Raw genomic sequence first — 144,179 nt, 5'->3', positions numbered from 1 at the left:
TTTCGCCTCAGGAAACAGGGGAAAGAAGTGCTAATAGCATCTGGGATAAACTGCACTAAAAATCTTGCTCTAGGCTGGTTGCGGTGACTCACGCCTGTAATCCCAGCACTTTGGGAGGCTGAGACGGGTGGATCACTTGGGGCCAGGAGTTCAAGATCAGCCTGGCCAACATGATGAAACCCCATCTCTACCAAAAATACAAAAAAATTTACAGAGTGTGGTGGTGTACACCTGTAATCCCAGCTACTCGGGAGGCTGAAGCAGGAGAATTACTTGAACCCAGGAAGCAGAGATTGCAGTGAGTTGAGATGGTGCCACTGCACTCCAGCCTGGGCAATAGAGTGAGTGAGACTCTGTCTCAAACAAAACAAAACAAAACAGAACAGAACAAAACAAAACAAAACAAAACAAGTCTTGCTCTACAGAGGCATATGGGGGCGTGGTTGCCAGTCAATTCAGTCACTGTGGACTGGCCTTTCATTTTCTTGCCTCTCGGTTAGAAGAAAGTGTTGTCCCAGGGTTCTCCCAAGCAGGGAGGAAGCTCAGGAAGAAAGACTGGGTTTGAGCCTCTGATCAAATGCTTGCCAACGTGCAGGAAACAGATTCTGTCCGCTCCACGTGAAGGATCTCTTCTGTCATGTTCCCTTTTATCCAAATAATGTGGAATGTGTGGAGAAACACGTTAAGTATCCAACACCAACAGCACATTAGTGTAGCTTAGTTCATCATGTTCCCTTTAGAGAAGAACCTTTCTCCTTCTGGGTAACAGTATAAAGTAATGGTGGAGGTGGTGTTTCCTGCAGGGAGAATAATAGACATTTTGATGCGACAGATTCTGTGTAATGGAGAACCCTGGCTAACAGAGCTTGCTGATTTCACAGAAAATAATTTGATTTCTGGAATCATTATTTAAGGAGCACATGTCTTTTTTTAATGAGGACCCCACCTGCTGTACAGGGAGGAGTAAAGGAAAGATGCCAGGAAATGAATGCCTGGTGAAGGAAATTAGAGATGACTAAGTATTCTTAAGAAGCCGCATCTAACACTAGACATAAAGGCTGGCATTGGAGAGGGGCCAGCCTGAGAACAGGAGCTGACTGTACTCTTTGCCAACTCCAGTGGGCAGAACCTAGTGGAGAGGAAGCTGAAAAAGGGCAGTTGAGGGGATAAAAGTGGATAAAAAGGAGGCTATTAGTTCAGAGTCTTTAAGAATAATTTGTGCTTTTACACTGCAGCTGTTATTTAAGTTAAGGGAACCAAAAGGCGGAAAAGAAAGGATAGAACCACACGTCTGCTTTAAGAAGAGTTACTAATAAAGAACACAGACCTTTCTCTGTCACTTCATCATCAGGCTTTATTTCTTCACTGCACAATTCCCTCTGGTCCTTGCTCCTCTGTGAGGGCTTCTGATGAATTAAGCTACACTGATGTGTTATTGGGTGCTGTACATTCATTGTATTTCTCTTCACAGGTAGTATATTTGTATTTCAAAGGGAATTCAAACTTGAGGAACTAATTTATCATGTGACAGTGGTAAACAATTAGGTCAAAGCCAAATTTTGCCCTCCCTGTTCCTGTCACAGATCCATTAGTCGTGAGCTCAAAACACATTCTCTCTCTAGATTTCTGTTGAACTATTCATCACATTATTTAAACAAGTGGAGTATACAGTATAAACTATTATCTTAGAAAAGTATAAAGAAACAACAAAGGCAAGGTACAGGACTGAATGGCAGAGATATGTGACTTTACAAATACCCTCACTCCTACCAACCCTGTGCTTGGTTGAAGGCATCTTCAGAAGCTGTAAGTTTCACCACTGTATGACATTTGAATTGATCATCAACAAAAGACTTACGTGGAAGTGGTTCATTCAGAGCTGGTTTCTTGCCAGAGTTTTCTAGGATACAATGGATTGTCCCAGAGCTTCTCTATGCCTGTGGCACCTTGTCAGGTGTAACGTACTTTATATTCTGAGGCACTAGGCAGGGTACAAGAACACCGACTTTCAGTCAACAGTGAACAGGTTTATTTCACTGTGTTTTAAGGTAGACCAGCATTGTTCAGAGGAACTTTCTATGATGAAGGGAATGTTCTACATCTGTGCTGTCCAATACGTAGCCACTAGCCCCATGTTTTTGAACACTTGAAATGTGGCTAGTTTGACTGGGAAAATGGAATTTGAATTTTATGTCATTTTAATTAATTTGCATTTAAATTTAATAGCCACATGTGGCTAGCAGCTACTGTCTTATACAGTGCAGAAGTAGACCTTGGAAAATGAGGAAATTGAATAATTAACAACTTTTATCTTTAACATTAAAGAGAAGCCTGTTAGCCTGGGGTCACCCTTTTAAATCACTGTTTTTCCTGGTAGCTATGTATGTCTGTGAGTTTGAGTGACTATGATGTGACCTAATGTTTCCCGGGAAACATGTAAATTTGGTGTTAAGGGTAGAGTCCCCTTGCCCTCTTTATCAGCCTCCAGGTAAGACTAACAAGTAGGACTGCTTTCTCTTCCAGACGCAGCAGGCATTGCCTCACAAAGCTGGACTGGGCTTTTTGGTAACAGCAAAAAGCTGGAGTCTTTCCAAAAAATAAAAGCTTTCCTTAAAGAAAAGACATTCTCTAGGTACTGGCTGTGGAAACAAGTAGAGGCCTCTTAAGTAGAAATAATGGCAGCCCTTCCTTCAACTCTCCCCAGGAATGACAGCATTAGTGGTATGAATACGTTAAAGGCTGGATCACTCAATCCCCACTCCAGGCGGATCAAGCATATACATATTTTTAATTCCTTGCCCTTGGTCAACCAACAAAAGGGGATTGGGACTGAAATCCCATGTGCGTCTCCTTGGAATTTAAAGCCCACTTTGCTGAGACAGGATTAGGCAAGATAAAGGAAAAAGCAAGAAAATGAACACAAACACAATTAGACTAAACCGGCCCTGGAGTCAAGTCATGTGTAATTTCCAATAGAAAAAGATTTAATTATGCCATCATGACCAAAATCACTTATTAAGCGTCCATTTATATGTGATGCTGGACTGAGAAGATATACAGAAAAAGTCAGACTTGGTTTCAGCCCACTAAACAGACAATAATGAAACAGAGAGATATTCAGGATGGGAATTAAATACACTAATGAATATTTACATTCAATGCAAATGTAGCCCCCATGGAGCAGGCTTGAAACCCAAATACCTAAAGAACAAAGCTCTGGACTGTTGTCACTTGGATGGGTTGGATGCAGAAGGTTGGGGGAGGAGGAAGAAGGAAGTTACTTGGATCTGTTATTCTCTCTGTGATATACATGATGTGCTGTTTGTCCAATGGGGAAGTTATACGGGTAATGGCAGGTTGAGAGGGAGGAAGTCCAGAACTTATACAGCCTGGAAGCTGTTCTCTCTCTGCTCCAAACCAGAGAAATACAACCAAGCCTGCACCTCTCTCTGCAGCATATGCTAATGTAGGTCACAGAAGGTGTGTGGAAGAGAGAGACAGCAAGCGAGTAGTTGAACTCCATGAACCACCAGGTGTCCCTCTAAACGGGGTGGAGCAAGGATTTTCCAACCCCAGGCCATTGAGATAAGAGAGGCAAACTAGTCTTAAAGCTAAGCATGAGGCTAAAGACCAAGAAACCAACTGAAGGCATCCAAAAGTTTGCCAAACCAAAGGAGCTAGAGGTGCAAAGTAGGTATGAAGTACAAAGCCGGGAATCTAGAAGCCAGGAATGTGGGTGAAAGAAAATGGGTTGAGAAAAAAGAGAGAAATTTGGGGCAATTACTTAGAACAGTTACAATCATTTGAAGTTTGTCTGTAGGCTGGCATATGCTGAATTTGAAAAGTTAGATGAGTCATGGAGGTAATGACAAGTGGTGACTTTGTAGGGCAAAAATTGGAAGTTCCAGCATTGAAAAAATCTGTGCAATAGCCAATTAGAAACCTAGAGCTCGAGGATAGTCTGTGTCCAAACCAAAGTGTCATCTTTGAGAGATTAGGAAAATAAGGTGTGAAAATTCTCCAAGTGTGCTGGCTCTGATACAGAGAAATGGTTCTTCCATCACAGACTGGTGTGGGGACATGGAACAGTCTGGAACACAGACAAAGGCTAAGAAGAAGAAAAATCTAAAAGAATACAGGATCCTTTTCTTAAGCACAACTCCTTAAATGTCTTACCTCACTACATCCAATGGGAATTTTTCAATCCTTGCTTATTTTCTTAGTCACATTTGATAGTATGGATCAGTGTTATCCTCTTGAAAACTTTTGGCATTGGTTCGGTGACGTCACATTCTTCTGGCTTTCCTCCTCACTTGATATCAGTTTATGGAGCTCATAGATGGCCATAAGACAGTTGAATGAACTTCTAAAATTGTGTATGAAATATTGCTTGTTTGCACTTGAACATTGTTTTTCCCTTCAAAAAGGGGGTTTTGAGCTTTCTTTGGATCCTCAAAGTAGTCCTTCACTCCAAACAAGTTAGGAACCACTGCTCTATTCACTCTTCTTGGACGATCTCCTTCTTTTCTGAGGCTTCTGTTAAACTCTATATGACAAAGACATCTGAATGCATATCTCCAGCCTGTTTCTTTCACCTGTGCTTTAGATACATATATCTAACTCTCTACGGAAAACACCAGCTGGCACATAAAATTCATCGTGTTCCAGATCAAATTCATTATTTTTTCCTACTGGCCTCAATTCTCCTCCTGTACCTGTGTTTTCTGCTTTGATTAATGATGTTATGTTTTCTTAAGTTTCCCCAAAAGTAGAATTTGAGACAAAGATTTGAGTGTATTATATTTTAGAGATGATCCCAGGAAGCATTGTGAGGGCGTAGGGAAGTGAGGTTGGGAAGGGAAAATGGTCAATAAAGTGTAAACAATCACACCAGAAACCACTGTGGGAAACCAACATTATTCCTACTGAGAAAATTCTGTGAACACTATAGAACATAGACTAAAGCTGAGATATTTATACATTAGCTCCCATCTGTCATTTGTTGAGGACTGCTTTCCATGGGTGTTACTTCTCAGCACTGCTGGCCTCCAGCATGGATCCGCAAAATGTGCTTCAGCGGCCAGAGAAAGACCTCAGGTGAAGGAATGCAGTGGCTGGGAGCTGGAAATGTGTGTGGCATTTTCCAAGGGGGTAAAGTCAAGAAGACATGAGTGGGGTACCAATAGCATATACTACAACTATCCATCCAGTTGGTCAGGTTAGAAAGGTTTCTTTATTTCTTGCCTCTTTTTCATTCCTCACGTGCAATTATTTAGCAGGGACTGTTGATTCTATCTCTGAACATCTCTCAAATTCATCTACCTCTCTCTTTAATCCCTATTCCCTGTCAGTTCATGCTGCCATTTTCTTTCACCCAGACATTCCACAGCAGCCCCCTAAATTATTTATTTTTAAAGAGAGGGCATTTTCTCTCTCTCTTTGCATTCTTTCCTCAGTTCATGAGATGGGAACTTCTGCTGGCCTTTCTCCCCTCAGGGAAATGCTGGTGAATGCCAACACTGCTACCCTCTCTATGAAGTTTAGTGGAGGAGACTTAACAGTTTTTGATTCCTCTCTGCTCCTGACTTCAATGCCCCACAAAGAGTATTGAATTTATCTGAGGGATGGTATTGGGGTAAAGGTCATTGTTCAGCATGGGGCTTTCTCTTTCTCACCCAAGCAGTGCCGTCCACCTGTCTGCCTATGAAGCAGCACCTTCTCCTTCCTGTTCCTGCTTCCGTGTGGCAAACTAACCAGAGAAAGGCCTCTCCACCTTAATATGGAGTTTGTATATTTCAAATTCATCCAATTGGATAAACTCAATTCAGAAGGAGGAAATAGGAGAAGCCATTAGAACTGGGTCCCAGTGTCTATCAGGGAAATGTAAGTCAAAACCACAATGAGATATCAATTCACACCTGTTAGAATTGCTGTTATCAAAACAACAAAAGATAGTAAGTGTTGCCCAGGAAATAGCACACTGTTGATGGGAATGCAAAATGATGCAACCACTATGGAAAATGGTATGGAGGTTCATGAAAAAATATAAAATAGCACTACGATACAATCCAGCAATCCCACTGCTGGGTGTTTATCTGAAAGAACTGAAATCAGGATCTTGAAGAGATATCTGCATTGTCATATTCATTACAGTACTATTTATAATAACCAACATGTAGAAACAATCTAAATGTCCATTGACATGTAAATGGATAAAGAAAGTGTTTTATACATGCAATGAAATATTATTCAGCCTCAAGAGAAAGGAAATCCTTCCATATGTGACAACATGTATGAAACTTGAGGATATTATGGTAAATGAAATAGTCACAGAAGGACTAAATATTGTATGATTTCATTTATAGGAGGAGGCTAAAATAGCTAAACTCATAGAAGCAAACAATATAAGGGTAGTCAGTACTCAGGAGAAAGGGCAAATGTGGAGTTGCTGTTCAATGGATATGAAAATTCAGTTTTGCAAGGCAAATGTTCTAGAGATCTGGTGTGAAACATTGTGCCTTTAGTTAATAGTACTGTATTGTACACTTCAATTTGTTAAGAGAGTGATTTAAGTTAAATGTTCTTACCACATACAGACATGCACACAAAAGTGTCCAGATGTGGACAATAAAATATGTGATCACCCTACATCTAACCTATACCTCCCCTTAGCATGACTTAGTTAATCTCGCCTTGGCTTTCCTTCCTCCTGTCATTGCCAATCTTCTTCCCCTGCGCTCTCAACTCCAGCTTGTTTTACTCCTGCATTCTCCTCTGCCTCACCTCTGTGTGTCCTCAGCTGGAATATGCTTCCGTGCCTGCTGCCTGATTCATTAGCTAACCCCTACTGTTTATTGGGTCATAGCTTTGTTATCACTCCCTTGGGAAGTCTTTCTTCACCATCTTAGCCTAGGTTACTGCTCACAGCACTCTGTGCTTTCCCTATTATGACATGTGTCACACTGCACTGCAATTGCCTATGAAGGTATCTGTACCCCTGCTAGACTATGAACTCCATTTACACAGGGACTGTGCTCTGTTTGCCTTACTGTGCCCAACACTTGGTGTAATTTACTCTGTGCACACTTTAGATTCTCAGGAGATACTTGTTGAAAAATGAAAATGTATAGAAAACCAACGTGTAACCTCATTATGTAAGTTCCATAGTTTGTTAAGGTAGTACAAGAGTTAGATGGATGAGTTTCACAGTATATTTCTTAAAAATTACAAGGCACTTTAAATACAAAATGGTCTGCATAGGCAATGGGTAATGGCTATGACCTGGAGTGAGTTGAAAGGACTTGAAGAATGAATTGACTTGAGAAGATTGGAGAAAGCATGGAGGACAGATCCATAAAGGCAATCGAGTGGGCCAAGGCACATAGACCCTTGACTTGAACCTAGCATGTTCAAGGGACAGTGAACAGAGCAGTTTGGCTCAAAAACACTATATGTAAATCAAGATGGAATCCGAAAATGTGTTTAAGTAACCCATAGGAAGGCAAGAAAAGATAAACACAGGAATAAGAATAAAGGAAACAAATAGAAAACAAGTAATAAAATGGCATGCTTAAGCCCTAACATATCAATAATAACCTTGATTGTAAAATGGTGTAAATGTACCAGTTAAGAGACTGAGTGGACAAAGAATATAATCCACCTATATAGTTACTGCAAGAAACTCAGTTTAAATATAATAGCATATGCAGGTTGAAAGTTAAGAGAATAGAAAAACATATACCACGTAAACATTAATATTTTTTAAAAAAGCAGGAATGGCTATATTAACACTGGTCAACGTCCACTTCAGAGCAAAGGAAATTACCAGGGACAGATAGGGGCATTTACATAATGATGAAAAAAATCAATCCACTAAGACATAACAATTGTAAATGTGCATGCGCAAAACAACAGAGCTTCAAAATATGTGATGCAAAATCTGATAAAGCTGAAGAGAAATACGTAAGTAAATGCATAACTATAGTTGGAAACTTCGACACTGTACTCTCAAAAATTGATAGTACTACATTAAAAGGATAAGAAGAAATACTGTGTGTATTAGAGTTTTCCAGAAAAAAAGAACCACTATTTTACACACATAAATATTGTGTGTGTGTGTGTGTGTGTGTGTGTGTGTGTAGGGGAGGGAGAGAAAAGGGGAGACAGAAAGGGGTTTATTAAAAGGTATTGGCTCATGCAGTTGTGGAGGCTGAGAAGTCCCCTGATCTGCCACTTACAAGCTGAAGACCCCAGAAATTTGGTGGTATAGTTCTAAGGCCTGAGAACTAGAGGGCCAATGATCTGGTGCAGCCTAAGTCTGAAGGCTTGAGAACCAGGAGCGCTGAGGGCAGGAGATCAACATCCCAGAGCAAGTAGTCAGGCAGAGGGACCATGAACCCAATCTTCCTCCACTTTTTTTGTTCTATTCAGGTCCTCACCTGATTAGATGAGGCACATCCACACTGGGGAAGGCCATCTACTTTACTTAGGCCTCCAATCCAGATGCTAACTTCTTTAGATAACACCCTCACAGACACACCCAAAATAATATTTAATCAACTATCTGAGCATCTCATGGCTCAGTAAAGTTTTATGACACATAAAATTAACCATCACATTGTGAACAACGGTATACTCATAAATTCAACAACTTAGGTGGAACAAAGCAATTCCTCAAAATGTACAAACTACCAAAACTCACCAAGATGACCCGAATAGATATAAAACCATTAAAAATTGAATTTGTAATTGAAAGCTTTTTAAAAAGTAATCTCTAAGCCTAGATGGTTTCACTGGCGGATCCTACCAAACATGTAAAGAACTAACCCTCATTTTACACAATCTCTTCCTGAGAATAAATTATTATGGATGTTTTAAGCCACCAAGCTTTGATGGGGTTGTTATGTAGCAATAGGTAACTGAAACACCAGGTTACTCACATTCTCTTCTAATGGTCTTATTCTTTCTGTAACCCATGACAGTCCAAACCGGCTCCTTCTCTGAAGATGAGCTATTATATTAATTATAGAGAATTTGGCTGGTCTATCTGCAGTTGTTCAGTTTCTACCCTTGGCATAGAGTTGACCAGTGCCTTACTTACACTGTTCTGTGATTTCTGTTTCTGAATGTCTGTGCTTCATCTTAAGCAATGTTGAAACTCTTCCTGGGACACACTGAAGTAAAGTGAATCTCAGAGCACACTCCAGCTATTGTCATCTCAAATCCCTCTATCTTTCCACCTTAGGCCTCTGCTCTGCTCAGAGTGGCCATGGAGCATCTTTTTATCTTGTGGTAAGGGAGAAACTTAGCTTGGTTTTTGTAGTTATAACTGTTATTTACTGCCAATATTTATTGACTGCTTACTATGTATCAGGACTATACATGTATTCCTCCATAGTTGTTGTGTCTATGCCTATTGGCAGTTCTGGGTTGGAGATGTCTGCAGTCTGGTATACATGAGAATCAATAAGGAAACCCAAGAAACTCATTGCTGGGCCATTCCTGAAGTCCCAAGGTCCCTAGGCATTTCACCTTCTTCTTTCCACCTTTCAGAGTTTTCCTATACTCAGTTACTATGTTGTGTTATATACTTGGTTATGTTTAGGTTTTTATTTTAATTGTAAGAGAGAAGACCTGGGATGAATGGAGCTACTCCATTTTGGCCAGAAGTAGAACTCCATAACCATTTATTTAGCTTATGAATCTACAATTTGGTCAGGACTCAGTGAGGAAGGCTTATATCTGCCACTTGTGTTGTCAGCTGGGGCGACTCAAATGGAGGCTGGAGGATCCACTTGAAGATGTCTCACTCCCATGACTGCCAAGTTGCTGCTACCTGTTGGCTAGGAGCTGATCCAGGGCTGAGGGCTGGGGGCTTGGTTTTCTTCCGGTCTGGTAGCTGGGTTCTCAGGGCAAGCATCCTGCTATAAAAGAGAAACTGCATTATCTTTTATAATGGCCTTAGAAGACACATAGTATCACCTCTGCCTTAGTCAAAAGCAAGCCCTGATTCAAGGGGAGAGAATGTAGATGCCAGTCTTTCAATGGCAGGATTACTGAAAGCTCATCATAAGAAACCAGGTGGCATGGCAGATATTGTTGTGGCCATTTTGGAAGGTATTAATATAATCTGCCATACCTGGAATCAAAATGATAAAAGGAACATGTACTCTGGCAGACCCAGGACAGAGATGATTGTTAATCCTCCCTCAGATAAGAAGCTCTTAAATGAGGAAAGCTTGGAATTTTTTTTTAATGTAGCGATTAAGAGCATGGGCTTTTGAATCACTTGTCATGGTTCAAATCTCATCTCCCACTTCTTGGTTGTGTGTCCTTGGACAAGTTGATTTATCTTCCCGTGCCTCATTGTCTTTATTTTTAGGGCGATAGTAACAATAAATACTACATAGGGTTTTGTTAGTATTAAATGGGTTAATGAATAGAAAATACTCAGCACAGTACCTGGCCCATGTAAAATTATCAAGCTATGGTGATTATTGAAGCTTTAGATGTACATATCACAAATACATACATCATGTGCATTACTAGAATTTTAAATTGTATTTATCATATAAATATATAGAATTATACACATTATGCTTTAATCATTATTAAAGTTGAATTCAGTTATTTTCAATGAACATTTTGGTTTTCTTCATAACGTCCTCTGTTAACAAATCTCTTAGGTATCATTAAATGTACTAATTCAGACAGGAATTTCCAGAATGGAAATTGCTATCAAGATCTTGGTGCACTGAGTTGGGAGAGGAGAGGAGGTAAGCTCCTCTCACAAAAAGCTGACTGCCTTCATTAACCACCTGGACACCCATGAATATCCCACATCTTTCACTACTGCAACACCTACACAGAGTAGATGCTCTTTAAATGTGTCAATGGCTTTAAATTCACATTAATACCAGTCTCTCAGAAAACTCTTGGTTGGAGATTGCTAGCAATTACATATCTAAAAATTTCTCAGTAGGGAAGAGCTGGATAATAATATCACTTAATCAGAAGATACCAGTGGTCTGGCTGTGACTGTGTTTGCAGAAGTCCTGGCATCTCATCAATTTCTGGGCCTGCTAGATTAAGCAAATGCCTGAAATTCTGATGCTCTGAATATGAACTCCCTGATCAACCAGTTACTCTGATGCAGGCCCCAGATAAATCTCCAGGGCTCTGTTTCCCTTCCTGCAAAATAACATTCTCCTTCTTCACCTCTCATTTCTCCTGCTGAGTGGAGAAAGTGATATCTTTATGACCCTAGGAGGCAATGCATGATTTAGAATAGCTAAGTAAAGAGAGCCATAAACAATGGTTGGGATGCAGAGCACTCGCCACCTTCTAATTTATTTCCTCTCCATCTGACTTTAGATGGAAAAGTAAAAGTTGCTGTTTATTTGCAGGAACAATGTTTTTATGTCTCAGCTTTATTAAGCTAGATTTTGAGTCTGTTTAACATACATTTCTCAGAGTTAAACCTCAGTTCCAACTAGATTTTCTAAGATGGAGGTATAAATTAAATGAAAGTTGGACAGAGTAAATAGTTCAGTAAAAGTATCTATATTGCAGCCTCTTTTGAGGCTTTGGGTCCACTGTGCCCAACATACTCAGAAGAAGGTGGGTAGGCCCTCTCCCCTGTCACTCAGACTCTAGTAAACCAGGCTGTGTTGACCTGCTAACCTCTTCATATTATGAGATGCTTCCTACACCAGACCTTCCCTTCTTTCTGCCACTATTGTGTGTGTCTAGCCTACTATCTTGGTTTGGTTCATCTTTCCCCCACCCAAAAGCAGACCCTGAGATGGGGATTTAGAGGAAGATTATTTGGAACATGACCAGGAAACGTGAGGGAGAGGGAAGTGAGAAGGAAGGATGACAACAAAAAGGGTATTAATGAGAGGGTTACCTCTGTGGGCAACTGGGGAGTATTCCTACTCAGGATCCACTGAGAAATTGTGTGGAACACTCCTCAGAATTGAGAAGCAAGAAATAGGGTATTTATCTGGTAACTCCCATCTCTCTTTGGTTGAGGGCTGCTCTCAGTGCTGTTAACTCCCTGACAATTTCAGCCTGTCCTGTAGGTAGGCTGATAATTGTTTTGTAGCCATAGAAAGCCCTCAGGCAGAGTCACAAGTGTTTGCAGTAGAAAGTCACTGTAGGTGTACAGATGACAATAAGGAAACTGTCAACTGAAGCTGGGTGGGTCAAGGGAATATAGATGGGGCATCAACAAAGCAGCTGCAATGCCTATATTCTGCTTCTTTTATCTTTTCTCACTGCCATCTCCCACCCCAGCACCTGGCCCACTCTTACCTTGCCTTTCAAATCTTGTTTTAATTAGCTCAGTTCTATTCGGCAACATTTGCTATTGTCTCACATCATCCAAACTCACATGTTTAAATTACCTGCTTGGCCTTTGTAGGTGTTTACTTTGTGATCCTTGGAATAAATAAAAGTGTAGACATGGCTGATAATGGATAAAGCTTTGGGGAGCCAGAGTAACTGATGTGATTGTGGGTAGGAATAGCAGAAATTGAGACTAGGAAAGGAGATTGGGACCAAATCATGAGGCCTGGGGAATTTTGTTAAGGAGTGTGAGCCGTGTTATGTATTTCATAATGAAGTATGGATTTTAAGTAGTGTGATCAGATAGGCACTGGAGATAGATAACTTCAGAGAAGTATGATAGGTAGAATAATTTGTGTGTGTGCAAGTGTGCATTTAAATCCCTCTGGGTGATTCTGATGTAGCTCCTAGTTTTGAGGCCCATTGACACAGGATGAAAGGGTGGGGAAGTCGTTGAAAGGCAGACATTAGTGAGGGGCTATGATGATTAGTTTTATGTGTCAACTTGTCTGGACTATAGTACCCAGTTATTGAATCAGACACTAATCTAGGCATTGCTGTGAAGGTATTTTGTAGACATGAGTAACATTTACAGTCAGTTGACTTCAAGTAAAGGAAAGTATCCTCCGTAATCTGGGTAGCCTTACCCAGTTGACTGAATGGCCTTAAGAGTAGAACTAAGGTTTCCTTGAGGAAGAAGAAATTCTGCTTGTGGACAGTGGTGCAGCTCCTGTCTGGTGGCTCTGAGTCTGCTACCTATCTATACATTTTGAACTTGTCAGTTCCCATAATCATGTAAGCCAATGTCTTGAAATAAATCTTTCCTCCTCTCCCCCTGATTGTTTCTATTTCCCTGGTAGAATGCAGACTGACATGGGCCATTGACAAAGTTCAAATTGATGAAAATCTATCCGGGACTGTGGGAACAGAGATATGAATTGTGTTTAAAAGACATTTTTGAGATGGAATCTGGAGGTTAGAGGTAAGGCTTAAGGTAAGGGTTAGAAATAGAAAAAAAATAAGGTAAGATTTATAGCCCTGGAGAGTGCAGGGATGGTTATGCTATGAATGGAGATTAAGAACTCAGGAATGATGACATGTTTGGTATGGGAAAGAAACCAATATTTGGGGACACGGTAAATTTAAGGTGCTTGAGGAACTTCACTATTATGTCCAGCTGACATTTGAAAATTAGTCTCATTCTCAGGAAGGAGCTGTTTGGGCTGGAGAGAAGAATATGATTGTTGAAAGAATGTTCTCTTTTTCCTAAATTATTCCTATTTCCTTTTTTAGTTCATTTCTATTTGTTCATCTTTTTAATGATAACTGTTATTCTCAAATATCTGATGATCTTTGGAGGTCAGTTCATAGGCAGGCAGAAGCTACATTCAATGCTTATACTGTGTATAACTATGGGGGGTGGGATGAAGACCCATTGACATGTGTACCTAAGACAATTCTTTCATAAAGTACCCAGAGCTTTTGCATTCTTTACATTAACAGGCTCTAGTCTTGAGCCCTTGAAGATGACTGACATATTTTAAGTTTCTGTTTCCTGCCTTCCTTTTCCATAAATTCAATCCCATGTGCTTTTCCTTCTTGGGTTTCAAAATTTTTCATTCAATTCCAGTTTTCTTTTTAAATTTCTTTTCTGGTGTTATGATTTAATATTTTTGTATATTAAAAAATTGTATTTTTCTTTCCTTGGTATCTTAGAGGAGAAGTGTGGTGGATATTCTACGTTTGCCTCTCCAGATTCACATTACACCCAACTCTGCCCTCCCCTGTGTCTCAGGAGCTGACCTGTATGAGCTGCATCAATAGGCCCTTTTGCCCTCCATTTGGGTGAGTTCAGCTAACAGAAGGCATTGACAAGAGACCAGAAGGCAGGAAATGAGAGAGAGGTTAGGTGAGGCCAAAATTTGGTAAGGGTTTCATTCCTCTACCCATAGCTCCTATCCAACAATTCTCTCCTACAGCCACAAGTCTCACCAGGTTCTGGTAACCGCTCTCTCCCCTTGCCCATTCCGTGCTGGAGATGGTAGTAGCTTAGTATTCTTGCTGAACCTGGGGTGCTTCACTATTCCTTGTTGCTTTCTCTTAATCCTACCTATACCTTGTAAGAGTCCCTTAATTGAACTCTTTTAAATCATACTCTTTGAGAGTTCCCTCTAATTCCTGCCAGGATTCAGACCTATACAGGAGTGGAGAAAGATACATGAATTAGAAGCCCAGTGAAAGAGATGATGAGGGCATTTGGAGGTTTTCAATACCCATTATTTAACTTGAAATGACCAATTTTTCCATTTGTTTATTGTTGAGACACAATCTAAAAGTTAAAATTCCAACACTGGAATCAGATTGCTTGGGTCTAAATACCAATTCCACAATTACTAGCTGTGAATCCTTGGAAATTTACCTTACCATTTTGAGCTCCAGTTTTTTCATTTTAAAAATAGAGATCATAATAGTATCTACCTCATCGGTGCTATTGTGAAGATTAACTAAGTTACTGTAAGTAAAATGCTCACAACAGCTCAAAAAGGACATATTAAATGCTAGCTGCTATGATTATAGTTGTTATCACTATTATTATCTCTTCTTCTCATTCTCCTATCTAACATGTAATAGGCGGCATGACTCAGCACTGCATTTAGATATAGAAAGACTATTTTCTTTACAACAGGCTACCGCTTTGGTTTCCTGTGCAAAATTATTTAGCTGAACAGAGAAAACTGAACACTTTCATAAATTCTAAGAAGTTCCCACATTCATTGCATTTGTTGTACCCAGCATGCTAGTGCCCATGCCAGGATTCTTGAATTTTCGGTCTTCTTTCTTCTTTTCAACCCTCTACAGCCAGGCAAAATTCTAAATTATGCTCTCTACCCCAGTAAAGGGAAACAGGGTTTCTGTTGCCTGAACTTGAGTGCATGAGTTTGGTGAGGAGGAGTTCTAGCCTCTATACTCTGGTGTCATATGCCTGTTTCATCAAGCCCATTCTCTTCTCAGTGTAATTGGTTTCATGCCTGACTGAGATGGAAAATCTAGGGATTTTACAGTTTTCAGATCTGCAGCTAACATTCTGGAGACTCTACAAACAAGACATGATGGAGTGTGAATTAGTTACTACTCAATGATGTTAACAGAATAAGAATCCGACTTAGTCAAGGTTCTTTTAGTTGTAAGTAATAGAAACCCACTCAAACTTGTTTCTGCCAAAAGGAGGAATTTATTATGAGAATACAAGGATAATCACAGAGCTCAAGGGCAGGAAGTAGAGCCAAGCTTCTTTGTGAATTGGAACCATGAGTAGAAAGCTGTAACAGCAGGTTTAGTTTGTCTGTCTGTCTCACTGCTTGTTCTCTTCCTATGTGGCTTTCTCACTCTTTATCTGCATGCATAGTAGGTAATAACTGGCCTGCAGTTCACACATTTACTTGTTTCCCTTCCAGCCACAAGAAGAGATTAACCAGCTCTTCAGAATCTCAATTGTATATTCCAAGGAGAGAGATTGTGATTGGATCAGTATGGGGGCAATGTCTATCTCGGATCCAATTAGGTGTGATCTGAGGCTCAAGGTCACATAATACAATCATGGTTTTCAGAGTCCTATCTCTATGGATGAAGGGAGCAGTTCTCAGAAGAAAAAAACGGTTAATCTTGGGATAGACAGAGATCATTAAAGGTCTCTCCTTCATTTGCATTTTCCTCTTTCCTCTATTTTTTCCTATTCTCTCATGGTAGAAACCAATTTTCTTATATGATTAAAAAAACAACAACAAAAAAAACTCTTTTCACTCCTTTAATAATTTCTCCATATTACTAAAATAACTGAATGTGACTCATAAATTAGATCTTAAATTACAAACCACCAGGATCTTGGAATTTTCTGGAACTAGAGACTGTAGACATTAAGGGTCCTGGCAATTTAAAGCAAGTTTTGTGTTCATTAGTTTGGGTATTTAGTGGGTGTTGCAAATATCATTGTGCTTTGTGAAAAAGTCAAAGTATCTTCTTGGATTTTATTATCTCTTCTAGAGACTAGCTTGATGGAATGTTGTCAGTTATTGGCGTGCTGTGGTCTGAAGTGAGAGGCCAGTCTCCCAGTTTGGGTTTCAGTTACTTCCTTAGTTCAGGATGTTGTAATGTTACAGTAGGTAGTCAGGCAGACATGAACAGGGCAGGGAAGCACACCCCTCCCCCATCCCACCAGGAATGTCAGGCAACCTTAGGTGATGGTCAGGTGGTTATTAAGGTGTCTTTCTAAAAAATAATATTGGTTGCAGCCAGTGCCAGGGAAAGGCAGTCTCCCAATAAACAGAAACACCTGAAATTGGTGATCAGCAGCTTCCGAATATCTTAGGAGTTGGGTGAGTGGCTGAAGCATACGCATTAAGAGTCAAAATAGCAGGGTTTAACTGGTATAGGACCTTCTAGGGATGTTTGACTGGTCCCTATGAAAGGGAAGAATGCCTCAAGTGAGCATGCATACAACTTCAGTAAACACACCGTGCATGCTCACTTCCCAAGTGCTAGCAGGCCACTGCACGTATGGACAGCCCACTCCAAGGGAAGAATCAGGGGAGAAGGGACACAAGACCCCGGAAGCATGCCAGCATATAAAACCCCAAGTCAAAAGGTCAAACCATGCACTTGATCTCTCAAGTCACCTGTTGGCCGTCTTCCAAGTGTACTTTACTTCCTTTCATTCCTGCTCTAAAGCTTTTTGATAAACTTTTCACTCCTGCTTTAAAACTTGCTTCGGTCTCTCCTTCTGTCTTACTCTCGTCAGTTGAATTCTTTTTTCTGAGGGGGCAAGAATAGAGGTTGCTGCAGACCCATATTGATTCACTGCCGGTAACAGTAATCCATGAATGGCCTGACTATCGTTTGTTCTTGTGAGTTGTTACCATGAGTACAATCTGGCTATAAGAATAGGATGAAGATTTCTCAGCAGTGACAACAGTGGTGGCAGTAGCAGAGAAGAAAGAATGACTATGTGATACATTGAATACTCAGTAGTATCTTACAGAATATTGCAAGATACCCATCGCTTTATGTGTGTGAGGGCAGGTAATCATCACTGGGCAAAATTCTTCATGATTTGGGGATTTATATGTTGGACCTTAAGAGGGTACTTGGAACAGTCTCAAGAAAAATGACATGGGTTTCTAGGTACGATCTTCTCTTCTTTCCAGGTTGACCGTTTTCACTTTGTGTTTTTGAAGAACATCATGCACTTGTCATTTTGCTCAGTGTCAATCCCAAAGCATCAGTTTAGTCATGGAAGGGTAATTTCTTTCAGTGGACTGAAAAGGAAGACCTACAATATGGGGAAGATGAAACTCTGTGCTTACAACAGCCCCTGGACATCAGGGGCAATCTGATTAAACATCTTGGGCAGAGAGACAAAGAAATTGCTGTGAGCTCTCTGTGGAGCACCTTTCACTTTGGAAGTTTCTTGTTCACAAGAGTCATCTTCTGTCTAGCAAATAGCACCAACAGCAATGAGATATTATGCATTCAATGGCTGTTTTATCTTCTGCCTTTTCTTATTTGTTTTCATTGTTGAAATAACAAACTTTGAAAATATCATCTATGTCAGAGACATATGCCTTGACCTTCACCACTGGTTCCTGCAAACCCACAGGAAAGCAGACAGCACAGTGAGCGAGGGCTTGATCCAGCGCAGGATTTTAATTGATCATTTCTGGAACACAAACTGTAAAAGGGATGCCATAAGAGGTACAAGTAGGTGTTGCCGCTGATTAGTAGGTTTAACCACATATATCTTCTTACTGGCCAAGTAATTAAAGTCACCGCCCAGAGCAGTTAAGATAATAAACCATGAGAAACCATAAAGAATTGAAATGTACTTTTTCTACTAATTCTCTAGCACTGCTTTTACTTCACTCTAGTTGGGTAGGGAAGTGGTTTTTATGAGGTTGTATTATTCATGTTTTAAATAAATGTTTATTGAGCACCTACTATGTGCAAAGGATTATCTTAGGCCTTGTGTAAATAAACACCAGCACACGGACAGGTATAAAAAGAGACAAATGGCATTACGAGTAGAGGGGTGGGTGTAGAGATTCTCATTTATTCCTTGCTGCCTTTGTCTCATGCTGATTCTTTCTTTTTCATTGATCTGAAAGGACATACTGGTAACTTGAAAGCTCATGACATTTCTCCTGATCCCCTTATTATTTCTGTGGCAAAGAAGCTCTTAGAACTTGTGCTGAGTAGAGAGTGGTGAGAGCCTCCTTGCTGATCACATTCCCCTAAGGCCTGGGTGTGACTGAAAGAGAAAATACCACTTTAGTCCAGGAAGCATTTGAATTGATTTTGGTGCACCCACACTGACTTCAGGAATACACCATTCTCTAGAGCACAGGCTTTCAGCAAACTCAACTGTGGTGGATGCCATGATGTGCTGATTGCCCTTCAGAAATGAAGCACTTACTCCCCCAGTTGCTGGGAGTGCTGCCTGCAGACTGTCTTCAGCTGTCAGCCTTTTTGGACATTGCCTCCACTGAAGAAGACTGCCTCACCTGAGATCTCACCTCCTTCCTGGGGAAGTTTGTATACAATGACTGAGCAGTGTACAGACATGAAAGTCCAACCCCCTTGTTTTAACCTGATATAATCCTGAAGGGCCATCCCAGATCCAGAGCTACCCTGGGGTTGGCTGAACCTTTGTTGGGCTTTCAGAACAGCCTAACTTCTCCTTATGCCCACTCTTGCTTCCTTCCCCTCCTCGTCACAGGGCTGAACATCTAACATAGCACCTAATAAAGGTCGAGGCATGCTCATCTCTGTCTCAAGTTCTGCTTTCCAGAAACCCTAACTGTGATATCAACCCTCCAGAACACAGCCTGAACTCAGAAGCAGGTAGGAAAGGAGCATGAGAAACTACAATAGTCATCATGAAGCTCTTACACAAAAGACTTGGGGACCAGGTGAAGCAAAATAGACACGGAGATAAGTAAACAAAATATTCTCTGTTCCTGTGTGGGCTTGATGAGTGCCTGGACAGTGGCTGAACATTCCCATGTTTAATGCTTCCTTCGTGAGCACTTGCAAGGCCGCTCTGGTGGCAACAAGTTCCCTCAGCATTTGCTTCTCTGAAAAGGAACTTATTTATCCTTTGCTTACGAAGCTTAGTTTGAGCAGATATGAAATTCTGGGTTGGGAATTCTTTTCTTTAGGAATGTTGAATATTGGCCCCTCAATCTCTTTTGGCTCGTAGGGTTTCCCTGAGAGGTCCGCTATTAGTCTGCTGGGCTTCCATTTGTAGGTAACCTGGCCTTTCTCTCTGGCTTCCCTTAACTTTTTTTTTTTTTTTTCATTTTGACCTTGGAGAATCAGATGATTATCTGTCTTGGAGATGATATTCTTGTGGAATATCTTACTGGGGTTCTCTGTATTTCCTGAATTTGAATGTTGGCCTGTCTTGCCATGTTGGGGAAATTCTCCTAGATGATATACTGAAGTATGTTCTCCAACTTAGTTCTATTCTCTCTGTCTCTTTCAGGTACCTCAATCAGTCATAGACTAATTCTCTTCACATAAATCCCACATTTCTCAGAGGTCTTGTTCATTCCTTTTCATTCTTTTTAAAAAATACACTTTAAGTTCTGGGATACATGTGCAGAATGTGCGGGTTTGTTATATAGGTATACATATGCCATGGTGGTTTGCTGCACTCATCAACCCATCATGTACATTAGGTATTTCTCTAATGCTATCCCTCCCCTAACCCCCCATCCCCTGACAGGCCCCAGTGTGTGATATTCCCCTCCCTGTGTCCATGTGTTCTCATTGTTCAACTCCCACTTATGAGTGAGAACATGCAGTGTTTGGTTTTCTGTTCCTGTGTTAGTTTGCTGAGAATGATGATTTCTAGCTTCATCCATGTCCCTGCAAAGGACATGAATTCATCCTTTTTTATGGCTGCATAGTATTCCATGATGTGCAGAGCCACTGTGGGACACTGCTGGGGGGATCCTTACTTGACTGGATTGTTCAGAGTCTCCAAAGCCCACAAACACAAATGGCTGAGTCAACCAAACAGCAGAGATGGCACCCACCCCTCCCCTTGGAGGCTCCATCCTGTCTCAGGCCAGCTTCACCCTGTTGCCAGCGGCTGGCTGGAATTTCAAGCCAGTGGGTCTTATCTTGTGAGATGCTGTGGAAGTGGGGTCCACAGAATGATGCTGCTTGAGTTCCTGGATTCTGCCGCCTTCCTAGGGGTATGTGTGGACCTTCTGCCTTGCCTGAGTTGCAGACATGTTTGTTGGGGATCATGGGGCCAGATTATGCAAAGCTTCTGGGTCTATGCATGCCTGAGAAGCTGCTCTGCCAAGACTCCACATAGCTCTGTGTGTCAGACCTAAGGTCCTGGTGGCATGGGCTCGTGAGGGGATCTCCTGATCCATGGTTTGCAAAGATCTGTGGGAGAAGCACAGTTTTCCATGAGCGCAAAATCATTCACTGCTTCCCTTGACTGGGGTTCCCTTGGCTCTGTGTCATTCCCTGGGTGGGCCATTGCCCCGCCCTGCTTTTCTTTTTTCTCTGTGGGTCGAGTTATTTTCCTCATCAGTCCCAGTGCGACTACCTGGATATTTTAGATGAGGGTGCTGTATTCACTTGCCCCTTTCTTTCCTCTTTGTGAGCGCTGCAGACCTCAGCTGCTTCTAATTGGCTATCTTGGCCCGTCTGAACTCTCTTTAAATTATACCCTGACTCTTTTGATTATTTTAGGTTGACATTTGATGATCAGCAGATGGGACCTGAAGCAAGCTTCCTACAATCCTCGCTGCTTTGCTAACATTTGGAACTTTAGTGCAGCATAAGTGGTTTTCACTTATTTGGCTTCATCAGAGCTGAAGAGGGTCCCTGGCATGGCTTCTCTCAGGTTTTGAATCTCCCTAGTTTTGGCTAAGATTCATACTTTATTCAGGCGTTCTGATTCCACACTCAACAAAACTGGAACTGAAGCTTCACTTTTAAAAGTAGGAGTTTCATTTGTTACTTCTTTAGAGATTCTACTGTTTGCTGATACTAGTATTAGTATAATTTGGTTTTGTTTTGAAAGCTAATAAAGTACTGATACATGCAACAACATGGATGAACGTTGAAAACATTATGATAAGCGAGGGAAGCCACTCACCAAGGACCACATACTGTATGTTTCCATTTATATGAAATCTCCAGAATAGGCAAATTCCTAGGGACAAAAGTGAGATTAGTAGTTGCCAGGGGTGGAGGTGGGTGGGTGGGAGAATGGGGAATGATAACTAAGGGGCAAAGGATTTCTTGTCAGGTAATGAGAATATTCTAAAGCTGATTGTGGTGACTGATGCACAACTATACGAATACTATAAGCCACTGGATTGTAAACTTTAAATGGGTGAATTGTATGGCATGGTATGTCAGTTACATTTCAATAAAGCCGTTTAAAAAACACTCATGAAGACTAACTGAAAGCTCCTCAAGTGAAAAACATGCTATTATCTTGCCAGCCTAAGGCAATTTTTACAAAAGGCTCTCCAGACTATCTTCTAGTTCTCTAACCTAGATGGGCTACTTGAGTTTCTATCAACTACTTTCCTTTGACTGCTCACAGCAGTTCCACCCCTTGGCTGAACTCCCATCTCAGACCTAACCCTTGCCCCTCAGTCTGTCATTAGTGCATTGAACCTTTTTCCCTATGGCTCACTCTGGTTCCACGGTCCTTACCCTCATCTCCACCAGTCCCAACACTGCTCTCCCTCCTGCCTCAGTCTGCCGAGCAAATTTCTAGTACATCATCAAATTAGCCTCCCTTGAACCCTTGCAGGTATATCCCCCTTACAAAATATCATCTAGTGCTCTCAACAGAGACAAGGCTAGGAGACCAGTGGTCAGAGATGCTGGAGAGAGGGGTTTGAGCACTGGGAGGAAGATTGAATTAGAATGACCAATGCTTCTAAAAATTTAATGTGAACACAAATCAACTGAATCAACTGGGGGTCTTGTTAAAATGCAGATGCTGATTTGGCAGCTCTGAGACCTTAGGTTATGCATGCCTAATAAGCTCTCAGGTGATGCTCTGCTGGTCCTGGAACCCCACTTTGAGTATTAAGGAGACAGACCATCTCTGAGGTCTATTTTAGCTCTTACATTCCATCTTACACTTGATCAAGTTGATCACAGGAGACCCAGCTACATCCCATCTGGCACTGCTGATGCAACTCATGAACAGCTCCTGCAGAGTTCTCTCCAGAGGCCCTGGAAGTGCAAGTTACAATGTAACAGTGGAAAATGGCTTTTCTCTTAAGCAGGATAATATTGCTTGCATTAAGAGGCATATCAACCAAAGATGGAACATAAAATATGATCAAAGTACCATCAAACCATCTTTGTCTCATCAAAGTTGATTAATTTCTGAGGAATGTTTTTATTTGACTTATATTTAAGTCTCATTTGTTAACGGATGGTATATAAAACCATTTTTAGAAGTTGGCAAACTGTGCCAGGAGTAACAGAAAAAGAGAACTCAAAAGTGTTAGGATAATTTTTATTTTAAGGATTGATTCACAACTCTAGAAAGTCAAGAGAGTAAAATCTATAATTTTTAGATTACACTAATTATTACCATCACCATGTTATTAATTTTATTATTTTAAATCAGAATAATTCATGAAAATGGTTTTAAAAATCAATTTGTACAGAAACATGTGTAATAATAAACAGTAGTCCCTGATATCACCCCTTGCCAGTTGCATCTATTTTTAATGACTCTGTCCCCTTTTTCTTTGTAGCTACTTCCACATTCCTAAACACAATGTATTATTCTACTATTTCTTGATGTATCAGTTGTACACATGATATATTGACTTCCTCTATAATAATGAGAATTTTTCTTCTGTATTTCTTCTCTCCTCATCTTACTAACAAATTCATATGCCTGTTTCAGTTCCACTGTCAGTTACCTCTGTAGATTTAAGTAATACATTTTAATTATATCAACTAGATACAAAGTATAGAATCCTTAACTCCTCACTTTTTAATGAGAATCTTAAGGATGCTACCTTTTCTTAACTCTTCTCTCACATGTCCACCTCCTAACTTTTGCCCCCATACACTTGCATTTCTTTTTTTTTTTTGAGACGGAGTCTTGCTCTGTTGCCCAGGCTGGAGTGCAGGGGCCGGATCTCAGCTCACTGCAAGCTCCGCCTCCCAGTACACTTGCATTTCTATTTGAAGGTTCATAACAACCATGAACATATAATTCAAGTAAGTAAATCTTCTCCTTTTCTGTGGGTTAATTCTACAAGTGGAAAATCAAAAATGTTTACATCATTGTAGCTATGTAAATATTTTTCACTGCCAGACAAAGTAGTGTTACTGTGACATTTCATTTCTCCAAAGATATTTCTTAAATTTTCTTATTGTCTTTTTATTGCAGTAATAGAATAGGCCCTCAACTTGAGATATTCTTACTCAAAAAGTACTTACTTTTTTAGTTAAAAGTCTCAGAAAATTCCCAGATCTTCTTTTCTTACCTTAACATAGTGTCTTAATCCATTTGGTGCTGCTATAACAGAATACTACAGACTGGGTAATTTATAATGAATAGAAATTTATTAGTTTATGGTTCTGGAGGTTGTGATGCCCAAGATCAAGGAGCTGGCATCTGGCGAGGGCCTTCTTGCCATGTCATCCCATGGTAGAAGGCAAGAGGGAGAGAGAGAGCAAGAGGTTGAATTTACAACCTGAAGTCCTTTTATAATCAGCATCAATCTATTCATGAAGGCAGAGCCCTCAGACTAATTAGGCCCCACCACCCAACAGTGTTGTATTGGGGAATAAGTTTTCAACACATCCTTTTTGGGGGACATAGTCAAACCATAGCATATGGGTTTTGGACCTGTTTGAATTTTGTTATGTCCCCAGCTCATCCTTTTCTTCTAGTTCTCAGTGAAGTTTGAGCTCAGATTGCTTCAGGACACAGGATAAGAACAAGCATCTGGCTCTTCAAAGCTTGCTCTGGAGTAAAAGACCTACAAATCTTAGATGATTATCTGAGTGCTGGAAGGTCAAGACTCCTTTCCCTTGCATCAGTATTTTTTAAACTGCAGCTCACTACCTAATACTGGGACATGAATTGAATTTTCTGGGTCATAACCAACATTTTGAAAAAGTGAAATAGAATGAACAGACTTCATCACCCATAGTAAGGTTTAAGTATTAATCTAAGTAACCTTATTAAAATAATATGTATATGAATATATTTGTATGTGTGTTCTGATTGCATGTAAAATACATATTTATGTTGGTTGCTATTAAAAACGGTTGAACAATCCTGCCTTGCATGCTGAATGGTCTCTTTTTGGCCTGATTTCTGGTTTTAAAGTTGCCCTTTTTGATCAGTGTATAACACTCCTTGATATTGAGGAGATGGGACCTCACTGTGTCTAACAGAGCTTCAGGCTCTTCTTTTTTTCTGAAATTCATCTTCCCATGTGAATTATTGAGACCTGTTGTGGCTCAAGTTCCCTATGGATTTCTGGACCTCATCTTCACTGGGACTCCTGTGGGAAATGGCTGGTCTCCCTTTGTGCCTTGCCTGGTGTATTGAAAACCAGAACAGATCATTTATTGATCAAATTATCTTCAAAGTAATCATGATATAAAATGAGTAATACTGGCCAGAAAAGAATGTAGACAGTGAACATTTTCTTGAACTTCAAGTATATTATGCCAGTGTTAAAAAGTAATAAGAATAAGATTACAGTACAAAAAGGGACAAAATGTATAGATGAATACTTTTTAATTACATGACTGTCATGTTGGGGAAAATGGTGACATGGCCAGGGCACACATAAAGAAACATGTCTGAAAGCGTTAATACCACCAGGTTCACAGAACAATTTTGTTCATGAAATAACAAAATTGAAGTACCTTGGTTTCTGTTTCTCTGTATTTATAATCATTTTGCTATCACTTCTTATTTTGAATCTACTGTTTAAATGCAGGGATGTGCTGTACTACAGGGGATGGAGGAAGGAACTTCATCCAAAGTGAGCTCCATTCACTTAGAACTATCATCTTCTCTAGAAATGGGCCCATGTAGCTGAGACTACACGTGTCAGGATAGCTCTATAACTGGGAGTTCTCTGAATTCATTTCCTTGTAAAATACCATGTTGATCGAAGAATAAGCAATACAAAATGCTGTTTTGAAGTTTATGTATATGTAACAGTTTTAAAGCTTAAAAGCAATCATGGCAACAAGAGTGTTTTTTTTTTTTTTACAGGGGTAGTATTTTCTTGCTGATTTGTTTAAAATTGCTAGCACATGGTGAAAATCAAGCAGACGGACTAGCTGGTGTTATGATTGTTTTAAAATAATCTATAAACAATGTAGTCTCTTACTGTCTGTACCTGGGATTGACTGTTCTCACTGCTCTACCTGTGGTACCCCAAATTCCAGGAAGAAAAGCCCCTCTGCTCTTTTATTAGCTCTTTTGATAATGCGTTTAGAGTCCTCAAATAGAATTAGGGAAATGAAGCTGTGAAACACAACACAGTGTTTCTTGCTCACAGCTAGCCCCTCATTTTCTTTTGGTAGACTTTAAGCCAGGGAACAGGTCTATGGACTTTTCGTGGCTCTAAGATTGTACTCCCAGAAAGTGTATATGTGTGTGTGTGTGTGGTTGTGGGCAGGAGATGGATGGTAGGCTTTGGTTGGAATGAGGAAAACACACGGAAAGAAATTCGGCTACAGAAGGTTCATAGGATGCACATACATGCCAAGTGAAAGGAAATCCTTGGACCTCCATAATACTTCTAAGATAAAGTCTAATCAAAATCTTGGGTGATATTTGCCAATATACTTCAAGTTTACATGGGCACTGCCTCTTTGCTTCTCACCCCCATCCTCAGTTGTTTTTCTCTCAGTTACAAACACCAACTTACCAACTCAAACTTTCCTCAGATTCTATAAGCAGAGCCACAGGTTGTTTGGTTTACCTTTTCTTTTCTTTTTCTTCACTTTTCAAATAGGAGAACATCTGTGACTGACTTAATCTGCCTCCAGCATTATAATGTGCCTTTGTTGCTTACTTTCTTACTTGTTTCACTGGCAAAGGTCCTAGCTTTGTACACATGTAGGTTACCAACTTAAGTCCACCCAGCCTAGCCTAACTTTCAGAGCTCAGTCAGGGGGTTTCTTCCAGAGGGAACAAGATACTTAAAATGGAGGATCAGCTTGGTGCTAATGAAATTGTTTCAAACAGGAACTCTCTGGCTTCAAACTGTCTTCCTGTCTTATTTTGAGCTCATCATTCTCTTGCCTGAATTCCACATGAGAACTAGCCTGGGCTTCTTGATTTCTCCTCTTGTGTTATACACACTTGTATCCTGCCATGTATCCCTGGGCTTCCTACCGGCCATAGGGCCAGCTTGGCCTCTGCTTCCCCTTCAGATTCAGCTAGTGGAGAAGGTACTCTCATCTTTCAAGGTTTAGTTTCAAGACTGCGCCTTCAATGCAGTCTGTTATCCCAGCCAAATGCCCTTTGTCCTTTCTCTACAGCCCTAAGTCCCTTACTCTGTTATTGCCCACGTGACTTGCAAAGCTTGGTGCTCTGCACTGTAGATATCCACTAGCGAGGGCGGGGGGATGCATCTTATGCAACCAATGGTCTATAAACCACTTGAAGGTAGAGCCTAACTTATTGAACAATTTTTTTGTTCACTATACTGTGTACCATATATCCTTGAACAAAATGTATGCACCATAAATTTGTTTAGTGGATAAAAAGTTTAAAAATGGAATGAGAGTTACAAAATGTATCCCAGCATTAACTGAGTGTGTGTGTATATGAGGCTATTATTTAAACATTTTCCATGATTCTGTTCATACAAAGCAATGCCTTTCAAAACAACAAGAAAAAGACAAATGTTCCAACAGATAATTTGGAAAATAATGTGATCATTTAAAAAATATGTTGATTAGATATTTGTGTTTCTTCTTTTGTAAAATGTGTATTGACTATCAATAGCAATCAAGGAAATACAAATCGAAATGACAGAAAGAAAGCTGCTTTTTGGCCTGAGTGGCAAAGGTCTTTTAAAACAGTGTAATACTTAGTGTTTGGAAAAGTTCCATGTGGGATCTGATATGCTGCTGAGAGATTGTAAGGTTTGATAACCTTTCTGAATAGCAGTTTGCATCAAGAGACGTAAAATGTGCATATTCTACAACCATTTTAGAAAACTGTTTGACAGAATATACTGAGAATAAAAATATGCCATCTCAATAAACTAGTATTTCCACTCCTAAGTATTAATACATATCCAACAGAAGTTTGTGTGTCCCGTGGTGAGCAGGTCTATGCACAGCTACCCTGAAAATTCTGAGGAAGATGAGGAGCTGAAGAAAGAGGCTGATATATGGTACAAAACGAGTAGTACAAAAACAAACGCATAGAGCAATGAAACAGAATAGAGAGCCCAGAAATTAGGCTGCACACCTACAACCATCTGATATTTGACAAAGCTGATAAAAAACAAGCAATGGGGAAAGACTCCCTATTCAATAAATGGTGCTGGGATAACTGGCTACCCATATGCAGAAGATTGAAATTCCACCCGTTCCTTACACCATACACAAAAATCAGCTTGAGATGGATTAAAAACTTAATGTAGAACCCAAAACTATAAAAACCCTGAAAGACAACCTAGACAAACCATTCTGGACATCGGGCAAAGATTTCATGACAAATCTGCCAAAAGCAATTGCAACAAAAGCAAAATTTAACAAATGAGATCTAATTAAACTAAAGAGCTTATGCACAGCAAAATAAACTGTAAACAAAGTAAACAGACAACCCACAGACTGGGAGAAAATATTTGCAAACTATGCGTCTGACAAAGGTCTAATATCCAGCATCTATAAGGAACTTAAACAGATGTATAAAGCCAAACAAACAACCCCATTAAGAAGTGGGCAAAGGACATGAACAGACACCTTTCAAAAGAAGACATACATGCGGCCAAGGAGTGTATGAAAAAAAGCTCAACATCACTGATCATTAGAGAAATTCAAATCAAAACCACAATAAGATACTATCTCACACCAGTCAGAATGGTCATTATTAAAAAGTTTAAAAAAGTAAAGTAAAAGAGATGCTGATGAGGTTTTGGAGAAAAGGGAACACTCATATACTGTTGTAGGGGTGTAAATTGGTTCAACCATTGTGGAAAACAGTGCGGCTATTCCTCAAAGAGCTAAAACCAGAACTACTATTCAGCCCAACAATCTTATCACTGGGTGTGTACACAAAGGAATATAAATTGTTCTGTCATAAAGACACATGCACATGTATATTTGTTGCGGCACCATTCACAATAGCAAAGACATGGAGACAACCTAAATGACCATCAATGGAAGACTCGAATAAAGATAATGTAGTATATATACACGATGGAATACTATGCAGTTATTAAAAAGGAACCAGATTATATCCTTTGCAGCAACATGGATGGAGCTGGAGGCCATTCTCCTTAGCAAACTAATGCCAGAATAGAAAACCAAATACAGTATGTTCTCACTTATAAGTGGAAACTAAGTGATGGGAACACATGAACCCATAGAGGGAAACCAGAGACACTGTGGCACTGCGGGGTGTAGGGTAGAAGGAGAGAGAGGATCAGGAAAAATAACTAATAAATACTTGGCCTAATACCTGGGTGACAAAATAATCTGTAAACAAACCTCCCTGACATGAGTTTACCTACATAACAAACCTGCATATGTATCTCTGAACTTAAAAGTTTAAAAAAAAGAGGCTGATATATTCTGTTTCTCAGAAGGAAATATTTAACAGAGACTTACGAACAGAAGCCATGTCTGTCTCAGGCAGTGGTGAGACAAGATGATGGATCCCCATACCATCATCCATCAGACCCTGTGCTTCATAGGGAAAGGGCATATGTGACTCAGAGGAATGTGTAGGACAATTGCTCAAGGGCAAGACACATGGTAAGTATAACATCAAGGTTGTTTTAACCTAAGGGCAGGATTTACAGTAAGTACACGCTCTTATACAAGGAACAATAAACTGGAAATCTTGGAGGGCTTCCCGGTACTGGAGTTAATTAGAGGTCAGCATGGTGGATTAGCATCCAAGATGGAGTTGCTTTAACCTCTGCGATATGTTAACCAAAAGACATGTTTTAGAACGTTCATAGCAGCACTATTCATGATAGCTCCAAATTGAAAAGTACTCAAATCCTCATCAACAGTAGAACGGATAAGTAAGCAGGGCATATGCACACCATGGAATTCCATCCAGCAATGAGAATGAACAAATTATTGCGACACTCAACTACATGGATGAATTGCACAAATGACATAGTGTTGAGTGAAAGGGCCAGATTAAAAAAACGAGTATATACCAGAAAATGATTCCATTTATATGGCATTTAAACAGCAGTAAAAGTAATTTATTGTGTGAAAGATCAATATAGCGGTTACCTTGGGGTACTTAGGAACTGAGAGGGTGGCTTCTGGGGTGATAGAAATATGTCTTGATCTGGATTTTGGGTATTGGTTCCGTGGTTGTATTCGCTTGATAAAAATTCCAGCAATGCCCTTATGGTTTGTGTATTTTCTGTATGTATTTTATACTTCAGAAGAAACTATCTAAAGCCAGCATGTTCTTTCACCCAGTAATTCACAACTAGCACTTTATGCCGGTGAAATAATTATACATATCCACAAAGAATTTATATGCAAGTATTTTCATTCAAAGTGCTGCTTTCAACAGTGAGAAATTGGAAATAATAGAAGCACCAAACAATAGTGAAGTGGTCAAATATGAAATGGTAGGATATTTACAGCTCTGAAAAGTCATGTTTATGATGACTACATAATGACAAGGAAAATTATGATTTTATGTAAAGTAAAAAGAGGCAGGACGTTAAACCGTGTACAGAGAATGATCACGATTTCATAGTGAAATATATTCTTGTTCAATGCCAACACTGGTTATTTTGAAGTGATAGGTTTTCAGGTGTTTTTATTTTCTTCATTATACTTTAATTTATATTCAAAATTATATGCAATGATTACATAATTACTTTTTAATCATAAAATGTATTTAAAATTGTTATGAAATCATGATCCAAAGAGGATTCTGCCATCCTCAGTCCATGCTTTTGCAAAGCTTATGAAAACAGTAAAGTCAAACAGGCAAACTCTTTTCTTGTTGGCTGGGCACGCAAGCCAGTTTTCTCTCTCCAGGCCTATTGACTCCCATAGAAGTATCTGAAGCCCACAAAAAAAATCTCACAAATCCTAGAGGGAGTTAAAAGTGAATTAACCTCATTTCTGAAAGGCAAATGTGGACTGATGGTAGAAGATAGGGACCATAGGAGGCAGGAGGCCAGGTGAGAGGAATCCATTATTTTTCCATTTCCTAGGCTTATAGTGCAGTTACCATCCATGGGCTAAGAGAGCGAACTATTGTAACAGCTACCTACTATTCTCTCTCATCCCCACAGCTCCGAAGTTGGATGGTTGCAGTGGAGGACAAACTCTGGGAAATCCTTTTCTATGTGTGAGGCTGCATAACAAACTACCTTGTGCGTGCCTTGGGAGAGATGGCTTGATTCAGCTTACATTCTAGATGTCAATCGGGGCAAAGGAGGTGGCATTTCTTAGACCAGGGCACCAGAACTTCATGAATTGATGTATATAATAAGCAAAATATCTACTTTTCAAGTGTCATATACATAGTTCATCTTAGTTACAATAACTCACAAAACATCTTTAAAATCAGCATACAGATGTTTGTGGTCATTTTCAAAGTAGCTTTGCCATACCTAACAGTTTGTTCCATGGTCAAAAGGACACTGCATGCAATTATTTGCAGAATGTTCAGAACATTTGCCAAGATGGAAGGTCTCAGGCAAAAGTGTCATAAAATGTCAAAACCATTTATGTTCAAACCCCCAACATCTGTGATTATATTCATTGTAAACACAATAAAACAGTATTAAATATTATATAAAAGATGTAGCTACATGAAATGGTACCTCAGGAGCTTGGTAAGAAGGCAAACAAATGTGCTCTGTGGTAGTGAAACAAACAAAATCCAAACATAAGATGTGTGTCTGTCTATCTATCTATCTAATAGATCTATTGGCAGTTGATGGGAATTAAAGGAGACTGTATAATTGAAGAGGCTGTGTGCAAAAGAAGGAATGGCCAGCATGGTGCATTAAAGAAAAAACATGGGGAATTGTCTGGAGAAAAAAATGTTCTTTCAGCTGACAGGAACATCAGTTTGCCTGCAGGTTATATATTGCCACCATGGCAGCAATACAGAAGCTATGGGAACCTGATGCAATCAAATCATATATCTTCCTACCACCTACTTTGAGGTTTCAAGAAGATGAAGACCGTGCAGATCTGGCTGCCACTAATATTTCTCATGTGCAAGCAGTTGGCAGGCACAGTTGGCACAGATACTTTGTGCTTGTATTAATTTTTTAGGGCTGCTGTAACAGATTATCACAAATTGGTGTCTTAAAACACAAATTTATTTTCTCACTGCTCTGGAGGCCAGAGGTCTGAAATAGTTACCACTAGGCTGAAATGAAGGTGTCAGTGGCAGAGCTGCACTCTCTCTGGGGGCTCTAGTTGAGAGTCCATTCCTTGCCTTTTCCAGCATCTGGTGCTGCCGAAGTTCCTTGGTGTGTGGCCTCATCACTCCAATCTTTAAGACCATGATCTTCAAATCTCTCTCTGCTCTGTGTTTACATGGCCTTTTCCTTTGTGTATGTGTAGTCAAATCCCCCTCTGGCTCTCTCTTAGCAGGATGCTTGTGACTGCTTTTAGGGTTCACCTGGATAAAACCAGGATATGTTTCCCATACTGACCACTTCTGCAAAGAACCTTTACCAAACAAAGTAACATTAAAAGTTCTAGGGATTAAGAACTGATATCTTTGGGCTCCATTTTTCAGCCTACTACAATGCTCAGTAAATATTCGTTGAATGATTATTGATTCTGCTAATATGACTTTTCAATCTATCTAGAAGTTTTATCTCTCATTGAAAATTAGTAAATGTTCACTCTGAATTTACATATGAATCTCTAGTAAGCCTTGTTAGTTGGAGGCAGCATCCAGCATATAATCATCTCAAAGACTCTGAGAAAGCTGAGTTTGTTGAAGCACAGTCCTGGACAGTGATGAAATCACTGAAGTGCTTTGTGAGGATACTCACATTCTGACTTTTACTGAAGACAGCTTTTGTCAAGAAAATATTTCCTGAACCAAAAATTATACTTCTACAGCTTTGTTTTGAAAACAATTTAAAATAACATTTAAAAATTAAAAGTTTGATAAAATGCTTTAGCAAGACTTTGCTGCCAGCTTGGCATTGCTCAAAAATTAAATTCGATATGGATTTTTAAACTCACAGCAAAATAACAATGAAAATATGTGTATATAATTTTTTTTTCTGTTAGAGATCAGTCTGAAGTATATGTCTATGTTTGTTGATAGGATCAAAGTCCCAATTAAAGCCCTGCCCATTTGTTTGAACATAAGCTGCAGAGTGAAATATTACAGGGCTTGATATCTTTCTCTCTGCTTTCAAACACAGAGGAGATGACTGAGCTGTTGAGCCCCAACAGCTTCCTTCTTCTTCCCTGGTAGGATTCTGCACCTTTCATTCTCTTTGATGCTGGGCAGGATGACGCCACTCACCAATCTGGGCTCCTCCTCCTCTGCCAATGACAAGTGAGCCCACTGGGTGAACAGCTTTCCTTGTTATCACACTAATACTTTGGATTGTGTTGAAGACTGTTCTTTGAGGACTCTGAGGAACTTACACAGATATACTTGTTATCCTCCCTGTAATCCTTTGAAGTGGCGGAGACTGTGGACATTTGTAAATGACATAGATGATACTGGTCCTGCCCTCAAGTTTACTTAAGCTTATTATGTCCGTTATCTGGCATTCTGTCACCAGGACTCTCTCTTAATCAGCAGATCTGAACATCAAAGTAGACTGAGATTAAAAAAAAAAAAATCCCTGTTATTCATATTAACCCTGAGTCATTTAAGGAACCCTAAGGGCTTTTAGAATTATCTAACAGAAAATTTGGTGTATTTATCCATGGCTTTAGTATTCAGTATGGATTTTTGATAATCAAAATCTTTAAGAATTTTTAACCTTCAAATGCTATATCCTATTGCTTGATTAGTAAGACTGCCAATGAACTTTGGACCTTTTAAAAAATTAGATACATATGCCTTATGCCAGACCCATAAATCAGATCTCTTGGAGGGGACCAAAGCTTCTCTCTCTCTCTCTCTCTCTCTCTCTCTCTCTCTCTGTGTGTGTGTGTGTGTGTGTGTTTCTATATATCTCTCTATATAGTATATTTACGTATATATGTATATAGCATATTTATTTTAACTTCTTATGGAATTTTTCAAACATAATAAAAGAAAAATAGTACTCCCTACATAGTTGTCATCCAGAGTCAATGTTTCAACACTCTGCTGCTTTAATTTTTACTTTTCTTTACCCCCACCCCACTTTTTTTTGTTTACTGACTACTTCCAAAAGAATATGTCAGTATGTACCTCTATAGACAAGGAATTTTTAAGAAAAAATGACCACATTTTTATTATCAATCCACAAAATTAATAATAATTCTTTATTATCTGTTGTCTAGTCTGTTTAATTTTCTCTAGTTGTCTCAAAAAGTAATTTGTATATTATACATTAAATCAGAATCCAAACAAGGTTCATACACTATATTTGGTTGATATGCTTCTCATACATCTCCTAATCTATGATGGCTCTTCCCTTTCTTAATGTAGTATACACACTTTTCTCTATGTAGTAGCACACGGAAATATTCCTATTGCTTTTTACAGCTGCACTGGACTTTGTTGGGTGAATGTACAATATTTTATTTAATCCCTCTCCTGGTGATCAATATTTGAGTTGTTTCCAGTCTTCGGCTATTACAAACAGAATTGCATGCCTGGTGAATGTCTTTTTGCATTTTTGCCAGTGTGTCTTTGGTATAAATTACTAGAGGTAAGATTGCTGGGTCAATTACTGTGTATTTGATTTTGCTCCAATATTAGGAGATCATGTTACTTTGATAATATTCTTTGCCTTCATCTCAACTTTAGTGCTGTTTTATAGGGAATGATGTCAATTACTAACCTGCTGCTTTGCTTGTCACTAGCTTTCTTTTCACCCCCTGTGACTTTCTTTCACTGGATAAGTGACCAGCTTCAAAGTCTTGAGGTCTTTGTTCTTCATGATTATTAGGTTTGGAAGACTGTACACAGTCAAAAGCTAACTCACTTATATATAATTCAGTTTATTGGCACTGTAACACACAATTACATGTGTTACCCATTTGGTTGCAAATTTCCTGAATACTTTATGCCAAAAAATTGGCATTTACATTTTAAAATCCACAAACAGCAGCCCTTTGAGTCCCCTGTCCACCACTACCCTAACTCTAATGTATCACAACTAAGGTCACTGTTCCTAAGAAACATACAAGAACAACAGTTGTATTGCCTTGAGGTTCCTGATTGAAACAGAATGATTCAGCAAATTTGGAGGAGAAAAGAAAGTACTCTGTTACATATTTTAAAAATCAGATTCATTATTGATAGCAAACATATTCAAACTTAAAGCAGACACAAGGAGAACTTGAAATGTAAGACTATAAGAAGGATAGGCCAACATGCAAGCACCCTGCCACACTGCCACTGCTGGTGCAAACACACAGATGCCACTGCCCTGTTCCCATTGGCACCTCACCCCATCTTATGTGCATGTATCCTCACCACACTGCCATAGCTGCTGGCACACGTAAGCGAGTACAGATCCTGCTGCCACCACTGACAAACCACTTTGGCAAGCACCCCCATTGGAATGTTGTGGCCAGCAGACTGGGAACACCCTGGGCCTTCCAGCACAGTATGTTACTGACCTCAAGGGGCCAGAGAACAAAGCCGGGGCCCGGGTACCAGCCCCACAGAGTTAGAGCACACAACCCAGGAATGCTGAGCTGAGCCTTGGCCCCCCTGAAATCTCCCAGAAATGAAGCCAGTTGACTGAATCCACCTTATGCCACAATCAAACTGATAGGGTTTGGCTGTGTCCCAACCCAGATCTCATCTTGAATTCCCATATGTTGTGGGAGGAACCTGGTGGGAGGTAATTGAATCATGGGGGTCGGGTCTTTCCCGTGCTATTCTCGTGATAGTGAATAAGTCTCACAAGATCAGATGGTTTTAAAAACAGGAGTTCCCTTGCACATGCTCTCTCTTTGTCTGCTGCCATCCATGTAAGATGTGACTTGCTCCTCCTTGCCTTCCACCATGATTGTGAGGCCTCCCCAGCCATGTGGAAGTGTAAGCCCAATAAACCTCTTTATTTTGTAAATTGCCCAGTCTTGGGTATGTCTTTATCAGCAGTTTGAAAATGGACTAATACACAAACTCTCAAGGGCATCAAGTAAGACGAAAGCAGCAGCAACAACAACAAAAACAAACCCCATCCAAATAACAGAAACTCTGCAGAGTGAAAGAACATCAGTCCACATGGATGAGAAAGCATCAGCACCAGAACTCTTGCAATTCAAAATGCAAGAGTGTCTTCTTACCTCCAAGGACTATACTAGTTTCCCAGGAACAGTTCTTAACCAGGCTGAAATGCCCAAAATGACAGACACAGGATTTAGAATATGGACAGGAATGAAAATCTTCAAGATTCCAGAGAAAGTAGAAACCTAATTCAAAGAATATAAGGAATACAATAAAATGTTACAGGAGCTGAAATAAAATGACCATATTAAGAAAAAACAAAACTGATTTGATAGAGGTGAGAAACTCACTACAAGAATCTCATAATACAATGGTAAGCATTAACAGAAGAACAGTCCAAGCTGAGGAAAGAATCTCAGAGCTCAAAGACCAGTTCTCCATATTAACTCAGTCAGACAAAAATAAAGAAAAAAATTAAAATAAATTAACAAAACTTCCAGGAAATATAGGATTATGTAAAGAGACCAAATCTACAACTCATTGACATCCCTGAAAGACAGAGAAAGCAAGCATCTTTGAAAACGTATTTGAAGATATCATCATGAAAATTTCCCCAATCTTGCTAGAGAGGCCAACATCTAAATTCAGGAAATATAAGATGACCATCCCCAAGACATAGTCATCAGATTCTCCAAAGTAAACGTGAAAGAAAAAATATTCAAAGAAGCTAGAGAGAAGGGCAGGCAGTCTAGAAAGGGAACCCAACCCAATCAAGCTAACAGTGGACCTCTAAAAACCAGAAGAGATTGGGGGCCTGCATTCAGCATTCTTAAAGAAAAGAAATTCTGACCAAGAATTTTGTATTTAGCCAAACTAAGCTTAATAAGTGGAGAAGGAATAAGATCCATTTCAGACAAACAAATGATAAAGGAGTTCATTACTACCAGAACTGCCTTACAAGAGGTCCTTAAGGGAGAGTTAAAATATGGAAATGAAAAATTGTTACTGCCACCAAAGAAACACACTAAGGTACATAGACCATTGACACCATAAAGCAACTCCACAATCAAGTGTACATGATAACTAGCTAACAACATGATGACAGGATCAAATCTGCATATATCAATGTGAACCTTGAATGTAAATGGGCTAAATGCTCTAATTAAAAGACATAGAGTGACAAGTTGTGCCTTGCCACATCTCGCATGCAATGACACAGTAGGCTCAAAGTAAAGAGATGGAGAAATATCTACCAAGCAAATGGAAAACAAACAAACAAAAGCAGGGGTTGCTATTCTAATGTGAGAAAAAAAGAAACAGACTTTAAACCAACAACAATCAAAAAAAAAGTCAAAGAAGGGCATTACATGGTGGTAAAGGGTTCAATTCAACGAGAAAATTTAACTATCCTATTATATATATGTACCCAATACAGGATCATCTAGATTCATAAAATGAGTTCTTAGAAGCCTACAAAGAGATTTGGATAACCATACAATAATAGTAAGAGACTTCAACACTCTACTGACAATATTAGACAGATCATTCAAGCAGAAAACTAACAAAGGTATTTGGGACTTTAACATGACACTTAACCAGATAGACTTAACAGACATCTATCTACAGAACTCGCACATCAAAACAACAGAATATACATTCTTGTCATCTGCACATGGCACATATTCTAAAATCGACCACACAATCAGCCATAAAACTATTCTCACCAAATCCAAAGAAACCGAAATCATACCAAGCACAGTCTCAGACCAATAAAAATAGAAATCAATTCTAAGAAGATCTCTCAAAACCATACAATCACATGGAAATTAAAGAACCTACTCCTGAATGACTTTTAGGTAAACAATGAAATTGAGGCAGAAATCAAGAAATTATTTGAAATTAATGAAAACAAGGATACAACATACCCGAATCTCTGGGACACAGCTGACACAATGGTAAGAGGAAAGTTTATAGTGCTGAACAACAACATAAAAAAGTTAGGAAGATCTCAAATTAGCAACCTAAAATCACACCTAGAGAAACAAGAGCAAACCAACCCCAAAACTAGCAAAAAATAAAAACAAAAAAATGAAATAACCAAATCAGAACTGAACTGAATAAAATTGAGTTGCAGGAAACCATACAAAAAATCAACAAAACTAGAAGATGGTTCTTTGAAAGAATAAATAACATTAATAGACTGCTAGCTAGACTAATAAAGAAAAAAATCCAAATAAACACAATCAGGAATGACAAAGGGGACATTAACCACCAACCCCACAAAAAAGCAGAAAACCCTCAGAAGCTATTATGAACACCTCCATGCACACAAACTAGAAAACCTAAAAGAAATGGGTAAATTATTGGAAACATGCAACCTCCCAAGATTAAAACAGGAAAAAAATGGAAATCCTGGACAGACCAATAGGTTCTGAAATTGAATCAGTAATATTACTACTACTACTACTACTACTACTACTACTACTACTACTAAACCCTACCAACCAGAAAAAGCCCAGGACCAGACGGATTCACAGCCAAATTCTACCAGACATACAAAGAAGAGCTGGTATCATTCCTACTGAAACTATTCTAAAACCTGAAGAGGAGAGACTCCTCCCTAACTCATTTTATGAGGTCAGCAACATTCTGATGCCAAAACCTGGCAGACACACAACAACACAAAAGCCTTCAGACCAATAACTTGATGAACCTAGACACAAAAATCCTCAATAAAATACTAGCCAACTGAGTCTAGCAGCACATCAAAAAGCGAATCCACCACAATCAAATAAGCTTTATCCCTGGGATGCAAGGCTGGTTCAACATATGCAAATCAATAAATGTGATTGATCATATAAGCAGAAGGAAAAACAAAAACCACATGATTATCTCAATAGATGCAGAAAAGGCTTTTGATAAAATTCAGTGCTGCTTCATGTTAAAAACCTTTTAACAAGCTAGGCATTGAAGGAACATACCTCAAAATATTAAGAGCCCTCTATGACAAATCCACAGCCAAAATTGTACTGAACAAACCAAAGCTGGAAGCATTCCCCCTGAGAACTGGAACAAGACAAGGATGCCCACTCTCACCATTCCTGCTCAACATAGTACTGGAGGTCCTAGCCAAAACAACTGATCAAGAGAAACAAATAAAAGGGAAGATAGGACGTCAAACTATCTTTCTTCACATACTATATGATTTTATACCTAGAAATTCCATTAGTCTCTGCCCAAAAGCTCCTGGATCTGATAAACAATTTCAACAAAGTTTCAGGATACAAAATCAATGTACAAAAATCACTAGCATTTCTATACCCCAACAACATCCAAGCTGAGTGCCAAATCAAGAATGCAATCCCATTCACAATAGCCACAGAAAAAATAAAATACCTAGGAATGCAGCTAACCAGGGAGGTGAAAAATCTCTACAAGAATTACAAAACACTACCGCAAGAAATCAGAGATGACGGGAACAAATGGAAAAGCATTATATGCTCATGGATAGGAAGAATCAATATTGTTAAGATGACCATACTCCCCAAAGCAATTTACAAACTCAATGTTATTCCTATCAAATTACCAATGATTTTATTTACATAATTAGAAAAACTATTCTAAAATTCATATGGAACTAAAAAAAAAAAAAAAAAAAAAGAACAGAGAGAGAGAGAGAGAGCCCAAAGAGCCAAAGCAACCCTAAGCAAAAAGAACAAGGCTGGAAGCATCACATGATCTGACTTCAAACTATACTACAAGGTTACAATAACCAAAATAATATGATAATAAAAAGACATGTAGACCAATGGAACAGAAGAGAGAGCCCAGATTTATAACCATCTGGTCTTTGACAAAGCTGATAAGGAAAAGCAATAATGAAAGGATTCCCTGTTCAATAAATGGTAATAGAATAACTGGCTAGCCATATGCAAAAGATTGAAACTGACCCCTTCCTTATATCATATAAAAAAGCAACTCAAGATGGATTAAAGACTTAAATGTAAAACCTAAAACTATAAAACCCTAGAAGAAAACCTAGGCAATACCATTCTGGACACAGGCCCAGCAAAGATTTCATGACCAAGATGTGAAAAGCAAATCCGCAGCCAACAACATACTGAACAGGAACAAACGCAAAAATTGACAAATGGGAAATAATTAAACTAAACAGCTTCTGCACAGTAAAGCTATCAACAGAGTAAACAGAGAACCTACATAATGGGAGAAAATATTTACAAACTATGCATCTGCAAAGGTCTAATATCCAGCATCTATAAAGTACTTGCACATAAACAGACACTTTTCAGAAGACAACATACACATGGCCAACAAGTATATGAAAAAATGCTGAATATCACTAGTCATTAGATAAATGCAAATCAAAATCACAAAGATACCATCTCATACCAGTCAGAATGGCTATTATTAAAAAGTCAAAAAATAACGGATGCTGGAAAGGTTTGGAGAAGAGGGAATGTATAAACACTGCTTGTGGGAATGTAAATTAGTTCAACCATTGTGGAAAGCAATATGGTGACTTCTTCTAGAACTTAGAACTGCCATTCAACCCAGCAATCCCATTGCTGAACATATACCCAAAGGAATGTAAATTGTTCTGTCATAAAGACACATGCATGTGTATGTTCATTGCAGCACTATTCACAATAGCAAGGACATGGAATCAACCTAAATGTCCATCAATGGCAGACTAAAGAAAATGTAGCAGATGTACATCATGGAATATTGTGCAGCCATGAAAAAGAATGAGATCATGTCCTTTGCAGGAACATGGATGGAGCTGGAGGCTGTTATCCTAAGTGAACTAACGCAGGAACAGAAAACCAAATACTGCATGTTCTCACAAGTGGGAGCTAAGCGTTGTGTCCACGTGGACACAAAGAAGTGAATAATAGATACTGGGGACTACTTGAGGGTGGAAGGTGAGAGGAGGGTGAACATCAAAAAACTGCCTATTAGGTACTATGCTTATTACCTTGGTGATGAAATAATCTGCACGCCAAACCCTCACAACATGGAATTTACCTATATAACAACCTGCACATGTATCCCTGAAACTAAAATAAACGTAAAAAAAAAAAAAAAAAAAAAAAGAACAGCAATTACTAAAAATGTTCATAACAAATAGGAACGAGTTTTTATGGATTAGTGGCAGTCCAAACATTCAAGGCACAATCTTCATATTAAAATATTCATGTTGTCTAACCCATAATTGTATTTTACCTTAAGCTTGGATAGACTGGGCCAAGTCACAGCTAAATGGACTAAATAGGCATATTGGCAGGTGAGGGGAACTTGGCATAAGCCAATGATGGCTCTCTCCACTCCCTGGTACAAAATATTTGTGATGATGCTTTGCAATCAAATGCTGGTGACTCTTGGGCATATAAGGGAGAAATATTGTGTTGTAAGTTGATTTCAGGCAGAAAATGTGTATTCTTTCTTTTCTAGTCTTGTACTTCCTAGAAGTCATATCAAAATGATGGTTAGAAATTGAAGCTATCCCGTTAACCATTTGTAAACTAAATATGACTTTGAAGTCTTAAAGATCTGGGTCTAATCTCAACCTCTCAGGAGCTGCGTAAACTTGTTCACGATTTAAGCATCCTGAACTCCTTTTCCTCATGTATAGTTGTAGTGTAAGGCCTACAAGTAAGGCTCAATATTATGTTCAGCCTTGATAGCTGGTAAAATCAGAAGGGCTTTGTATGCACTAATCACAAGTTTCCCTCCCTTCTCTGCTCCTATGGATACAATCCAGAGACAAACAACTCTCCTTATCACAAGAACCAGGTACAGTTTTTACATATCTTTGAGTAGTAGGTTACAGTTTCCTGACAGCTAATGGAATTGTTCAAACAAGTCAATTACATCCTCCCATAGTAACCAGGGGGCACCCCATCCTATACTTGATACTACAAAGCCTGCTTCCTATAGTCCCTGGTTGTTCACTGTGTTCTGGAGTACAATCTTCATGTGGCCTGCATGCCATGGTGTCCTCCTCCCCTGGGCTACGAGTATATGTAACAAACTGCTGTCACTCTCATGTGACTAGTATCAGGTGTTGTGAGTTCAGCCATTCCCATAACCAAGCTTAGGAACCCCTCACTCACCATCAGAGTGAATAGAAGGCTATTAAAGCAATATCTCATAGGGCTATTGTTAGGAATAAATTGAATTAAGTGAAATACTTGGAGGTAAAGATCTATGTAACTTCTCTCAAGATATTTTGAAGTACTAAAGAGGAGAGAAAGAAAAGTTTCTGTCCTCAAGGCATTCAAAGCATAATGGAAGAGAGACATCACACAGCACAATAATCCTTGATTTACTCTTAAGAGTGAAGGTGTAGAGGTAAATGCAGGGTTCTCAGTGAGCCAAAGGAAATTAGATAAATAAGACATAAATCCCTTAACTCAGTTTCTGGCACATAGTAAGGGCTTAATAAATAGTAGACTGAGTTGAATTCGAAGGACTAATAGCCATTACTAGATGAAAAAAGTATTTTACAAAATGTGAAAGCCCCTAATTTATTTCTAGGGATTACTATTCATTCTTGGTTTTTCCAAGAATATATTTTCTAGGAGAAAATAGTAAATTTAGATAAACAGAATAATGTGGCTTCTTTATATTAAGTAGTTCCACAGTTTAAATGTTCATATCACTGTCGCGAAAATCCCCAAAGTATCCTATAAAAACACACAGAACTCAACCATTTTGGCAGCCTTGGCATGTTTATTAGGCAATTAGGACCACAACTGACTTCACAGATTTTGTTCACTTGCTCGCTTGTTTGTTTCAAGTTTTGTTTCCTTTGGGTTTCTTTCAAAGGCTTCCCTTAGACATTGCACCATTTTGTTAATAAGTAAAAAAAAAAACAGGCAGTGTCCAGAGTGCAGTGTGATAAATATCACTTCTGTCTTGTGATGTCTCATCAAAGATGACCCACATGCAGTAGATTTTATAATAGCACTATCTTCTTGTGAACTTGGGTTTAATTGACAATTACCTGCTACCTTTGGCTGTTTATTTCTGGTTATCAGATAAAAGGGCAGTATGGTGGAGTAGCAAGAGACCCATTCAGGTGTCACCAGATGGTCTTTTGTGTCAGTTTGCCCTTAGCTAATTTTAGAACCTAGAGAATAGCTCTTAACCTCTGGGAGCTTCAGGTTTTTTTTCTTCTGTGAAATGAAGTATTGGCTGAACTCAAAGATCCCTCATAACTCTAATAGGCTGTGAATGTGAGAGTCAGAGTTAAGGGTTTGGAGCCTGACAGATTTGGTTTAACATTTTGATTTGCCACTCATTAGCTCAGGGATCTAGATAAACTCTCCTTGAGGGTTATTTTTCTCATCTTACATAAGTTTTATTACCTTTATTTTACTAAGAGTTGACTAATATTTTTAAACCAATTCATCAGTAATCTTGTTGTCTGTACTTTCAAAATAATTCCAGAACCTGACCATATCTTATTACCTTTAAGCCACCATCATCTCTTGCCTTGATTATTCCAGTAGCATCCTAATTAGCCTCTGTAGCTTCCATGTTGTCTTACTCACCCCAACAGTCTGTTTTCAACGTATCAGACAGAGTGATCCTTTTCAAATATATCAACTCATGCCATTTTTCTGTTGAAAATTCCCCAGTGGTTTCCCACCTCACTCAGAGTGAAAGTTCAAACCCTTACCATGGCTGATGAGGTTCCGCATGATGAGGGTTCCTGCTGCTTCCTCTATTGTGACTCTCTCTCTAATTACTCCACTTTAGCAATATCTGCCTTCTTTATGTTTCCTAATACTTTACCTTCAGATGTCCCATAGGGCATTCCTTCATTGAGGGGGAGTCTTTTCAAATTTTATCTTATTAGAGATGCCTTTTTTCTATTATCTTTAAAATAGCATTCCCCAACCTCCATCCCATTGGTCCCTATCTCCCTTACTCAGTTTTACTTTACTTTATAGCATTTACCATCATTTTCTGTCTCCCTTTGACTCAAATGGAAGTTTCATGAAAGCAGGACTTTCATTTCATTCACAGAGGTAGCCTCATCTCTTAGAATAACACCTGGCACATAGCAGGCACTCAATAATTATTTGTTGATCAAATTAACAAACTATATAAATCTTTGGGCACTCAGTAAATGCCACTTCTCAACGACCCTCTTAGAAACAAAATATTGGCATCCTTTCATCCTGTTATTTGATTAAAATGCAATGCTGGACATACCCTGGTTTTAGCTCTGACATGTAAAGAGTTAGGAAGTTGTCACTCTCATCCTACAAGAAGAAAAATACACACAAAGTAAAAATCAACAACTTTTCCTGAACCCACTAGAGAGCCAATTCTATAATCTGGTGATTAACTCTCAGTGTTTAGTGGCTCTGTATCTCAGGGACGTAACCTGCACAAGTATTTCTTCAGTGTCACAGCTTTCCTTTTTTCTTATAGGACAGATTGTCACCCTGAAATCTGTATAGACAGGTGTATCCAAAGAGTCACAGCTGAGATATGCTAATTTGAAGCAGGAGTCTCTGGAGACAGAAACTGATAGGAACATTTAAATAGTAATTTGATGAATTGTTGGCACCTCAATATAGTCTAACATGAGAGTAAGAAACTCATGGGGTTTCAGTCGTAGAGTCATAGAGTGGCACCACAATTTTGTGGGTTTTGCCTCCAGGAACCACCAAATTCTTTTAGGGAATATTGAAGAAAGATCCCCTTGTGGCAGAGAAATCGGAAGCATAATCATTGTGAAATTATCTCAGGGCCTTTTCCATAAGAAAATGTTGCAGTCAGAAAGGTAGGAGGGGCCAAGGGAGAAAAGAAAGCTGTGCCACTGCAGAATTATTTGTGAAGGCTACATCCCTGAGACATAGGCCCACTAAAACACTAAGAGTTAATCACCAGATTATGGAATGCTCCCCTGCCACATACTTAACACCACTCCAAGAGGGCTCCAGTATGATAGTGGATTATAGCTGAAATAGCTGCAAGACACAAACTATCTCTGAGCAGGAGAACTTTGGGAAACATAAAGTCAAGAGAGGAGACAAAAACAAAGACATTAGAAGATTTTGAAATCTCTGGCACCTATAGCTATGGGAAATTTTAATCACAGCCCAACTTCTAGTCATATTAACATAAATCCTCACATTAAAGGCTTGTTTACCTCAATTCCTATTTTCCAATATAAACTATCTGATTTTCAACAACAAACTACAAGGGAAATACAGCTTAAAGAGACAAAGCAATTATCAGAACAAGACACAGATATGACACAGATGTTGGAATTATCAGACAAAGAATTTAAAATAATTATGATGATGTGTCAAGGGCTCTAATGGAAAGAGTAGACAACATACAAGGACAGATGAGTAGTATAAGCAGAGAGATGGAAACTTTAAGAAAGAATCAAAAGGACATGCTAGAAATTTTAAAAAGTAACAGCAATGAAGGATATCTTCAGTGGACTCATCGGTAGATTTGACATGACAGAAGGAAGAGTTGGTGAGCTTGGTGACAGGATCATAGAACCTTCTCAAACTGAAATGCAAGGAGAATAAAGAATGGGTGAAAAAAAGAGAAAAGAACATTTAATACACACATACCAGGAGAGGAGAGAGACAATGAAGCAAAAGAACAATTTGAAGTAATAATGGCTAAGAACTTTCCAAAATTAATGACAGACACCAAACCACAGATCAAGGAAGCTCAGAGAATACCAGCAGGAAAAACCTCTGCCCCCACAGCCCACCATGAAGTCCTCACACCTTGGCATATCATACTGAAACTACAGAAAACCAAAGACAGAGAGAAAATCTTGAAAGAAGTAAAATAGGTGTGTGTATCGGGGGACACAGGGATTGGGAGGTGAAGGGAAGAGAAAACATCTTACCTATAGAGGAACAAGGATAAGAAAGTTTATCGCAGCACAATTTGCAATTGCAAAAATATGGAACCAGCCTAAATAACCATCAATCAATGATTGGATAAAGAATATGTGGTATATATATACCATGGTATACTACCTAGTCATAAAACAGAACAAAATAATGGCATTCGCAGCAACCTGGATGGAGTTGGAAAGCACTATTCTAAGTGAAGTCACTTAGGAATGGAAAACCAAACATCATATGCTCTCACTTATAAGTGGGAGCTAAGCTATGAAGACACAAAGACATAAGAATGATATAATGACCTTTGGAGACATAAGGAGTAGTGTGGGAGGGGGAGTGAGGGATAAAAGTCCGCACATTGGGTACAGTGTACACTGCTTGGGTGATGAGTGCACTAAAGTCTCAGAAATTACCACTAAAGAAGTAATCCATGTAAGCAAAACTATTCAAATAAAAAATAAAAAAAGAATTACAGTGACTTTTTCATCAGAAGCTATGTTGCAAGAAGAGAGTGGAGTAAAATATTTAGTGTTGAAAGAAAAAAGCTCACCAATCTAGAATTCTATATATAAAAAATTATCTTTCAAATGTGAAGAAGTAGAAACTTTCTTAACAAAACTAAGAGAATTCACTGCCAGCAAACTCACCCTACAAGAAATGTTAATAGAAGTTCTTTAGACAGAAGAAAACTATATAGGCCAGAAATTTGGATCTACATAAAGATAGAGCACTGCAGAAGGAATAAATAAAGGTATGGATGAAGTACTTTGATTTTTAAATTTTTAATTGCTATAAAAGATTACTATTTGTTTAAAGTAATAATAGTAAGAATGTATTGGGCATGTGGATAAGTGAATTGAAATCTGAAATAAAATTAATAATAGCAATGTTACAAAGAATGAGTGGGATGATTTTGGGATACTCTGTCATAAAGCATCTGTACTGTGCTTAAAGCAGTATAGTATTATTTGATGGTGAAATTAGACCAGTTTAAAATATATATTGGAAACTCTAGGTAATCACTACAAAATTTTTTTAGAGAACTGTAATTGATATGCTAAGAAAAAAGATAAAATGGAATTACATAAAATGCTCAATTAACACCAGAGAAGAATAAAAAGAGGAAAGAAATAAAAAATGCAATGTACGGGAAACCTTTATTAAAACTAAACATTTTTCTGTTCTGAAAAAGATACTGCTAAAAGAATAAAAAGTCAAGGCACATACTGAGAGGAAATATCTGCAAAATGCATATTTAATGAAGAACTTATGTGTAAAATATACAAAGAACTTTAAAAACTCAACAATAAGAAAACAAACAATTCAATTTAAAAATAGGCAAAAGATCTGAACAGATTGCCTACCAAAGAAGGTATACAGATGGCACAGAAGCCTCTGAAAAGACGTTTGCCATCGTTTTTCAAGCAAATTTAAAAAATGCAAATTAAAACAGCAATATGATACTACTATGCAAGTACTATAAAGGCTAACACCTACAATCTAACAATACTGATTGGTGGCAAGGATGAAGAACAAAAGAACCCCTGTCACTTATTGCTAGTGGGGATACAAAAAGGTACAGCCATTTTGAAAAACACTTTGGCTGTCTCTGACAAAGGTAAACATAGTCTTACCCTACAATCTAGCAATTGGACTTCTAGGTATTTACCCAAGGAGTTGAAAATTTATGTCCATGTAAAAGCCTGCACATAAATGTTTGTAGCAGATGATTGGAGGTGGAGCAAGATGGTGGAATAGAAGGCTCTACGAATCATTCCCCACACGAGGACACCAATTTAACAACTATCTACACTCATAAAACACCTTCATGAGAACCAAAAGTCAGACAAACAAAAGCTGTGGGATTTTATCAACACCAGACTGGTCCTACAAAAAATGCTGAAGGGAGTATTTCAATCAGAAAGAAAAAGACATTAATGAGCAACATGTAATCACCTGAAGTACAAAACTCACTGGTAATAGTAAGTACACAGAAAAACACAGAATATTATAACACTGTAACTGTGGTGTGTAAACTACTCTTACCCTAAGTCAAAAGACTAAACAATGAACCAATCAAAATTAACAACTACAACAACTTTCCAAAACATAGTATAATCAAATATAATAGAAACAACAAAATTTAAAAAGTGGGGGATGAAGTTAAGGCATAGCGTTTTTATTAGTTTTCTTTTGCTTTTATGTTTATGCAAACAGTGTTACGTTGTTATCAGCTTAAAATAAGGGGTTATAATATTGAATTTGCAAGCCTCATGGTAACCTCACACCAAAAAACATACAACTGATATACAAAAACTAAAAGAGACTAAATCATATCACCAGAGAAAATCACCTTCTTTAGAGGAAGACAAGAAGGAAAGAAAGAAAGAAGAAGAGAAGACTACAAAGCAACCAGAAACAAATAACAAAATGGCAAGAGTAAGTCCTTACTTATCAATAATAACATTGAATGTAAATGGACTAAACTCTCCAATCAAAAGACATAAACTGACTGAATGAAAAATCAAGACCTACTGATCTGATGCCTACAAGAAACATACTTCACATATAAAGACACACATAGGCTGAAAATAAATGGATGGAAAAAGATATTCCATGCCAACATAAACCAAAAAAGAGCAGAAATCACTATACTTACATCAGACAAAATATATTTCAAGACAAAAACTATAAGAAGAGACAAAGAATGTCACTACATAATGATAAAATTCAGCAAGAGGATATAAGAATTTTAAATATATGTGCACCCAACAGGGGCATATCCAGATATATAAAGAAATATTATTAGGGAGAGGGATAGGCCCCAATACAATAATAGCTGGAGACTTCAACACCCCACTTTCAGCACTGGACAGATCTTTCGGACAGAAAATCAACAAAGAAACATTGGACTTAATCTGCACTATAGACCAAATGAATCTAATAGATACAGAACATGTTATCCAATGGATACAGAATACATTCTTTTCCTCAGCAAATGGATCATTCTCAGGGATAGACCAAATGTTATGTCACAAAAAGTCTTAAAACATTCAAAAAATGAATTAATATCAAGCATCTTCTCTGAACACAATGGAAAAAAACAGGAAATTAATAACAAGAGAAATTTTTGAAACTATATAATACATGAAAATTAAGACAATATGCTTCTGAATGATGAGTGGATCAATGAAGAAATTAATAAGAAAATTAAAAAATTTATTTAAACAAATAATAATGGAAATACAACATACCAAAGCCTATGTGATACAGCAAAAGCATACTCAAGAGGGAAGTTGATAGCTATAAGTGCCTATATCAAAAAGAGGAAAAACTTCAAATAAACAATCTAATGATGCATCTTGAAGAACTAGAAAAGAACCAGACTCAAAATTAGTAGAAGAAAATAAATCATAAAGATCAGAGCAGAAATAAATGAAATTAAAATGAAGAAAGCAATATAAAAGATCAATGAAACAAAAAGTTTATTTTTTGAAAGGTTAAACAAAATTGACAAACCTTTAGCCAAACTAAGAAAATAAAAGAGATCCAAATAAATAAAATCAGAAATGAAAAAGCAGACATTCCAATGGATACTGCAGAAATTCAAAGGATTATTAGTGGCTACTATGAGCAACTATATACCAATAAATTGGAAAATCTAGAAGAAATGAACAAATCCCTAGACATACACAACCTACCAAGATTGAACCATGGAGAAATGCAAAACCTGAATAGACCAGTAACAAGTAATGAGATAGAGACCATAATAATAATTCTCCCAGTCAAGAAAAGCCTGGGACCCAGTGCTTCACTGGTTAATTCTATCAAACCCTTAAAGAACTAATACCAATCCTACTCCACCTATTCTGAAAAATAGAGGAGGAGGGAATACTTCCAACCTCATTCCATGAGGCTAGTGTTACCTTGATACCAAAACAAACACAGACATATCAAAAAAAAAAAAAAAAAAAAAAAACTCTACAGGCCAATATCTCTCTGAAGAATATTGATGCAAAAAATCCTCAACAAATACTAGTAAATGGAATTCAATAAAACATAGCATGTTCTCATTGATTTGTGGGAAAGGTAATGGGGGACTTGGGTAAGATGGGGATGGTTAATGGGTACAAAAATAATAAGAATAAATAATACTTAGTATTGATTGTACAACAGGGTGACTATAGTCAATAATAACTTACTTTTATATTTAAGATAACTAAAAGTGTGTAATTGGATTGTTTATAAGCAAAGAATAAATGCTTGAAGGAATGGATATTCTTCATAATGTGATTATTACACGTTGAATGCCTGTATCAAAACATCTCATGTACCCCATAAACATACAAACTTATGTACCCACAAAAATGGAAAATAAAAAATTGAAAATTAAAAAATGTTTATAGCAGATTTATTTATGAATAATCACCAAAAACTAGAAGCAACAAAAATGTCCTTCAATAGGCAAATGAATAAGCAAACTGTTCTACGTCATATAATGTATACTATTGAGTGATGAAAAGGAATGAGTTATCAAGCTATGCAAATACAAAGATGTATTGTAAATGCATTTTGCCTAGCGAAAGAAGCTAGTTTTCAAAGCTACATTTGGTGTGATTCCCTTTATATGACATTCTGAAAAAGGCAATACTCTAGACACAGGTCAGTGATTGCTAGAGGTTCAGTGCAGGTGGGAGAAGGTTGAATGCGAGAATCACAGGGGATATTTTTTAAGGCAGTGAAGCTATTCTAAATGAGACTGTCATGGTGGATGCACAATACTGTATATTTGTCAAAACCCATAGAACTAGAGCCCCAAGAGTGGACTTTAATGTATGCAAATTAAAAACCATTTAGGAGATCAGTGGATCTCATAATGGAATGCAGAATGTGATTTTTAAAAATCTGTGTTACACATGCATTAAACAACATAATTGAAGGGGGGTAGGGGAAAAGTACAAGGTAATAGGTAGAGTCTGTAAGACTAAAGATAAAAGGAACTGTACATAAGCACTACTCTAAATAATAAAGTTGTTTCCCATTGGGATATGGGTTAACAATTCTTAAAATGCTATACCTGGATACTACGATTACACAATAAGGAAATGGACGGCAGATGGTGGGAGCTAGTTTTCTCATTGTTGGAGCAGAAAGGTTACAGATAAGGAGAAAAGTGTAGAATAATTCATGTGGTAATGGATTGGAATTAAAGATATTAGTATGAACTCATGATTAGTTTAATATAGATACAGATAGATACATATAGAAATGTTTACAGATATGTGTATATACAGCATTTATATACACCAATGTATTTCCTTGTGCTGTCAAAGAAAAGCTAGAACCAAAAACACTCCAGTAACAGTGGTCACACATAGTGCACAGATCTTGGTTTCTAATACCATTTTTCGATAAAATAAACCGGGGTTCCTGGGAGAAATGGCTGATTCTAGGACTGGGGCAGGAAATATGCAGATGATCCTGGAACATTTTGTACTGCTAGAAAATAAGAAAGTACTCACAAAAAAAAAAAAAAAGAAAGAAAAGAAAATCCACAGTGGTGGAAGTATGTCAGAAAGACACAGGAGTCAACTGAAAGAGCTCCCAATGGCTGAAAGTGGAATTATTTGAGGATCGAAATAAATAAAGCAGTATTGGATTATAAGCCAAAGTATAAAATAAATATCCATGAGTTCATACTGACATAATAAATGATTGAATAAATAAATGGGGAAGAATATACAAAAATCCCATGTAGAACAATTCCAGATAATTTATGTAGATACTCCCCCTCAAGAATTCTCACTTATATGTGGACACCAAAACAATCAAACTCAAAGCAGCAGAGAGTAAAATGGTGGTCACCAGAAGCTGGGGGTTAGGGGGAATGGTGAAATGATGGTCAAATGATACAAAGTGTCAATTAGGCAGGAGGAATAAGTTTTTTTTTTCTTTGAGATATATTGCACAGTGTGGTGAGTGTAGTAAAAATAATATTGAACATTTAAAAATTGCTAAGAGACTAATTTTAAATGTTCTCAACACAAAAAATGTTATGTATTTGAGGTGATGGATAGGTTAATTAGCTTGATTTTATTATTCCACATTGTATTCATAAATCAGAACATCATTTTGTACCCTATAAATAGATATAACTAAAATTTGTCAATTTATATTTAAAAAACAAAAATTAAAAGAAAGCAATGTATTAATATCGGTTCATTAATTGTTACAAATGCACTATACTAAGGTATGATGTTAACAATAGGGGAAACTGGGTGTGGGATGTTTTGGAACTCTGTACTATCTTAACTTTTCTGTAAGTCTGAAACTATTTTAAAATTAAAAGAAAGTTTATTTAAAATTGCAATGCCAAAATAGAATATTCAATTTTTTTTTAGATATGAGACCTTTATTTTTTAACACAAAGGAGTTGCTCTGGAATTTATTGCTAGCGCAGAGCATGGGAATTCAATGTGCTGGTATTATTCACAAAGTCCAGATTTTATCAGCAAAGTCTCCCATCTTGTTCCTCTGCCTTTATTAGCATTTGCAACTCTCTCAATTTAGCATCGTTCACAATGCCATTACCATGCTGGTTATTTCCTCTTCCAGATCGTTAAGTTAAAATAGACCCACTCCGACACCACACCCTATGGCAGTTTTGGGACTTGTCCTCAATGGCTGCAGATCTGTGAAGTTATAAACCAGACAAACAATAATATCTGTAAATGGCAATTTCCTAACTTAATTGGTTGAATTTCATTCTGCAGGTGGTGATATTAAAGCAAACACTTTCCTGCTGTCCAAACAGACACACTCTGGTTCTGAATTATGATGGAAAGGTAACTAAGTGAGCTTGTTGTGGCATATTATTTGTCACTCACCAGGGCTAATTGTTTGTGTTTTAGAAAGCTGATCATTATCAGATCAGTATTTCCATGATCCTCTTTTATCACTTTGTAGTACTTTCCTGTATGTAGAGTGTACTTGTTTTAGGTTTCCCCATAGTAGAAACTAAACCACATGTCTGTCACCAACTACATTCTTCCCTCTGGACTTACGAGTCATACAGAAAAGTACACCTATTGCAGGCATAAAACTCATGTATTCTTAAAAGGTGAACACACTCTTGTAATCAGTGTAATCAGGACCCAGATCAAGAAACAGAACATTACCAGCACCCAGAAACCCTTCCAGGCTTCACCTGCCACATCCTCAACATCAAAGAGTAACCACTATCATGATTTTGAAATCATAGGTTCGTTCTATTTATTGCATGTTTTAAACAAATAGAATTTTAGCATCCATTGGGTCTGACTTCTTTTGCTCAACATTATGTTTGTGATATTCATCCATGTGTTGCATGTAGTTGTAGATAATTCATTTACATTGCTGTATAGCATTCCACTGTGGAAATATACCAGAATTTATCTGTTCAATTGCTGATGTGCATTAGGGTGGTTTCTAGTTTTTGACTTTTAAGAATAGTGCTGCTATTTAACCTTCTAGTTAGCACGTGTTTTTCGGTGACCATATGAATGTATTTTTTGTTGGGTATTGTTTAGCTTTGGCAGATATGTTAGGCAGTGTATAATTAAATACTTGGAGCTGAAATTCAGATAAACCTGGTCTTAAATTTGGCTCTACTTACTAGGAACTTGGACAAGTTACCCAATCTCTCTAGGCCTTGCCTTTTGTAGTCTGTCAAGTAAAGATTCAAAAAGTTCCTGCCTCATAGGGCTGCTGTTCAGATTAAAAGAAATAATGTATGGCCATGATTTAATACAGTGCTTGGCATAGAGCAAGCATCAACAAATGTCAACCATTGTGATTTTCTAGTATTATTTATTGAAAAATTGTTCAATATTATTTAAATTGCAAAGGTGAAATAAACAGATTATTTACAGAAACGTTTTTAATTTGTAAGATCCTGAAAAAATGTGTTCCGACTCGTGAATACTGTTCTTAAGACCTCTCCACCCAGCCACGCCCCAGCTATTGTTCCTTGCTCCCTCAAATTCTTAGCACAAGGACATGCTTGCAGTTAAACCTTCCCATCCCACAGGCTGCCATAGAAGCTGAGAAGAAAATAAGGGGAATGAGTCTTCATTTCTGTCACAGTTTCCTTGTGGGAAGAACTGAGAGGATATTTGATACCTGGGATTCACTGTCAAATTTGTATCCATTTTGAACACTTCATCTATTTTAGATTATTCAGACCAGATCTTCATTATTAAAAATATATTTCATAGTATTATGCAAATACTATGCGGTTCATGTTGAAAATGTCACATATAAAAAAATACCCATATCTTTTTGTGTAAAAAAAAAAAAAAAAGCACTATTTTCTTTCAATATAAATAATTCATGCTTTTGTTACAGGTAGTTAGGCGTGAGTGGGACAGGAGAGGGCTCTCCCCCCACCCACTAGAAATGTCAGGTGATGATTCGGCAATTATTGCATTGCCTCTCTTAAAATGCTAGTTCGGCAGCCAGGGAGAGACTGATGGTCCACACCTGTTAATATGAATTAAAACTGTTAACTGAATTCAGATGCCAGGGAGAAAGAGCTTCTTGGGTATGCATATTAAGAGACAAAAATGGTGAAGTATTATCTTCCAGGTACATTCCACCGGAAAAAGGAAGAAAGCCTCGGGTGGGCGTGCCTATAACTCCCTAAACATATTGCATGAGCTCACTTCTCAAGGGTAAGGAGGGCTCTGTGCATGCAGGCAGCCCACTGTAAGGGAGAATCATGGTAAAGAGGCGAGCTTATGAAAGTCACAGGATCACAGGTAAATGGGGCGCTTGACCTCTCTTTAACCTTTCACATGCACACTTGGGTCTCTTCCAAGCGCGCCTGACTTTTTTTCCTGTTCTAAGGCCTTTTAAAATAAACTTCTATTCCTGCTCTGGAACTTGTCTCTCTTTTTCTGCTTTCTGCCCCTCAGTTGAATTCTTTCTTCTGAGGAGGGAAGGACTGAAATTGCTACAGACCCCTAAGGACAGGCCATCGGTAACTCTGGGTAAATCAGATGTCTTCCACGGGTAAGACTTTCTATAAAAATATTGAAAAATACAAGAAGTAGTTTTGTATGCTGTAAATATTCTTGTATGAGAAGAAGAAAATGAAAAATATTTGTAATCCTATTGCCCAGAGATTTCTGGGTAGTCTTTTCAGACTCAAATAATTTTTCAATTACAAAAATGTGGAAAATTTGTTAAAACATAGGAAAGCAAAAACAAAACAACAAATAATAAATCCCTGTGTTCCTAAGATATAAAACAAAATTTCAACAGAGCTTGCCATTCCATTTTTTCCCTCCTCTTTTCCTCTCTCCTTCCCTCCTTTTCTCCTCTCTTCTTTCTCTTTCTTTCCTTTCTTCTCTCTCAATATAATAGCATCATTTTATAATATTCTTTTGTAGTTTGCTTTTTAAAAACCTTTTATGGGCATGTCAGATATTTCATATTTCAGTAAATATTCATCTAAAACTTGATTTTTTTTGCAGTGCTAATTACAATAGTTACTGTTTATTGAACATCTACAATGTACCAGACTCTATAGAACTCATATTTTGTCTTTACCTCAACTGAAAAAAGAAGTAACTGTTCTCATTGGGCTCATGAGAACATTAGGCTCAAAAAGGTGGAGTGACCCAGTGGCTTGTGCAGAATCATAGTGCTATTAGGAGTTAGAGCTGAGTTGATCTGACTCCACTGTAACTTTAGTGAGAATTTTTGGGAGACGCTGGAATAGATTCTTGAGTTTGATTCTCCATTTTCTCTCCACTGTCCTTCATGAGTTTTATTTATTTATTTATTTTATTTTTTTATTATACTTTAAGTTCTAGGGTACATGTTCACAACGTGCAGGTTTGTTACATATGTATACATGTGCCATGTTGGTGTGCTGCACCCATTAACTCATCATTTACATTAGGTATATCTCCTAATGCTATCCCTCCCCCTCCCCCCTCCCCCCTCCCCACAATAGGCCCCGGTGTGTGATGTTCCCCTTCCTGTGTCCAAGTGATCTCATTATTCAATTCCCACCTATGAGTGAGAACATGTGGTGTTTGGTTTTCTGTTCTTGCGATAGTTTGCTGAGAATGATGGTTTCCAGCTGCATCCATGTCCTACAAAGGACACGAACTCATCCTTTTTTATGGCTGCATAGTATTCCATGGTGTATATGTGCCACATTTTCTTAATCCAGTCTGTCACTGACGGACATTTGGGTTGATTTCAAGTCTTTGCTATTGTGAATAGTGCCACAATAAACATACGTGTGCATGTGTCTTTATAAAAGTGGGCAAAAGATATGAACAGACACTTCTCAAAAGAAGACATTCATGCAGCCAACAGACACATGAAAAAATGCTCATCATCACTCGCCATCAGAGAAATGCAAATCAAAACCACAATGAGATACCATCTCACACCAGTTAGAATGGTGATCATTAAAAAGTCAGGAAACAACAGGTGCTGGAGAGGATGTGGAGAAATAGAAACACTTTTACACTGTTGGTGGGACTGTAAACTAGTTCAACCATTGTGGAAAACAGTGTGGCGATTCCTGAAGGATCTAGAACTAGAAATACTATTTGACCCAGCCATCCCATTACTGGGGATATACCCAAAGGATTATAAATCATGCTGCTGTAAAACTTGATTTTTAATGACTGCATAACATTCTATCTTATGAATAATTTGCCTAGCAGTTCTCTAGTGTTGAGCATTTATTTTGTTTACACTTACTATTATCAAGAAGGCCATGGTGAGCTTTGTGGTATATACATCTTTTTGCATCTTTGATTATTTTAGGATAATTTTATAGAAGCAGAATCACTGATTCAAAGTTTTGTATACATCAAAAATATTTCGATAACCATGGCCAAATTGCCTTCTAGAAAGCTTATATCATTTTAATTTCTACCATCAGTTTATGAGAAGCCTATTTCATCATGCCTTTGGCAGTCCTGAGCATTATAATTTTAATTTTTACAAATGTAATGGGTAAACAAATCATTGTTCTTTTATTTTTCTTTGATTAACAGGGAAGTTGAATTTTTCTGGATTTTTAAAAAATTTTTATTCTATGAAGTAGTTTTTTATGCCCTTCGATCATTATTCCTAATGTGTTTATGTTTTTCTTGTTGGGTTATTAGCGTTTTATGTCTTAAATGATTTTTTTGCATGCTCTTTTATGTATTTTTAAATATCTTAAGGGACTAATATTTGCTTTTCTTATTTATTTTTAATATTCTCCTGGTTCATTATATAACATTCATGATGTCCTTGGATATATAAACGTTCTAATGCTTTAAGCCGAGAATTAAGTCTTCTTTTTATGTAGTCACATTTTTACCTATTTAGGTTATAATTTCTTACATTATTTTATACTTAGAAATCCCTTATCAGTCAGAAATCAATGAAGTTGTCACTTATAGTTTCTGCCTTTTGAAAAAAAAATGGTTTGTTTTTAACATTTGACTCTGATTTTTCTGGAATTTACTTAACATTACGAGATTATATTATGAGATAGAGATCTAACATTCATTTCTCCAAATACATAATTTTCCAAACCCTATGCATTAAATAGAACATCTAACTCCTATTGCTTTGTGATTCCTTCTTTATCACATTTGAAGTTACAGTATATACTAAAGTGCATTTTGTGGTTATCTATTTGCTCCCATTCATTTGTCTTCTATTTATGTAACATATTTTTTAATTTCATTTTTTATTTCAATAGTTTTATTGGGGTACAGGTGGCTTTCCGTTATATGGATGAGTTCTTTAGTGGTGATTTCTGGGATTTTGGTGCACCTATCACCCGAGCAGTGTACCCTGTATCCAATATGTAGTCTTTTATTCCTAACTTCCTTTCCACCCTTCCCCTCAAGTCCCCAGAGTCCATTATATTAGTCTTATGCCTTTGCATCCTCATAGCTTAGCTCCCACTTATAAGTGAGAACATATGATTTCTGGTTTTCCATTCCTGAGTTACTTCACTTACAATAATGTCCTTCAGCTCCACCCAAGTTGCTGCAAAAGACGTTATTTCATTCCTTTTTATGGCTGAATAGTATTCCATGGTGTATATATACCACATTTTCTTTATCCATTTGTTGGTTGATGGACACTTATGTTGGTTCCCTATTTTTGCAACTGCAAATTGTGCTGCTATAAGCATGCACTTGTATGTGTCTTTTATATATAATGATTTCTTTTCCTTTAGGTAGATACCCAGTAGTGGGATTGCTGGATCAAATGGTAGTTCTTTTGGTTCTTTAAGGAATCTCCATACTGTTTTCCATAGTGGTTATGCAACATATTTTTATTGAGTACCTAGACCTACTATGTCCCAGACCCTGTGGTTGTTACTGAAACCCATGTTGCTGAACCAGACAGACAGTGCAAACTCCATAAGGACAAGGAGAATCTCACTGTGTTTCTTCCCCCACGTGCTTCTTAACATCAACTTAATTTGAAAGCCCTTGGAAGGTGGGAAACAAGTCTATATTTTCCATGCACTCTCCATGGTGTTTTTGCCAAGACCAAATGGACTATAGGGCCTCATAGGAAAATCAATAAAAAAAAATGTTCTACTCCTTTCCTCCCACCTTGACTTAGCAAAGGCGTAGAGTCTCTTTTTCAAGACGCAGCCATGGTGAATGAGAACATTAGATCTAGCGTCAAGAAATCTGGGTTTGAATTGTGATTATGTACTAACTTCATGCCCTTCAAAGAATATCTTCACTCCTTGGAAACTCAATTTCCTCGTCTTTAAAATGGAGTTAATAGACCGGGCATGGTGACTCATGCCTGTAATCCCAGCACTTTAGGAGGCCAAGGCAGGCGGATCACTTGAGGTTGGGAGTTCAAGACCAGCCTGGCTAACATGGTGAAACCCCATCTCTACTAAAAAAATACAAAAATTAGCCAGGAGTGGTGGTGAACGACTGTAGTCCCAGCTACTCAGAAGGCTGAGGCATGAGAATTGCTTGAACCCAGGAGGCAGAGGTTGCAGTGAACTGAGATCGTGCCACTGCACTCAAGCCTGGGCGACAGAGTGAGACTCAGTCTCGTAAAAATAGAAAATAAAAATAAAATGGAGTTAATGCTTACAGGAATCTTTGAGTATGAAATGAAAATTGGTGTTAAAACTCTGATAATTGTAAGATGTCATAGAGATAAAAATTATTATTTTCATTTTCAGTCAAACTAAGTACAAATAACCTGAAAGCAGGGCTCACATCTTGCTGCCTTTGTGACCCCCTCTGCCTAAGTACACTATTTATTTAGTACTTGTACTGACAGGAAGTCCTAACTAAATATTTATTGAATACATAAATAAATTCCCCTGCTCAGGTAAATGCTCTTCTAATACAACCTAATGGAAACACCCCCCTGCCCAGAAAGCCTAAGCAAATAACTCATTATTTGCTCTGGATTTTAGTTGGCTTTAGAAGATTATATATGTATCCTGATACCCCAGAGTTTGGGAACCATCTTAAATATTGTTTAAAAGAATAAAAAGGATCTATAAGATAACACATTAAGCCTTTGATATTTGAAAGAGATACTTCCCTAAACCCTCACAAATCTCCAAATTTGTAAATGCTATGATAATGCACACTTTCCATCACTGAATACAGTAAAATGCAACTAAAATATTTATGATCAAATTGTTGGTGATTCTGTAAGTCCACTGGCTCTTTAGACTTAGGTTCAACTGGTTGGCCTTTGCTTTCTTTTTGGAGGTAGTTTTTCCTGTTAGTTCCGTAGCCTGCCCTGGTGACAGGAACCAGCAGTCTTCTTGAACACTGAATCCAGGATGAACAGAGCTTATGTCCAAATTGACCTCCTTCCTCAACTTGAAATCTTTTCTATCAGGATAACAATTCATAGACCTTAATAAAATTGGTGAGGCCAGATGAATAGCCAGGAGGTTGAGGAGACTTGAAAGCTGAAAAAAGTGGGTATTTTGAACTCATTGGTCCTGTCAGAGTTTTAATCTCATTTTACAGATGAGGAAAAGTAGGACTCAAGAAGATTTAATAACTTGCCTAAGGTCAAGGAGCTGAAAGAATCGGTACTTCAAACTGCTAGATCTATATTTCATACTCCTAACCATCTTGCTCTATGGAAATTCCAGGGACTCTTTTGGATGCCAATTGTTTCCTGTTAGGTACTCAATTAGTGCCCAGATACATTTAAGAATTGTGGGGAACAATTTAGACTTGCCATGCAACTGGAAGGTGAATTGTATTCTCTTTCAAATCTCTCTGTGAACAATAGGAAGGATTAAGCAGCTGGTAAGTAATTAGGGGTCTGAACAGCTGAGCCCCACACTGAGCTAGACAGACAGTCTGCCAAGTGACAGTGAGGGCGGGCCCCGCGTGCTCAGTGCCAGTTCAATCTGGTAACTTGGTGACCCCCGGGATTCTGATCCCTGCAGCCTCACAGCACCTCCACTACTATGTTTAATAATGCCTGCATCTGTCAGCAGATACCCAGACATCCCCAATCTCATGCTGATGGGCATTTGCTCTCAAATGAAATCTGGGATGATGAAGGCCTAGATGTCTGGATCCCCAGCTAAGACAGGGGTTTTTTACTACAGTGCCAGAGTTCTCTTTTATGCCTCTTCTCGGCACCTGCTTGGCATGTTGAGGATACAAAATGTGCCTCCATATCATAATGCACCCACCCCATGCCCCACCCCAAGTTATCTGAAAGGGAGACCTCACCTCACTTATCCTATTTTCTTAGTTAGGGTAAAGAAGGTGGGTCCATCCTCCCATCAACCCCAGCTGTCCTCTGGGAGAATCAAACCCTCTCAAGAGTCCTCCCCTTTCAAATTTGGAAGCACAGGTCTCTTTTAAATATTGCAAGTATTATCTATTACCCATCAAATCCCATGGTCTTTATTACACTATGCCAAATACACATTTTGGCCAAATGCTAAAAGGCCAGTGTAAAAATTCATATTTGGTCAAAGCCGAGGCCAAAGTGGAAAATAACCCTCATAAAATGACCTTCTAGATCATAAGGATGCATCTGAAAATGTATCAAAATATTTATTATTAAAAATCTAGTAGTCACCTTTCATGAGATTGACATTATAAACCACGGACAATATTTTCTCAGGTACTATCATCTGCTGGATTGTTTGTGTGGTCACTGTACTGTACAAGTGTGATACCAAATGGATGCTCACTTTCAAATGAGGTTGGTGGATAAACAAGATTTTTTGAGGCTTGTTTTGTCAAGTAGGATTCTGCTGGGGCTAAGGCTGCCACCACATTATTGAGCCTTCTTTCTCTCCTAGTAACCAAGTAAGGTTAAGGATATTTCTTCTTCATCTCTTGGACTTGAACACTGGTTCATGGTGATGCACTTTAATTGAAGCAATCCTCCCCAAATGAAGCTCTGTGCATTGCTTGGGGAAGATGCTTTCTTAAATTTTCAGAAACAGTCTTCCATGTTATCTTGTTTCATATTATTAATGATATGAATAATCATGATTATTCATATCATTATAATCATATTCATATGATTATAATGAAAATAATCTCCCAAAAAATAGATGTATGATATAGTCTAATCTCTATTGTTTGCCCTTGTATTGTTACTGAATTTAAGTTTTTATAGAATACTAGTTGGCTTAGAAAGGAATTAATGTTCTTTTTAAACTTACCAACTAATACTCAGTGTGTATAAACTGTCAGTCTACATCTCTACTTATTTAACTTCTTGGAAGTTCTTAATAGTTGTTTTTGAATATAAATTAACAGCTTTCACGTCACCATTAATTGTAGTAGCATTTAACTTTTGCAAAGATAAATATGCATTCATACTTCAATGGTTTGAAGGAATTTCAATGTATAAAGCACATAAGGAAATTTTTTTTATTCCATGTTACATTAGAATATCTACCTCTAAGTTTCCATTAGAATTTGAATGTGAACATTCTGATAATATCAGTTAATCAGGGTGACATGTCTTGTTCATCTCACAAATGTTATGTTTACTATATATGAGGGTAATATGCATCATTATGTGATCATTGATTGTTCACAAATGACCGGAAATGATATAGGTGTTTAGTTGTTTTTTTGTTTTTGCCTTCCCAGGACCAAGACTAACGCAGATTTTGTCTTAATACTGCGTCTAAAACGTCATGTTGGATACATCTTTAGTTTTCATCTTAAATAGTTTTAGGACCGTGTTCAAACTAGCCCTCCTTTGAAAGGTCATCCCTTCACTTGACCTTGATGTTCCTGCTAACTACAGGTCCACTACTTTCCTTCTTTCACGGGCATATCTCTCAACAAAGGTCTTCCCTCTTTCCTTCTATTCCACAGTACTCACTCATTCATTCATCCAGGATTGTCTGAGCTTGTGTAATGTGGCAAGCAGTGTGCTACGTCCCAGAGATACAGCTGAAAGTAAAATACTGCCTTCTCTCAAGAAGCTTATATTTCTAGAGGTGGAAAAATGGGTAACCATGGGATTACTATATATAGTCTGTGATTAATGTTATGAGGCAAGAGAACACAGGGTGCTGTGGTAACTCCTAGGAAGGTGGCACCTAACCCAGCCTAGAGAGGCAGAGGTGACTTCCTGAGGTTTCCCACTGAGGCTGGTTAGAAGAAAGCCAAGAAAACCCCAAACCAAACCAGACATAAGCATTAGTTTGGTTCTTATCCTTTTTGATGACCCCAGTTGGTACTTGGTGTGATTAAATGACCTTGTAAAATCCAGTGGTCCTTGTTTTTGTTTTTGTTTTTTCTTTCAATGGCCTCTGAGACTTGCAACCATGCGCATTTTCCCTTTACTTTCCTCATACTCTGGCTCTCATAGCCTCATCTGCTCCAGTATCCCCATCCTTGTTGACATCTTTTGTGCTCCCTTGATGATCTCTTCTTCTCTTCTCTCCATCTATGTATGGAAACACACCCAGGGCTCAGCCCATGGCCCCTGGAATTGTCTTCTCCTTCTAGGACAGTTAATCAACCCTCAAGGTTTGTATATCTTTAGTCCAAAACTTCCCTTACTTAATTCCTTTGCACCATACCTCAAACTACCTATGGATATGTCCCATTGTCTGTCTGTATGTCTATCTCACTCCTATCCTGTCCCTCCTCCTGTAGCAAAGCTCATCACTAGGAAGAGAATAGACATTGGCCGTCAACATATCAATTACAATTGGCTATCTCCTTCTGGGAATGGTAGCAATGGTTTCATTTCAAGCCTCGTTTCAAATTGTAGGATATAGATTTTATCCCGTTAGAGGAATTTTTTACTCCAGCAGACATATGATGTAGTTTTTTGTTTTATTTTTCTGGCTGGAGCTGTGTGTACTTCCTGACTCTCTTAAAATAATATCACTGAAAATACATATGGAAAGAGGTTTATGTATATTATTATCAATCAAAACTGAAGAATGTATTTAAATATGTACAGAGTGTGTGTGTGTATATAGATATACACACACACACCTATATACATATAAACACTATATATATATATATACACATATATAATGTATATATTTGTTATTTATTGTTATAACAAATTACCCCAAAACTGTAGGGCTTAAAACAACAATGTATTATCTCATACTTTCCGTGTGTCTGGAATTTGGAAACAGCTTAGCTGAGTGGTTCCAGCTCAGGGTCTCTTGTGTGGTTAGAGTCAGAATTTTGGCTAGGTCTGAAGTCTCTGAAGACTTGACTGGGGCTGCAGAATCTGCTTCCAAGATGGCTCACTCACATGGCTGTTGGCAGTAGGCAACAGTTCTCCAACATATGGGCTACTCCATTGGGCTGCTTGAATGTCCCCATATGGCAATTGGCTTCCCCTAGAGAGAGTGATGAGACAAAGTGGGAGAGAGAGCAGGAGGAAAGGGGTGGAGGGAGGGAAGAAGAGATCGGAAACTGCAATACTTTTTTTTTATGACCTAGCTTCAGAAATCACACACCATCACATCTGTCACATTCTGTTAGCTAGAAGCCAGTCATTACGTCTGACCCACTCTCAGTGGGAAGGGAATTAGGTTCCACCCTTTGAAGAGAGGAGTGTCAAAAACTTTATGGACATATTTTAAAACTACCACAATTTGTGGAAACATATCTGCAAGAATAAACGCAACATTTTAAAACAACAATTTTATCTGGGAGGTGAGATTATAAATTATTTGTTTATATTTTTCCCATTTTATGAACATGACTATATTAAAATAATAAAAATTTTTAAATAGACCAAAAATTGTATAATGCTGATGTTGCATAACACTGAACATATTTCCTGAAACATCCTCAAAGGATTTACTTGAAATGGTTTGGCCAGAAATGTTTCCATGGCACAGAACTTCTGAGTACATATTATTGTTATCCTCAGTTTATCAGTGATGAAACTGAGGCATAGATAGATTAATTGAGGTTAACAAACTGCCCAAGGTCCTAGAGTAAATAAATAAGTGGTATAGATGACATTGGAACGTAGGCAACAGAGTTCTATAGCTCAAGCTCTTAAACTAAGTGAAACTTCCACAATACATATTGGACTGTATAGAATCACATTGTAGATCATATAAACAATAGCTCAGAGATATGAACGAGCAAGGGCTCATCTAGTCAGGGAAATCTTTATAGAAGAGGTGGACAGTGAGCTGTGCCTTAAAGAAAAAGTGGAATTTGGGTTATCTAGGGATGACATTCCAAATGAGGGACACAGCCTGGTTGAGGCTTAAAAATGGGTTGGGGCCTGGCCTTTCCAAGGATGTCCCAGTGAGAAGATTAGCACAGGTAAAGTTGAATGATTCCTGGTAAGTTGTGTGAGTTAAGGCAAAATGGTTTGAGATGGTGGTAGGGGTGGGATGCCAGATTCAGAGGAACCCCAGATGCAGGCAGGAGGTGAATTTGTATTCACACACAGACTTGGAGATGTTGGCCTTTTACCATCAGGAAGGAACTTAGAAATGTTGTGGCTCGTGCCCCTTATTTTAAATATAGGGAATTAAGGCCCATGGAAGAAAATGATTCATTTGCCCCAAATGCATTTCTTATTTATTCTGTTATGTTAAAGGTTGTTGGACTGTTAAAGCATTTTTTAAAAAACATCTTATTACATTTTTATCATTAATTTTTTTTTCTAGTGCAAGGAATAAGGAATCCTTTTACTAAATTAGGCTACTCCGATCTATAGCTTATTCCGTACTAATTGAACCTATAAGAATTCTGTGTGCTAGACTAGGACATTGGATTCAAAGAAGATCCATTTCCAGAATTACCCAGTGCACTTCATGTTGACGTGTGGAGATTTATTTACTTATTTGTTTGTTTGTTTAGTATATCATGTTCTGGATACATAGGGCTTTTCAAACCAGATATACAAACCTGTTTCCAAGGACTAAGCAGTTTAAAGTCCATGAAAACTTGGAAATTATCAAAGTTAGATGTTTTCAGCAAACACTGGAATTTTATTACTCTCAGAAATAATTTCCAGATGGAAAGTTTAAAAATATCCAGATAATGAAAGACACCCTGTTTGGTTTCTTTTCTGTATATCAAAGTCTATGTTGAAATAAAGCACTTAAAGAGCTGGGATCAGTTCTGCATGTTACTTAGTACCCATTTCACACTGTGGGCTCTTAGATGATCTCGTAATGTTAATTACCTAGAAAGACTGGATGAAATAATTCTTTTCCTTCGATGACTAATGATAGCTGGTGGATTTTTATCCCCTCCCCCGTGATTTTATCAGCAAGGATTCAAGGAGGTTTTGCCACAAACTAGATATGGGTTCCAGCTCCTGGATCATTTTGAATTCCCTAGTTCAGACTGAAGATCAGAGTGATTCAGAGTACACACACACACACACACACACACACACACACATACACACACACAGCCCTGGGAACTAGGCAGGATGTCCTTATCTTGCTGGGTAATTTCCAGGGTACCAACCTTGCCTTATACATGGTCTCTAGTAGTTTCCAAAAATGAATTATAGCTGCTGTTTCCACCTCTTATCTCTTTCCTCCCTCCCTCCTTTCCTTCCTTTCTAGCAACAATGTAAGAGAAACAATATGCAATTATTGCTGGGGTACTTCAAAACCAATCAGGGAAAAGAACTGTATATGTGACACTGTCAAAGAGGTCAGGCCATTAGCAAAGCAATTAATGTACCCTATGATGCCTCTCATTGAGGGTCAAGTCTCCTTAATAGCTAATGTGGGGAAAATAATCTTCAAACATCCATTAAAGCTCTCAGATAAATGCCCAAAGGAATTAGTTCACTGGCTAACTCTAGTTAGGAACACTGTTCTCCCCTGACCTAGGGCCTTCGTACCCAGTCACAACTCTAGCCTCTCTTAGGTGACTCACCTGGCTCAGATCCATATCCAAAGCACTGCTTAGCTTTGCCCCCTTCTCACTCTTCCTGCCATCTAGGGGCGCCTCCTATTCACACACTCCCAGGATTTCCAGTGGACTCTTTCTGACTTCCTTCCCCAATCCAGAATCATGCAATCAACCTTAATTGTCACTATTTTATGTTACCACTTCTCAAGGTTCTTACTGAGTGCCATTTCCTCTGCAATTTTTTTTTTTTTTTTGCCTCTTTGGTTTTTCTTCAGTCATACTTTCTATCCTTCAGCACTTTACTGTGGTATTTTTTAAAAAAGAAAATTGCCCCTGCTAATGGAGTTTAAATTGTGGGTGTATTAAGGCACACATTGAGCAAATGTTTCCCAAAGACAGCATGTATTATTTCCCTCTTTCTGTGTTTTGTAGTTTTTTTAAATGGCAATTTTATTTTGGAGTGAAATAATGCTATAAATGTAATATTGGGGGGGAAGCTTTAGCTCAGTACTTGGTTATTCAGTTATAATTTCTGTCACATATTAATCAGATTTCTGCTGAGATAGTGATGCATAAAAAACAATGCTCCAAAGCTCAGTAATTTACCCCAAAAACCATTTTTTTCCCTCACTCTGGTCTGCAGATTGACTGGGAGAGCAGCAAGTAGGTGCATGTGCGTGAAACGCTGACATGCGGTGGGGCAGCAAGGAACAGGTGGAAGAAGACGAGACCCCGGAGGTGGGCAGGTGGCAGGTTTACAAGGGCCTTATGCAACAAGCAGACAATGGGGAACCAGAGCTTTTAAAGTAAAGAAGTGGTATAATTTTATTTTAGAGAATAACATTGATGTTGTATATAGAATGGGCCAAAGCTGGAGTCCCCTGGAGTCAGGCGCCCACCCAGAAGGGGGTCACAGGAGTCGACGCAGGAGCTAAGGAGCCTATGAAGTAGGACTTTGGGCTGTAAGGAAGGGATGCAGAGTGCAGATACTAGAAATTTGTTCCAGGAGGCAAAAATCATCAGTCTATTGATGTAGGGAGTAAGGGGAGGAGAAGCTAGGATGAAACCAACATTCCAAGGCCATCTAGGAAGAGGGTGGTGCAGCCCGGGAGAGAGTAGGCGAGTGCAGTAGAAACCAAGGAAAAGGAGGACCTTGGCATCCTGCAGACCTCTCCAGGATAAAAAGGGAAGGCATGAAAAGTTGTTTCCGTAGCCAGAAAATTAGTTCAGAATGTGGGAGAGGCAACTGACTACAATGATAATGATGGCAGCAATTACCATGAATGATGTTGACAATGAGCCAGATGTTGTCTTTTCATTGGATTATTTCATTTGAATCTCACAACAATCCCATGGAATAGGTACTACTACTATCCCCATTTTGCAGATGAGGAACTGACATGCAGAGTTGGTAAGATTCCAAAGGCACCCGGCTGATAAGTGGTAGATTGGAAATTTGATTCCAGGTATGTCTGCTTCTTCATCTCTGCTTGTTGAGACAGTTGCTACCCCAGTGCTAGGCTGATATTCAGGTAGAGTAGACTGGCCTATGACTAGAGGGTTGATTTCACACTTCCCTGAAGTCCTCTTGAAATAGTCTGAATTATATAATTCAGTGCCTTTATTTTCACAGTCATTGTTTGGTTGATGGATTGATTGATTTCAGTGGTTTCATGACAATCATCTTCCTAACTAATAAAGTTCACCCCTTACAAGAGTAGCACTTTTAACTTCACAAATATCTTTCACATGCATCTTCTCATTTGCTTTTTACAAAAATGCTGACGGGAATGCAGAGTGGATATTATGATCATGCACCTTTTAGTCCAAAGGTCAGCAGACATTTTCCTTAAAGGGCCAGATTCTAAAGATTTTAAGCTTTGTGAGCCATGTAGTGTCCATGGCACTACTCAGCTCTGCCATTATAGCATGAAAGCAGCCATAGACAATACAATACAATACAATACAATACAAAACAATACAATACAATACAATACAATACAACATAACAATACAATAGTAAATTATTGAGTTCTAATAAAATTAGATAGTAAATCTAATAGTAAATTAGCTGTGTTCTAATAAAATTCTATTTACAAACATAGATGACTGTCTATATTTGGTATGTGGGCCATAGATTGCCAACCCTTGCTCTAGGTAAATAAACTTCCATGTAAAGTGATTAAATGATCCTCCCAATTTTAGATAGCTTGTAGAAGTACGAATGGAACCTAGACCTCTTGCTTGCTTTATTCATTTAATAAATGGTTATTGAGTCCCCACTATGTGTAAAGCACTATTGTAAGTACTGGGGACAAAAAAGGTCCCTAGCCCCAAGGAGCGTGCATATTTTGGGGAGACATATGATGAACAAGTAAATGAGCAAAGAAGATAACTTCAGAAAGGTAAAAAGTGCCATGAGGAAAATACAACTGTGATAGAGGGCAACTGTAGCTACAGGATCGGAGTGATCCAGTCTGAAGCAGAAAAATGTGAACTGCAATCTGGAAGAAGAGAATAAGCAAATTATGCAGAGATTTGGGGATGATTATTCCAGGCAAATGGAATAGCCAGTGGGGGGAGAAAAATAAGTGTGGCTAGAGCAAAGTAAATAAGGAAGAGGAGATCTGAGAAAAAACGGGGGGCAGATAAAGGCAAGAATTATAAACCATGGCAAAGGATGTGGATTTTATTTGAAGTGAAGTGAGAAGTCAGTGCTTTCCTGATGATAACATGCTGTCCTTCCTTTTGTGTCTCCTCTGCTGCCCAAGCACGAGGCAGATGGTTTCAGAATATATTGGTTGATTGATGGGTTCTGTCACTGAGGTGCCTTCAAGGCATGAAAGACTTAACATGCTGGGCTCATTGAAGACCTTATGAGGGGACATATTTAATAGATCCTCTTTCATTGTAGGTTTCCAAGAAGCCTGTGCCTAATGCTTTTTTTCAGGGACAGCATGGTGGCCCTTGTTCTCTCCTGGGATGATTCTGGGCATCATCCAGACCATCTGCTCTGGCCCCGGCTCCCTGGCCATATAGACTTTGCCATCATTTGACAAAACACTCCAATAGCTAGGAGTGAGATGTCTCTGACATCAGGGCCAGTTTGTCAGGATGAAACATCATGGTGGATTAATAGTTTTGTGGCAATCCAGTTCTAAGCGTACAATTGACCAGCTGTGAGTAAGCTTTTCTGTCTCTGTTTTCTCACCTGAAAACTCAGAGTTGACGGGTGAAATAAACTTATGTATGTTCAAGTCCTAGTATATTGCCTGGGCCTTAGAGTGCCCAGTGTAAGTCACCTGTCTTTTCTTCCCAAATGCTCTTGCATTTAGTGTTTATTAGCCGTGTCCCATTGAAAGCAGTGATTCACTTAGCATCTTCATTTTATTAGGGCTTACAAAATACTAAAATGTTTTAGCAAGCCTTAAAGGAATTGAAAGTAAACTGATGCAGTTTGGCCCATCTCTGAAATTATTGACTTTTCAGAGAGAATTGTTGTGGTGGATACTGGGATGCTCCTCCACCCAGATTGCCCTCAACAGAAGATGGGTTGTCCGAGCCACTGGAAGTGTAGTCAGCAGTCAGCCTTCAGTGTCAGCCGCTTCAGAGATGTCTCATGCTGCAGAGAGGAGCCTCAGCAACTATTTTGGCCCAATTTGGGACAACTCTGAAGGCTCCAGAGCTTCTCAAGGAGGTTAGCTGAGGCTGTTGTTGAGCTTGCTTCACAGCTCAACTTTTCCCTCTATCCAATCCTGCTGCCGTTGCCTTCTTTCCACAGGTGTCAATCCTAAGATCATTCTTTGAAAAACATCACACATGGTTGAAATCCACCCAGAGTCTACTTTCCAGAAAACCCAACCTGTAACAATTGGGTACAGGTGTCGGTGTTAGCATTCCTGTAATCTTCTATTAGTGAATTTGGTGCTCATGTAAAGTACTTCCTTACAATCATTAGCATTTATGTCCTGTGTCTGAAAGGGTATATGACCTATGTATTGTTTACAAATGACTTTTCTTCTGTAAAGTTTAAAAATGACAGAAATGTAAAATATTCACTGAAGCATCTGGAACATATTTCTCTATGTTTTAAGAACTAAAAGAATTTTAAGGGATCTTTGATTACTATTCATTAAATATGAATGACATGGATGTATATCAAAGAGAGGTTAATTACAGACTCATCTGTGAAGTTATGTATCATAACAGCATGCAAGAGAAGGAGAACATCCTGGCATTTGAGGGGTTAATTCAGGGTCAGAAAGATTAAGAAATTTAGAAATGCATAGAAAAGATGGTATATCATATTTATTTGAATCCCAGGCTACTGAGAGTTTGCAAATGCTTTTAAATGATTGTACATGGCAGCCCGTGTCCTTAGCAGAGAGTGTCCTTGGGCAAATTAGTCTTACAGAGGTTAAATGAGGGTTGTTGTGGTGATTAAATGAGAAAATGGATAGATGGTACATGGTAAGTGCTCAATAAATGTTAGCTTCTGCTGTTGTTGTTATTCAATGTGGCATCTGGCTAGCAGTCCCCAGGGAAACTTCTCTCAATATCTAACAAAAACACTAATGAAGGCCTAGGGGAAAAAAAAATAAAGCTTCATGGAAAATAAGACTGATGAGTAATCTAATATCAGAACCATGAAAAACCTCGAACTGTCATGCCTGTAATCCCACCACTTTGGGAGGCCAAGGTGGGCGGATCAAGAGGTCAGGAGATCGAGACCATCCTGGCTAACACAGTGAAACCCTGTCTCTACTAAAAATACACAAAATTAGCCAGGCATGGTGGCGGACGCCTGTAGTCCCAGCTACTCGGGAGGCTGAGGCAGGAGAACGGCGTGAACCCGGGAGGCGGAGCTTGCAGTGAGCCAAGATCGTGCCACTGCACACCAGCCTGGGTGACAGAGTGAGACTCCGTCTCAAAAAAAAAAAAAAAAAAAAAAAACTGGAACTAATTCCCAGACAGAAGGAGCTGGTTCTGGACACAAAATCAACTTCATAAAAGGTAGAAAAATAGTTCGTGCTTCTGTCACTAGAGATTCAGGATTTGAACCAGCCAGAAACTTAGAGGCATCTCTCTTTTCTCCTGGGTATGGAAAGAGACAGTACATCTACAGGCAACAGGGTGGTAGGGTATTATTTGCATGGGGCCTTTGTAGGAAGACCCCAGGTAGCAGTGTAGGCTAAGAATTGTAGTTTTTGACATAACACATCATTTCAGAGTACCAGAGAACCAGATGGTGAGGTAAGAAGAAGACATCAGCTTACAAGGAACAAAGGCACACAAAATAAGTTCCACTTAACTTGCTCGTCAACTTGTCATTTTGTTGTAAATAGTAAAAGAGTGTTTTACCACTAGCATAGGACAGTGTGCAGGACAAAGGACTAGCTAAGATGAAAAAAGAAAAAAGCAGCAATGGGGCCTGTGAAATATACCACAGAACAAGGAAACAGAAACAGACGGTATCTAGAAGATTCAGGAGAAAAACTTTTGATAATTAAGTGAATCCAGAGGAAAGCCTCAAAAAACTATTTGACACTTGCAACAGAGCATAGGAAGACATAATCTTCATGAAATAGCTGTGGAACATTAGAAGGATGGCACTGAAGATTATTTAAAAATTTGATTATAAAATCAAATTAAAATGTCAAAAATTATTCCAAAATGAGAAAATACATAATTTTAAGAAGATGATAGACTTAAAATCCTTTATTATGTTATTAATGAAAACTGAGGTTTATTGGGTCCTGGTAGTGAGGGTCAACAACATAAGACTGTATCGCATCCCTTCTCTCAAACAAAGGATACTCAAATGATATAATTTCACTGCTCATTCATAAGGATTGGATAAATAGAGTGCAAAGCATTTATAAAAATAACTTCTAAATGACTATTAACAGAATTAAAGTCAATTATTGTCAAAGAACAGAAAACAAAGGAAACCAGAAGGAAGAACTATAAATAGGAAGGCATAGAATAAGATGACAGAAGTCAAATAAATGATAACAATATTGTAAGTAGGTTAAACTGGTGGTTTTCAAAATTGTAAGCACTTGAATCTTATTTTCAAGTGCAAAACTATGTTTAATCACAAACTACAAAGCTGTACTTTTTTCAGTTGCGTGTGTTTATTATAAAGCCAATTAATGAGACCAAAGTTAATGAAAAGCAGCCTCCACTGAGTGCATACCACCAATGTTGAGCTGTCAGTTTTTTGAAAATTGATCTGTAGATGAATGCAATTCCAATCAACGTATCGTAGGTGTGTAAAGGGAAAGCTTCCCCCTTCATCCTCTGAAGGCTGGCTGAAAATGAACTGACAAAAGGCAAATTAATAGGAAAAAAAAGGCATATAAAATGTATTTTACGTGTATAGGATGGGAGAATGTCAGGAGAATGATTGCTCAACAACTCAATGGGGGTACAGAGGCTTATACCCTTTTTCATAGGGGAAGGGAAGTGGGGGAAATGTGGCAATTTGAGGGATAGTAAATAATTTTTAGAGAGAAATGAATAGGCCTAATGCTAAGACAATGGTAAGCAAATAATTTTCTTTGGAAATTGAGTGGGATAGAGAGTAGACAATGGTTTGGGATGAAGTTTTTCTGGACTTTTAGATGTGATGTTGAAGTTTTAGTCTCTTTAGGTCCAGTAGCAAAGGGAGATCAGAGAGATCTTGAGGCTGTTTCTTTAGCTCAGCTGTATTTTAGAGTGAGGTGAAATATTCTGGTTTCCTTCATAACAATGCAATTTTTATTAGAATGTGACAAAATGAGTCTGAAGAACAATTTGGAAAAATTAAGAGAGAATAAACCACAAAGACCTGAAAAGAAGAGTATGAGGGGTGTGAAGTTGCTATGCCAGATACTAAAACATACTGAAACACTCTAATAATTAAAAGTGTGATACTAGCTCCAGAATATCCATAGAACTTTAAAAACCCAACTATATGTGCATATGTTTATATTTTTTAATTTAGAAAAGATTGCAATTCAACTCAATAAGGAAAGTATGGATTATTCAATAAGTGATGTTCAGCCAGATGTTTAACAGTGAGAAAAAAATCCAGTCAACAAAATTAATTATAAATGTATTGAAGACCGAAAGTTTAAAAGTGAAGACGTAAAAGTAAGAATGTATATAATATAGAAAATAATATATTCTGTGGTGGAGAATCACTTTCAAAACATGACATCAATGGCTTATACCAGAGATTCACTTCTGAATTTAGAATGTAGCCATGCCCATTCATTGACATATTGTCTATCGCTGTTTTTGCCCTAGAAAAACAGCTTTGAATAGTTGCAGTAGAGACCATTAAGCTGGCAAAGCCTAAAATATGTATTTTCTGACCCTTTACAGAAAAAGTTTGCTGACACCTGGCATAAACCATACAAGAATTTTATGTGGTCAAATCTAAAATCCACCTTAGCACAAAAAATAACATTGTAAACAACAAGGAACGGGGAAGAATATTTGTAATATATGTAGCATAAAATAGTTGCAGTATATATGTTAGATATATAAAGAGCTTTTACAAAAAACTAAGAAAAGTTGTACACTAGCAGAAAAATGATCAAAATACAGAAATAGGCGATGCACAGCATAGGTATGATAAATAGCCAGTAAACCAGTGTTTAAAGAAATGTATTTAAAAATACCACAAACAGATATTAGCAGGGGTCCCCAGCCCCCTGGCTGTGGACTAGTACTGTCTGTGGTCTGTTAGGAACTAGGCTGCACAGCAGGAGGTGAGGAGCAGATGAACATTACCGCCTGAGCTCCACCTCCTATCAGATTAGCAGCGGCATTGAATCTCACAGGAACGTGAACCTATTGTGAACTGCACATGTGAAGGATCTAGGCTGCATGCTCCTTATGAGAATCTAATACCTGATGATGTGAGGTGGAACAGTTGCATCCTGAAACCATCACCCCTCCTCCCCCTATTTGTGGAAAAATTGTGTTCCATGAAACTGGTCTCTGGCACCAAACAGGTTGGGGACCACTGGATATTAAGAAACCAAGAGAAGAAAAATACTCTCTGTGGGCCAAAATGTGGAAAAACAGGGTCTCATGAGCTTTTGGTGGGTGTGAAAACTGAAGAGGAGTTGGCAGCATGTAGGAGAACATTTAACATGTATATAACTTTTTTTTTTTTTTGAGATGGAGTCTTGCTCTTTTGCCCAGGCTGGAGTGCAGTGGCACGATCTTGGCTCACTGCAAGCTCCACCTCCCGGGTTCATGCCATTCTCCTGCCTCAGCCTCCCCAGTAGCTGGGACTACAGGTGCCTGCCACACCTGGCTAATTTTTTGTATTTTTAGTAGAGACGGGATTTCACCATGTTAGCCAGGATGGTCTCGATCTCCTGACCTTGTGATGGGCCCACCTTTGGCCTCCCAAAGTGCTGGGATTACAGGCGTGAGCCACCGGGGCCAGCCGTTTATACGTTTTGGTAAAGCAACTCCACTACTAGGATTTACTCTAAGTAAGCAGTTAAGGAGCAGTACAAAGATTAAGTTCCAAGGATGTTCATTGCAGGATTGTATATAATGGTAAAACATTGGAAGCAAGTTTAGAAGTAAAAGGATATGGCATTCTTTAAGTAAATTATCAACTCATGGGATAAAATATTCTAAGCTATTAAGATTATGTTGTTGGACTTTTTTTTTTTTTTTTAAAAAAAGCACAAATGTTCAGAATATATTCCTGAGAAGAGAAGCCAGGTCAAAACCCAACGAATACATTGTAATTGCATTTTTGAAAAGAAATTCGCATAAGAATTTTTGGCAAACATCGGTTAATATTAGTTATAGCTGCCTTGTGGGATAACAGATGATTTTTATTTTCTCCTCTTTGCTTATTCATATGTACGTGTTTTATTGAACTGTCTCATCCCTGTGGGGTATGAAGAGGAAATGGTTTTATTTTTCTCCATTCTCAGCTCTCACTCCCACAACTGTACCATATGAAAAATCCCTCCCTGCTGGCTCACAGACTCCTTAAGGACATCTTAGGATGATTCCTTAACTTTGCTTTTTGGATATTAAAAATCCGTCCATTTCATTTACCCTTCAGAACTTTTCTCTTTCCCCAGGGCCTGAGAGGTTTGTGGCTTGAGGGGCGTGAAGTGAATATGGTTTGTGGTGAGCTCCTCTTGGATGCTCCTTCTCTGCCTCTTGCTCTTCCTGCCACTTGTCTGGTGTGGGCAAGGGAAAAGAGGAGGAATTAGGGGAAAGAGCCAGTTACTTAGCTGGACTCCCTCGCAATCTGCTTTTGGTCGTTGCTCCTTCTCTGACAGGTTCTAGGTGCCCTCCTTTTGAGGAGGTCTAAACCCCTGCTCTCCTAAGGGGCAATGAGATGTTTACCATCTGCCTCTTTTTTAATCTGTTCCAACTCCCACTTTCTCTCCAGGCCTGCTCAACCACTAGCCTTCTGGGGTGGGGACATCTGCAAAACTTGCTCAACTTGGCTTCATTTGAAGCCATTCTCATGACACATGCGAAACTCAGGCATGAATGGCAAACCAAGCTGCTTCACAGTAGCTCTGCTGTCTCTTCCACTGCTCTCCCCTGCTCAGCAGGGCACAAGGATGGATCAGTAAGTCCTCTCCCTACTTCGATTTCAAGACAGGACCTGGTACCAGTCTCCACCTCTTCCAGGGAAAGCCAGTATTACTACCGGTGATTCCGTGGGCCTCTCCCTCTGGCTGGACTTTCTTCATATTTGGTTAGCTTTGACAAAAGGAAGTGCTCTGGTCCATTGAAGGGTAGAGGGGAGAGAGAAGGGAATTCAACAGCCCTCCTCACTTCTACAATGAGCTAGGACTCCAGAAATGTCCTGGTTTTTCCTCTCCCTATCCCCTTATAAATCAGGGATTATGGAATGATGAAAATCCTAGTGGGATTTTTTTTTCTTTGAGTATTATAGGAAGTTCTTTGTGAAGAATGCACTGATGAATAATGTTATAAAATGTGAAAATTTGAAGTTATTTGAATATTTTTTGAAATATTTCCAACTGCCCACGCATTATGAAAAGTGTGGGCAGTTGGAAAGACTTGCTTGACCAGATCTCAAACACATTATACAATTACAGCATAATTATGACCAGAAATGTTGAATGATCAATTTAAGAGAACACATAGCCCTCAAGCAGATTCTAGCATATGGAAGACCTTAGTACGTGCTAAAGGAAATATCAGACTAATGAGAAGGGATGACATGTTCAACAAAAGTGCTGAGGAAATTATCTTGGAAAAATATTATATTACATTCTCATACACCAACATAAATTTCAGATGCATTTAGAATTTAAAATGTAAGCATGAAAATTCTGGAGGATAAAATAGGTAGTCGTAGAACAGATCTTAAATTGGGTAAACTATTTCTCAGCCCCAAAGCAGCGGAAAAACATACAAAAAAAAAAATCATCATTTTCTGTTAAGTAAACTTATGCAAGTATGTTATGGTTCTATTGAAAACTCCATCTAAGTAGAAGCAAGTGAGATATGTCAAATCCATTCTAGTCTAACAGGACAGACAACAGGTGAGTATATTTAACATGTAAATATACTACCAGTCAGCAATCAAAGCACTAATGTCTTCATAGAAAAATGGGCCAACACAGAAATAGAAAGGAAAGGTGCACTTATGACCCCAAATGATATCAAAAACATATCTGACCTCCCTAGTAATAAAATAATACAAGCTAGGTGCAGTGACTCATACTTCTAATCCTAGCACTTTGGGAGGCTGAGGCAGGAAGATTGCTTGAGGCCAGGAGTTTGAGGCCAGTCTGAGCAACATAACAAGACCCAATATCTACAGAAAATTAAAAAATTATCTGGGCATGGTGGCGTGCACTTGTAGTCCCAGCTATTCTGGAAGCTGAGGCGGGAGGATCACTTGAACCCAGGAGTTGGAGGCTGCAGTGAGCTGTGATCATGCCACCACACTCGACAATGGCGCAAGACCCTGTCTCTACAAATAAATACATAAATAAAATAATGCAAACCCAAGCAACAATCAAATACCTTTTCACCTATAAAATAAGAGGTTTTAAATATGTGCAAGATGATAACAGAACAGTGAGGTGATGATTTTTATCCATGGCAGATGAGAGAGTAAATTGCCCTAACTTTTAGGTATACACTTGAGCATAAAGTAAACAGAGCCTTAAAGCTCCTAGTTCTCTTCCACTTAATTATAGCAATCCTAGCAATCTATCCCAAGGGATGAACTGAATGTTCAGCACAATTTATGCACAAGAATATTAATCATATATTTATAATCATCAAAAGTTGAACAGAAAGGCAAACTTTGCATGTTCTCACTTATTTGTGGGAGCTAAAAATCAAAACGATTGAACTTATGGAGATAGGGAGTAGAGGATAATTACCATAAGCTGAGAAGGGTAGTGGGGTGTGGGGAGTGGGGATCATTAATAGTACAAAAACATAGTTCGATAGAATAAATAAGGTCTAGTATTTGATAGCACAACAAGGTGAGGATAGTCAATAATAATTTAATTGTATATTTCAAATAACTACAAGAGTGTAATTGGATTGTTTATAACACAAAGGATAAATGCTTGAGGAGATGGATACTCCATTTACCCTAATATGGTTATTACATATTGAATGCCTGTAGCAACATATCCCATATACTCCATAAGTATATGTACCTACTATGTACTCACAAAAATTAAACATTAAAAAAAAGTTGAAAATAAACTATTATATTTTTATTGGGCATTCAAAAAATGCATTACGATGTCTCTATTGGATGGTTTTGGTATCTGTGAGATATGCCAAATATTCCATGTGTTGGAGAATTTTAATTGACATGGCCAAGTGCTTATGTGAAAAAAAGCTAACTACAAAACTATTTATAGCATGACTGATTTTTTTTTTTCGAATCTCAGAAACATGGCTTTGATCGTTTTAGTGCTCATGCCTGTTAGATTGTGCTTTTTTCATACAGACAGAGAGAACCTTCCCAAGGCATGAGAATTTCAGCCCAAAAAGGAAACATAAGGGATTGAGTCCTATATTCCAGTTATAGCAGTCATCCCCATCCTCTTCACTCTGCTTTCTCAATGCATCCTCTGTCAAAATTTTAAAAATTGTACTAGATTCAAGTATTCAATTTCTATTTTCTTAATTATATTTCTAAATATTTGTTTTTCCTATATTGTTTACATCTTAAAAAAACAGCTTAATTGAGGGATAATTGACATGCAATAAACTGCATGTATTAAATGGTGCAATTTGGTACATTTTGACATATGTATATACTTGTAAAACCATCACCATAATCAAGATAATGAACATAGCACAATTGGGATTTTATTATAAGAACATGTGGCTTGGAAAGAACTATGCCATAAAGCTCAGATTATTTATATTTAACAAATTTTATTTTACTCTTTTGAATGTAGTTTCAAAATGTTCTATGGTGTGCATGTATTACTTATATGATCAGAAAAACTTTGAGGAAAAGTTAGTGACAGTGACTGAAGGTGGGTGGCAGAGTGGTAGGTCAGGACTTGCTGCCTTATGGAAACCAAATAAAGAGAAATTCTTAGTGAGGAAGGCTCAAGACTTTGAAATCGCATGTATCAGATAATTAAGCTCCATCAAAAGGGGTCCAGCTCCATTTTTGTGGAAAGCTGATAGAGGAGATTGAAAACAAAGAGAGTGAGTTAGGAAATGAATGGGCTTGGCAAGGTGGAAGAGGAGGGACTGGGGCCCAGGTGAGAAGATACGCCTAGACTCTAAGGAGGGATACTTTTTCCCCTGAGACCAGAAGTAATGAAACTAGAGGGAGAAGAGATGTTAGAGAAAATTTTATATTGGGGGGTGGAGAGTTAATGGCTACATCACAGCATTACTTTTGCTTATGGAGCAGGAGGCAAGGTTATCTCCTACCAACAATTTGACTTAGCTGTCATAATGAAGGACATTGGTACCTATATTGAAGAACTACCTGGTGGCAGAAGACCACTGTTTGAAATAGCCCCTATTTTCCTGTTTTGCTAAATTTTGTCAGTAGACTGGGGCGGAAGAAAAGTGAGGTGTGGGATTAATTCAGTGTTGGAGTCGACAAAGAAGAGGGGGGTGAGTAAAGAAAGAGTTAGGGACACAAGTTAGGTCAGGGATACTTTATTATTGCAGAAGCAGTTGCTGGGATATAAATTAGAAATACCTACTGTTAAAAAAGCAGTGTGTATGTGTGTGTGTGTGTGTGTGTGTGTGTTTAAAAAATTAAAATGATCACTCTTATTACTGGAACATGGTTGATTTTTATCATCTTTCAAGTTGGATTATCACATTCTCCTCCAGCTAATTGTTCACCCAATATCATTTAGTTAGCATTTTCTAAACACTCCCTGTGCTAATTCATTCTGTTGTTACAATATAGCAGTTAAATCAGCTCCCTTGTTTTAAATGAAATCCCAGGAGTAGATGTTCTACAAATGCCTGCCCAAAGTAGATGTTCTACAAATATGTTTAATAGATGACCAAGAATTCCTGTGCATTTACAGTCACATATAAAACAGTGCCTCATTAAATAATGGCTTTGAGATTCTTTCAGATAGCCACCCATAAGACAGTGTTAGCATTATCTGTAATAGATACTTGGGAAGAAAATAAATTTATCAGTATTCTAGGATCTCTAAAATAGAAGAATAGCCTACCCAACCAAATCAACGGCAAATGTGATATTGTCCTCAGTTCTACACAGATCAGATGACAGCTGTGAATGGATGTTATCTAGTGAAAATTTCCCACCATATTATAGTTGCTTGCTTCAGGCATCTTCATGTTTTATTAAAGTCACTAAATAAATTGTCATTTCCTTTCCTTGCTCTTGGAATGTTCTAAAGTTTCTGAGAGTCATTACTTTTCAGAGAGCACATGAAATTATAGAAGTTGTTTATCAGCACTAGGTACTTCCTTTGAGAGTTGAGCTTTAGGGATAGCATATATTTATTTCCACCAATCATGCAAGCTAAAGGAAATTGTCAAGAACTAATATTAAATAGCCTGAATATATTTGCATTAACCCTAGATCTAATATTCACCAAAGATAATTTTCAGCAGTTTTTGTATGCTTCCTATCTCTGCCATTCTCATTTAAGCTATGTTCATAATTGAAGAGTCACTGTTCTGAATTTGTATTTTGAAAGATGCCAGCCTGTTAATTTATGGAGTATTTCGATGCCTGACTTTCAGATCTAAGTTTCGTCTTTTTTCCACGAGAAGCCTCATACAGTGGCTGGGTGAAGTGACTTTGGTACTAGACTGCAAGTGTCTCAATGAAGGCACTTGAAACTTTCCATGCCTCAGTTTCCTCATCTATAAGATGGTAATAGTATGTCTGGCTTTATACAACAGAACTTTTCAGAGATTCAATATGTGTTTTTAAATGGGAAAACACTTTGAAAATAATTCAGGACAAAGCAAATATAGGAAATTTTTCTTCTTGTAAGAAGAATTCGACTCAATGCAAAGAAGGTTTTCCCTTCTGGAATGTTACCATTGGGATCCTGGCATCATTTCTCTCAGTATTTTGATGAAGACTTCTGGTTGAACCACTCTTCCATCATTGTTTAGAATCCACTATACACTATTCATTTTTAATCTCTTATAGGAGCTAAATATTGTCCCTCTCCGGCTCTCATTCTGTGTACTTGGGGCAAAATGGCACCCGAGGCTCTGAGAGACCCATTTAAGACTCTTGAAAATTTGGTAGTTGGAACTCAGTAGTCTCTGCTGAAGGGGAAAAGCCATCCTTAGTTATAGAGGAATAGTTTCTATGTTTACTTTGATTTCATTCCTGATAACTTAATTGTTATACTGATTTGTTTATAATGTTGAAATTACCTCTTAGCTCAGTCAGTAATGATTTATTTTGATATTACAAAAAGTCATTAAAGGTAAGATAATACTCCTTCTTCTATTACTTTGCTGCTTTTCTAAAGATAATTGCCTTAAGATTTATAGTTCTCCTATTCTTAAAATAAGAACATTTGTCCACACAAAACTATTTGCCTAGCTCTAATAAAATATTATCCACATAGACTTTTTTCTGGAGAAAGAAGTATACTTGAATTCTGAATACTTTCAATACGGATTTAATCTCTACTGCAAACTGCAAAGGTTATCAGTGTGAAGACAGGAAGTAAGTATAGTGGGATGAGTAGTAGTAGTAAATTAGTGCTTTGGGTTGGAATGACAGGGGTTTCGTTGCAATTGTTAGGACTCTGAATGAGGATTTGCATCTAAGTTTCTTTTCTTTTGTAAAGGCTGTTGGAAGAGTTTCTACCTAGATAAACCAGTAACAGAGTTATCACATTACCCCTGACTATTTGAGGTAGCAGATACTACTAGGGCCCCACCCATATCTCTTCTGCTTTAGGGATTTCATTGCATGCCAGCCCAATTTCAAATGCCAGCAATTGCATTTTTGCCTGAGGGCTTTCTCTGGGTGCTTGAGCCAATTCTGCTGTTGCCCATAGCAGGCCAGAAGCACCAGGAAATTAATGCCACCTGAGAATAGCCTTCAATTGATGGCTGATGAAAATAGCTGAATAAATTCCTCAGCCTTTTTGCTTCTGGGACGGTATAACACTGAGTTGTGTTCTACGCTGTTTCTCAGAGTTCTCCAGTGGAATTGAGTTCACAATTGCCCTCAGTGGTAACTTCATGGTAATGCCTGTTTTATTGACCTTTCCTTCTCTGTCTCACTTCCTCACTCCATTACTGGTGGATTCACATCGTAGAACTATTTGCAAGGGCTATGATGGCATCAGAGAGAAGGCTTTCTGCCTTTAAGTAAAAGGGCAGGTGAACAAGTAACTGAATTCATGTAGCTGAGAGAGAAGGAAAGAGAGAGAAAGACCAAGAGAGAGAGGGAGGGAGGGAGGGGACTTGAGGGCCAAGGGCAGGAAGAGAACTTGACGTTGAGAGTAACATATGAGATCATGGACACCAGAGGTCACAAGTGAAGGGTGATAACAGTGTTGCTTGTGACAATGCAGTGCACAGTCCATTCTGATCAGCACAGTGGCAGTAAGAGGTTTTCTGAGATACCAGCATTCCCAGCACACACCATCCTTTCGTGACTCTCCCTTCACTCACCCTACATTTACTACCACCCCACAGGAGGCATGGCTAGGACTTGGTGGATACAGATTTCCATGCATCTCTCCCTAACTATGTTATTTAAAAAGCAAATGTGGACGGACCATTTCTGGTGAGAATGAGAAACCTGTAGGTAGTTAATATTCCCAGTCCAGGGTAGAGAGCAGCACGGTAAGAGGAGCAAGATGTTGTTTGACATTTAAAAATAGACCTAACTCTACCAATTAGTCTGTTCTGTCCATGGTAACCTTATTCAATGTTATGGTGGTAATCGCTTCTGGAAAGCTCTGACATATTTTATAATTGAACTGCCAGGTTCACACTTAGCTATAATTCATTCACAGATAAGTGTGTCTTGTTAACCAAATTACGTTGACTCCCTTGGAAAGCCCGTGTGAGGACATTCCCGTTTCTCGTCTTCATGTGGTTTTACAGTCTCATGACAGACCATTCACATGATGAAAGATTCATTATTGTCTTGGGTACCAAACTGTAATTTGGCCCCATTTTCATTTTTCTTTTTCATCAACTGCAGAATCATATGCATTTATCAAAATGGGTGTCATCTGTTTTGAAATTCATGAAGTTAGATTGCACACTTGTCAAACACTTTTTTTCTGGCATTGACAAAAACATCAACATCGAGCTTTACTTAAGTTGTTTAGAAATAGAGATGTCCAGGTGAAAGAATGGTGGAATCAAAATGAAAGACTAGGGGCTGGAATGGCTCGTTCATTCTACCGACATTTTTTGAATGCATTCAGTGCACATAGCAAATTGCCAGATGGTGAGCTGGAGTCTGTGAGGGGTTGGAGAGACGTGAAGCTGATTCATTCATTCAATCAAAAATTTTTAGTGCCTACAGTGCTTGACACTGTACTAGGCACTGGGGAAGCAGCAGTAACAAAACAGGCAAAGTCCCTTTCCTCACAGAGCTTATATTCTAGAGAGCTTATATAATATAAAAGAAAGGGAATATTTAGTCCTTATCCTCAAGGATCTTACAATCTACTTGGAAAGATAAAGTAAATGTTTTAAGTTAAAATTACACAGCAATGCAAAAATGGGACAAAGGAATAAAGAATGTGTTTTACACGTAGGTGATTAAAGCAAGTGTAGTAAAAGAATGACCTAACACTGCTCTGCCAGAAACTTGGCTGGGACCTCAAGGAAGTCATTTAACTGCCCAAAACTCTTCCTAGAGCAGTGATTTAGGGGCAGTTTTGCTGCTGATTAGAGTCTTTGACTGTCTGTCTTGAAGGCCATTCATAATGAGCAATCTGGAAGAAAGGCAATCTCTGAATGCAACTTTAAAAACCTAAAGTGAATATCATACAAAATGCTGATGCATATATTCATTTAAGATTAGTGACAAGATAATGTTGCCTGTTAGCACTGTTTGGATTTAACATGGTATTAGAGGTTGTAAGCAATGCATCAGACAAGGAAGATTAATATAGTTTTAAGAAATGGGGCCGGGCGCGGTGGCTCAAGCCTGTAATCCCAGCACTTTGGGAGGCCGAGACGGGCGGATCACGAGGTCAGGAGATCGAGACCATCCTGGCTAACACGGTGAAACCCCGTCTCTACTAAAAATACAAAAACTAGCCGGGTGAGGTGGCGGGCGCCTGTAGTCCCAGCTACTCGGGAGGCTGAGGCAGGAGAATGGCGTAAACCCGGAGGCGGAGCTTGCAGTGAGCTGAGATCCGGCCACTGCACTCCAGTCCGGGCGACAGAGCGAGACTCCGCCTCAAAAAAAAAAAAAAAAAAAGAAATGGAAGGAAGAAGTTAAATTGTCATTATTTTTAGACAATCTAATTGTTTACAGAGAAAATTCAAGAAATTCAACAAACTATTAGAACTAATAAGAAAATTTCAACAAGGTTGGTGGATAAAAATAAAATTTGAAAAGCAGCGATGTTCCAATACATCAGAAACAACCAATTAAAAATGTAATTGTAGGAATCCTTTTAACAAGAGCAAGAAACACTTAGGAATAAATGTAATCAAAAATATAAACAACTTGATATAGAAAAACTGGGTGGAGAGCGCTACGTGTTTGTAGATGTTATTTCAGCAAAAATCCCAATAGTTGTGTGTGTGTGTTAGTGTGTGTGTAATTTGATAAACGATCTTAAAATACAAACAAGATGGTAAAAAGCCAAGACCACCAAGACAATTTGAAAAATAAATAAATAAAAGCAAGGTACAAGAACATGACCTAACATATATATGTGTGTGTGTGTGTGTGTGTGTGTGTAGATATATATACATATGTATGTGGATATTTATATGTGTAGATATATATATAGCAATATTACATTAATTTAAACAGTATAGTGTTGCTACAGAGATTGAAAAGTAGACCATTTATCATAGGAAACCGTAAGCATTTCTGTGAGTGTGCTTATGTACTGAAGTGTGTGAATGTGTGTCCTATTTTAAAATAGAAGTATTCTATTCTCAGTTCTCATTGAAGCATGAAGACAATAAATCCTATACTCCAAAGACACCACCATACAAGCATTTCAAAGTCAAAGTATGACAATTGTTTATTTTGCCTTTGAGCCCTTTCCTTTCATAGAGGATGTAGAAAACAGTGAAGACTTGGAGGGGGGTTTGTGAAGAAAATTTCTTTGGTAGTTGCTGTCTCACTGCAAACTCCTGCCAGGGCAGGACAGTTCGGATTGCTCTCCCTCTGCCTCAAGTCCAAGGAGAGGAAAGGACTGTGAGAAGTTGGTATGGAGGTCCTAATGGACTGGTGCTGGGCCCCTTCAGGAAGTTTAGAGGCTGTGTGAGGAGTAGGGACCTGCGATGGCGGTGGAGCAAGTGCCCCTGTGCTGAGATTGGCTTCCACTCTTGGACTTTGCTGGTGCTAAGGGTGTCAGAGTGGTTCCTGTAGATGAGATGGGGCCATGTGCAGAAGAGAGAGCCAGCCTGGAGCTTTACACAACCCTGTCCTAGAGAACCACCAGTAGGGGCAAAGAGATTCCAAGAGAGAGTGATCTGTATGGAGTGGGCACCTAAAAAGCAAGAGCCAAGAGAAAAGTAGCCAGCAAGGGGAGAGACATTTGTGTGGCTTACAGGACATCCACCTCAATGCCTCAGGGGGAATGTTTGTTCAAAGAGAGAAAGTCAACTGTCGTGTCTGCCAGGCCCAGAGAGTATAAAGTCATCTTTTACTCCCTCTTCTCTCCTTAGCTCCTTTAGAATCAGAAAGCTGGGGAGCGAGGTAGGAGCAGGGAATTGGAGGCTTTAGGCAGAGAGAGAAAGGGGAAGGATCATGTACTGTTCCTATAACACGGTCTTCATCTCTGCAGAAGGCCCAGCTGGGTGCAAAAATATAACTTTAAATCAATTTGAGTTTTGATAATTATATAGGAGTAAACTTTCATATGTATGTATATATTCAGGCTCCTGCTATAACACCAAGTATGCATTTCTGAAAAAACCTCTCATGTTGCAAAATCACACACTATAAATAACTGGCTTATGGGAGAAATAGAGTTGGGGCAGACCACTCAAAATATATGGAAATTTCTAACTAGACTACCAACAAAACCATAACAATTCTAATAAAAACCCTGGCATAGTTCCATCTCCACCAATATTTACACTCAGCCTCCCAATCAGCTGATCCTTGTCTGCTCTTGGCCATAGATTTCTCTCACATTTGAGATGCAAGATAGTGAGGGCATTCAATTATGATGAAAACTTTAATCAAAACAAAAAATCAGATGCAGAGTGCAGACATTTTAAAATCCAGGTCCTTCCTTCCTCCCCCTTTCCTCCCCCTTTCCTCCCCACTTCCACATTCTCCCTCCCTCCCTCCCTCCTTTCCTCCTTCCCTCTTTCCCTCCTTTCCTCCCTTCCTCTCACTCTCTCTCCCTTCCTTCATTCTAATTGGCCAGCTTCATGTAATATCTTATTGAAGGCAAATAATCTCAGTGTCAAATTTTAGAAGATGCTAAGAAGTCATTTAATTGAAATTATCAAAAGGAAACTTTTAGCAAAACCAGGAAGGGTGCTCATCAGCACACTGGCCCACCTAGGCTCTTATTTCTTCATCATCGTTTGCTCAGCTTATCTTGATTGCTTGATCAATGGGTTATTTTGCCAGCCATCCTTTCCTTCATTTGGCCCTTCATCCACTACTCAGCTACCAGGCCCAAGTGTCCATGGTCTGTGTCTGATTTGTGTGCTGTTTCTCTTGTGTTTCTCATTCTTCTCCTTGTTTGTTTCTGCACTTTTTGTGTGATACAGAACTTAAAAACAGCCAGCTAAACTACATAAATAATAAATACTTCCAAATACCACCTAAAAACCTAATGCCATGGCTCTGATAACTGTGTGTAGGAAATGATACTATGTAAAATGTAAAGGAAAAATTTCAACACTAAACATGTACTGGATGCTTGAAAAAGAAAAATAGACATTTCTCTCCCAATGACCACCAACTATAGGTAGTAACATCCATGGCAGGAAAGAGTCAAGAGGAAGAGGTAAACCAGAGGTAAAAAATATGGATAATAAGAAAAATAAGCCACCAGGTTACCAAGTTGATTTCTAGGAGAGTCTCTGTTGAAACTTCTCTCTCATTCTACCACTGTCTCAGCCCATGCCTCCCTCAGGGCACTCACCTCATTCTCTGGTGACCAAGTCTTCTGGGTCTACCGAACACTTATGTCATATGTATCTTGGCTGCACTAGGTTCCATTGATTGTGTACTTCTCACTTTTCATAACAAAATCTGTAGCCTGTAACAGCAGTGTGATTGAGAAAATTGCAATCCTGTTTCCTAGTGATCCGCAGAGATCAGAACAATTCCTGGGGAACACTGTTTCTTTTGAACTATGTAATCTCTTTTGTGGTCCTATGGTATCCAAAGGAAATCTAATCTTGTGACTTTATCGCGGACCAGAGAGAAAGAAAAGCACCTAGAATCCAAGATGAGTAACTGGCATTTAGGTTTGATGGGACACAATGGATTTAAATTGTTTCTGAGGTTAATCTTTTTTCCTTGACTTTGAAATTCTTATTATTGATCAGGGGCCCATGTTTCCCACACAATAATAGAACTGGAATCAAGGTTCCTATCCACTTGTTTCCAAAGTCCAGGCTTAGGTCACAGGGTCATTAAATTCAGAATAATGGACATAGTTTGCTGGGGAATTTAAGGATACGATATCTTTGTGACTTGGTAGGATTGTATCACCACAAAGAGAGCGGATTCCCTGTTGTACAATATGAAATTAGAATCCCAGCAATGATTCTTGCCTGCTGTGTGACTTTGGGAAAGTTTCTTAACCTCTCTGAGTTTCTACATCTGTAGAAAGGGAGTAAGAATTGATACATGATGAACTTGTGAGAATTAAATGAGATTATGTATGTCAAGTACCCCATGCAGTGCCTGGAACATTTGGGAACAGTCAAATAGTACCTTGCTACTCCATTTTTGAGCCCTGTATTACTTTTTAGGAATTGAGCTGACTGGGACAAGTTTGGTGTTTGTCTTAGTAAGGATGGGCTATGTTATACTGTCATAAAAAATAATCCTAAAATATCAGTGTCTTGTAACAACAAAGGCTAGCGTCCCTCTTTCTGAGACTCTGGGTAACAGAGTGGCCTTGTCCTGGAACATTGCCAGTAGTTGTGGCAAAGAAAAAGAGAACATGGTGAGGAAGAGATTGGCCCTTAAAACCTCCATCCAGAACTGACACACATCACTTCTGCCCACATTCTTTGGTCAAGGCAAGTGACTTGGCCATACATAGGTTCAACAGAATGGAGAAATATACTCCTTCCACATGGACAAGCAGCAAACATTGGTGAAGAAAAGTAGTTACCACAGGGTTGGTTCAGCTGTATGTTTATTTTCCAGCTTTATTTCTCTGAACTCTCCAGACAAACATGTGGAGTGAGTATCTGATCATATGATTATCCACTCATATGAGAGTTTTTTATATAATCCCCCATTTATCCTTTAAGTTTCAGCTCAGATGCTGCTTCCACCATAGTCTTTTGGGATTCTCGTTGCTGAAAAATAAACTCTTTCCACTGTGGTGTGACACTTTTCTTCCTAGAGCATGCACCACACACTTTCATGTATTATAATGTATTATTTGTATAGATTTTTTTTTCTTGAGAGTAATTATCTTCATGGAGTTTACAATCTGTTTCTTATTCATCTTTAGGAAAATACCTAGTTCAGTGTCTTGCACATAATTGATTCAAATATTTATAGAGACGGACTGAAGATCTGAGGTGAGAAGTGATAATATTGGTGGGCAAGGTGGAGGAAAGTGGGTGTTACACAATAGAGAAGTGTCTCCTCTTGAAGGCAAATATATGTTTTCTGAAAAGACCTTGGTAGTAATCATGGGAAACTCCCTGGGGGAACTGGATGTCAGCTGAGCCTCCTGAGAACTACTTGTGCAGGGTTCAGAAAGGACAGAGGCTGTTACAGAAAATTAAGTCATCAGACAACTATATCAGCTAGTTTATAATTAGCAATTACTGCAGGAAGGAGAAACATTTATCCCATTCTGACAACAAAGATTGCATAATTGCACCAAGAGTGTTTGCCCACACCCTTTCCAAGATGTGTTAAGCATTTACAAACAGAAACAAATAGCCTTAGCATTGGTAGGAACAGCAAGAAAACAGGCTTTCTTAGGCTGTCACTGATCCATGAACACTAGGCAATAACGTGGTTACTATGTGGGTAGATGAACCATGTCTCCGTGTTCATTTTCTTTACCAATAATCTCTAGTGCTTAATCAGGTCTGAGAAAGAACCAAGAAAAATCAATTCATCCCCAGTTACTGGAGATACCAATAAATCAACTGTGTATTTTTAATTCAGTTATTAGGTATTGAGAATCTACTATGTGCCAGTGATAGCTTGAGTCTACCCAGTCTTCTAAACAACATGGAGTCTTATTCTCAATGTCTTTGTAAATGTTTTTCCCTCTACCTGAAATATTCTGATCTCTGTCCCCTGCATACCCTTCTGGTTTTGCTTTAGACATCACATCAATTAGGAAGAATCTCTAGACCCCAGACAAAGGTTTAGTTTCCCTTTCAATGTGCTTTTAAAACAATATAAACTTCCTCACACACAAAAAAGCATAATTGTATTTTCTTGTTTAAACTGTCTGTGGTTTCCATTGGCCTATGCACTCTTAGAAGACACGACCTGTTTCTTGCTCGCTTCTGTATCTCCTGCACCATTGTGATGCCTGATAAAAGTTGATTAATGTGTCATTATCTTTTTATGGCTATTATATGATTATATTATTACAATGTATTATCATGTCAATGCCCTATAATAGTGTTAAGTGTCTGTGTACTTTTCAGGGATTTAGCCATTTGCAATTAGCTGTAATTTTTGAAGAGCTATCTTCTATGAGTAGCATGCTTTGTGTTTCAGTGAGCTAAATAAAGCCAGGTTTGTCTCTGTGACTATCTTGTGGTGTGGTCTTGGGAAATAACTTTACATCTTCAAACTTTTTCCTTCATTGTCATAAAAGAATGTGAAATAAGAGATGCCATATGCTTGACATTCTGTGATGGCAACTGTGTGGTGATTTTGAAACATGACCCAAACATTTTTTAACTCTCCTCCCATTGAGTGGTGGGGTCTATGTTCCCTCGTCTTGAATCTGGGCTCTGTGACTGATTGTCCAATAGAATATGGTAGAAATGATGCTGTGCCAGTTTCTAGGCCCAGACTAGGAAACTGACAGCTTCTACTTCCTGCTTCTACTTTCTGCAGCTTGGGGTGCTCACATTTGAAACCTAGCCACCATGCCAGAAGGAAGCCCAAGCATTCCAAGGAGAGGCCTGCCATGTAAAGAAACTGAGTTCCCTGGTGCCCTGTCCTAACTGAGCTCTCAGCTAACAGCCAGCTCTAAGTTGCCAGCCATGTGAGTGAGCCATTTTGAAAGTGAATCCTGCAGCCTTCTGTTGAACTGCCCTAGCTGATGCTGTGTAAAGCACAGGGGAGCTGTTCCTGCCTAGCCCTTCTCAAATTGCAGATATAAGAGTAAAGTAAATGATTGTTGTTGCTTTAAACCACTAGGTTTTGGAGTCGCTTGTTACACGGAAATAGATAATTGATATACACCTTTTGCTACTTCACAGTGTCTCAGACCTTTCATCCACTACAATATTCTGATATGTATAAAATTAACTCCAGACCTTTGACAAATCAATGTTTACTCCAAATTTATTACAGGAACAACAGCAGTAAGGATAAGATGCCATTAAATGATCAAACGCTGGTTGAGTAGTGCCTCTCCTGGGCTTCTCAGCAGAGGTTAATGGAGAAAACGTTGGTTAAATTAACTGATGTAGGTGACAAATGGGCCAACCACTCTCCATTGGAATGTAAGTTCTATGACTGATGATGACTCTTTGAAGGACTTTCTGGAGATGACTGTCAATTACGGGTGGATCCCCAACCACATGGGAGGCTTTCCCTTCATTTATTTTGTGCAAAGTAATGTTCTCAACAATATCACTGAGGTATCCATTTACCACTGCCCCCTCCAATGGCCCGGGGCTTGGAGCCGAGACCATTTCTTTCAAATGGCATTATGCTACATATAAAATAAGATATTTACATTCCCCAATAAATAAATCTCTAGCTAAAACAGTCTAGGGCACATAATGAAGAGAAGCTCTTCTTTCTCACTAGCTAAGACGTCAATCTTCAACAGGATTGGGAAATAAGGATTGATGGTGGCATCTTTGGGCTACCATTGTGGTTTCTGGGACTGGTGGCTTCTGGACTAGGTACCAGGACTGAATTTCTGTGATGATTACTCTTCTACAGGAGGGAGTGGCTTTTCCCCCTCAGAGCACAATGGTTGTGAGTAACAGCCCTGGAGCCAAATAATCTGGGTAAAAGCCCAGCTCATTAGCTGCATGACCTTGTACAAGTTACTAGCCTTCCTATGCCTCCATTTTCTCATCATGGTGATAATACTAGTGACCATTTAATATGGTTATTTTTCTAAGGTTAAACAAATTAATATGTATAAAGCATTTAGAACAATGCCTATGATATTGCTTGGATGTTCATCTCCTCCTAATTCATGTTGCAATGTGACCTCCAGTGTTGGAGGTGGGCCCAGTGGGAGATGTTTGGGTCATGGAGGCAGATCCTTCATGAATAGCTTGGTGCTGTCTTCTTGGTAATGAGTGAGTTCTGACTCTATGAGTTCACACAAGATCTAGTTGTTTGAAAGAGCCTGGCACCTCCTCCCTCTCTCTCTTGCTCTCTTGCTATGTGATGTGCCTGCTACCCCTTCACCTCCTGCCATGATTGGAAGCTTTCTGAGGCCTTCACTAGATGCAGATTCTGACACCATGCTTCCTATACAGCCTGCAGAACCATGAGCCAAATAACCCTCTTTTTTTTTCATAAATTTCCCAGCCTCAGTTATTTATTTATAGCAGTGTAAATGGACTAACATAGCCTGCAATGTAGAAAGCACTATATAAGTGTTAGCTATTACTATTATTGTTAACATTGTAATTAGTTAATTTTATTTTCATTTTCTTCTTACCCTACAGCTGATTACCTTGCCTGTAATCAGATCCTTTATGTATGGACACCAAGCAGAGCTGCCACATTCAGAAGACCTTTTATTAATTGCAAAAGTGCAAAGCATACCATTGGAACAGGGAACACTTTGGGCATCCTCTTTTCCTCCCTTACTCCTGGGACTTTGTCCCTCATAGCACTCTCCTCTTAGTTATTCCTCCTCCTAGGAACTGCCCACTCCCATTCCACTTCTACTAGTTACTTTTTATACCATCTTTTGAACAACATATTTGAGAAAAGATTTGGGGATTGAGGCCTCGTATATTTTGGGAATTTTTTCCCCCCCAAACACTCAGGTTTAAGTCTACACCTCAGATTGCATTCCCTGGAAATGGATTCTGAGACAGAGTTGTGTGTGGAAGGTTTACTGGGTTGTGCTCCGGAGAAATACACCCAGAAGGAAGTGAGGAAGGCAGGACTGAGGCAGAAGACTCATGATGGGGTTGCTACAGAAGCCTCAGTTGATCCTATGGGGAGTGCTAGAGCAGGAAACGCCCTTCAAGTTATGCCACATTGAGGTTTATGGGGCCAGGCTTTTGAATCTCCAAATCAGACACTGAAGCTGAACTACCTGGAGGAGGCATAAACTTGGGCAGGCTGTTTCTCATAGCCAAGGGTACTTGGTGTGAAGGGGTGCAGCTGTGTGAATCATCTGCAGCTGATCGTTCCAGCAGCTGGGGATGGGGGCATTGACCCCGCGAAGAGGATCTGGACAGAGCACCACAGTGTCCACTAATGCAGACAATTTGTTTCAAGAAAGATATATTTCTAGTGAAAAGAGCTTTGAAGTCTACTCACAAGGGGTATGGGACTCAGGCAAATTATTGAATCTCTCTGACCCTCCTTTTCTCCTATGCATTGGTGATGAGATCATTTCTAAAGGCTAACAGAGCTCTGTGACTGCATCTTTCTCATGGGGAATACTCAGTCAAGTCTAGCTCCCATCCCATCTTGCTCAATTGCATGACACCAAAAATCTTAGGTCCAGAAATTCTAGTCCCGCTATTTTCAAAGGGCTCTGGGGCCTGTATGTCTGTTCTCACTTAGGGTTAGCTCTGAGGGCAGGAAGTGAATGCCACTTAACACCTACAATGAACCAGGCTCTCTGCCAGCTCATGTCACCTTCAGCACAACATTGAGGGCAGGTGTTAGGTCCTCATTTTACACAGGAGGAAAGTGAAGCTCAGACAGGTGAAACGACTTGCTTAAGGTTATATGGCTAATGAGAGGCAGAGACAAGGCTCAAATCCAGGTTCATACATTGCTTCATGTACTGCTGCCCTGGCCCAGGTACGATGCTCTTCACTTTAAAGCCCAAGCTTCCAGAATATAGCTGGAAACAAAAAATTAAAAATTTAAGGGGGATTAATATTTTACAAATATTGATGTAATTTTCTATTCTGCCTTCCTGAGCATGTGATTGTACTCTAGTTGGCTCATGATACCCAAGTACCTAGAAATATTTTTGAAGCTATGTGTGTGTATGTGTGTCTGGGTATGTGTTAGGGTTAAGAAATGTTAAGGAATACAGAAAGAGCATGACCGTATTTGCAAAATATGATCGTGCAGCAGGGCAACGGCCTTGTAAGTCAGGCTATAGTCTTAAAAAATGATTTGCTCAGTTTTTAAAGCTCATTCCCTTTTTACAAGATAGCATATCCAGCCTCAAGGACCCAGAGTAGAACAAAAACACACTGAGTCCACAGCAAAGCCGTGAGTCTTGCTGCTCACTACTAGAAGGAGAATATGACCAGGGAACTAAGAGACAGCTGAACCCCTTTCTCTCCCAGAAGAACATGGGAAGGAGAAAGAGGTAAAAGGAAAATGGAGATCAAACCAAGTTGTTACGTGTCCCTGATTGTTTTCACTCAAGGTGTCAGTAAGGAGATGGTGAGGGGATTTAGAGAAATTAGAGTAACACCAAGAGTGAATGAGGCACAGCATGGCTGGACAGAGGAAGCCCCTAGGTTAAACTTTGTGATACTGCCAGTGTTCACCTCCTAGACTTGGAGTTAACCATAGACTTGGAGTTGAGAATCCATGGACTTTTCCTAGGGATCCCCTGGGACAGAATGAAGAACAACTTTCCTGAGTCTTGGGGTAGATATCTGGGCCAGCAGGCATGATGGAGCACTTGGCAGAGACCCAGGGATTGGTCAGTAACCAGTGGGAGTTGAAGTGAGGCCAAGCCACCACTGAGTTGGAAACAAGCTGAGAGGGTTAGCAAACCAGAGATATACCACCCATAGGCCTCACTGGATAGTGGGAACACAGTAAATAGTCCATTCAAAAGGGGACTAAGGTGTTCTCCTTATTGCTTTGGAGGCAGAGGTCACCATGCCCGAGGAACTCAAGCTCTTCCTGCCATCATGAGGATGCATTAGTCCCCCTAGTCCCGTCCCATTGAATAATAATGTGTTAGATATTCTTTTCTCTACTCCCACGCAGGATCCATTTTCACCCTTTTCTGCACCTACTGGCTCCCTTGACTTCTGGCTTCTGGCTGCCTTTGGCTAATGGAAGTCACGAGCAGGAAGGCAAGAGTGTGGGTAGAAAGATTGGGCTTTTTTCTTCCTGCTCCCTCCGTACCTGAGAGTGGGTTAAAGGGGACTGCATTCCCCTAATGAAGGTCACAGCCTCTGATGAGCAGCCCTCTCCATAGCCATAAGCCTCACCAGGCTCTGGAACTCTTATCTCCTTTCACTCTTTTAGGCTTAGGGGTGGCAGCATCCTCCCACTGTTGTGGGCTTTAGGTGCTTTCCCATCTCTTGTTGGCTTCTCTTAACCTTTGAAAATAGACCTTAGTTAAATGAACCCCTTTGAATGTGGTTTCCATCTGGATAGAATGACTTTCTGTACTGGTTCGCCCCAGACAGTCCCAGTCTATTCCAATTATTCCAGTGTAATTATTTCAGCATCCTGTTTTACTCTCAAAAGTTCCTGGTTTGGACAGTATCCTACTCCTGGGACCCTGACTGCTGTAGCGTCTTAGGGAGGGTGGCAGGAGGAAGTGTTAGAGGTTATATTTGAACCATACTGCAGCTTTAACTAATTGGCTTTCCTGCTCACTCACAGGAGGGTATCCGATTAGTTATAGACACAAAGAAGCTAAATGTCCTCTACACTTGCAGGTTGTGGTGTGAATGATTTTTCAAGTCCTATTTCTCAATTGTCACTCCTGGGGGACAGGACTCTACCTTATGCATCTTTGCCAGTGCAGCTGTACCAAGTTCCCTGTCTGGCCCAATGTTCATAAACACTGTCTGAATGAACAATAAAGGAATGGTGTCACTACATTCAATCAGCGTGACAACTCACTCACACATAAAGGTAACCATGGCACCAGTTCTTACAGGAGCTGCACATATTTCACAGAAGAAGCTGCTGTTAAAGAAAAAGGAACAGGAAGAAAGGCTGTGCGTGTGTGTAGGTTTGGACATGAGATTATAATCTAAATACGAATTCGCAATGAAGTCTCATTTCTGTTATTAGGTGAGCATGAAATTTAAAGATCTGCCTGCAGATACCATGGTCCCAACAGTGCGCATCGCTGAGTGCAGTCAGCCTCCTTGCATCAGGAGTTAGAACTCACTGCCTCTACCTCCTGCCTGGCCTCTTTCTCTCTTTATCTGAATGAATATGAATGGAAGAATCTCAGTAGAACTCATTGTTTCTCTCGAGAAGCAGGAGTCTGGGGTACTCAACAACCACAACTGCCTATGACAACTCTCAGAAACTCAGCCAGCCAAGAGTAGCCTTATCCCTTCTGGGTGGGCTTGCACTTTCTCTCAGGCAACGATGTTCGTTACTAAGATGCTGGTGGTCAGAGGTGGGTGTTGTGACAGGAAGCTTTCTGTGCGCCTCGAGCCAGGCCTGGGTGATTCCACAGTTGTAGTTCTGAAAATGGCACTTACCTCATACTCATCACAGTGGGTCTCTGAGTGCTCTTCGATTTTGACTACCGCTCCTCTGGGCTCTTTCTCCTTGCCATGCAGGGCTCACCCTCACATTAAGCAACCTCTATCCTCAGGTCCAGGATACATCTGGGGTCACCTTTTTGCTAGATCAACTTGTAAGAACCCCTGCGGTGGACTTGTTATTTATGGGCTCCTTCTTACCTTTCTCTGGCCATGACCACAAGTATCCTGAGATTCCTGAAGAGTCTCTGCATTCTGACTCTAGCTCCTTATGACTGCCCCCACTTGTTTCCTATACCCTGAAAGGACAATGGGTTCCCCAACTCCAGAGATGTGTCATGCTTAACACATGACTGCACATTTTTGTCACTCCTCCCATCAAGAGGTGAAGTCTAATCCCCTTCCCCTTGAACATGGCCTGGCCATAGTGGTTTGCTTCTAACAAATAAAATGCAAAGAAAATTATTCTTCGTGATTATACCTAAACTACATATTAAATTATTTCATCTTAAAGGATGAGACAGCATTGGCCTGGCTTTCTGTCTTTCTTGAGAGGCTTCCTCTTGAAACCCAACCCAGGCACCAGGGATAGGCCACATGTGGGTGTTCTGGCCTACAACTCCAGCTGAGGTCCTAGTTAACAGCCAGCATTTACCACCAGATACACGAGTAAGGACACCTTCATGAGAACTCCAGTTTCAGCATCCATCTGACTGCAACCACTTAAGAGACCCTCAAGAGGAAACCAGCTAGCCAAGCCCAGTCAACCCCCAGGCCTGTGAAATATAATATTAAAAAATGGCTGTTGCTGTTTTAATGCCATTGTGTTTGGGGTGGTTTCTTAGGCAGCTATCTATAGGCAACCTATAATGAGAGGCAAGAAGAACTTGGATAAAGCTCCCAGGGAGCCAGAGGGTGATTAAAAGGTTATATATAAAACATGGTAACATGCTGGGGAGGCTGAGCTTCCTAGTCAACCAAAGGAAAGATCAAGAGGAAATTTTAAAAATATCTTTAAAAACACAACAAAGGAGACTAAACCTTGAGTTCCAGTGAGGAAAGCATAACAAGAAATCAGCTTAAATTGTAAGCATGACAATTTGGGATTGATGTAAGCAGTGATTTTTGAGTGGGGGAAAAAGTCATGGGTATTCGTATTTTCACATATCATATATTGCCTTTATTGTCCTCCTACCCAGTTAGGTGCCTGCCCTCTCTTCATGTTCACTGTGCTTTCTAAGAACTATTAATACACATATAATAAATACATTGAAGATAAATGCAACAGTAACTTCAGATATTCATTATTTGAGTTTTAAAGAATTAACAAAGAATTATGTCCAAACAAGATTTCCTTAGAATGGCATCATCTCCTTAAATAGTATGATTTTTTAAAAAATTACACCTGGGTTAGTTGGTTTGGCGCTATGTAATATAATTTGCCAAAAGATTCATGTAGAAGTGTATACTGGAGAGATATCACTTAGCATTCTCATTATACATGAGACTATTTTGCAATTCCATGGCTTTCAACTTTCTTCAACCTGGAAGCACCCCCATCTTACCTCATCTGCCTGTACAATTACGTGTTGCTATGTAACAACTGCACCTTACCCAAAATAAAATACAGCCTACCCTCCATATCTGTGGGTTCCACATCTGTGGATTCAACCAACCATAAATTGAAAATATTTGAAAAAAATAAAATGGATGGTTGCATCTGTACTGACAAGCAGACATTTTTTCTTGTTATTATTCCCTAAACAATACAGTATAACAACTATTTACATAGCATTACATTGTATTAGGTATTTAAGTAATCTAGAGATGATTTAGTATACAGGAAGATGTGCATAGGTTATATGAAAATACTATACTAGTTTGTGTCAGGAACTTGAGTATCATTGGATTTTGGTATCCTCAGGGTCCTGGAACCAATCCGTCCACAAGTATGAAACGACAACTATTTTATGTAAGCAGTGATTTTTGAGTGGGGGAAAAAACCATGGGTATTCATATTTTCATGTATCGTATATTGCCTTTATTGTCCTCCTACCTAGTTAGGTGCCTGCCCTATTTACATAGCTCATGATTCTGAGGATTGATTGAGTCCCATGGTGTCTTTGAAACTCTAGTCTGAGACTTTGCTATACTGTATATCGTTTGGAGACGTGTTGAGCCATCAGCAGGCGAGGTGCTCCATAGCCACCAGGAGTATTGTAGTTCATGAACAGAGACTCAGAAATCCTTGACTACACCGCCGCCCTCACTCAGTCTTGAAATATCCTTTGTTTTTATTCCTCACCCCTTCCACACTTACCCACCCACTGACACTCTTTGGGCAGCAACCTGGATTTACAGAAAACATCCAGAAACCTCTTGAAGGAACAAGAATGACCCTCCTGTGTCTTAAAGGTAATCACAAAAGCTGAACTCAGGGAATTTTTTTCCTACTGCTTCTGCTGAAATTTTTTTGATGCTGGAAGGCATTTTTCAGCTTTTATTATTCTTGTTAAAGAATATTTAATCTTACTAGTGGGTTGGTGTGGGTGGTGATCACTTCAGAGGGAAGAAAAAGAAATCCAAGCATATTTCTGTGGAAAAAGTATGTATTAACCATTATATGATGGTACATTATTTATAGTTAATATACAGTTCAGGAAAGAACATAAGAGAATAGCTTCCAAACCATGCAGAAAGCAAAATCAACTCTGTCTAACCCATACCCTGTATTAACAAACTCTGAGCTGTGTTATCTAGGAAACCAGATTCATTTGCTGGTGGACAATTTTTCTGAATTAACTTTTTGTTTATAAAGTACCCTGGAGCTACGAAGTAACATTGGCTATACAATGGATCAGAAGCTCTCCTGACCTACAATGTCAAAGGCTCAAAAAAGAAGGCCCAAGAGAACTAAGAGAGGGCCTTGGAATGTTTAGCATATAAGTCCCAAGGCCAGAATCTTGAAGAAAACATGTAAATGACACTGCCGTTAAACAAATCACAGTTTAGTAAAATGTTAATCTAAGTTTGTCCTACCATTTACTATGGCAGAACAACTCCTTTAATTTAACTGCCCCAGGAAACAATACTCTGTCTGTGATAGACTGGTTATGTCTTAATGTCTTCAGTTTTCTGATCTGTGAAATGGAAAATTATAATAATAATAGTTAGAGTAATAATACCGCCTTCATGAGGTTGTTTTGAGTATTGCATGAAGTAACACATAAAAATGTGTAGCCCAGTGACTGGTATACTTAATACTAGCCGACATTCAGAGTCATGATGAGTGTTACTGCTAGTAGGTGATTTGTTTTTCTAAGACCACCAGAGCGGGCACAAAAGAACCAGCGAGTAGGCAAGTGTAGGAGCAAAACTGCAAGTTTATTTTGGTCACCTAAGGTGTGGGGAAGAGGTCTGTCGGCCTCCCGCAAAGAAGGCCGACAGACTCCCCCGGTGGGGCTCTCGGACGGAGTTCCCACAGTCCCCACATCCCGACAGGAGTGGGGCTGTGAGAAGGCGGCGCGTGGTGTCCCTCCGCAGCGGCTTTTCTAGGAGTGGGAGGGCAATAGGCGGGACAGGGGCGTGTCAGGGGGAGTTCCGCAGGTGCGACCAGGTAAATCTTGGTCTCTTCGGATTGACATCACCTGGCGCATGCCCAGTTGGTCTGCACCTTCCCGGGTTGCCGGCTGCATTTTCGCCCGGGCGGGAAAAGTTGGGGGGGGAGATGAAGAACCCGGAAGTGCACCATCTTGCCTCCGTTCATCCAAACAGTAGGCACTATAATGTAGGTAAGAACATCTGTTTTTAAATTAGATAGAATTGAATTTAAATGCCAGTTGCTTTTTTAAAAACATGAGTAGCAATACATCCTTGGGTATATCACCATAAAATCGTGATAATATTACCTATCTTATACAGTTGCTATGAGGCTTAACTGAAATTACTTACAAAAATAATTGAACACAGTGTCTGGCACATGGAAATTAATGAATGAATGATAGCTTTTATTACTCTTCGGAATTTTTGTAGTATCTAGAGAGATATGTTTGGTCTGTGCCATACCTGATGGTATGCAAAAACAAGCCACTGTGCCTCAGGATTTGTGGTAATTGGGGGCTGAGTCAGCTCAGGTCCTCCTAGAATATGGGATTAGATGTAAAATGACTTATTTGGAGAGGCTCATTTTGATGGATAAATGGGCAGTAAGCAAGAGTAGGCAGAGAGAACCTTCAGACGGGGAGGCAGGTCTGACTCCTGTGGAAAGAGAGAGGAAGGAAGGAAGGGTGGGTAGGGAGAGACTCTGATGGCAATGCAGCTCTGAGAAAGTCTCAGCCAGGCTGACGGGGAGCCCCAGAGCACAGACTGCACATAGGAGAGGTTCCCTGTCAGGCAGGAATAGCCCAGCTCTAGTTCTCTCACTGTGCTTTGCCATTGGCCTGGGGTAAGCACAGCCTTGGCATGGATGCCACAGCGAATCTGAAGGTATTGCAGCTGTAGGCTGTCAGCAAATTATGCTCCTCCTCTGAGCAGGGCTCTGAAAGGGAGATCTGAATGCTGTACCTCTATGGCCACCGAGAGGGGCCAAGTTAAGCAGCATCCCAGTCAGAATTATCTTTGTTCATATTAGTTAGTTGCTCGTTTGGGCCAAGCCCTCATAGCGGACCCTCTCTAAATGTGAAATTGAAGAGAATTTTTTAAAATAAGAAATACTGCATGGAGTATTTCTGGAGAACAATTGAGGCACTTAATTGAAAAACTATGATATTATGAAAAATTAACAGTTTTCATTTAGAGAAGAGCAACACAGGTGCCAACTTGTCCAGTTTGATTCCTGAAGGAAGATAGACCCTAAATTTCTTTTCTATATGTAATTGAAAAAAAAAACTGTGGATTTTAAGTAACATCTTTAGTTATGAAGTTTCAATAATTCATTCTGATGTGTATTCCTAAGTGCACTAATCAGATTTATTTAAACTTTCTGTTTTAGGGGGATTTCAGGAATATAATAGTAGAGGTAGATTGGAGGAATATAGCCAGTCTACATTTACCTCTTATTTCTACTTCTACAAAACCTTTGCGTTTTCCATGTTTCCTTTGTATTTTCCTCTTTTTTGTGATGTCAAGAAGGAAACTCTTTTCCTTTACCCTGTTAGGTTTAGTGACTGGGGCCTATGAACTCAACTGACAAGAGACAGATAAGGAAGATAAAAGACAGCTTTTAATCACCAACATGCATGTGCATGTGGGAGTTCACAAAGAAATATGACTCAAAGAGGTTGCATTTGGAGCTTATATACCATCTTAATAGGGGAAGGGGAGAGAGAGAAAGGGTATTCATGGAAAAACAAATGACTTTTTATTGGAAAGACAAATAAGCCCTTGGGAGAATAAATGGGAGATAAGAGCGTTTCTGTGACAATATCTGTTTAGCTGTGGTGTGGAGACTTCTCAATCTCCGGTGATAAGAGTCAGTCTTCCCTGGTTTCTCCCAAGAGGAGGATTTATGACAGTCGAGTTCTTCTGAGTTCTTTGGGAAGCTCTACTTTTAGCCAGATAAGGGATTTTAGAAATTCAAATGTCTTCTCAAAATAATGTTTTATGCTACAGAGACATACTCTGAACCCCTTCAGTGACATAGATACTGAAATAGTGGTTTGCCACACAATTTGAGGGCCCAGAACAAAGGTAGTATGTAAGGCTCACTAATACTACTGGTATTACCTTGCCAGTTCAGTGTTTACTTACTGGAAATAATTGAATAGTGGTGAAAACAATCCAGAGGAGCCCATAAGTGGCATTTGCTGATGGCATAGGTCATGGAAACAACTTATTGGAAAGAAAAAAAATTACAACTTTTCTAATCAGAATAGTACCATAATAAGGAAAAGGAATTGGAATTGAGGGAATGGGGAAAGGGAAGAGAAAGTATGAACAGTATCAGACAGGAAATTTCAGAGCCAAGAAATAACAGGTTTGTGGCTGGATAAACTGACTGCTTAAGCAAAGCCAACAGGTGTGAACCAATGAAAGTGTCACATCACTAGGGAATTGACAGGGCTAGGAAAATCAGCAGCAGGCCTGAAGAAATTAAATCTTGGTAGTCCAGGCAGAGACCGTGATCACAGTTGCTATGACCCGTTCTGAGTTTTCTACCTGAGTTGAAAATGAGATGTGAGTGAAAACAAAGGTTGATGTTTACGCTGCTGGTATCCTATGGAATCATTGTAGAGTTTTTGATGAAAAGCAGTGTAAGTTCTGTTGTTTTTAATTTTTTATTTTTTTAAAAGATGAGGATCTTTGAAAGGCAAGGGCAACAGGATTACACACTAGATAAGTTTGCTGACATAACTTTGCCTTTGGTGACAGTAATGCAGGACTAAATAGCGGACTCAAACTTTTGTTAAGAGTGTGTTTGAGGTTCTGCTAGAGGTGGGTAATTACTTGGTACCATTGACTAAACAACACTCGTGTACTATCTAGGAATTGATCCTCTTTGAACAAATGGGTATATTCAATACTATTTGTTGCACCACTGTTTTTATTGACAAAAAATCTATAAACAATCTATGCATATATCATTAGAGCAATGATTGAATAAATTGCATTATACTTATACTATGCAGCTATTAAGAGTGAGTTAGATCAATACTTACTGACCTTGAGAGATATCTATGAAAAAAAAAAAAAACCACGATGTTAAAAAAAATTCTGAAATTACATCTGAGAGGCTTTAAAACTTCTTTTGTTTATGATATGAACCATATATGAATCCATCTGGTTGATAATAAAAAGCAAATTATTAAATTATAGTTATTTGAATTTAGCTAGTAAATAGCACTTATCTTGTGCTTGGCATAATTTACTCTGCCTCAACATAGCTGAAATAATCTTGAGAAAATATTATTATAATAGTATAATAGTAAAATTACTTTTTTTTTTTTTTTTTTTGAGACGGAGTCTCCCTCTGTCACCCAAGCTGGAGTGCTGTGGCGCTATCTTGGCTCAATGCAAGCTCCGCCTCCCGGGTTCATGCCATTCTCCTGCCTCAGCCTCCTAAGTAGCTGGGACTACAGGCGCCCGCCACCACACCCAGCTGATCTTGTTTTGTATTTTTTAGTAGAGACGGGGTTTCACAGTGTTAGTCAGGATGGCCTCGATCTGCTGACCTCGTGATCTGCCTGCCTCGGCCACCCAAGTGCTGGGATTACAGGCGTGAGCCACAGCGCCTGGCCAAAATTACTACTTTTTAAAAGTTAAAGTTACTCCTTTAACTGGGTAAATCTACTTACTCTAGATTTAGGGTGGTAAAAGGTGGAGTAATAAATTTGCTAAATTGTTTAAAGTTAGGTACTTTAAAAAATGTTTAAATTAGAGATGAAAAGCAAAGATGTTGTATTCTACTTTTTGAGTAGTAGGAGAAGAGATAGAGAAGCAAAAGTGGTCAATGTAAAAGGTGTAGAATTGCCTCTATGACTTCATATTGATACAGCTCTCATGAATGGAGGAACACCGGGGTTCTTGGTCCTCGTGCCAGTTTGGATAAAATGACATGGACACACATGGAGTGGTTTTAAGAAGCAGAGAGTTTAATAGCAAGAAAGAAGGAAGAAGAAAGAAGGAAGAGTCCCCCTCCCCCTGTACAGAGACAGAGGGAAGGGGACTTCAAAGCTGAGAGAGGAGACCCCAAGCGCTACCATACCAGCCAGTATTGTGAGTAGGCTGGAGGAGGCGGTGTCTGATTTGCACGGGGCTCTGGGGATTGGTTTGACCAGGCATGTCATTCACGTAACCCCCGAAAAAGCTGGCCCTCCCACCCTAACCTTTTAATATGCAAACACAGGGCACCATGATGTTCTACACACGTGGGGATACGTGAGGGCAGCCATGTTGCCAGGAACATGTGGGGCAAGGCCTGCTGGGATCGCCATGGTTGGGTGGACCATTTCTAATGGCTTGCATTTGCATATCAAAAGTTGCTGGCCTGGCTCTAAGAGCTGCTTTAAAAAGGAAAAGTTTCCAAGGACCACTTTTCCTCTCTATCTGCCTAAAATAATTTCTTAATAACTCCTACAACAATATCTGTATAGAGCATTGCAGTTTTAAAGACATTTTCACATCTAGTTCCCTACTTGTCAGAGAGCTGGATATATGCCTGCCATTTCACAGAAAAAAGTAAAAGCAGAACGTCTCTGAGTGCTGGCTAAATTGGACAACTGATAAAATCTGTATGTGGAGTCAGTCAAGAGAAAATTAAGGTTTTCTTCATTGGAGTTTAGAATTGAGATATTCTTCAGTGTAAATAAATACATGAGCTGTGCTGTGGATGAACTTACAGCTCTCCTGTATTTTACAGAGACTCAGAAAGATTCGGAAGCAGAATGAGGATGGAGTAGAAGGGATACCATCTGGGTTGTGATGCAAGTTAAGAGGAAAGAGCAGAGGACTTGGGGTATGAAGGTCACAGATGAATTAAAGTGATGATTATGATGAGTCTGGGTACAGAGCTCCCATTTCTGGTAAGGTTGGCCTAGTTGATTAAGACTAGCCCTCCTGCTGAAGACAACTAGGAAAAGCTGACACACACACACATGAACACACACAAACACACACACACTTCATATTAAAATGATATTCTCGAAAGTACCAGATAAGATAGCTAAAAGTAATAATACAAACAAATAGATCAGAGAATTACTGGGCCAGAAACCACAGGAAGATAGATTCTCAGGGAGCGAGGCAGGGTTTGGGGCCAGTTTTCCCTTGGGATAGCTGCCATTTCCGTAGCAGGTGACTAAGAACCTAAAAGGTTGAATGGTGCTTTTGATAGCATTATAAGTGTAGAGAAACACAGTTTGACATTCAGAGCTCTCTGAGGCCTTGGGACCATAGAAGGGCTGTATCCTAGGAGTAAGGGTATACCTGATACAACAAGCTTTCACAAAGACTGTAGCTCAATTCATTTTCGATCCCTGAGTGGATTGCAGTGATACTGAGTTACCTTAATCCTCAGATAAAGGCAGAAGCAAATGAAAAACTACTTTGGAAGAGGCTAATAGTTTCCTAGGCCTCACATAATTTCTATGAATATTTTATAAATACATTGGGAGTTATACCTGATGTAAATGACGAGTTGATGGGTGCTGACAAGTTGATGGGTGCAGCACACCAACATGGCACAGGTACACATATGTAACAAACCTGCACGTTGTGCACATGTACCCTAGAACTTAAAGTATAATAATAAAAAAAAAATTAAAATAAATAAATAATACAATGTCTGGCAAACAAAAAATTAGCCAGATGCATAAGAGACAAGATCACCTAAAAGAAAACCAGCAGAAACAACAGATAAGGAATAATCAATTACACAGTTTAAAATACTTTTTACTGTGCTCAGAAGCAGAAATTAAAATTGAGAAAATTGACATAATTGGAAACATATAAAAGAATGAAAAATAAATTTCAGAAATGAAAAAGACAACAAAAAATTAAGAACTGGTAGTTGGAAAGATGGTCGAATAGGAACAGCTCTGGTCTGCAGCTTGCAGTGAGATCAATGCAGAAGTATGGTGATTTCTGCATTTCCAACTGAGGTACCCAGCTCATCTCATTGGGACTGCTTAGACAGTGGGTGCAGCCCACGGCGGGCGAGCCAAAGCAGGGTGGGGTGTCGCCTCACTCAGGAAGCACAGGGGTCGGAAGACTCCTTCCCCTAGCCAAGGGAAGCTGTGAGGGACTGTCCTGTGAGGAACAGTGCAGTCTGGCCCAGATACAACCCTTTTCCCACAGTCTTTGCAACTCGCAGATCAGGAGCTTCCCTTGGGTGCCTATGCCACCAGGGCCCTGGGTTTCAAGCACAAAACTGGGCAGCCATTTGGGCAGACACCTGGCTAGCTGCAGGAGTTTTATTTTTTCCATACACCAGTGGTGCCTGGAATACCAGCAAGACAGAACCATTCACTCCCCCGGAAAGAGGGCTGAAGTCAGGGAGCCAAGTGGTCTAGTTCAGAGGATCCCACCCCCACAGAGCCCAGCAAGCTAAGATCCACTGGCTTGAAATTCTCACTGCCAGCACAGTCCCATATAAAATATGGGACTATGGGATTATGTCTGAAGTTTACCTGGGACACTCAAGCTTGGTGGGGGGAGGGGCGTCTGTCGTTACTAAGGCTTGAGTAGGCAGTTTTCCCCTCACAGTGTAAACAAAGCCACCAGGATGTTTGAACTGGGCAGAGTCCACTGCAGCTCAGCAAAGCCACTGTAGCCAGGCTGCCCCTCTAGATTCCACCTCTCTGGGCAGGACATCTCTGAAAGAAAGGAAGCAGCTACAGTCAGAGGCTTATAGATAAAACTTCCATCTCCTGGGGACAGAGCACCTAGGGGAAGGGGCGGCTGTGGGTGCAGCTTCAGCAGACTTAAACATTCCTGCCTGCTGGCTCTGAAGAGAGCAGTGGATCTCCCAGCACAGTGCTCAAGCTCTACTAAGGGACAGACTTTCTCATCAAATGGGTCCCTGACCCCCATGCCTCCTGAGTGGGAGACACCTCCCAACAGGGATCAACAGACACCTCATACAGGAGAGCTCTGGCTGGCACCTGGTGGGTGCCCCACTGGAACGAAGCTTCCAGAGGAAGGAACAGTCAGCAATCTTTGCTGTTCTGCAGCCTCTGCTGGTGATACCCAGGAAAACAGGGTCTGGAGTGGACCTCCAGCAAACTTCAGCAGACCTGCAGCAGAGGGGCCTGACTGTTAGAAGGAAAACTAACAAACAGAAAGAAATAGCATCAACATCAACAAAAAGGATGTCCACACAGAAACCCCAACCCAAAGTCACCAACATCAAAGACCAAAGGTAGATAAATCCATGAAGATGAGGAAAAACCAGCATAAAAAGGCTGAAAATTCCAAAAACCAGAAAACCTCTACTCCTCCAAAGGATCACAGCTCCTCACCAGCAAGAGAGCAAAACTGGACAGAGAATGTTTCACAAATTGACAGAAGTAGGCTTCAGAAGGTGGGTAATAACAAACGCCTCCAAGCTAAAGGAGCATCTTCTAGCTCAATGCAAGGAAGCTAAGAACCTTGAAAAATGGTTAGACGAATTGCTAACTAGAATAACCAGTTTAGAGAAGAACATAAATGACCTAATGGAGCTGAAAAACACAGCATAAGAACTTTGGGAAACATACACAAGTAACAATAGTCAAATCAATCAAGCAGAAAAAAGGATATCAGAGATTGAAGATCAACTGAATGAAATAAAGCATGAAGACAAGAATAGAGAAAAAAGAATGAAAAGGAATGAACAAAGCCTCCAAGAAATATGGGTCTATATGAAAAGACCAAACCTACATTTGATTAGTGTACCTGAAAGTAACAGGCAGAATGGAACCAAGCTGGAAAACACTCTTCAGGATATTATCCAGGAGAACTTCCCCAACCCAGCAAGACAGGCCAACATTCAAATTCAGGAAACACAGAGAATACCACAAAGATACTCCTTGAGAAGAGCAACCTCAAGACATAGAATTGTCATATTCACCAAAGTTGAAATGAAGGAAAAAATTTTAAGGGCAGCCAGAGAGAAAGGTCAGGTTACCCACAAAGGGAAGCCCATCAGACTAACAGCAGATCTCTCTGCAGAAACCCTACAAGCCAGAGAAGAGTGGGGGCCAACATTCATTGGCCCCCACTCTTAAAGAAAAGAATTCTTAAAGAAATTCTTAAAGAAAAGAATTTTCGACGCAGAATTTCATATCCGGCCAAACTAAGCTCCATAAGCGAAGAGAAAAAAATTCCTTTACAGACAAGCAAATGCTGAGAGATTTTCTCACCACCAGGCCTGCCTTACAAGAGCTCCTGAAGGAAGCACTAAATATGCAAAGGAAAAATCAGTACCAGTCATTGCAAAGCCTAACTGAAATGTAAAGACCATTGACACTATGAAGAAATTGCATCAACTAATGGACAAACTAACCAACTAGCATCATAATGATAGAATCAAATTCACATATAACAATATTAACCTTAAATATAAATGGGACAGAAGTCCCAATTAAAAGACACAGACTTTTAGATAAAATTAGATAAAGAGTCAAGAACCATCAGTGTGCTGTATTCAGGAGACCTGTCTCACATGCAAAGACACACATAGGCTCAAAATAAAGGGATAGAAGAATATTTACCAAGAAAATGGAAAGAAAAAAAAGAAAACAGAGGTTGCAATCCTAGTCTCTGATAAAACAGACTTTACACCAACAAAGATGAAAAAAGACAAAGAAGGGCATTACATAGTGGTAAATGGATCAATGCAACAAGAGCTAGCTATCCTAAATATATATGCACCCAATACAGGAACACCCAGCTTCACAAAGCAAGTTTTTAGAGACCTATAGAGAGACTTAGACTCTTACACAATAGAGTGGGAGACTCCCACAATAACAGTGGGAGACACCCCACTGTCAATATTAGACAGATCAACAAGACAGAAAATTAAAAAGGATATTCAGGCCTTGAACTCAGCTCTGGACAAAGTGGACCTAATAGACATCCACAGAAATCTCCACCCCAAATCAACAGAATATACTTTCTTCTCAGCACCACATTGCACTTATTCTAAAATCAATCACAAAATTGGAAGTAAAATACTCCTCAGCAAATGGAAAAGAACAGAAATCATAACAAACAGTCTCTCAGACCACAGTGCAATCAAATTAGAACTCAGGATTAAGAAACTCACTCAAAACCACAGAACTACATGGAAACTGAACAACTTGCTCCTAAGTGACTACTGGGTAAATAACGAAATTAAGGCAGAAATAAACAATTTATTGAAAACCAGTGAGAACAAAGACACAGTGTACCAGAATCTCTGGGACACCGCTGAAGCAGTGTTTAGCAGAATACAAGAAATAATGAAGATCAGAGCAGAACTGAAAGAGATAGAGATGTGAAAAACTCTTCAAAAAGTCAGTGAATCCAGGAGTTGGTTTTTTTTGAAAAGATCAACAAAATAGATAGACCACTAGCTAGACTAATAAAGAAGAAAAAAGAGAAGGAAACAGATACAATAAAAAATGATAAAGGGGAGATAACTACTGATCCCAAAGTAATGCATACTACCATCAGAGAATACTATAAACACCTCTACACAAATAAACTAGAAAATCTAGAAGAAATGGATAAATTCCTGGACACATACACCCTCCCAAGACTAAACCAGGAAGAAGTGGAATCCCTGAATAAAACAGTAACAAGTTCTGAAATTGAGGCAGTGATTAACAGCCTACCAACCAAAAAAAGCTTAGGACCAGACGGATTCACAGCCGAATTCTACCAGAGGTACAAAGAGGAGCCGGTACCATTTTTTCTACAACTATTCCAAGCAACAGAAAAAGAGGAACTCCTCCTTAACTCACTTTTTGAGGTCAGTATCATCCTGATACCAAAACCTGGTGGAGACACAACAAAAAAATGGAAAATTTTAGCCCATTATCCATGATGAACATCGATGTAAAAATCCTCAATAAAATACCGGCAAACCTAATCCAGCAGCACATCAAAGAGCTTGTCCAGGGGTGATCATCCCTTGGATGCAAGGCTGGTCCAACATATGCAAATAAATAAATGTAATCCGTCACATAAACAGAACCAATGATGAAAACCGCATGATTATCACAATAGATGCAGAAAAGGCCTTTGACAAATTCAATACCCCTTCATGCTAAAAACTCTCAATAAACTAGGTATTGATGGAATGTATCTCAAAATAATAAGACCCATTTATGACAAGCCCACAACCAATATCATACTGAATGGGCAAAAGCTAGAAGCGTTCCCATAGAAACCTGGCACAAGACAAAGATGCCCTCTCTCACCACTCCTATTCAATGTAGTATTGGAGGTTCTGGCCAGGGCAATCAGCCAAGAGAAAGAAATAAAAGGTATTCAAACAGGAAGAGAGGATGTCAAATTGTCTCTGTTTGCAGATGATGTGATTGTATATTTAGGAAACCCCATTATCTCAGCCCAAAGTCTCCTTAAGCTGATAAGCAACTTCAGCAGTCTCAGGATACAAAATCAACATGCAAAAATCATAAGCATTCCTCTACATCAATAATAGAGAGCCAAATCATGAGTGAACTCCCATTCATAATTGCTACAAAGAGAATAAAATACCTAGGAATGCAACTTCCAAGGGATGTTAAGGACCTTTTCCAGGAGAACTACAAACCATAGCCCAAGGAAATAAGAGAGGACACAAACAAATGGAAAAAAGCACTCCCTGCTCATGGATAGGAAGAATCAATATAGTGAAAATGGTCATAATGCTCAATGTAATTTATAGATTTAATGCTATCCCCATCAAGCTACCATTGACTTTCTTCACAGAATCATAATGAACTACTTTAAATTTCCTATGGAACCAAAAAAGAGCCTGTATAGCCAAGGCAGTCCTAAGCAAAAAGAACAAAGCTGGAGGCATCACGCTCCCTGACTTCAAACTATACTACAAGGCTACAGTAACCAAAACAGCATGGTACTGGTACCAAAACAGATATATAGACCAATGGAACAGAACAGAGACCTCAAAAATAATGCCACACATCTACAACCATCTGATCTTTGACAAACCTGACAAAAACAAGCAATGTGGAAAGGATTCCCTGTTTAATAACTGAATCCAAACTCACGTGTTGGGAAAACTGATTAGCCATATGCAGAAAACTGAAACTGGACCCCTTCCTTACATCTTATAGAATAATTAACTCAAGATTAATTAAAGACTTAAAATTAAGACCTAAAACCATAAAAACCCTAGAAGAAAACCTGGGCAATACTATTCAGGACATAGGCATGGACAAAACCTTCATGGCTAAAACAACAAAAGCAATGGCAACAAAAGCCAAAATTGGCAAATGGGATCTAATTAAACTAAAGAGTTTTTGCACAGCAAAAGAAACTATCATGAAAGTGAACAGGCAACCTATAAAATGGGAGAAAATTTTTGCAATCTATCCATCTGACAAAGAGCTAATATCCAGAATCTACAAAGAACTTAAATTTACAAGAAAAAAAAAAACAACCCCATCAAAAAGTCTGCAAAGTATATGAACAGACATTCCTCAAAAGAAGGCATTTATATGGCCAACAAACATATGAAAAAAAGCTCATCGTCACTGGTCATTAGAGAAATGCAAATCAAAACTGCAATGTGATACTATCTCACGCCAGTTAGAATGACAATCATTAAAAAGTCAGGAAACAACAGATGCTGGAGAGGATGTGGAGAAATAACAATGCTTTTACACTGTTGGTGGGAGTGTAAACTAGTTCAACCATTGTGGAAGGCAGTGTGGTAATTTCTCAAGGATGTAGAACCAGAAATACCATTTGACCCAGCAATCCCATTACTGTGTATATACCCAAAGTTTTATAAATCATTCTACTATAAAGACACATGCACGCACATGTTTATTGCAACACTGTTCACAATAGCAAAGACTTGGAACCAAGCCAAATGCCCATCAATGATAGACTGGATAGAGAAAATGTGGCTCATATACACCATGGAATACTATGCAGCCATAAAAATGGATGAGTTCATGTCCTTTGCAGGGACATGGATGAAGCTGGAAACCATCATTCTCAGTAAACTCATGCAGGAACAGAAAACCAAACACTGCGTGTTCTCACTCATAAGTGGGAGCTGAACAATGAGAACACATGGACACAGGGAGGGGAACATCACACAACGGGGCCTGTCAGGAGGTGGGGAGGGGGGCGGGGTAGGGGAGGGATAGCATTAGGAGAAATACCTAATGTAGATGATGGGTTGATGGGTGCAGCAAACCACCATGGCACATGTATACCTATGTAACAAACCTGCACGCTCTGCACATGTATCCCAGAACTTAAAGTATAATAAAAGAGTAAAAAATAAAAATAAATAAAACATTAAAATAAAAATATTAAGAACTTACAGTTTACAGCAAATTAGAGTTAAGATAATTCATGAATGGGAAGATAGTTCAGAAGAAAATATCTAGAATTAAGCTGGGTAAGTTAGAAGGATCAAACATACAGAAGATACAGTAAAATATATGGCAAGATGATCTAGCACATATATAATTGGAATCTCAGAAATAGAACAAAAGAGAGTTTGGAACAGAACAGGATCTGAATAATTCCTATTGATTTCCTATTCAATAAATCCTATTGAATTCCTATTGATTCCAAGCAAGATATATAAAATGGAATTATTACCTAGGCACATCACAGTAAAACTACTGAACAGTCAAAATAACAATCTTGAAAAATGTTAAAAGCAGCTAGAATAAAAATATCAATTACTTTCGAAGAAGCAACAAAAGGAATGACCACTGACTTCTCAACAGAAACATCACAAGCCCAGTACCTTGGAATGACATCTTTAAAACGTTGAAAGAAAACATGCACCACCCTAGAATTCTATACTAAGTGATAATTTTCTTCAGTAGTAAAGGTGACACAAACATGTTGTTTTAGTTATTTATTGTTGCATAACAATATTACACAAACATAGCAGCTTAAAATAATGCATATTTATTATTTCGCAGTTTATGTGGGTTGAGAGACTGGGCATAGGTTAACTGAGCCCTCTGCAAGGCTGCAATCAAGGTGTTGTCCAGAACTTGCTTTTCCTTTGAGGCTGTACCAGGGAAGACTTTGTTTCCAAACTCACGTGGTTGTTTGCAGCATTCATTTCTTTTCAGGCTGTCAGACTGAGGCCCTCAGTTTCTTGCTGGCTTTCAGCTGGAGGCTGGAGGTTTTAAACCCACGTATTATAAGAGGAAGGCTAAAAATCAATAAGCTAAGCACTCGTATAAATAAATTACGAAAAGGAAGCTAAATTAGAATCAGAGGAAGTAGAAAGAAGAGAATAAAAAAGCGTCAATAAGGATACTTATTGACACTTTTTATTACTTTAAATCAATGGATAACATTTATAAAAATCATAAAATATCACTGTGCATCCTAGACATAAAAATATATGAAGAAGCTGTCATATACAACTTTATGCCAATAAACTTGAAAAATTTAGACAAACTAGAGACATTTATAGAAAAATACAAGTTTAAAAGCCTGACACAAGAAGAAATAGAAAACCTGAAGAATAGAAAAACATTTGCAGATGAAATTTATAAGCTTTTCTACACGTAGAAGAGGAAATCTATATTTTTACCTCATAGGTTCTTAGTAGAGACACTCCCCTGAAAATAAAAGTCAGACTAACAAGAGAAAATCCAGCAGAAGTTTATTGACAAATGCTATACACATCACACAGGAGAGGCCTCAGTTCAAAAGTACTTTTCTCTCAAGACAGTGGCCTAGGGGTTTTACTAAATAGTATTTTAACCAAGAGCCATACATTCTACAGTGCAAAGACAAAAAGGAGAGCATCTTCAGGCTTTCAAAAGGTGGGAAAATGTGAGAAGTTAAGTTTATGGGAAGAATAAAGTCTGCTTCTACATCTTCAGGCAACCACTGTCTCTGAGCTGATAAGCAAGCATTGTAAAGGGGCCTCTCTTTAGGTAGGAAAAGGCAGAGGAGGGAAGAAAAACCTTGTCTATGGCAATTGTCCTGCCATCAGGCAAGCAGAGGGAGGAGTAGAGTGTCCTCCTGCTTTTTAATATTCTTCAGCTCAATACTTCCCAGTATTTTTGACAGCATTATTTTGGTTTTCTTTATACACAGAAAATTCCCAAATGACTTCACTAGTATATTTTACCAAACATTTAATGAAAATAGAATGACAATCTGTTAAAAACGATGTGACATATGAAGAAAAGGAGAACATTCCCCAATTCATTTTATAGGCCAGCAAATCACGGATACTAAAAATCTAAGTAGGATATAACAAGAGACATTTCAGGTCAATATTACTCAAGAACATACATGAAAAATCCCAAATAATATAATAGCTATTCAAATCTAGCAATATATTAAAATACGATATATCTGAACCAAGTGGAGTTTACTCCAGAAAGGCAAGGTTGGTTTAACAATACGAAGTTGAGCAGTGTAATTCATCACAGCATAATTAAGGGCAAAAATGATGTGTTCATCTCTACAGATGCTGAAAAAATTGATAAAATTCCATATCCATTTATAGGGGTAAAAATCTCCTCTAAACAAACTATTAATAAAAGGGAACTTTCTTAAACTGATAAAATTATCTACAGGAAAAAAGCTACAACAAAAATCATACTAAATTATGAATTGCTAGAAGCTTTTCCTTTATGACTGAGAACAAGACAAGTTTGCCTGTTACCACGTCTTCTATTCATTGTTGTACTGGAGGACCTTAACAGAGAAATAAGGTAAGATGGAAACTTGGAACTGATACAGAGGAGAATAAAAATAACTGAACTCTACAAATTTGCTTGGCCCTGCTTTATTTCGGGAAAGGTGTGGCTAGGACTAATTTGTTCTAAGTTTTATATATCTTTTTTTTTTTTAAACATTTCTTATATTTGGTTCTATGCAAGTGAAATGGCATATCTGGGAAAAAATATAAAATGATGTTAGTGGCCATTTGAATTGACTTCTGAAGGGAGGAGACATTTTGAATCAGCCTTGCTCTAGTCCATGGGGCTTTCGGAGGCTTAGTGAAAATCTGTACTTGTGCCCTATTCAGGCCAATGTTGCTGGAATATCTTATTTTGATTTTACTATGGTTGACAACAGGCAGAGTACAGAAAGAGTATTATTTTGGAAGATACTTTCTCTGGGGCTATTTTTTTATAACGAAATCAACAGGGTACTGACATATGATTGGATACTGAAGCACTGACTGATCAGTATTATGACTCACCTACTCTTAAAGAAAAGGACATACATCTGGCTATTGCACATGCACGAAAATGTCTAAGCCTGATGCTAATGGATGAGTAAGCTTAGCTTCAACAATTGGAATGAAAATAAAACAATTATTTTAAGACTTGCTATTACTAGACAAGTTCAAACGACAAGGATGATCATGATAGAATTAATAAAGATCTTTGCATGATAGACTGACAGGCCATGCAGATATGAAGGAAGCAATAGATGTAACCTACATAGACATCAGTGGAGCTTTGATTATATTAAAATGATATTCTCCTCCAAAAGAGATGAACATTTCTCTACTATTCTTAGATATCTACTGGGAGGGTGATAGGAAGGAAAAGGCAATTGAGGGAGTCACTGGGCAGGTGAAAAGTATAGTCATCATGAATATACTTGGGAGTGGGGTCATAGGTTCCTAAGCGAATTTAGGATGTTTCCATAGATGGCGTTAACCTTGTTTCCTTTTTTTTTTTTTTCTATTATACTTTAAGTTCTAGGGTACATGTGCACAACGTGCAGGTTTGTTACATATGTATACATGTGCCACGTTGGTGTGCTGCACCCATCAACTCTTCCTTTTTAGTCTGACTCAAGTGGTTACAACTAAACATGGTGAGTTTTTTCCACTGATGTGGCTGCTATTGGGCTGCATATATGCAATGTCAAAACAGCAGAACACTTTTGAAACTTTGCCAACGTGGGTGATTGACTCACACAACCAGTTACAAATAAACGTTTAAGGGTCTTCCTTATACTGAAGAGCTGATGTTTAAATTCATCTTACTTCTCACAAACACATAAAGTGTGATAAAGCTTGTTGCTCCTGGGTAGGCAATGAAATGAAAGATCAGCAGCACGCCACTGAAAAGATGTGAGTGTAGCCATATGTTGAGCATCACTAACAATTATGGAATGCTTTAAAATAGATAGGTATTCACATATTGAAGCTATAAGTTTCAGATATTTATTTTCTTTGATGCAGCCGTCTGAACCAAATCTTGAGATTTGGTTTTTCTTTTTTCTTTTCTTTTCTTTTTTTTTTTTTTTGAGACAGGGTTTAGCTCTGTCACCAGGCTGGAGTGCAGAGGCACAATCTCAGCTCACTACAGCCTTGATCTCCCAGGCTCAAGCAATCCTCCCACATTAGCCTCCTGAGTAGCTGGAACTACAGGCAAGTGCCACTACACCTGGCTACTTTTTTTTCTTTTTTTTTTGGTAGAGACGGGGTTCCGCCGTGTTGGCCAGGCTTGTCTTGAACTCCTAGTCTCAAGCAATCCTCCTACCTCGGCCTCCCAAAGTACTGGGATTACAGGTGCGAGGCACTGTACCTAGTCAAAATTTGGTTTTCCGATGTGATTTCAGGATTCTAGATTGGGTGCTGTTTCTCCTACACTTTCCTTCCCTGGGTCTCCATGCTAGGTTGTTCAGAGTATGCACTGTACAGGGTCAACACATTTGAGGAGGCACCATTCACACTGGGGACATGTACAGAACTGACTTACCTGGGAACGCTGCAGGTGAGTGTAGACATTCCAGACCTCTTGGCTGAGTCCTGAAGCAGCAAGAAAGCGCCTTCTACTCCATAAACTTTCACTCTCTCAACTGGTCGTGTGCACCTCAGCAGGGCCTGCACGCTCACATTGACTTGGAGATGAACATGTGCACATGGCTATGCTTTCTTCTGGCTGTACTCTGAGTACCTGAATTCCAACATTTCCTCTTACTCTGAATTTGTCATGGTCACCTCATCTGGGGATGGAGTATGTGCGCTTCTTAGGTTTTATGTGCTGGGCAGGAGGTAAGTGCACAGGAATATATGGTTGTGTGTGTGTGTGTGTGTGGTGTGTGTGTGTGTGTTGTGTGTGTGTGTGTACATAAGCAGCTGCCACCCTCAGGCTCTGGGATGATCTTAGTACTTAAGTGGAATACATTCGAATAGGCTTTGTCCAATCCCTAGAGAGAGAGAAAAGATTCCTTTTCTCTCTCTCCTGCCCTTCTCTATTTTTTTCACACACTGGTTATCTCTATGGTCACTGTGCTGGGCTGAAAAAAATGACATCTCCCCAAGATATAGTCACTTCCTAAGCCCCAGAATCTGTAAATATTTCCTTACGTGTAAAGAGTGAATATTACCTTATATGGCAAAATACGTGATTAAGTTAAGATATTGACACGCAGTGCTTATCTTGAATTTTCTCAGTAGGGCCTAAATGCAATCACATGTATCCTTGTAAGAGAGAGGCAGAGGGAGTTTAGAGACAAATACAGTCACCTAATGTGGCTAGAGGGGTCAACAGCTGTCGCTGTGTATGACTGTTGGGATTACACATTAATATATATATTAGCTTTCTATTGCTGCATAACAAATTGCCACAAACTTAGTAACTTACAACAACAAATATTTATTGTCTCCCAGTTTTTGTGTGTCAGGACTCTGGGCATGGCTTAGTTGGGTCCTCTGCCAGGCTGCAATCCAGGTGTCAGCCAGAGCTGAGTTCTCATCTAGAGGCTCAACTGACAATGGATCTGCTACCAAGCTCTTGTGGTCATTGGCAGAGTTCATTTCCTTATGTTTGTAAGACTGAGGACTCTGGCTTCTTCCTGGTTATTGGCTTGAGGCCTCCCTCAGCTCCTAGAGGCTTCCACAATTCCTTGCCACATAGCCCTTTCCATAGGTCCACTCAACATGGCGGCTTACCTCTCCAAAGCCAGCAAGGAAGAAAGATAGCAAGTTAGCTAGTAAGATGGAGTTATATAATGTAATGTGATTACAAGAGTGACACTCCATCGTCTTTGCCATATTCTGTTGGTTACAAGCAAGTCACAGGCCCCACTGCACTCAAAGAGAGGGAACCATACAAGGTATGAACTCCAGGGGGTGGGGATCATAAGGCCACCTTGAAGCCTGTCTACTACATACATTCATTTAAGAAATTACATGGAAAGATGCTGGTCAAAGAGTACAAAGGTTTTTGCAGGATAAATAAGTTCTGGAGAGCTAATACACAGTCTGGTGACTATAATTAACAATACTGTATTGTATACATAAAAGTTGCTAAGAGGGTAGATCTTGAGTGTTCTCAACACACACACACACACACACACACACACAAAAGAAAGAAAATGGTAACTGTAAGATGAAGAACATGTTCATTAGCTTGGTTGTCATTATTTCACAATGTGTATATATATCAAAACATCAAATTGTACACCTCAAATATATACAATTTTATTTGTCAATTATACCTCAGTAAAGCTGAAAATAATTATTAAAGAATGAGAACCTTTTCCTAATTCACACGGAAGTATGACATCGGTTAGTAGCAGCTTTTTGTCCACCCCAACACTCTATTTTTTTTCGGACAAAAGTGTGCTAAAATGATAAATCAAGGACAGACATGTAATTATTAGCTGATGGAAAGTGATAAAATTGGAGAGGATGTAATCATGGTGTAGTTTTACAGGCATTCTTTCCATTTTGATAACATTTATTAGAATGTGCCTGGTTTTACAAAACAGAAACCTTAATAAATAAACCACCACAACTTTGAAATATCTCCTATTGGCTCAAATTATTCTTTTTTATCAGACAAATTATCTCCTAAACAGGTTCTATAAATATGCATTTGTTATAAAGCTGTGTATTCATCTTAGTGAATTTAGAAAGTAGAGGTTGCTCATTAGTGTTGATCTAGTTTCTCTGGGTTCCTCTAACTAGAAAGTATGATGAGCTATAGGGTGTTGAATGAGAAATACTTGAAAATAATTTTCTTCTTCTTCAAAATCTTGTCCATTCTCATGGACCCAAGCAGGTTTTAGGCCTGAGTCACCACTTACCTGGACTGTTGCCAAAGACTCCAGACTTCTCTAATTCTGGTCTATGCCTCTCTGATTTGGTTTCTCCTCAGCTTACATACTTTTTGTAGTGCTTCATTCCCTTCACCTTAAATTCGGAGTCCTTTTGAATGTTCTCCTACTGGCCACTTCCTTCAGGTTCTTCCTATCAGAGTGAAGAAGGAAAACATGCTCTTATATGCCATAGGTCTTTGCACATTCTGTTTCTTCTACCTGAAATACCTTCTTCTCCTTCTTCAACTTGTAAACTCCAACTCAGTTCTTTAGTGCTTTGTTTTGTTTATGTAATTATTAACTTATGAAACATTTCAAACATAAAAAATATAGGGAGTAGCATAATTAACAAGCATATCCCTACCATCTGTTTTAAAAATATTGGTATCTTGCCATATTTACCTCAGATGTATATTTTTCCAATTTCTATAGTAAACATTTTCTAACATACATAAAGTTGAGAGTGGTACAAAGAGCACTCATATACCTGGTACTGAGTTTTGACAGTTGTTAATATTTTGCTTATTCATTCTCCTTCTCTCATTTCATTTATTTTATTTACTACTACCTCCCCCAACACCACATATACGTGGAACATTTAAACCTAAGTTAAGTCATTGCAGGCATCATCACAACACTTCACCCCAAAATATTTCCACATACCTCTCCTAAGAGTAAGGCGTTCTCCTACATAACCACCACATCATTGCTGCACCCACGAAAATTGACAAGCGTTCCCTTACCTCATGTAATACTCTGTCAATACAAAAAGGCAATTTTTCCCCGAAATATCTTTTTATAACTTTTTTTTTCTGTACAACATCCATTCAAATTTCACTCATTACATTTGGTTTTGTTTCTTTAAACTATTTCATTCTAGAACGGTCATCCCTACAATTTTTTCTTATGATACTGACTTTTTGAAGTCATCAGGATAATTGACTAAGTGGCATAATGCATAATGTGGACTTCTCAGAATCTTTCCTCGTGCTTTCATTTAACGTTTACTTTAGAACATATGTCTCCTGATAACTGAACGTTTTCCTCTTTCCCATGACTCTTTTACCTAATAGTTTTAGCATACCTTGATGCCTGAATCAATGATATAATTAGTGATTCTAAGATGGTAATTTTCTAATTCTTTCAATTATTCTACATTTATTAGTTGACAGTCTGCTAAAAAGAAGAGCATTTATCACTGAATAACTGGGAGTGAACTCCAGTTTTTCCTCCAGGGTGATTACTTCATTCTTTTTCTTTAATTAGCAATTTTTAAAGTAAGTCATCTCCATTGATGGCAGATGAGTGGGTTTTCCCTTCTTTTCTTCCTTTTGAGTATTATTACGGGCTATTTTAGTTTGGGTTTCCCCAGAAACAGACCCTGAGACAGAACTCAAGTGAAGGTAGTTATTTAGAAAGTGATTCCAAAGACACTGGTAGAGGAGTAGGGAAATGAGACAGGGAAGAGATGGAAGATAATCAGGGAGTGTTACTTAGGGGCTCACCACTGCAATTAACTAGAACTTAATCCTGATGCAGAAAAGAGCCACGTAACACATGTACCACAGAGCATCTCATTTGAGAGGTATTTATTCACCAATTTCTGTCAGTCATTCTTTGAAGACTGCTCCTAGGAGCATTAATTAGTTGGTATTATCAGCTGGCCATGTGGGCAGACAAAAGGGCTCCAATATCCAGAGAAAGCCCCGCCAGCAAAGAAACACAGGTGCTGGCAGGTACTGGCACTCAGAAGTCTACTGATGAAGGGGTATGAGTAAGGCACCAACAGTTAAGGTCAGCTACGCTGATTCATGACCTTTTCTTTATTAAGTGTGTTACCATCACTTATTAAAATCTTCCAAATTTGGCCAGTGGGAACCTTTTCAAGCCTACTTGCCCTGGATTCTTTTGGTACATTTTCATTTGCTTTGGGCACTTTGTAACTTTCTGACACATGATGAACCAGACTCACTTCATACTTCCTCTGTCCCAGACCTGGAATTAACCATTTCTCCAAGAAGTTCTGATTCATATTACGAAGAAAGCTAGGATCTGAGAGCTAAAAATACTCCCTGTTACTGGGTGTGGGATTGCTTCTTGGCCCTTTGTGTGGGCTAGTTTCACAAGTTCACATTGAAATTTTCAATTCAAATTTATCCATAATTCTTTATTTATTTTTAACTTTTGTTTTCTCTTACACTGAATATATGGTTTCTAGTGACAGTATTATTTAAAAATTAGTATACCAATATTACTACTGAGTAAATATTATTATAATTTCTTTGCAATTCTTTTTGTTCTTACTATGTCCTAATAAGAATATACAGAGTGCTGTGCTCTACAATTACCTGAAATAATTTTCTCTCTCTTTCTTTTGTGCTTTCTTTTTAAACATTTTGATATAGTGATGATCATTTCTTGTCATTTTAGAGGTTTCTTTTACTTTTGAATATAGTAAAACATTTACACAGTGCATATATCAAAACACATATAAGAAAATACTCAGAAAATCTGCCTTTTTTAGTTTTCTGGTTTGCCTCTCCTGTGCTTGTTTTTGCATACGTATTTATATTTCCCATACTTTCTTACCAAGATGGTAGGCTAGTATACATACTGTTATGTACTTTGCCTTTTCCTTTGAACAGTATATCCTGGAGCTGAGTTTACTTCAATTCATAGAGATCTTCCTCATTATCTTCTAAAGTTGCATAGCACTCCATTTTGTGGCAGTAACACAGCTCATACCACTGCTGTTGAACGACATTGGGTTGATTCAAAATTTTTGCTTTCTCAAAGTTGCAATGGATAATCTTGTGTGTGTGTGTGTGTGTGTGTGCGTGCATGCATTTATAAAGGTGCGACTTTAGAGTAGATTCTCTGACATTCATAGCCTCATCAGTAGTTTGTTGTGATTAATGCACTTGTTTATTCCTATTATACTCATATTATTTATACTGTTGCACTTTTCCTTCTAAAGCCTTTTGCCTCCAAGTTTCCTTTTGTCTAAGTGTGTTGGTGAATACCTCCAATACAATGTTAAGAGTAGTGGACATAGTGAGATTCTTGCAGTGTTTCTAACTATAGTGTGACTGCCTGCACCGATTCCCTATTAAGTAAGATGCTGGCTTTATTCAATCTTATTTTATCACGATAAAGAAGGACCAATGCCTATTTTATCAAGTGTTTTAAAAGAATGGGCTTTGACTATTACCAGATGCTTTTTTTTAAAACATGTATGGATACATAATTTTAAAGATATATTAATATAAAGCATTACATTAATAGATTTTTTAAAATATTGCAACTTTCTTACATTCTTGGAATAACCGTTTGTTCATGATATGTGAGGAGCTCTGTGGACCTGCTCCCTAGTGAAACTGCTTGAAATTATAAAAAACAAATAAGCATTTAAAGTCTCTGGGAATAGCCCTACGGGCATAATGAAAATGAAGAAACATTTATTCAAGATGATTTACTAAAACTCAGGAAGAACTTTAAGAGTCTGTGGTATTTGTACCTTCCCTCCCTTCTCTCAGTTCTGTAGGGCAGGAACTCCACTCAATACTGGTATAGCCAAGAATACAGGGTTCCTTTTTCTCCCAGCTCCCAGTTGAGGGCTGTCTTACTGGAAGAGGCACAAAATCACCATTTCTCATCCTGCCGTCAACTGTCTGTTGCTGAATCTAAGCTCTGGGCAAGTGCAGGTGAGAGGGAGGGGCTCCCTTCTTCTGCCCAGCCCTCACTTGTGGAATGGAGTCTCTCTACCTTGGGTATGTTGCCACTGAGAATACTAGGGCCCCAATCACCTTTAACCCAGCTCAAGGCACATGAGTTCCATGCTGCAACAGGCAAGCAGGGAAGACCTGGTTTCATCTAGGTTTCTGAACATAATTATAATGACTACTTTGTAGTGTTTAATCTGTCAAATCTGACATTTGGTCACTCAGAATTTCTGCTGCTTGATTTTTGTTTGTTTGGTTGGTTGGTTTGCAGTATATGGGTTTTATCTTCTTGTCTTTTTGCATGTCTTGTAATTTTTTTGTTGAAAACAAAAAAATTAGATAATATATTGTAGCAACTCTGGGAAGTAGTTACTCCTTTTCAGGGCTTATTATTTGCTTGTTTACTTGTTTAATTACCAGCAAAATTATTTCGGTGAAGTCTATTTACCTATACAGTGTGAATCCCCTGATGTTGCTTTTCATGCAGCGCAGCCTTAGATGTACCCACAGTCATGCTGGGATGACAATGGTTTTGGCAGGGCTCTCTATTACTGTCTCTTTCCCTGACCCCATCCAGCAGTTGAGCTTCACTAATTGCTGTCTGATTGCTGTATGTTTCAAACAATGACTTAGGATAAAAATTGCTTCCCCATAAATCCAATGAAATTTGGGCTCCTTTGAAGGGATAGTTCCCAGAGAGACTATTTGAAATTAGTTATTACTTCAGAAGGGCCCTTCAACTTTCTCTTTCCCTATTTCTCTCTGGAAAACTAGCCAGCCTACAATTTAGTTTGTAGTTCCACCTACCAGACTCCTCTTGAGTCTGGGTTGCCTCTGTGACTTTTTTTTTTGATCAACAGAATGCCATGGAAGTGATATAAGAAATATGAGATCACCGTACTGTGAGCAAGCCCAGGTTATCCATGTGGAGACAGAGAGTTCACATAAAGGAGCATCAAGGCACCACATAATTGAGTTAATATTTCTTGGACATTCCAGACAGCTCAGCCACCAATTAAATGCAGCTGAGTGTATTATCCTAGCCACCACATAAAACAGAAAACGTTCCAGCTGATCCCTGCCCGAATTCTTGACCCACAGAATCATGAGAAATAACAAATTGTTGTTTTCAGACTCAGTGTACATTGTTAGAAATGGAAAACTGAAATGCCTATACTGTCATAAAGAAAATCCTTGTAGCTTTTTCTAAAAGTTCTAAAGTTTTACATTTTGCATTAAAATCTTTTTTCAGGTGTAGATGGAGTCACCTGGAGCTTAATGAGCTGCACCCAGGTATCATAGGCAATGGCCAAGAACAAATCAAGAGAACGGGGCTGGCTGAGTGCAGTGGCTCACACCTGTAATCCCAGCACTTTGGGAGGCCAAGGCAGGAGGATCACTTGAGCCCAGCAGTTTGAGACCAGCCTGGGCAACATAGTGAGACCCCCATCTCTGTAAAAAAAATTTTTTTTTTAATTAGCCAAGTGTGGTGGCATGGGCCTGTGGTTCCAGCTACTTGAGAGACTGAGGTGGGAGGATCACTTGAGCCAGGAGGTGGGAGGTTGAGGCTGCAATGAGCCTTGATGTTGCCACTGCACTCCAGGCTTTGTGACAGAAGGAGGCTTTATCTCAGGAAAATAAAAATAAAAATAAAAATAAAAATAGGGCAGAAGTCCAGAAATGTATTTTACATAGCCAGCCAAAAAAAAAAAAAAACCTTTAAGACTAAAAACAAAGCAAAACCAGTTACTACTAATATTAAGAGGATAAATATGAATGATGAAAAAGTTAAAGTGAGTAAAGCTTTTGTAAGTATACAAAAGGAACTTGCATGCTTTTCAAAGGGCCTTTCTTTTGAACCTCTGCAGAATGAACTGATTCCTCATCAGGTCATGAAAGAAAACCAGCTAATATTGATGAAGCTACAGAATTAATGGCTCACCTGTAATACAGTAGTGATGCATCCAATTCCCCCAAAAGACTAACAAATAAATGTTTTATACAAAAAAAGTCTTTCTTCAACCTAGAATGCATTCACATATTATGAGGGTTAGAAATCCAAGGTTGTTTTATTATACCATTTGTTGTATAATCCACATTTTCCCCCACTGGTTTGTAAGATCACATCTGTCATAAGCAAGTGGAGCAAATTGTCCAGAAATAAACTTATGCATATATGGAAAGACCATATTTATCTAGCCATATGCTAGTACCATGCAGTATTAACTGTAATTTTACAATGGTTATGATATTTGATATGGCAAATAATGCTACCCCTGTATCCAGTTATTTGTAATTTTTTTACTATTGTCATATGACTCTTGGGATTAGTTTGTCAAGGTTTATGTAAAATCTTGTTTGCATTTTAATCAAAATTGTGGTGAAATTGTTCTCTAGAGATGTCTTGTACATATTTGCTAAGCTTATTTCTAGATACCTAACGACTATTGTTCCTTGTGAATAGAGTTTTTTTCAATAGCATTTAAAAATTAGTTAATAATATATAGGAATGCTGTTGATGTTTGTATGTTAATGATATACTGAACAAGTTTGCCAAATCTTAAATCCAATTATTTTATTCAAAATTCTCTTTTATTTTCTATGTAAACAGTAATAGATAGAAATGAGAATAGATATGCTAAATTATGAAATGGTATTACTTTGTATTTTAACTTGCATTTTCTTGCTTATTAATGAAGATGAACATCTCTTCATTTGTTGGTCATTTGGGTTTCTTATTAATTCTTCCTTTCCTAGGAATTCCTATTCCTACTTCCTAGTCTGCCCATTCAGGAATCCTATTCCTGTTCTGACCTGAATAGAATTGAACACCGAATTATTTTATTTTAAAAAATCTGTACTGTTATGTAGGATTTTGCATACTTAATATTGCATTTATGTACATTTTCCTCTTGTAATTACCTCAGAATATGGCTTTATTTGGAGATAGAAGCTTTATTAATTTCTTGAAACAACCTTCTTTTCAGTGTATTGATCTTCTGTATTTTTTTGTTTTCTATTTCACTACACTTATCTCGTATTTATTATTTTTTCTCTTCATACTTTAGGTTTAATTATATTTTTTCTAACTTTTCCATTGAATGCTTACCTTTAGTTAGAATTCATTTATATTTTAAACAATGAATTTAAGCTACTGATTTTCTCTAACTGCCATTTTAGCTGTAGCTCCCAAATTTTGATGTCATTCTTTTGTTAAAGTTTACTTTCTAAACATTTAAAAATTTCTCTTATGATCTCTCTTTAACCTGAAATTCTTAGCCCTTGAGTTTCAAAAGTATACCTACGTGAAAGATTCTTCAATTGTATTTTATTTTTAACCCTGAAGAAATTCCCGTCATTTTATTACATATGATCCACAGGTCCAGCTAATAGAATATAATTGGAAATTAAGTGTATTAGGTTTTGTTTATTAGAATTCTTAGTGGCTGCAGGCGGAATGCTTCTATTTGCTTCAGTCTTCCTGCTGGTTTAACTGGGACAATAATAAAATATAACCTTTTTTTTTTTTCTAGCAAGAATCTCAAACAATCAAATCTTTCTGGCAATCAGACTGACTGTCAGTGTGCAAAAGCAATAATATACTGCCCATAACTTTACAAGGTAAATATCTGTTTTAGCATCCTAAAATGTTTTAAGCTTTGATGGGACTTGCGTCTAACTTTGAGGAGAATAATCCCTAAAAGACTCGAGGTAGAGCCAACCTCAAAGTATTTTAGGAGGAACTGTGAGGCTATGCAAAGAAATAGAACTACTTTTGATTTCTAAGGTTTTTTGAATTTAATTGCATTGTGGTCATAAAATATGATATATAAGATATCAATTCCTCATACTTTTTGAGATTATTTTTGTGACATAGTGTTTGGTCAGTTTTTATAATTGTTCCAAGTGTACTTAAACTATGGTCTCTGTTGGGTTCATGCCATTCTCTGTCTTTCTGTATATAAATATATATATACTTACAAACTGTTTTTCAAGACTCAAACCTATGCTCTTACTTTAGTTGCTTGATCTATCAATTTATGATAGAATTATGTTTTTTTCATAATACTTTAGGTTCTAGAGTACATATGCACAACGTGCAGGTTGTTACATATGTATACATGTGCCATGTTGGTGTGCTATACCCATTAACTCGTCATTTACATTAGGCATATCTCCTAATGCTATCCCTCCCCCCTCACCCCACCCCACGACAGGCCCCAGTGTGTAATGTTCCTCTTCCTGTTACCAAGTGTTCTCATTGTTCAATTCCCACCTATGAGTGAGAACATGCAGTGTTTGGTTTTTTGTCCTTGCGATAGTTTGCTAAGAATGATGGTTTCCAGCTTCATCCATGGCCCTACAAAGGACACAAACTCATCCTTTTTTATGGCTGCGTAGTATTCCATGGTGTATATGTGCCACATTTTCTTAATCCAGTCTACATTGATGGACATTTGGGTTAGTTCCAGGTCTTTGCTATTGTGAGTAGTGCCACAATAAACATACATGTGCATGTGTCCTTATAGCAGCATGATTTATAATCCTTTGGGTATATCCCCAGTAATGGGATGGCTGGGTCAAATGGTATTTCTACTTCTAGACCCTTGAGGAATCGCCACACTGTTTTCCACAATGATTGAACTAGTTTACAGTCCCACCAACAGTGTAAAAGTGTTCCTATTTCTCCACATCCTCTCCAGCACCTGTTGTTTCCTGACTTTTTAATGATTGCCATTCTAACTGGTGTGAGATGGTATGTCATTGTGGTTTTGGTTTGCATTTCTCTGATGGCAACTGATGATGACCATTGTTTCATGTGTCCGTTGGCTGCAAAAATGTCTTCTTCTGAGAAGTGTCTGTTCATATCCTTCGCCCACTTTTGGGTTGTTTTTTTTCTTGTAAATTTGTTTGAGTTATTTGTGGATTCTGGATATCAACCCTTTGTCAGATGAGTAGATTGCAAAAATTTTCTCCCTTTCTGTAGGTTGCCTGTTCACTCTGATGGTAGTTTCTTTTGCTGTGCAGAAGCTGTTTAGTTTAATTAGATCCCATTTGTCAATGATGACTTTTGTTACCATTGCTTTTGGTGTTTTAGACTTGAAGCCCTTGCCCATGCCTATGTCCTGAATGGTATTGCCTAGGTTTTCTTCTAGGGTTTTTATGGTTTTAGATCTAACATTTAAGTCTTTAATATGTCTTGAATTAATTTTTGTATAAGGTGTAAGGAAGGGGTCCAGTTTCAGTTTTCTGAATGTGGCTAGCCAGTTTTCCCAATACCATTTATTAAACAGGGAATCCTTCCCTGTTTCTTGTTTTTGTCAGGTTTGTCAAAGATCAGATGGTTGCAGATGTGTGGTGTTATTTCTGAGGACTCTGTTCTGTTCCATTGGTCTATATCTCTGTTTTGGTACCAGTACCATGCTGTTTTGGTTACTGCAGCCTTGTAGTATAGTTTGAAGTCAGGTAGCGTGACGCCTTTAGCTTTGTTCTTTTTGCTTAGGATTGTCTTGACAATGTGGCCTCTTTTCTGGTTCCATATGAACTTGAAAGTATTTTTTTCCAATTCTGTGAAGAAAGTCATTGGTAGCTTGATGGGGATGGCATTGAATCTAAAAATAACCTTGGGCAGTATGGCCATTTTCACAATATTGATTCTTCCTATCCCTGAGCATGGAATGTTCTTCCATTTGTTTATGTCCTCTTTTATTTCATTGAGCGGTGGTTTGTAGTTCTCCTTGAAGAGGTCCTTCACATCCCTTGTAAATTGGATTCCTAGGTATTTTATTCTCTTTGAAGCAATTGTGAATGGGAGTTCACTCATGATTTGGCTCTCTGTTTGTCTGTTATTGATGTATACGAATGCTTGTGATTTTTGCACATTGATTTTGTATCCTGAGACTTTGCTGAAGTTACTTATCAGCTTAAGGAGATTTTGGGCTGAGATGATGGGGTTTTCTAAATATACAGTCATGTCATCTGCAAACAGGGACAATTTGACTTCTTCTTTTCCTAACTGAATACCCTTGATTTCTTTCTCTTGCCTGATTGCCCTAGCCAGAACTTCCAACACTATGTTGATAGGAGTGGTGAGAGAGGGCATCCCTGTCTTTTGCCAGTTTTCAAAGGGAATGCTTCCAGTTTTTGCCCATTCAGTATGATATTGGCTGTGGGTTTTTCATAAATAGCTCTTATTATTTTGAGATATGTCCCATCAATACCTAATTTATTGAGTTTTTAGCATGAAGCGCTGTTGAATTTTGTCAAAGGCCTTTTCTGCATCTATTGAGATAATCATGTGGTTTTTGTCTTTGGTTCTATTTATATGCTGGATTACGTTTATTGATTTGTGTATGTTGAACCAACCTTGCATCCCATGGATGAAGCCCACTTGATCATGGTGGATAAGCTTTTTGATGTGCTGGTGGATTTGGTTTGCCAGTATTTTATTGAGGATTTTTGCATTGATGTTCATCAGAGATATTGGTCTAAAATTCTCTTTTTTTGTTGTGTCTCTTCCAGGCTTTGGTATCAGATGATACTGGCCTTATAAAATGAGTTAGGGAGGATTCCCTCTTTTTCTATTGATTGGAATAGTTTCAGAAGGAATGATACCAACTCCTCCTTGTACCTCTGGTAGAATTCGGCTGTGAATCCATCTGGTCCTGGACTTTTTTTGGTTGGTAGACTACTAATTATTGCCTCAATTTCAGAGCCTGTTATTGATCTATTCAGGGATTCAACTTCTTCCTGGTTTAGTCTTGAGAGGGTGTGTGTGTCCAGAAATTTATCCATTTCTTCTGGATTCTCTGGTTTATTTGTGTAGAGGTATTTATAGTATTCTCTGATGGTAGCTTGTATTTCTGTGGGATCAGTGGTGATATCCCCTTTGTCATTTTTTATTGCATCTATTTGATTCTTCTCTCTTCTCTTCTTTATTAGTCTTGCTAGCAGTCTATCAATTTTGTTGATCTTTTCAAAAACCAACTCCTGGATTCATTGATTTTTTGAAGGGTTTTTGTGTGTCTCTATCTCCTTCATTCTGCTCTGATCTTAGTTATTTCTTGCCTTCTGCTAGCTTTTGAATGTGTTTGCTCTTGCTTCTCTAGTTTCTTTAATTGTGATGTTAGGGTGTCAATTTTAGATCTTTCCTGCTTTCTCTTGTGGGCATTTAGTGCTATAAATTTCCCTCTACACACTGCTTTAAATGTGTCCCAGAGATTCTGGTATGATGTATCTTTGTTCTCATTGGTTTCAAAGAACATCTTTATTTCTGCCTTCATTTCATTATGTACCCAGTAGTCATTCAGGAGCAGGTTGTTCAGTTTCCATGTAGTTGAGCAGTTTTGAATCAGTTTCTTAATCCTGAGTTCTAGTTTGATTGCACTGTGGTCTGAGAGACAGTTTGTTATAATTTCTGTTCTTTGACATTTGCTAAGGAGTGCTTTACTTCCAACTATGTGGTCAATTTTGGAATAAGTGTGATGTGGTGCTGAGAAGAATGTATATTCTGTTGATTTGGGGTGGAGAGTTCTGTAGATGTCTATTAGGTCTGTTTGGTGCAGAACTGAGTTCAAATCCTGGATATCCTTGTTAACTTTCTGTCTCGATCTGTCTGATGTTGACAGTGGGGTGTTAAAGTCTCTCATTATTATTGTGTGGGAGTCTAAGTCTCTTTTTAGGTCTCTGAGACTTCCTTTATGAATCTGGGTGTTCCTGTATTGGGTGCATATATATTTAGGATTGTTAGCTCTTCTTGTTGAATTGATCCCTTTACCATTATGTAATGGCCTTCTTTGTCTCTTTTGATCTTTGTTGGTTTAAAGTCTGTTTTATCAGAGACTAAGGTTGCACCCCCTGCCTTATTTTGTTTTCCATTTGCTTGGTAGATCTTCCTCCATCCCTTTACTTTGAGCCTTTGTGTGTCTCTGCATGTGAGATGGGTCTCCTGAATACAACACACTAATGGTCTTAACTCTTTATCCAATTTGCCAGTCTGTGTCTTTTAATTGGAGCATTTAACCCATTTCCATTTAAGGTTAATATTGTTATGTGTGAATTTGATCCTGTCATTATGATGTTAGCTGGTTATTTTGCTCATTAGTTGATGCAGTTTCTTCCTAGTTTTGATGGTCTTTACAATTTGGCATGTTTTGCAGTGGCTGGTAGCTGTTGTTCCTTTCCACATTTAGTGCTTCCTTTAGGATCTCTTGTAGGGCAGGCCTGGTGGTGACAAAATCTCTTAGCATTTGCTTGTCTGTAAAGGATTTTATTTCTCCTTCACTTATGAAGCTTAGTTTGGCTGGATATAAAATTCTGGTTGAAAATTCTTCTCTTTAAGAATGTGGAATATTGGCCCCCAGTCTCTTCTGGCTTGTAGATTTCTGCCGAGAGATCCACTGTTAGTCTGATGGGCTTCCCTGTGTGGGTAACCCGACCTTTCTCTCTGGCTGCCCTTAACATTTTTTCCTTCATTTCAACTTTGGTGAATCTGACAATATGTGTCTTGGAGTTGCTCTTCTCGAGGAGTATCTTTGTGGCATTCTCTGTATTTCCTGAATTTGAATGTTGGTCTGCCTTGCCAGGTTGGGGAAGTTCTCCTGGATAATATCCTGCAGAGTGTTTTCCAACTTGATTCCATTTTCCCCGTCACTTTCAGGTACACCAATCAGACGTAGATTTGATCTTTTCACATAGTCCCATATTTCTTGGAGGCTTTGTTCATTTGTTTTTACTCTTTTTTCTCTAAACTCCTCTTCTCACTTCATTTCATTCATTTGATCTTCAATCACTGATACCCTTTCTTCCAGTTGTTCGAATCAGGTACTGAAGCTTGTGCATTCGTCACATAGTTCTTGTGCCATGGTTTTCAGCTCTGTCAGGTCATTTAAAGACTTCTCTACACTGGTTATTCTAGTTAGCTATTCATCTAATATTTTTTCAAGGTTTTTAGGTTCTTTGCGATGGGTTTGAACTTCCTCCTTTAGCTCAGAGAAGTTTGATAATCTGAAGCGTTCCTCTGTCAACTCCTCAAAGTCATTCTCTGTCCAGCTTTGTTCCATTGCTGGAGAGGAGCTGCATTCCTTTGGAGGGGGAGAGGCGCTCTGATTTTTAGAATTTTCAGCTTTTCTGCTCTGTTTTTTTCCCCATCCTTGTGGTTTTATCTACCTTTGGTCTTTGATGATGGTGACATACAGATGGGGTTTTGGTGTGGATGTCCTTTCTGTTTGTTAGTTTTCCTTCTAACAGTCAGGACCCTCAGCTGCAGGTCTGTTGGAGTTTGCTGGAGGTCCACTCCAGACGCTGTTTGCCTGGGTATCAGCAGCAGAGGCGGCAGAACAGCAAATATTGCTGAGCAGCAAATGTTGCTGCCTGATCGTTCCTCTGGAAGCTTCGTCTCAGAGGGGTACCCGGCCGTGTGAGGTGTCAGTCTGCGCATACTGAGGGGTGCCTCCCAGTTAGGCTACTCGGAGGTCAGGGACCCACTTGAAGAGGCAGTCTGTCCGTTCTCAGATCTCAAACTCCGTGCTGGGAGAACCACATCTCTTCAAAGCTGTCAGACAGGGACATTCAAGTCTGCAGAGGTTTCTGCTGCCTTTTGTTTGGCTATGCCCTGCCCCCAGCAGTGGAATCTATAGAGGCAGGCAGGCCTCCTTGAGCTGTGGTGGGCTCCACCCAGTTCGAGCTTCCCAGCCACTTTTTTTTTACCTACTCAAGCCTCAGCAATGGCGGGTGCCCCTCCCCTAGCCTCGCTGCTGCCTTGCCGTTGGATCTCAGACTGCTGTGCTAGCAATGAGTGAGGCTCCGTGGGTGTGGGACCCTCCGAGCCAAGTGCACGATATAATCTCCTGGTGTGCCATTTGCTAAGCCCATTGGAAAAGCACAGTATTAGGGTGGGAGTGACCCTATTTTCCAGGTGCCATCTGTCACAGCTTCCCTTGACTAGGAAAAGAAATTCCCTGACCCCTTGCACTTCCTGGGTGAGGTGATGCCTTGCCCTGCTTCGGCTCACACTCAGTGGGCTGCACCCACTGTCCTGCACCCACTGTCTGACAAGCCCCAGTGAGATGAACCTGGTACCTCAGTTGGAAATATAGAAACCACCTGTCTTCTGTGTCGCTCACGCTGGGAGCTGTAGACTGGAGCTGTTCCTATTTGGCCGTCTTGGAACCTCCTAGAAGTATGTTTAATATTCATCTAATACTTGGTTTAACAATTTTTCCTTGTAACACATCTTGTTTTATGTATTTTGAGGCTATATTATTTGGTACACTTAAATTTATGATTTATAATACTGATGGTTGTATTTTTTTACACTGACTGTTTTAATGTAACATTCCTACTTATCCTTAATAATGCTTTTCATTTAAATCTGTTTTGTTTAATGTTAATGTGACTATACCAGTTTTCTTTTGTTTAATGTCTTCCTGGTATAGTTTTCCCATCTTTTTATTTTAAAACCTTCTCTATGGTTTTCTTTGAGAAGTCTTTTTTATATGAAGTATATAGATGAAGTTTTTTTTCAGTATTCACTATCTTTTTTCATAAAAAGGAAGTTAGTATGTGGATTGATACATTTTTCTCCATATTGCTATTCTTTGTTTATTTTGACAGTAGATGCTTTTAATTTTTTTCACTAGTTATCCTTAACACTTTGACATATAATATATTTATGTCCTTTTTTAATACTGTACAGAATCATTTCCTAATTTTGGCCTTTTCCCTAACATACTAAAGACCTTATCATGCTTTTACTATCCATAAAATAACACCCATCTTATTATTGACGGCTAGAGATTAGTTTTACCATTTGTAAGAAAAATATTTTTTTCAAAAAATAATGAATTCTACTTTATGTTTTCTTATTTTTTAACCTACCCTTTCCTCCAGTTTTTTTATTTTTTTTCCTAAAGAACATCCTATAATATCTCTTTTAGTAAGGATCTATGAGTGGTAAACCTTCTTAACATTTGTATATCTGAAAATTTTGTTATTCTCTCCATCCACCTTAACTAATAAATAATACTTACTCTAGGTATAAAATTATAGGTTGATAGTTTTTTTTAGCACCATGAAGATATGATCTTCCATTGACTTCTAGCATTTATTGCTGATATGAATTCTGCTGACAGTCTAATTGTTATTCTTTAGTAGGCAATCTTCCCTTTTTGTATGATAACTCTTTCATAGCATTTTTCCTTCCATATTTTTGTTCAGTGCCTTTATTATGTACTTGAGTATGGATTTGTATGTATTTATTCAACATGTTTCTCAGAAAGCACTTTTGATTTTAGGCTTCTTCTCTTCCTTCAACTTTAACTTTAAAGTTATTCTGTTCTCTCTATAGGTCTCAGTATAACCTCAACTGACCAAAAATCTCACTGCTTTTCAATCACCAAATCCTTTGCAATAGGTCTTGGAGCTCATAGCCTATCATCGGTAATGTCCATTATAACCACAGACTCTTCTCTGTATTTCTCTTTTCTGTATCTACTTAATCTTGGTTCATTCTCCTTTGTGTAATTAAGCACTTTGTCTCTACATATTTTCCTATCTGCTCACTCCTCCCTTTCACTTGGGTCCCAGACCCCCGATGCAGAATCAGCTCAGTGCTTTCTGCCCTGGCGATGTTGGTGATGTGGTAAATACATTCTCTATGCTAACTGTCAGTTTGGCTTAGTTCCTGATTTTCAGGCTAAATCTGCCTTTTCTCTCTTTGCTACCCTGAAGCTGTCTGTCATTAACTACAGGCACAGCTGTGTTTTTCAGCCTCTTTCTAGGAGTTAGGGAGGTATCTCCCAGCCTATTGCTTCAGTTGATAGGCTGGGCTCTGTTTCCTCATTTTACATGAGGTGTTTTTAATCCCTTTACCCTATAGAAGGTAAACTGCCAGTCACCAAAGGCTGCTCTAGTCTCAGAGCCCAGCAAGCCTACCAAGCCCATGGCCTTGGTACTTCACCATTGTGTGTTTCATTCTGTGTTTCCACTTCTGATCTAATATGTATTTGGTTTGCAAGCCTGCTTATGAATATTTTTGGTTGTTATAGTTTGTCAATGATGCAATATATTGGAGTAGATGCAATGCCTTACAATATGGGTTTGCTTCCACATCATGTTCACTGTTCGTTCTTGAAATCCCAACTTAAACAATACCTCTTGCAGAATGCGACTCTTGGTTACCCACAGCCCATTCTAGCCCCAACCAAAGTTGATAATTGTCTGCTTTTTTGTTTCTCTGCATATGGTTCATCGCTACAACCATAACACTGTAAGATACGCCGTATTTGGTATTTTCTTCCACTTGTAGTGAACCTCCCCTCTCCACAAATCATGGAGTGCTGATATGTTGAGTAATCCTCAAGTTTCAGAATCCAGCTCATTAGAATTTGCTGTGTTGATTACAGTATGCTTTCAGCATTTAGATCACCGTGGCAGACATTGTTGGTGCTAAAATCTTCTCAGATCCCTTTTATCCTTTTTAGATCGCCCTCTTTTGGCCTTGGTATGCTTTAGCTTTGAAAACCTAACACCTGACATTCTTCTTTGGAGGCTTGTCCTTGGGCTACTGGAGGCTCTGCCTGTATGGGAGCTGGGAGTGCTTGCGTGTACATGTTAGCCCATGGCTGCCCTCAATCAATGACTAATGAATATGGGAGTATAAAAGCTCAGCTCACTTACTTTTGGCAGCAATGACTCTGAGGCATAACTCAGACTATAGAGTTTCCTTGCAGGATAAGGCAGAAGCTACCCTCTATAGGATTTTGCTTGTAATTGTACCCTTACTTGGTTTCTTCCCCTTTCCTGACCTATTTCTTCCACTCCCTTAGTGTTTTTTCCTGGGAAAAATATCGTTAATAAATTGCTTGCATATGACTCCTGATTTTATGGTCCACTTTTAAGGATCTTGACCTAATATACCAACAGTTAAGAAGTCCAAGATCTAGAGGTAGAGAGAGGTAGATTCTCTCACCAATGATGCACCCAGGTGTCTTCACCCCAGCGCGTTTACTCTTGTATGTATCTATGGTTTTTCTTCTTTGTTCTTTATCTGTCTTTCTTACCTGGCAATTGCTCTGCCCTCTTTTGAGTGGAGGGTCTATTTGTCTTTTCCTCCCTTTAATTTAAAATTTCCTTCCTCTTCTCACTTTGCCTGAGGCTAATGATTACTCCTAGTCCCCAGGAACATATGTCTCAACTATTCCCCTTGTTCATGTTAGTTGGAAGCCTCATATACTAACAAACTTGTGATGCAATTTTGAGCTGAAAGATAGAAGAAACCATGGGGTCCCCTTTTAATATAGGGGTTCTGGGTGTCCCTGGATTACTGGGCATTTTAGGACTATGTGTTGTAATATATTTTTGGTGTGTTTTCCCCATGTGCTGGACTTGAAGGACACAGATGAACTTCTTTATTTTTGCATCTAAAGCTCCTAAAAAAAGTGCCTAGGGAAGAAGTTTTCAAATCATCTGCAGATGGGGAGATGGGGAATTTAGTATGCTGGGCCCCACCCCAGATACACTGAAGCAGAATCTCTAAGAGATAAGGCCTATAATTCTACTTTTAAAATAAAATCACCAGGGAATTCTTATATGGTTTGAAAATTCCTGGCCTAAAACTTAGATCCCTCAATAAACATGTATTGAATGAAATGGGCCTGCTTACTTAAATGACAATATAAGAAATAAAGCATATTACACACATTAGAGTACTGCAGATTTGATAACACTTTTTAAATTATAAAAGAATTCTGGAAGCATTCTATCCCCCTGACTGATGGAAATTCAAATAGGTAACTTCTAAAACACAAATCAACTTGAAACAAAATTATAGGCAATTACCTATAGATAGACGCTGCAGCTAAAAGTTTGGGTCAGCAATCATTAGATAATACTCTTCCTCAGATAACTAGTCCTTGGTTTTGGTTGTGACAAAACACCTCTCATTGCAGAAATTAGTTGGACTTTCATACATGTTGGTGTTAGAGAAATTTAGTCGCAGCAGATACCAGCTTGAGCTCACCAAAATTGATAAGCTATCTCTGACGTTTTTACTGCAGGGTGCAGTGACAGCCTGTTTCCATGGAAACAGACACCAGCTTGCTGAAAACAGAGGAAAGAACTTTAGCATTAATTACTGTTTCAATTTGAATTCAATTGATTTCAGAGTAAATCTAGAGACAACTTGGCAGTATTATTGTGAGAGTGCTGTAGGCATACCCCACACTATATTAAAATAGTTTAACAAATATAACAAGGTGTTGTGGCTTATAAGAGAATTAGATCTCAACTGTTGAAGTAAGCACAAGAAAAGTATACACCAAAGTCTCAAAAGTCAGTTGTTTTTATTCCTTTTTTTTTTTTTTTTTTTTTTTAAGATTCAGAGGGTACATGTGCAGGTTTTTTACATGGGTGTACTGTGTGATGCTGAGGTTTGGGCTTCTAATGATCCCGCTGCCAAAGTAGTGAAGAGAGTACCCAATAGTTAGTTTTCCAACCATTGTTACCCTCCCTTCCTCCTCGCGTTTGGAATCCCCAGTGTTTATTGGAACCCCCAGTGTTTATTATGTTCATCTTTGTGTCCACGTGTATCCAATATTTAGCTCCTACTTGTAAGTGAGAATACGTGGTATTGGTTTTCTGTTTCTGTGTTAATGTGCTTAGGATAATGACCTCCAGCTGTATCCATGTAACGACCTCCAGCTGTATCCATGTCGCTGAAAAGGACATGCTTTCATTCTCTTTTATGACTATGTAGTATTTCATGGTATATATACACCACATTTTATGCAATTCACCATTGATGGGCACCTGGGTTGATCCCATGTCTTTGTTACTATGAATAGTGTTTTGATAAACATACAAGGGCATGTCTTTTTGGTAGATTAATGGGATGGGATTGCTGAATCCAATGGTAATTCTATTTTTAGTTCTTTGAGGAATCTTCAAACTGCTTTCCACAGTGGATGAACTAAATTGCATTGCTACCAACAGTGTATAAGTGTTCCCTTTTCTCTGCAACTTCCCCAGCATCTGTTATTTTGTGACTTTTTAATAATCACCCATTCTGACTGGTATGAAGTATCTCATTGTGGTTTTGATTTGCACCTCTCTGATGATTAGTGATGTTGAACGTTTTTCCTAGTTTATTGGCCAAAAAACTCACTTTTTGAACTGTGTAGAAGAATGACAGACTTGCTTTTAATGAATCTAAATTCTCTTCAAAAAAGCCACATCATTATAGGATTGCTCTTGATGTCCCTTCCACCAACACGAGGAAGAAAATGCAAAAAGAAGTAAATTTTTTAGAAGTCTAATTCTGGAGTACTCTATGCTTGGCTCTATGAGGTTTGAGGATGAGAATGCTGGGTTCCTTAAATTATTTATCCTATTAGCCATTGGATTGCTTAGCCTCATTTCCTGGCTTCCTTGGGGTATATGTGTGTGTGTGTGTGTATGTGTATATACACTAAAATCTTAGGAAGCTTTTATCATCAATTTTGGTGCACTCAAGCTTGGACTGGCTAGGACTGAATATCTCTCCAACACCAACAGATATGAAAGTCTGACTAATTTTTAGAATAGTTTCAGTATATATTTATATGTATATACACACACATATATATACATGCACACACACATATATATACACATACATATATATATATGTATACACACACACACACATTCAAGAGTTTCCATTTTGAAAGTCCTTGGAAGGAGTTAGACAGTAGAACATTATTTGCCCTGGAAAGTAATAGGTTGGGTTTAGTAGTTAGAAGTTGGCACAGAGCTAGAAGTGAATACAATAAATAATTGGTGAGAAGTCAGGATGAGGAGTCCAAAAGACAGAAAAACACCAACAAATCTTGACAAAAGTGAATTTTGTCTACTGAACTATTTCATTGAGACTGTAAAATTATATATAATGTATATGTAATATTATATGTAAATATATAATTAATATACAATATATTATTAATATATAAATATTTATTAAGGTATAATAAATGTATATTAAATATTAATATATATTATATTTATATATAAATATGTAATATATAATAATATATAATATCTATTTAAATATATTATTTAAAACCCTAGATAAGCAAGATGGAGAGTATAATATCTATCAAAAAGGGCTTCAAGAAAGTCACATTTCTCTTTAGAGAAGTGTGTACAAGGTGTGTATTTCTTGGTCACAGTTTTAAAGCAGAAGATCTTAACAAAGTCAAAAGCCAAATGTTGCAAGATAGCATTTAAGAGTGGGAATTCTAGAGTAGGCTATAACACAGAGTAGAAGGAAGTTGTTAGGGCCTCACTTAGATTTCCTCTGTTCCATTTACCAAATCTCTGAGCCCAGGGGCTCCCAGCTTCTGTGTGCTTTCAGTAGCTATTAATAACAACTGTGACCTTTCTGGTACCATCTTTTCAGTTATTGGAGCTATTTCCTTTGCACAGGCAGCCAGAAATGCCTGGAAGTTCACAGGCCATGCCTCTATCTTACTGTTGTAGAACCATAAAAGCCTGGATCTTTTTTTCTTGGAGGGGGACAAACTTTGAGATGCAACTGACACTTCAGAGTTCACTGTAGGGTCAGGGTGAGGCAGGGACTTTGCCTGAAATCTTACTCTTGCTTGGCTTTTACCCCTTCTTGGCATATGTGGTAGCTAGCCACCAAAATGACCTCTGATGACCCTTGTTTTCTGGTTTTCATGCCCTTGTAGAGTCCCCTTCCACAATGAATAGGGCTTACCTGGGTGACCAATAGGATACTGTGAAAATGATATGTGTGACTTCCAAGGCTAGATCATAAAATTCATTGTGACTTCTACCTTGCTCTGTCTTGGTCTGTCCTCCCTGGGGAAGCCATTTGCCTTGTGAAGCAGACACTCAAGTAGTCCTATGAAGAGGTCCATGTGGCAAGGAACTGAGCCCTCTCACCAATAGCCAGCACAAGTTTGCCATTTACATGAGGGAGCCATCTTGGAAGTGGATCCTACAGCCTCAGTCAATCCTTCAGATGACTGCAGCCCCAGCTGACAATGTGACTGCAACCTTGTAAGAGACCCTAAGCCAGAATCACCCAACGAAGTTACTCCAGATTTCTGACCCACAGAAAAATATAAGATGCTAAATATTTGGTGTTAAGTCACTAGGTTTTGAGGTACTTTTTAATGTAGCAATGAGAAAAGTAATAAATATTCCTTCCCCTACTTCCCTTGTTGGTTTCTTCTGGTACCATATACTTAAGAATAACTTGCACCTGAATTTTATCTCACACTCTGCTACTGGTGAATTTGACTCAGGACATTTGGATTCAAATCTGAACTCTGCCATCTCTAAGCTGTGTGACCTTGGGCAAGTCACTAATCTCTCTATTGTGCCTCAGTAAAATGTGAATAATGATAATACTGACTTAAGAAGTTGTGTGAAGATTAAAGGGGCAATGCTCATAAAGTTCATAGCATTGTGGCAAGCACATTGCTGGAGCTCAATAAATGTTAGTAACCAGTATGCGGGTAGAAGTATAGGGTGGCAGTTGTTAGTCTTAAGATCTAAACCAAGTGGAATTTTTCTTCTAGCCTCTGTGGCCCCTGTTATCCACCATGCTGGCTTTTGACCATAAGGAAGTATGAATGGGAGGCTGTGGATGCCTCGGCCTAATTTGGTAAAAAACAAAACAAAAAAACACAAAACATAAAAATAATTCAAGGCACAAGGTATTCCTTCTCCTTGTGGTAGGCCAATAGTGTCATCTTTACAAATGAAACGCAAACTATTGCATTATTGTGATAAAATCTGCCATTTTACCTTAAGTAACAAACCTTGCTGCCTGATCCATCACTGTTCCTACCACAAAGGAGGTGTAATGCTGAAGCAGTTATTTCAACAGCTAAGTGACAATATTTTTCTGCTGGAAACCGCAGACCAGACAGTGCCATCCTCCCATAGCTTTTTACATTCAGGAAACAGTGTATAAGGCAATGCCCCAATTAAGAATCTTTATAAAAGGAGATTCTTTTCTTCTGGTAAGGCTGGTTTAAAAAAATCTTTATGTAATATTAACATATGCATATGAATAGATACTGGACAATTGTAATAGACTAGAGAAAAGATGATCATGTTCTGACAATGAGGATATAATGAAGAAAAATCAAAATTCTGCAAGCTGAACAGGCAGTGGAAGATGAGGGGATTCTGGACATCGGACTCCAGTTAAGTAGCAACAAGAGAGAATTCTGCCTTAATGAGGAATATACGGGAAGAATCTCAGCTGTAAAGCTGCCAGATGAAATGGCTTCATGCACAGAGACCCTTAGAAGTTTTCTCAGTGCCATTTCTTCCTCTACGATGGCTGAGAAAAACACCTTCAGCAGCCCCAATACTCTTGGAGAATGTTTTCTCCTGAATTTTGTTTTAACATCTTTAGTCTAATTATCAGCTACAAAGACTTGTTGATTTTTTTTTTTTTTTTTTTTTTTTTGAGACCGAGTCTCGCTGTGTCACCCAGGCTGGAGTGCAGTGTTGGGATCTTGGCTTACTGCAACTTTCGCCTACCAGGTTCAAGTGATTCTCCTACTTCAGCCTCCCAAGTAGCTGGGATTGCAGGCGTGCACCACCATGCCTGGCTAACTTTTTGTATTTTTTAGTAGAGACAGGGTTTCCCCATGTTACCCAGGCTGGTCTCGAACTCCTGAGCTCAGGTGATCTGCCCACCTTGGCCTTCCAAAGTGCTAGGATTACAGGCGTGAGTCACTGCACCCAGCCCTCAGAAACAGTTTTGACACTCAACAGTTTGTGAGTCCATTACAGTTTGTCCTATTTCCAGGATTCTCTGAGGAATACTCCCTAAAACAGGCATGGCTAGTTATGTTGCTTATTCAGAGCCTTTCTTGAGATTCCTGTGGAATTTGTGATTAAGCCAACCCATGAAACTGGCATCTGATACCAAGAGAAATGTTCCTTTTGGCTCAGTAATAGTTCTGCTTCAATGCATGTGAGGTGAGCCTGCCAATAGTCATGGAAATGGTGCACCGAGGTTTAAAAAAGGGATGCTTGATTGAGAGCAAAAGTCACAGAGAACTTTTCTGAAGGTCTTTGGTCGGCTCAAGAATTATTCTTTAATGGCACAGGGAGAGGGGAATCTTAAGCAGCTCTGACCTTTTATCCATCATGATGAGTTGACCATCATTGTGTACATCATTGAATTTCAAAGCATTTAAGCTCTTGCTTATCCGGTACTCCTTCTAGCAGTCTGAACAAAGTGGGTTAACTGGGCACTCACACACTGTTGGTAGGAGGACAAATGGCTACAGCCTTTTAGTAGACAATTTAGGAATATGCATCAAAATTCAAAATGCATGGTATCAGTCAAGGTCCTGGCATGAAACAGATGGCACTTTCAAACTGGGTAATTGAGGGCATGCAATAAAGGGATTAGGGAAGCCAACAAGGGATGGTTGGCCAGAGCAGGAAACCATTACCACCCTAGGTCTGAGGGGGCGAGAGTAGGGAGTGGTTAGCAGAACTTGGAACTGTATGAAGGGGCAGCTTGCCAGGTGCTATGGACTTTGACAAAAGGATACAGCCAATCTACTCTGATAGCAGGGAGGGTATTGAGAGAAACAAATAACCCAGAGTCACTCTCTTCCTTTCTTCCAGTCTTTTTCCCTGTGCCTCCCACTAGCAAAATCCAAACAGAAGCCAGAGGTAAGGGAGCCTAGAGTTATAGTCCATATGGGTCAGCCTTCTTGGGCGAGAAAGGGGGTGCTAAAGGGTACAAGTGGGTCTGCAGTGACAGGTAGAAACTATCTGGCATATGCATATACCTTCTAACTCTGCATTCCTGTTTTTACAATCTATTCTGTAGACATGTTCCTTCAGGCTTTCAAAGATCATCAGTATAGCATGTCTTTGTAATAGAGAAAAACTGGAAAGAACCTAAATTTCCAGTAATAGAGAAAAAAAGGTTAGGCTGAGGGTAGTGGTTCATGCCTGTAATCCCAGTGCTTTGGGAGGCCCAGAGGGGAGGATGCCTTGAGCCCAGGAGTCTGAGACCAGTCTGAAAACATAGTGAGACCCTGTCTCTAAGAAAAATAATTTTAAAAAATTAGCCAGGCATGGTGACATTTGGCTGTAGTCCTAGCTACTCGGGAGGCAGGAGGACTGCTTGAGCCTAGAAATTCAAGGCTGCAGTGAGCTATGATCCTGCATTCCAGCTTGGGTGACAGAGTGAGACCCAGTCTCCAAAAAATAAAATAAATAAATAAATAGGAAAAAAGGAAAAACATTAAATAAAGACACATCCATATTATAGAATACCACGCAGCTATTAGGAAGAATAAGACAGACTGTCTATGTGCTAATATGGAAACATGTCCAAGATGTAGAGTCATGTCAGAAGATGCAAAAACAGTAAACAACAACAACAAAAAAACCCCACAAAACACAAGTGGCAGATCAGTATCCAGAGCATGATCCTATTTTTGTTAGCAAAACAACAACAAAAAATCATGTACAATGACATGTGCATTTAAATACTTACACTCAAACCTGATTGGGGGTGAGAAGGTAAAAAAGAACTTTTAGTATTTTTCCTAGATGCATTTTTATTGTTTGAAGTGCTTGTAAGAACATATTTGTATATTCCTTGTGTAATTAGATAAATCTAAGAAATAAGAAAGTGCGACTGTAAAGCTTGGGATAGGTAAAATGGTTAACTCCTGATGGGCAGAAATGAATCCCCTCCTCAATTCCTTTCCTTCCTTGTCTCTCTGCCTCTACTCTGTTTTGTGGGCATTGATGGTCTTTGATGTTCAGTCTCAGTCCTGCCACTTGACAAGACAATGCTTGGCAAACCTAGGGAATAAGGCTTCATTTAATTCTCCTTCAACCTGCTGGGCATAGGATGTGCTTCCTGAGCTGTTTTCTTTCACTTTTCGATCTTGCTGTGTTAGTTCCTAAACTCAACCATGTTGTAAAACATGGTTGCGTGGTTCCTGCAAAACATGGTTCCTGCAAAAGCAGGAAATGCACAGTGACCCATGCCTGTCGATCATATGTAGCTGGAATCTTTGAACTTCCTATCTGAGTTTCACACCTTCTCTATTGCCCATTGTCTTGTTGCTTCATTTCTTTCCTACTTTCTGATTGCTCAAGTCCTCCCATTTGGCATCTACAATGTTTGAGTACACTAGCTTACCATCGTAACTTATTATTGTTTCATTCTGCTTTTTTTTTTGGTTGCACTTCTACTAACCTTCCCCTTTGGCTAGGTGAAGGAGCCACTGTGCCCTGCCTTATCTGACAGTCCTGCCTGGCATGGCCCCATTTCTTCCCTGCTCTCTGACTCTGACCTAAAAAGACCATGTCTAGAAAAGCTCCTGCCTTGGTTTCCTAATGCACTAAGGTTTTTTCAGTTGTGCAGTCTTGCCCTACACCCAACTTGCATGGTTGGGACCTGCCCGTCTTGTCTAGCTCTTACTAATGTTTTCTCACCAAAGGGATATTCTCCTTGCTTCCTGTACATCCAAGTTCTTTCTCTCTTGCTCTAAATCAAGGAGACCACATGGAACCACTTGCTGCGAACTCTTGAGTCTTTTTGTTATTGAGTGATTCTCAAAGTGTAGTCCCTAGCCCAGCAGTATTATTATCACTTGGAAACTTGTAAGACATGCAAATCCTCATTCTCACTCAGACTTACTGAATCTGAATCTCTGGAGCTGGGGCCCAGCAATCTGTTTTTAACCTCCAGGAGGTTCTGACGCATGTTGGTGTTAGAGGACCACTGGCCTAGATACTCTGGCTA

The 144,179-nt window shown here is 38.8% G+C and overlaps 1 pseudogene; it reads left to right on the top strand.

Annotated features, from left to right (window-relative positions):
• Positions 1-66,926: 66,926 nt before the first annotated feature.
• LOC117077800 lies at positions 66,927-124,316 on the top strand (annotated as a pseudogene).
• Positions 124,317-144,179: the final 19,863 nt, after the last annotated feature.

Source organism: Trachypithecus francoisi, unplaced genomic scaffold, assembly GCF_009764315.1.
Source record: "Trachypithecus francoisi isolate TF-2019V2 unplaced genomic scaffold, Tfra_2.0 Lachesis_group6, whole genome shotgun sequence".
In the NCBI taxonomy this organism is placed as follows: Eukaryota; Metazoa; Chordata; class Mammalia; order Primates; family Cercopithecidae; genus Trachypithecus; species Trachypithecus francoisi.
The sequence above is the reverse complement of the archived record's forward strand: the minus strand, read 5'-3'. Positions and strand labels throughout refer to the sequence as shown.